We start from the raw sequence: 135,275 nt of genomic DNA on the forward strand, positions 1-135,275 counted from the left end.
ACCGCGACGCGTCACAATCGCAGTGGTCCACTGAAATTTGACGAGTGGGAAATTGGGTGCCTCCGCGATGTGCCACCATTATGGAGCCCCACTGAAATTTGACGATTGACAATTTGACCCTCTCCGCAACGCGCTAGACACCAAAATGATGATGTTTACGATTGGAATTATAAATTATTCATAACTTCTTCACCAAGGGTCTGTTTTGGATGAGTCTTACATCGACGGAAAGCTTATTTGATCATCTACGAAAAGAAAAGTTGAAATCAAAGGAATTCCATAAAAAAATAAGTATAAATCATTCTAGAAGCCAATGCTTGATTCTTTAGAGACAAAAATTTAGCTAGAAAAAACTTCGGGGCATTACACTAAGGCAAGAGTTGTAGAACATCTCATAAATGAAAACATAATGTGGTAGAGTCAACTCTTACCCGTGGGGCATAATTTGATATTTGAAAGTCCCTGAGCTAAGTCTTGCCTCTAAGACAATAGTTGTAGAACATCTCATAAATCAAAATACAATGTGGTAGTGTCGACTTTTGCCCATGAAACACAACTTGTTATTTGAAAGTCCTTGAGCTAAGTCTTGCCTCTAAGGCAATAGTTGTAGAATTTCTCATAAATGAAAACATAACGTGGTAGAGTCAACTCTTTCCCGTGGGGTATAATTTATTGTTTGAAAATCCCTGAGCTAAGTCTTTTCTCTAAGGTAGGAGTTATAAAACATTTCATAAATCAAAATACAATGTGGTAGTGTCGACTCTTGCCCATGAAACATAACTTGTTGTTTGAAAGTCCTTGAGCTAAGTCTTGCCTCTAAGGCAATAGTTGCAGAACTTCTCATAAATGAAAACATAACATGGTAGAGTCAACTCTTGTCCGTGGGGTATAATTTGTTGTTTGAAAGTCCCTGAGCTAAGTCTTTTCTCTAAGGTAAGAGTTATAAAACATTTCATAAATCAAAATATAATGTGGTAGTGTGGACTCTTGCCCATGAAACATAACTTGTTGTTTGAAAGTCATAAGTCTTGCCTCTACAATGTAGTAGTGTCAAATCTTACCCATGAAACGTAGCTTATTGTTCGAAAGTCGTAAGTCTTCCCTTTACAATGGGATAGTGTCAACTCTTGCTCACGAGATGTAACTTGAATGGAAGAAATCGAAGAAAAGAACAAAAATAATAAAAATTGTGGAAAAAGAAGAAAATGAAGAAAAATAAAAAATAAAAATCAAAGAAAATGTAGAAGTTGAGAGAGAATAGGAAAAAAAAAAGGCTGATAAAAAAAAAGAAAGATTAAATAAAAATAAAGGTCAAGAAAAATTTAAAAAGAAAAAAATCAAAGAAAAATAAAAACAAGTTTTTATTTTTATAAAAGTAGACGTTGAAAGGTGTAAAGGAAAAAAAGTAAGAGTTGAAAAAAGCTAAAAAGAACAAAAAAAAAAAAAAGGAAAGAAAAAATAATATAAAAGAAAAAATAAAAAGAAGAAGTTGAGAGGATAAAAGGAAAAAAGTAAGGGTTGAGAAAATAAAAAATAAAAATCAAAGTAAAATTAAAAAGAGAAAAAAAAAATAAAAGTTGAAAGATATAAATATGGAGTTGTTATCCAATATGAGGATCATTTATGTAATTTACTTTATTGATTAGGACCAATTTTGTCCAAAAAAATATTAGTTAATAGGTAAAGGCTATTTTAAGAATTTTTTTTTATTTGGGGCTAAAATTTGAAAGTCACCCCAATTTTGATCTATTTTTGAAATTCACCCATATTTAAAGTGTATTACCATTTATTCTCTTTATTTCATTTTACTTATAACACCTCTTAAGAAAAACGTTAATTAGAAGTATATTTTGTTAAAATTAACCTTACAATGATTTTTTAGAACTTTAAATTTAATTATTAGTTATTTAATATTATGAGTAGAAATGAAAAGATATAGCTAAATTCTCGTACTTCATTAATTATTTAAAAAGAAAATTGAAACAACTATTTAGATAGTCCAAGTAAAACGAATAGGAGGGAGTCTACCTAATTTCACTTTCAAGAAATATCATGGGACCCACAAGTGTCATTTGATGAACGGAAAAGGCTCAAAAATACTCATGAACTATCCGAAATAGCTTTAAAATACCTTTTGTTAGATTTTTGGCTCAAAAATACCCCTTTCGTTAAATATTTACCTCAAAAATACCCCTCCCTCTAACGAAATTGGAAAAAGAATAAAAAATACCCCTGAACTATCTGAAATGGGTCAAAAATACCCCTCTGTTAAATATTTGGCTCAAAAATACCCCTCCCTTAACGAAATTAAATCATTTCGATTATTTCGTTAATTTATATAAAGTTCATCATTTAATTTATATTTCGTTAATTTCTTTAAAGATTAAAAAGATGTAAAGTGAAAATACCTTTTTAGAATATATGTATGTTTATTTTTCAAATCAAATTCAACTAATTTATATTATAATTCAAATACTTTTTTTCATTATCTTATTTTTAAAATTAAAAAAATACTTTTATGTCAAAAAATTAAAGTATTAGGGTTAAAAAGTTAAAGTTAGGGTTTTATTCAATCGACATAATTTAATTTCATTAAGGGGAGGGATATTTTTTAGCCAAATATTTAACAGAGGGGTATTTAACGAAATTAAATTATTTAGTTAATTTATATAAAGTTGATCATTTAATTTTTATTTCAGTAATTTCGTTAAGTGAAAATTTATATGTCGTTAATTTCTTTAAAGATTAAAAAGATGTAAAGTGAAAATACCTTTTTAGAATAAATGTATGTTTATTTTCCAAATCAAATTCAACCAATTTATATTATAATTCAAATACTTTTTTTCATTATCTTATTTTAAAATTTAAAAAATACTTTTATGTCAAAAAATTAAAGTATTAGGATTAAAAAGTTAAATTTAGGATTTAATTCAATCGAAATAATTTAATTTCGTTAAGGGGAGGGGTATTTTTTAGCCAAATAATTAACAGAGGGGTATTTAATAAAATTAAATTATTTTGATTATTTCGTTAATTTATATAAAGTTCATCATTTAATTTTTATTTCGTTAATTTCTTTAAGTGAAAAATTATATTTCATTAATTTCATTAATTTCTTTAAAGATTAAAAAGATGTAAAGTGAAAATACCTTTTTAGAATAAATGTATGTTTATTTTTCAAATCAAATTCAACCAATTTATATTATAATTTAATATCTTATTTTTAAAATTAAAAAAATACTTTTATGTAAAAAAATTAAAGTATTAGGGTTAAAAAGTTAAAGTTAGGGTTTAAATCAATCGAAATAATTTAATTTCGTTAAGGGGAGGGGTATTTTTGAGCCAAATATTTAACAGAGGGGTATTTTTGACCCATTCCAGATAGTTCAGGGGTATTTTTTATCCTTTTTCGAATTCTGTTAGGGGGAGAGGTATTTTTGAGCCAAATATTTAACGAAGGGGTATTTTTGAGCCAAAAATCTAACGAGGGACATTTTTAAGTTATTTCAGATAGTTCAGAGATATTTTTGAGTCTTTTCTGTTTGATAAATAAAGACTACCCTTACTCAAGAATAAGTTGGCATAACTCATCTAAAATAAAATTTAACTTCAAAGTGAATGAAATCTTTAAAGTGCATTTGTAGTATGTCACCTCATACTTGAATGGGGTAGTCCTTATTTGACAGCTCTTTTTCTTTTACTTGACACACTTATACAAAAAAACTTAGTTAAAGCATATTTTACCAAATTAATCTTATAATGATATTTTGAAACTCTAAATTTGATTATTATTACTTTATGAAGTTATTTTTAATATAAATAAAAATGAATAACTAAATTTCCTTTAGGTAAGATATAAAATTCTCTTGATTTCATTAATCCGACGACAAGTAAATTATACAATTACTATTTTTAATATAGGAACCAAGCAAAATGAAATAGAAAGTAGGACAAATTTCATTTTTAAGGAATAACATTGGACCCACAAGTGCTATTTGACAAATAAAGACTATTCACACTAAAGTTATTTGAAAATTGATCATATGTTATTAGCATGGAGGCAAAATATTTAAAAAGTGACTTAAAAAATATTTCTTTCAAGAACCAATATGTAGTACATAATGATCATCAATTTGCTCATATATGAGGATTTTATTGAGATGAAAAAAAACAAATACATCTCCATGTAAAATTAAACAAAAAGAATATGTAAGACTCTATATTATTACATACTGGAGAAATTACTCAGGTTTCAAAATATAACAGCTAAAGAAAAATATTTTAAAATGTTTCTTACATGCACAAGTAGTCCTTTATTATTCCAAGCATTTCTTTTTTCTTTTTTGATAGGAACAAGTATTTCTTATACATAGAGATAACACAAGAAAATAAGAAGAGAGTAAACAACTCTCGATTTATTACTCTTTAAAGCACAAGTTCTCTCAAGAACAAAAAATAGACATCACTATTTTTCATAGTAGCATGAACATGCTTTGGAGCAACAAACTAAAATTCTCTTGTTATATACAATGAGACTAGAAACAATAGACATACTCCAACATATCAGCAACATCTCATTGCATGGAGCTTCCACTGAGACACCCAGTTTTGCTTTCTCTGTTAACTAAATCTACACCATAAACAAATCAGTGATAACTCAGTGTGCAACTTCAATTGCAACCCCTACATTTGAATAAACACAAGCATAAACTATATAGCGCCACCTGCGAAATCCACATGCCCTCAGTACCAATCTCTATAAAGTAGCCTATAACAATGAGCATCCTTTTAGCATCAAGTTATATGTCTTAAACAAACTTATATGTCTTTGGACCAAGTTAAGGAGTTAACATTTAAGATCCATATGCTAGTTCGGTAAGAATCATACATATAAATCCATTAATCAAGTTTTACTTTATCACCATATGTATAACCAAAAGATTAAATCATTGAATTTACATTTGGATTAACAACGAAGGTTTGTACACTGAGACTACAAATTATTTAAGAGGGGCAAATGACGTTGTGCAATTCCATCTCAAAGCATTAATACCTGGTACACTGGCAGTGGTTGATACTTCTCTAGAAGCACTAATTTTGAAGTGTCACATAACAATGATATCAGAAAAAACCTTTACCTTTCTTATGATTATCTAAACTCCAAAAAAGGAATCAACGAAGAGAACTCTTCAAGTCTCTGTACTTTTTCCATAGATGAAAAATCATGCAATACTAAATGAGTCATGTCTCATTATTTAGACACATAAGTGTCACACTTTGTGGACACCAAAATATGTAAAATTTATTTCTACGATAACGTTCCAACGCGATACTGTTTAAATGATAATTCAGGAAATTTGCAGAGAGAGAGAGAGAGAGAGAGGTACCTTGAGGACGAGGGCATGAGAGAAAGTTTGAGGGGCCTCTATTGGAATTGAAGGCCTTAATATTTCGGCTCGAAAAAGTTTTTTGAAAAGGGTAAAATGTTGGCTTATGCAGATGTTGAAGAGGTTAAGAGATGTTCGTTTGTACCGTTTCGGGGGAATTTGTAAGCGCTTGTTTTTTCTGACACAGCAAGTTTGTTAAATTGGGATGAGAGGACGTTTTAGCAAGAAAGAGGATGTTTACCTTGGCAAGTACCTGTGATGAGAGGACGAAGAAGAGGGAAAGAAAAAGGAACCATAAAGAAAGAAGAGTCAGGTTTATGTTTGAGGGAAAAGAGGCTACTGTTGAATACTTTGTTTTTTTAAAAAATAAGGTGAAAACGCAAAAAATTGACAAAAATGAAAAATATGAATGGTAGTCACAGAGGGTGCCACATCACCGGCAAAATGTCCTCCTTTTATATAGAGATATCTATAGATTAGAGATATCTATAGATTAGTGGTAATGGCAAATGAGGGGGTTGCAAATGGGTCAAACAAAAACAGAACACAACCCAACTCACTCATATTTCATATGGGTTGGGTGACTGATGCATATGGTCACTTCGTCTTTCAGGTGGACCATTAGATTTTTGAGAGTCCTTCTAGATAAATTATCAAAAAGAGGCAGAGGCTAAGCCAGAACATCTGTGTTGAACCTGCATCCGAAGACAGACAAAGAAGTTTACCATTTAGTCATTAATAAGCTTCAAACATACTCCAGTACCAGATAACAAACATGATGTGCGTGTGTGTGTGTGAACCTTAAAAGCAGCAAGACAAATTATGCACCAGAACAAGTTTGACATATGAACTGAAAACATCACAACTCCCAAGTGCAATAAATAATGTTCTCACTAGTTAAGCTGATTGAATCAAGATTGATTTTCACAAGAAATGGGAACAGTGAAAAATAACCAACATAATGTTAAACCAACACATTGAGACATCATTGACCGTTCGAACTTAGACATCCATGTACTCGGGGCAAAGGACTCCCTCCGGTTTCTAATATACTGAAAATACTGTGTTTACTTCACATTCGAGTAAACCAGCAAGCAAGGGAAATACCATTATTACTAGTATCAATTTGTCAAACACAATCATATCTAGTATATTCAAACATTTCCAAGTTATGCTGGATAGGAAGTTATAAAGAGAGATCTGGCAAGGAGATCCCTGATATGTCACAAAGATGGAAGACTAAGTAGTTGATAGAGCTAAAAATTAAGACGAGCCAAGCATATGCTTCCTAATGATCATCTTTAGATTGGATTTTCCCAATTACTTACTAGGCAAACATGAATCATAGCTGCTGATAAGAAAGATCCACTGAGATTCTAATACAATGCTTCACAATTTTTAGATTAAATGCTAGCTTTGCTAAACCATTAAGAACCATAAAATCAAAGTCTCTCAGGTACCATGTGTTACATTTCCACTCAGCAGTAGTGAAGTTTATAACCAAATTCTATATCTAATTATGCAAGAGCGTCATAACCAAAAAAAAAAAAAGAAAAACTTCAGTATCATGCCATTAAATGAATACAAGAAGTATATGCGCACAACTAAGATCACCATGCGCACAACTAAGATCACCATCCTTCTCTTCCCACATCAAAACACATTTTTCAGCATCACAGAGAAGTAGAGAAGTAGATAACAGAGTACATGAAGTCAGTACAACAACAAAAAAAAAACAATAACATACCCAGTAAATTCCACAAGTGGGGTCTGGGGTATGCAAAATTTTAAAATTAAACCCTAGTCATAGCAGTTGAGCTCGCTAAAACGCACCTTTCTTTCCTTTCACGTTTCTCGCTTCAGTAGCAAAAGAACACACTTTTTCTTCCATGCCTCGCTTCAGGGCAGGAAAGCGAGGGGCACTCAGCCTCATTTCATGCTTAAAGCACTGAAGTGTACACTTCTGATAATACTGCCTTGGGAGATAGAGAGATTGTTTTCGATAGACCCTCGGCTCAAGGAAAAGCAATCCAAAAAGAAATGACGGAAGTGAAGAAGCCATAACAAAATACTATAGAAAGAATGACAAAGCACACTGAAAAAAGGAGCAGTAACTACAACTACGACAACCGGAGTACATGAAATAACAAATAGTAATAGAAATTGAAGGACAAAAAACTACAAGAGTAATACTACGACTAATTAGTATGGAAGTAAAAGAGAGACAACGCTCACCTACCTACTAACCTTCCACCTTAATCCAGTAACTCCATAACCTTTTCTCTAAGAAACGGCACAATGTCCTATCTAATCATCTATCCCAATACGTCTTGGGCCTATCTATGTCTCTTTTGAAACCATCCACAGTCAATCTCTCACACTTTTGCATAAGGGCATCTGCGTATCTCCTCTTACATGCCCAAACCATCTCAGTCACTTCCCATATCTTGTCCTCCATCGAGGCCACTCCAACCTTCTCCCAAATATCTTCCTTTTTAATGTTATCTCTCCAAGTATGCCTACATATCTATCTCAACATTCTCATTTCAATAATTTTCATCTTCTGAACACAATAACTATTGACTGGCCAACACTCTTGCCCCATACAATATAGTTGGCCCAACCATCACTCACAGAAAATGCCTTTTAAGTGTAGATGACACCTTCTTTTCACACAAGATATCAAAAGAAAACCTTCATTTCATCACGTTGCACCTATACGATAAGTGATATCATCGTCAATCTCCCTGTTCCCTTAGAAATAGACCCAGGATACTTGGTATATCCTCTCTTTTAAAAGATCTGGATATCAAGCCTCACTTCCCCACCATCCTTATGTGTTACGTCAGTGAACTTGCACTCTAAGCATTATGTCTTGGTCATGCTCGATGCGAACCCTTTAGAACGGGGTTTTGTCTGCAAACCTCCTGCTTAGCGCCAAGTTGGCCGGTAGTCTCGTCAATCCTAACAATGTTATGCACAAATAACAAACCTTAGCACCTCATCTTAGAATTACTAAATCAATTCATCCATCACCAAGGCAAATAAAATTAGGCTGAGTTATTGTCACGACACCAGTAGAGGCCCTGACCACAACAGGCATCCCGAACCACGAAGTCCCAAGAGACCCCCTTAACCTAGCCCACTAGTGATATTGTCCGCTCTGGGCCCAGTCATGCACGGCTTTAAAATGCGTTACTAGGGAGTAAGGCTGCTTACTTATATACCCAGCATCCCTCCTGTGTTTTGTCGATATGAGACTCCTTATCCTAAGTTGGGGTGTCACATACACTCTCCTCTAAGGACTCAACGTCCTCGCTGAGGTTTGCCCCATCGAATGGGATTTGCCTAGACTGAGGACTGAGGTTAGCCCCGCCTTACCAGGATTTGCCTAAACTCAGTTTGAACTCTGACCCACATCGACAGGGCTGATACGGGAGCGGCTCTGATACCATTCTTGTCACGACCCGAGGCCCTGGCCGCGACGAGCATCCCGAACCACGAAGGCCCGAGAGACCCCCTTAGTCCAACCCACTAGTGATATTGTCTGCTTTGGGCCTGTCGATATGGGACAGTTCAAACTGAGTTTAGGCAAATCCCAGTAAGACGAGGCAAACCTCAGTCCCGAGTCTAGGCAAATCTCATTTAGTGGGGCAAACCTCAGCGAGGGCGCTGAGTCTACAAGGGGGTGTATGTGACACCCCAACTTAGGATAAGGAGTCCCACATCGGCAAAACACAGAAGGGATGCTGGGTATATAAGTAAGGCTTCCTTACTCCCTAGTGACGTGTTTTAAAGTCGTGAGGGTCTAGGCGCAGAGCAGACAATATCATTAGTGGGTTGAACTAAGGAGGTCTCTCGGGCCTTCGTGGTTTGGGATGCCTGTCGCGGCTCGGGCCTCGGCTCGGGTCGTGACAAATTCCCCGTGCAACCCCATCACAATTGAAAGTGCTCTGAGTCTTCTTTCACTCCATTATACATGTGTTTAATTGTCCTAGTGTACGCCACATGTACACCTCTAGCCTCCAAATATCTCTATAAACCCTTTTTTGGGACTTTGTCATATGCATTTTCTAGGTCGATGAACACCATGTGTAAGTTCCTCTTCCTCTCCCAATACTGTTCCACCTGTCTCCTTACAAGATGAAGAACTTCTGTAGTAGAGCTTCGACATAAATCCACATTGATTCTCGAAAATAGACCCGTTCCTCCCAATCTTCATTCCACCACCCTCTCTTGAACTTTCATTGTATGGGCTAGTAGTTTGATATCCCTATAATTGTTGCAATTCTGAAAGCCACCTTTGTTTTCGTACATAGAGATCATTTGTACTCCACCTCTATTCTTCACGCATTTTCACTGTCTTAAAAAAGATATTAAACAACTCAGTCAGCCACTCCATAACTGCCTTACCTGTGCTCTTCAAAAATTCCACCGAGATCTCACCACGACCAATTACTCTTTTTAATGCATCCTATGAGTAACACACTTAACCTGCTCAAACTTTATACATCTAAAATACCCAAAATCATGACGCCTCTTGGAATGCTCCAAATCTCCCAACAGAATGTTTATGTCCACTTCTTCGTTCAAGAGTTTCTAGAAATATAAATGTCATCTGCATTGAATGAGTGTCTCCTACACTAGTCATCCTCATCTTTGACGCACGTAACTTAGTCCAGGTCACTTGCCCTTCTCTCCCACACCTAGGCCACCTAGGCTAGCCTGTACAATTTCTTATCCCTGCTTTTGTCCTCTAATTCTACATACAAACCTTCAAAGCTGCAATGATATTCTATATATTATGTAATATGCATGGGTAATACGTTAGTAATCTTATATACGAAATAAGTATTTTTACATCACTAAGCATGATGAGATGAGCTTAAATGAATCAAGATAATGAAGATGCATAGAGTCGCCTCAAATTGCTTGGAATGAGACATAACAGTGATTGTTATTTGGAAGTCGGTAAGAATGACATAAAGTAAAATTCTTATGCCTAGATACACGAAATCTGTCAATGGCGACAAATAAATGTGCAATTATGGTAAGATGGAAAAAATAAGTGTGTCGTTGCTGCATCCCAATAGAATGGAAGCTCTCGACTTAAAAAGGAAATATTCATAACTGAGTCCATATCCGCATTTCAAGAAGAAGGAAATCTTGTTTAGACAAGTCAATATCATCTTACCAAAATATTGCAAGTCGAGTTTTCAGGACTAATGCTGAGATAAGGACCTATTAAATTGACAATAAAATTGCCAAGAAAAAAGTGAGAACATCCATGATTTGGCAACTCACTAAGGTGTGTTCAAACAGTCTATTGGGAAGTGTTAGGAAGCTGATTTGCTTTGCACTTCCTTTCTGGAAAAGTGGGTGATTAAAAAGTAAATTAACTTACAAGAAGAGGGTCAAAGTGATAATATTTATAATTTGGGGGGAGGGGAATAATGTGAAAGTTGGTTCAATTTTTGTTTTGAGTAAAACAAAACCAACAAAAGGTTGTTTTTTTATTTTGGTTTTCTTTTGAAAAATGTCTGTTCTTCTAGAAATCAATTTTGTCCTAATATGCAAACAAAAGTGATGTCTTCATTTAGAAATCCTTTTTTACAGGGCCAACATTGCTTAACACACTTGAGCTTTTGCAAACCACACGGCACTATGATTTTCGGATGCACCAGAATATCAGGATCAAGGAGACAAAGACTTGAAGAAAATTTCAAGGAAATAGCCAACTCTATGTTAATATCTGTATCTTCTCAATTTAATATCCAAGTTGAGGCATGCTTACCAAATAAAAATTTATTCAGTTATCAGCCACGGAGCCACCTGTATGGACTTCAACTCTCACCTGCAGAGCATTAACGAGACCATCTTATATTTAGGCAAAACTGTTTATTTGATTATTGTACCATTGCAAGGGGAAATATATGTAAAGAAGCATTATTGCCTAAGTTGCGCGGACTCGTCACTTGGATGCCGCACCCGTGTCGGATTCTCCAAAAATACACTATTTTTTAAGAATCTAACATGCACCTGCCGGCATTTTTGAAGATTCCGAGCAACATAGATTATTGCAAAGAAATTGAATGTAGTAATGTAACTGAGGGCCTTCCTTGGATTTTTCAATATTAAATCTTATTCCATAATTGCAAGCATTTACTACATTATACATCCTTACTATTTGGTAACTCTTTTATTTGCTCAGTTTTAGATATTTGAAATACCATTTTGAAACTATTCAACACACCCTTGCCTTAGATACATTGCTTAAAAAGCCTTGACCACTAGATTAAAGGAAAATTATGAAGATTCACCAAATCCAGCTTTCACCCCACCCACTCCACCCCCAAATCCCCACCCCCTTATCTTTGGTCAGAGAATCTACGACTTCTATCTCTAGAGTTATACGGTAAATAGTTGAGAAATTACGGTATCAAAGTTGATGAGCTGTCATAAGGGGAAACAGAATGGACCAAAGTTAATGACAACTCTATCATGATTCATCTATTACCATAAAAAGGACCAGCTGTAGTCTACCGATTTCTCATCTGTCTATATATCTTGTGATCCGTCACCTCACTCGGATATTTTAGATTTTGAGAGCAAATCGAACTCTAGGTTAGCAGCAGCACATTCAACCTGATTTGAATTGGAATCATTCAGAATCAGATTTTATGGATAGACAAGGGCCATGTTTCCATTGTGGCACCCAGGGTATGTTCTATTGACCACCTAAATCCAACCTTTTATGCTTATCAATAATCTCATGCTTTGCAGGATACTTGATTCACTGATGCTTAGGATTTATGGGCCTGATGTTCAGCAACCCTAAATCGTGCATCTGTTAAACATAAAACATAAGAGTACTCGAGCCAAATGTTGATTGATTTTCAGCACAGCTGCTATTAGTCTAACAGGAACTGAGATCATCTAGGATAAATTGTAGATTTGGTCCCCAATCCCTGGTATCCATGCCCATTTAGTCCCCATCCTCATCTCACATCCAATAGATGAAGGTGGTGGAAATGAGGATGCTACCATGGATGTGTGGGTTTACTAGGAGAGATAGGATTCAGTTATTGATGTTCACACCATGTAATAAGACTTCAACTGCATAGTTGTCATGGCTATGGTCCAGTCGCTTTTGATACAATGACGAGGCATGAATCTGGTCAGCTCTTTTCCTTCAAGAAGGGAGTGATGAAACCAAAATAAAAATATAGACATCATTAATATATTTCTACTTGGGTTTTCTAGTAATAAGGTAAACCCTAAGATCCTGCAGGTTCTCAAACAATTACCAGACTCACAGTACTGCAATTTAGATTTGAGAGAAAGAAATGCAAGAGGGTGCTACACAGCTAGAGGACATATGAATAAACTGAAGTGAATATGCATGAGAGGGTGCACATAACCTTACCTACCTGTATGGGGTAGGGAGGCTGTTTTGATATACCCTCAGCTCAAAAGAGAGGAGAATTTGATGCGGAGGGCTGCAAGAAAAATGACAGTACAATAGCAAGATACAAAGTAAATGAAGCATCGGACAGTAATACACATTGAAGAAAATGAAACTACGTGGTTACTAAATACTACTACTAATAAAGAGGAGACGGGATGAGGCTACCCCTGCCTCACACATAAAGTGTGACAACTTTCAGTTACATATTAACCTTCTATCCTAATCTCAACCTCCACACCTTCATTTTTTTGATAACGTAAATACATTTACTGACAATGTGGAAATTCCTTGTACAAGCCATATGCCAAAAGAAGAGGACCTACACCAAAACAATGGTTCTCGACAAAAGATATCCAATCCTCTATATGGATAGGGACCTAATAAGTACACCAAAAAGAAACTAAAGACACCACACTACTATGGATGTTTACAAAATCTTCCATCCTTTCAAAAGCCCTCCTATTTCTCTCTTTCCAAATAACTCACTTGATTGCTAAGGGGGCAACACTCCAAGTTCTTGGTCTTCTCTTCCCCCTCTTGTTGATCGAATAAAGCCTCCTTCCAACTTTGTAAAGCCAAAAAGACGGAACAAGGAAAAGAAAACAAAAAACGAAAAGAAGAAAAAAGAGAACAGAATCTTCTAAGCATCTTAAATGCAAGCAAAATAAAATTTAAAAAGTGGTGCAAGCAAGAGTCGATCCCGCGCCCTAAGGGCGGAAGATTCAGCCATCAGCCAGTGGCACTAAACGACCTTTTGGTAATTCGGGAGCCACTTTACATAGTTATTACATTTCCTCTATCTACAATACATACATATACATGAATCTGATCGAGGATACAAGAATTAACAAAATTTAAAAAGTCAATAACATAAAGACACAACAACAAATAAAGAAAAAAGAAAGGACGGAACAAGGAAAGGAAAACAAAACAAGAAAAGAAAAAATTAAAGGAAAAGGGATCTTCTAAGCTTCTCAAATGTAAACAAAATAATTCTAGAATAGTGGTGCAAGCAAGAGTCGATCTTGTGCCCTAAGGCAGAAGATTCAACCATCAACCAGTAGCACCAAACGACTTTTTGATAGTTCAGGTGCCAATTTATATATCTAGTACATATGCTATGTATACAATACATACATATATATTATTACGATAGAGGTTACAAGATCCATATTGTCCATCCGAATTGTCTCAATTATAGCTAACTCCACCTTCCCTATCTAAAAACTAGTCATGCCTATTTTCTACCATTGAAGAAAATAGAGAAAACTGCTAATCCAACCCACATGGTAAGCGGATGAAAACCTGCTCTATTTCAAATAGAGCCAAAGGTCTTCGAGCCTTGCTATGGATTAAAATACTAAAGAAAAGCGACCCAATCCCTCCCCACCTAGGTCAAAGGTCTTCCCACCCTTTTTTTCAGGGGCCTTGGTAAAGTCCTAAAGAAAAGTGACCCCAATCCCTCCCCAGCCCCGCCCCTTTTTTCTGGGGCAGAGTCAAGTTCGTTACAATCAGCAATCAATCCCACATCACATAGATAGCGATTCAGATCACCACCCCAAGCCTGCCTAACCTAGTTGTGTGTGAGTACTCAATCGTGACAAGTCAACCGATCCATAATGAAAGCACCAATAGATAGAAGTTGTTTGTCAACCGGTGGACTTCTCCTTAATATCGTTTAGGCTCTCGGTGAAGTCGGTTGTCTGCTACCTTTCTTTCACACAATCGACGTTACAAGAACCAATTAAATTTGAAAAGTTAATAAGAACTCATAAAGAGTCAACAACAAATAAAGAAAAAACAATGAAAAGAGAGAACTAGAAAAAGAAAAAAAAGAATAAGGGAGAAGGGAATCTCCTAAGCTTCAGAAATGTAAACAAAATAATTCTATAAAAGTGGTGCAAGCAAGAGTCAGTCCTGTGTCCAAAGAGCGGAAGATTTAGCCACCAATCAGTGGCACCAAACGATCATTTGGTAGTTCGGATGTCACTTTATTATACAATACATATATATACACTATTTCGATCGAGGTTATAAAAATTGATAAAATTTAAAAAGTCAATAAGAACAACTCATAAAGAGTCAACAACATATAAAGAAAAAGAGAAAGAAAAGACAGCACAAGGAAAAGAAAAGAAAAAAGGGGGAGAAGTGAATCTCCTAAGCTTCCTAAATGTAAACAAAATAATTCTATAAATGTGGTACAAGACAGAGTTGATCCCGCGCCCTAAGGCGGAAGATTCAGCTATCAGCCAGTGGCAACCAAACGATCGTTTGGTTGCCTGGGTACGACTTTATATATTTATTACATTTCCTTTGTATACAATATATATAAACACACGATTTTGATCGAGGTTAAATGAATAAATAAAATTTAAAAATGCCAATGGGAACTCATAAAGAGTCAACAACAAATAAAGAAAAAGAAAGAAAAGACAGAACAAGGAAAGAAAGAAAGGGAGAAGGGAATCTCCCAATGTAAACAAAATAATTCTATAAAAGTGGTGCAAGCAAGAGCCGATCCTGCACCCTAAGGGCAGAGTTCAACCGTCAGCCAATGGCACCAAATGACCTATTGGTAGTCTAGGTGCCACTTTATATACTTATTACATTTTCTCTGAATAAAAAAACAAATATATATATATACACATATATACACGATTTTAATTGAGGTGTGCCGTTGCCGTGGCACCCTCTCCCTCCCTAGTAGATTTGCCCCTGAGCAATACAATGACGAAAATAAAAAGAAGCAGTAAACTATAGCAAGGATATAGTTCAAAGTTGAAATGAAAAAAATGCAGTAGCATTTATAAGGAAGCAGCAATAAATCCACGAACGCAATATCAGATTTAAGGAAACCAGTTAACAATCAAGCAACAATAAGGGGTTGTGCAATTCATTAAGGAAAAATCAGATATACATAAGACAAGAAAAGAAAAAAAGGGGATGGTGGATCGTACCTTGAAGTTGATGAGAATAAAATACTACTATGGGCAGATTTACCGAAGTCTGGCGAAGTCTGATATACTCCTTAGTCTGCCAATTGTCGGAGTTGGTGGATCGTTGGTCGACGGTCATGGGGATAGGGTCGCTGGAATACTGCTGACAGATGGCGGCAATGCAATGAAAAAAACAGAGAGCTTGCTGGTGGTGGTGGTTGATCAGCCTGTGGGTTGGTGGGGAATAATTTAGCAAGAGAAAGGGATAGTCCCTGTTGAATATTATACAGTTAATCAGTGTCGATTTACATGGTAACTTTCCTCCTTAAAATATCATGCAAATAAATGCAGTCTGACAAGAGGTTAACTATTTTGCATGATTCCTTAACATATCAAGCAATTCCTTTCAATCTTTCCTCCATCAAGCTCAAAGTTCAACTATTTTACATGGTTCCTTAACCTGGTGATGAAAATGTGAGTACAAAACCAGTTGATGTATCCTAATAGTCTATACATGTTTCACAGAAAGATATTTCTTGTTTGAATGTCGTGACGATTTCGTTCTTATGCAATACATTCTATACCTTTTTAGAGAAAATCTTAATTGTCAATGATCGTCGTCTTTTAGTTTCTGACCTGCAGGAATTTACTCATATTTTGTCCCAGTTTAAATACTAATTAATTTTGAACGCGAACAGAAACCATCCTGTGGACAACTAGGCCACCTGGAGAGCCAGAGCTCTGCAATGCATGTGGAACAAGAAGGCGTACAAGGGAAACACTAGATGACTATATTCCCAACCATGGAAACAGAGAAATACAGGCTGGACAGGACAACTGCATCCAGATAGAAGAAACAAATGGTAAAATAATTTCACTTATATATATAGCACTTGTCTCCGCAAATATGACGCACGTTCTGAATCAAATCCTTTGTTAAGCGTAAAGGCTATAAGCAAGTGGAAAACCAATATCCTCCTATTCAATTTCTGGTCAATTTCTTTCTTCTGTTGTGCGTGATAGTAAGTCCCTATAAAGTCATTCATGTGAGAATCTTTCAACCCAACATAGGCTTTTGGTGATGGACTTGGATATCAAGAAGGGCAAGAAAGGGAGGGGCGTGGAGGGTCGGCCTAGAGTTAAGTAGGGCAGCTTGACTCCAATTAGTGCTCTAGAGATGGGAGAGAAGTTGGCGGTGATAGGGACATGGTAGAGTAGGGGGGACGTGGATAGTATGTAGGGTGGAGGTGTCCCTGTGGCGTACATCAAGTCAGTAAGGGCATGCACGATGGAGCGAAGACTCGGGTGAGGACGGTGGGAGGATATTCAGAGCATTTCTCTGCTTTGACTGGGTTGCACCAGGGATCAACTCTGAGCCCATTTTTATTCATCTGGGTGATGGATGTTTTGACGCGGCGTATTCAAGGAGAGATGCCTTGGTGTATGCTATTTGTGGATGATGTAGTTTTGATTGATGAAACTCGGGGAGGCGTTAATGATAAATTAGAGGTTTGGAGACAAACCCTGGAGTCTAAAGGGCTCAGGTTAGGCAGGACAAAGATAGTGTATGCAAATTCAGTGATTTGACACATGAGGATAAGGTGGTAGTGAAGATGGATTCCCAAGTTATTTGTAAGAGGAATAGTTTTAAGTATCTTGGGTCTATGATTTAGGGGAATGGAGAGATTAACGCGGAGGTTACACACCGTATTAGGCTAAAGTAGATGAAATAGAGGCTCTCCTCTGGAGTTCTGTGTGATAAGAAGGTACCTCCTAAGTTTAAAGGCAAATTCTATGGAGTAGCAGTCCGCCCAGCCATGTTGTATGTAGCAGAATGTTGGACAATCAAGAACTCCCACATCTAAAAGTTGAAGATGGCGGAAATGAGGATGTTGTGTTGGATGTGTAGACTTACTAGAGGAAATAGGGTTAGGAATGACACTATTGGGGAGAAGGTAGGAGTGGCTTTGGTGGAAAACAAGATGTAAGAAGTTGGGTTGAGATGGTTTGGACATGAGATAAGGAGGGGCACAGATGTCCCAGTTCATAGGTGTGAGAGATTGGCTATGGATGGTTTCAGATAGGGTAAAGGTAGGCCGAAGAAATACTGGAGGGAGGTGATTAAACATGACATGGAGCAGTTATAGCTTACTGAGGACATGACCCTAGATAGGAAGGTGTGGAGACCGCGAATTAGGTTAGAGGGCTACTTCGTGGGAATGAGTCGTAGCTAGTAGATAAGATTGCTTAGGTGTAGCCATGCTAGTAGTTGTAGGGCTATGCACGTCCATTGGAGTTTCTTGTTTGGAAGGTTTGGGTGAGGTGTGTGCTTTCGGTTAGATAGTGTATAGTATTATGATGTGGATGTCTTATTTTTGTTATTTCATCTTGTTTTATGGTTTATTACAGCTTTGTTTACTGTCTTTTTTGTTTTGAGTCGGGGTTCTATTGGAAACACTCTCTACTTCTTCAAAGATAGTGATATGAACTGCGTACACTTAACACTCCCAAACTCTACCAGGTGAGAATACACTGGGTATGTTGTTGTTGCATGATAGTAAACCCAAAACTCTTAGTCACAAAAATGAATATGAGATAGATTAACCAAATATAGCAGATGCCTACCCATAACCTAATCTTGCAGTGCATAGTGTTCTGATTCAAAAGAAAAGGAAGAGGCAGTTCTCCCTATGCTATTATTGATTCAAGTAATGAATAGGTAACTTATCTCTAATTCTATTGATTAAAAAGGGATAAATTTGACCCCCACCACAAAAAAAGAGCGGAAAACAGGGGAAGAATATATAAATCCTATACACAACAAATTTAACCGTGAAACAGAAATTTCCATCAACATTCTCCTACTTTCCAAGTGGGTGTTCTATGTTAATATCTAATACTCAAAAGAATCACTTACACCATGAGCTCTTGATAAGCACATATCAAGATTAACGTCATTCAGATTTATTTTTACACAGGAAATTCCTTTGGTTTCCAATTTTTGAGATGTGCTTGTCAAATTTTCCAATGTCAAATCACATTCAAGGTTTTACCAAAGGTCGTAGGGAAGCAATCACTACATGATACTCTATAAACTAAATATTGGATTTCTTTCTTACTCATTGGCCATTAATTATAGTGTCTCTCCAAAACTTCAAAAACATACTTCCCTTTACACAAAGAACTGACATTGACAAACTTCAGGTAAATTGGGTTTTCAATAAAGATATGAACTGAGTCATCCACCTATACTTTGGTCATACAAGATATATAAGAGTGTCGCCACCCCACCCAAAAGAAAAAATCTATTGGATTAATACCTTATTGTTTTATGTGCACTAACATTCACCTTTTGTTAGAAGAAGCAGGCAAAGATCCTCTCTTTGAAGATATAGTTGTTGATGAAGAAATTGTCACTCTAATATATGCACCAAACAAAAACATTCCGCCAAATGAGATTGGTCTTGGAGTGATGCTGCTCACATCACCAATTACTACAACTGAACATTCGACGTCTCTATCTCTGGTGGAAGAAAACAATGCTTATTTCTCAACAAATGTTCCTCTAGAGAAGCCACTCGATTCACCAACTACGGCTACGGAACGCTCGGCATCTCCATCTCCGGTGGCAGAAGATAATGCTACGCACTTAATGAATGCTCCTATAGAGAGTTCACAACTGTAAGTGAAATTTGAGATGCATGCATAAGGTTCAAATTGTTACGTGAGGCCACGTCTTATTGTTTAGCTAGGGCAATGTTCGTTAAAAACAATTTGGGCAATTCCGACTTTACTGGATGTCCCCAACAGCAATGCACAACACCTTGGGTGTTTTTAGACCATCTAGTTTGCCAGTTGTGCATTTATTCTGAATATTTATCTTCCTTTTATTGGATGGAATTTCAATGAATTAGATATTTCATTCTGCTTTTTGGGTGCATTTAATATGTCAATTCTGCAGTCTGCCACCGCATGCTTACCTACAAGCTTGTTAGATTGTGTGGACTCAGCTATGTTGCTTGGACCCTCTAAGATTGTTACCACTCCCATGGGTTCTCCAAAAGGCACTACTTTTGGAGTACCCGAGACGCACCCGTTGAAATTTTTGAAGAGTCCGAGCAACATAGCTCCACTGTACACTTGCATTGTAAAATCTCAAAGGGCATTTGACTTACATATGCTTATCATTACATTGTAATCTACTGCATTTACTTTGTTTCAGGATAAACAACAATGTACAAGGTCAAGTGGCCTTGCAAACTGAAACCACTGGAAATGAGAGTGGAATACCAGATGAACGTGAAAATAGACTCACTCCGCCTCATATGGATGCTACATCAAGGGTATGTCAATGAATTGTGATGTTGTTAAATCATTTACATCAACATAATAGCCTTAATTTTCTAAGAAACTCAGCGTACAAAATATTAGGAGCACAAGAATAAAAGATTGCAGATTATTGAGACGACTTTCCTTCATGTGATTTTAATTCACTTTGTCTTTTTATCACATATAGTCATCATGTATGTTCTACAACTCGATGCTATAAATTCTAGCCAAAACCAACTTATCATGAAAAAAAATAATGCATGTTATGGTTAAAACCTTATCATATAAATTACCTATAAAAAGAAAATTACAACTGTCTTTTTCATCAATACTCCTACCTACAAATTAGTTACTTCTGAAAGTGACCAGAGAAGTTCTCTGTAGCTTATAATATTTTCTATCCGTTTGATTCAAGTATTTTAGTTGTTTCGGATTATTTTAACATGTTCATTCATGATGCAATATTAGCCAAAGTATGTACAGCTTGACATTAAAAGGTTTCGTATGATCGCAGGTATCTCGATGAGTCATGGTAGCCATGCTTGTTCAACCTGATAAAAGTAAAAAGTAATCAGATAATCCCCACAGTAAAAATAGTGCTAACATAGAGACTTGAAATTAGTGCTAACAAGGAATCCTAAAAAGTATTTCAAAGTTAATTGTAAATGAGGACAAATCAAAGCATCGGTACTTTCTAGTCTATTAGTAACCTAACCATTATGTCAACAAGAATTACAATACAACAACAACAAACCCAGTGTATTCCCACATAGTGGGGTCTGGGGAGGGTAAGATGTACGCAGTCCATACCACTACTTCCGAAGAAGTAGAAAGGTTGTTTCCGAAAGACCCCGGCTCAAGACAAGGAATAATAATCAAATCCATAATAAAGCATGGAAAAAGATGACATAACATAACAACGACACCCACAAGTAATAGTAACCAAAGAAAGTAAACAAAATCGTAATAGAGCATGAAACAGGGTGTCTTAGCAAGAATAATACACCCACGAAGTAATACCCTACACTAGCGACCCAAACTGACACTAGCTTTCTATCCTAATTCGCGTCCTCCAGATCTTCCTATCTAGGGTCATGTCCTCAGTAAACTGTAACTGTTTCATGTCCCGCCTAATCACCTCTTTCCAGTACTTCTTCGGCCTACCCCTACCCCGTCTAAAACCATCCAAAGCTAGTCTCTCACACCTACGAACCGGGGCATCCGTGCCCCTCCTCATCACGTGTCCGAACCATCTCAGTCGGACTTCCCGCATCTTGTCCTCCACCGAAGTCACTCCAACCTTCTCCCGGATAGTCTCATTCCGAACTCTATCACCCCTAGTTAGCCCACACATCCAACGCAACATCCGCATTTCCGCCACCTTCATGTTTTGAATGTGGGAGTTCTTGACTGGCCAGTCAACAAGGATTACAATCACAAGGGAAAATCCAACTGTTTATCCATAACTCCTCCATGTTTATGTTGGTTCCACTTCATTTCTCTTTGTTTTTTCCCAGTAATTGAATCTACGTTTCCTTCCTTAGCATTGGTTGCAAATAACACTTCTTTTGTCCCTTTTCCTCTTAATCTCTTGGATAACTTATTCATCCACCAAAAAAATATGTAATTAAGGAAGAGTACAGATATTGACAGTTGAAACTGCACAACTGAGAATTTCCATTGGAAAGATTATCATCTAAAATCCTAAATGAGCAAAATGTGTATTTTCATTTTATTAACTGCCAGGAAACTAAAATAAGAAATCTCTAGTTAAGATAAGAACTGCATTATTAATGATCCCTTTGTTAAGGCGTTTTCATCCATTCCAATAAACTGAAATAGAAAACGTGAAGAATACCGAAGTAATAAACTACTAATAGCCGCATTACGGAAGTAGAGACACAATTTGATTTATTGAAAACACAATTCAAAAATCAGTTCAATTATTTTCAACGGATTCAATACACTTCTTATTTTTAAGAAACCTCTTCCAAACATAACTTTGGCTTTTATCTAAGAATTGTCATGCCACCTCTTTCAAGTTTTTGGTGTATGCAAGAAATACAAATACAAAAACGTTCCTCATTGACGATGTTCTTTGTAGACTGGAACTCAAATTATGAATTTCAAACTAATGTTAATGTATGGAATATAGTCACAGCAAATTAGGTAATAGTATATGTTAAACCTCTTTTCTGATTAGATACATCCTTACATATTTCATAACTACTTATGCTTCCTTATTTGATTACTGCTTGACATTTATTGCTGAAGGTCTCTGGCCAGACACTAAATTCTCAAAGAGCTGGCGGTGGACGAAGAAGAGGACGCCCACCTACGAGGCCTAGAGGAAGACCACGGCTCTCCAGAACCCAAGGTAAATAAATTTCCTTCTAGTAAGCTCTATAAACTTGAAACCATTGAACATCACATATTTGAAAGAAAAATGCTAGTATAGCAACCGGCATCCATCCCAATAGAGTTAATTTTTTTACTAATAATCTCCGAGGGCCAATTGAGGACGGTTTCAAACTCGGTGGATAATGGGCCCGATACTCTACCATCCCAATAAAGTTGTGTTAATTTATGATGGTGTCTTGAGCACAGGTTCCTCCACCCCCACCCCGAAAAAAAAAGGTTGTGAAGCATACTCCCATTGTGAAAATTCTACTGACTTAATTTTGCTATGCATGGAGAAAAGTTGAAATCATGTTGGGTGTGTTTGGTATAAAGGAAAATGTTTTCCTGAAAATAATTAGTTTACTTTCTTGTTTTTTGATGTTCGGTGAATTTGCAAAAGATATTATCCCAAAAGCATTTGTATATAATCTAGGCAAACACTGTTGGGGTTGGTGTGGATAGCTAGGGGTGTGGGGTGGTGGGGATGGGGCTAAGGGACGGGGATTAGGCAATTAGTGTGGAATGACACTTAGGAACTTGTTTTCCCTAATTCTATAAGGTAAGTCATTTTCCTTATTTTAAAGGGACTTATTTTCCTAGAGAAAATAATACAACAACAAATCCAGTGTAATCACACAAGTGGGGTCCAAGGAGGGTAGAGTGTACAAAGAACTTACCCCTACCTCATCGAGATAGAGAGGTTGTTTTTGATAGACCTCGACTTAAAAATAAAGCATATTCAAGTAGTTAGGAAAATGAAATGAAGAAATGAGAACAATAGCAACAACGAAATAATGCGAAATAAAGAATAGTACACAACATACAGGGGAAAGAATAATTGAGGGGAGCACACACACCAAGCACATGTGATAACTGAAACTGAAGAACAAGCAACTATGAGGATAGTGCTAATACCACTTGTAAGAAAGAAGGTCCAAGTACGACCACCAAGCCTATTCCGGAGGAAAGCGAAGGAATGCTCAACTACCAAATAACCTTTTACCTTAATTCACAACCTCTAAACCCTCTCATCCAAGTCATGTCCTCGATAAGCTTAAGATGGCGTCATGTCCTGTCTAATCACCTCCCCCAAATACTTTTTCAGCCTGGCTCTACCAATCCTGATGTCCGCTATTGTCTACTCCTCACACCTCCTCACTGAGACATATACACTTCTCTTCGCATACCTAAGTTATCTAAGTCTCATTTCCCTCAACTTGTCCACTATGAAAACCACTCCTACCTTGTCTCAGATATATTATTTTTAATCTTATCTCTCCTAGTATGCCTATATCCACCTCAACATCCTCATTTTGCCACCTTCATCTTCTGACATGTGAGTTCTTTACATGCCAACACTCTACTCCATATAACATAACTGATCTAACTACCTCTCTGTAGAACTTAACTTTAGGTCTTAGCGTTAACTTTTTATCATACAAGATTTCAGAGGCAAAAGTCTCCATTTCGCCCATACCGCACCAGTACGATGTGCAATGACATCATTGATCTCCCCATTACCTTAAAGACCCCAGATACTTGAAACATCCTCTCTTGGGGATGACTTAAGCGTCAAACCTCACTTCAACGCCAACTTCTGCAAATAACATACACCATGACACCTCACCTTGAATATGTTGTGTTAGTGCATCAATAACAACAGCATACCCAATATATTCCGACAAAATGGGGTTTAGGAGGGTAAGTGTATGCAGTCAATACCACTGCCTCAAAGGTTAGATAGAGAGGTTGTTTCCGATAAAACTCGAGCTCAAGAAAAAAACAGTCTAGAAAAGAAATAGTAAAGGAACAAGAAAATAAAAAGTATTAGCACACCAAATAATAACATAAAAAAGACTATCACCAAGTAATACGACAAAAGATAACACACTCTGAAACACCAAGTAATACGACAAAAGATAACACACTCTGAAACAAGCCTAGCATTATGATTACTAGCCCAGATAACAAAACAAAGTCATCTACCTACTAGCAAGAACGCACTCCTTCCTACTATCCTTCTACCCTAATCCGCATCCTCTCCACCTTACTATCTAGGGTCATGTCCTCGATAAGCTGAAACTGCTCCATCTCATGTCTAATCACCTTCCTCCAATATTTCTTCAGTCTATCTCTACACGCCTAAATCCATTCCTAGCCAATCTCTCACATCTCCACACTGGGGCATCCGTGCACCTCCTCATCACATGTCCGAACCATCTCAACCTCGCTTTCCGCATTTTGACTTCCACCAAAGCCACTCCCACCTTAATCAGAGCTAATATAAACAATAATTAGAGCGAAAGGGAGCTAAGAGTTCAATCCTTGGTGTAACCCCATCATGACTAACAAGTGTTGAGTCTCCTCCCATTGTCCGCATCCTAGTCTTGGCACGTAGAGAAAATATTTTTCAAAAATTTTGACCAACCAAACATGAGAAAATTGAAAAACAGGAGAAATTGGACCCAAGTATTATACTGAAGTCATTTTTCATTTTTTTCTCATAAGTTGAGAAAGTAGAATAAATGATCTCCATATAACTTTGTTTCTAATCAAGGAGAGTTGTATTAACAAAGGCTCTACATAGATGCTAATCTTACATCAATATTTTAATAGTGTAATTTTAAAAAGGTGAAGAAATGGAAAAGAAAGCAAGTTTTTGATTTAAGGGAAAGCGGAGAGCATTTTGGAAACAAAAAGAGCAATAAAATCTTTTTGGAAAGATTCAAATTTAAGGAACATACTTTCAATTCAGGAAAGCGGAAAGCATTTTACAGCAGACCTAAAAGGGAACAATACAATCTATAAGGAACAAGGAGTAGGTTAAAAAAGTTAATAGGGATGCTTCTCAACATTGTAGCCAAATCATGATAATTATTCTAGCATGATCTTTGACATTTACTAAGAAGTGTCCCAAACAAACAGATTCCTTGCAGTCACATTCATAACATGTAGTGCGCATAGCATATAGAGTAAAAGAGGGAAGAGAATGTGTCGGTTAGCCTAACAAGCACAGAGGAATCTAAGCAATCTGTGGTAAGGGAGAGCAGAGGGTACATATTACTTAAAACAGATTGTATGTGCATACATGATCCAAAAAAAAAAATTGCATGTGCATTTAAGTTTCAATAGCTTGTTTTAAAATTTTTTGTGTATCTTTTACCAATAATTCACATGAGTTCAGAAGTGACTGTTTAACCACCAAAGGAATTTCCACTTGTCATTCATGAATTTTGCAGGCAGGTAACCTGATAATGATGGAAGTTCAGGAACAGCAGATGGCAGTTCGCAGGCTTAGAGCTCCTCCCTAATAGATCAGACACAGATTCAGAAGCTTGAACCACATATGGGGATCCCATTCTCTAAAGTCATTTCCAAACAATATTGTCTTCTCTGATACTTGATTTCATTTTGCAACATTCGCCCATTGATTTTACATTGCAACATTCGCACATTGTGCAAAAACAACCGACTGAATCCAAAAAAATGCTATTGGTTTATTATTACTGGGTTATTGAGTTAGGCTTTTTAATGGTTTTATAAAAAAATTTATTGAGATATTGGTTTGATTTTATTTTTCCTTATTGATAAATCGATAACTCAATAAGAATAAACTATATATATATATATTAACCCGATAAAGTTAAGCCTTTTTAATTTCTTCTCTAGTAGAATTTTCCACATGATGGAGAGGGTCGAGCTTGAAGATTCTTGTAAATTAAAACATATTAGGTAGGATTTTTAGGTTTTTTACTGCAATTAAGGTTCAATTTCTTTTTATGTTAGTTGCTGTCATTTCTATTTTATGAGTCGAAACTGAAAACAAAATCACTGAGGACTAAAAATCATAAATCATCTTATTGATTTGGTTATTGGTTTAGCATATTTAAAAAACGAAAATTGAATCGATAATAAATAAAAACGACAGAACTTACTGATGCAGATCCCTAGCTATTACCTGATACAATTAGTACTCCTCATACTGATAATATGCAGTCTGCTCTTCGTGATTTCCTTTATTGCATTGGAAAAGCATCATTGATAGTTGAGTTTTCAAAGAGCTCTGAAATTTCTACTTTTGTCAAAAATCATTTATAGTTTTCTTCATATTGCTTGAAATCAAGTGCTTCAGAAAAGGCTTGCCAGCCGTTAAGGTTTGATAGTTTAAATAATCGTACAATGAACTATGAGGGTATTTATCAAGAAGTATAGTTTTTATTTAAAACTAGAAAGAGGAGGAGGAGGAGAAGCAACTAGTTTTGACTAAAATGTTTTTATCAGTATTGGCTATGTTTAATATTGGCTTGGCTAAACCATGTCCCCTAAACTTGGCACAAACTTTCACTTGAACATTATTCACTTTTGACACCTCAAATAGATATAAAGTGTGTTACTTTGATACTTTTTGTTGATTCAGCATATTGTGTGTGTTGTACTGCACTAAAAACACGTGAGGAGCTCTATTTCATGATTTTTGTTTACTTTTCTTCCTCTTTCTTCTTCCACCAACTCAATCTTCCACCACATTAAATAACCATTGCAAAGCTTCCAAAATCGGCTTTAAACCTTCTTCTTCTTCGTCCATGCTTCACCTTCCAACATCATCACCATTATCCACCAAACTACCACCCAATTTTTGAATTAAAAAACATAGAAGAAAAAAATTACACACATAATTTTAAAAATTAAAAATCACATCTCTATGATTATTGTAGAAAATAAAAAATAGTGTAACCAAATTTTTCACACAACCACCATTAATTTTGTTATTCACATCCACAATTTTTGCACCACAATTGAATACAATATCACCATCAAACTTAACTTCACTCAATTTTCATTAATTAAGTCTATTCTTAACTGCGATCCAACTAAAATATATCAGAGTATATCTGCACAAAACCATACCAAAGCAACTAGACAGAAATTGAGGCCAAATGGGTTCCTTCTTAAAATTATTTTTTTGACCAATTTATTTTTGCTGAGATGAAATTATTGTCAATTTGATCGAAAATTGTTGTCAATTTGGACGGAGAGTGAAAAATTATTATCAAATATTGTCAAGTCATTGTGAATTTGATGTCAATTTGGTCGGATTGTTGTAGTGGTTGGAGGCGGGGGTTTGTGGATTGAAAAAGATAATATAGAGGGGGGTAGGTGGCGGTAGGGGAGGAGGGTGGGGGAGGGTGGGGAGAGTGCAGAATACAATTTGGGGGTGGGGTGGGTTGAGAAGATGATATGGGATGGGGTGAGGTGGTTTAGGAAGATGATATAAGGTGTGGGCGGGGGGTTATTAATATTTTTATTTAAATTAATTATATAAAAAATATTTTTATAAAAATGACAAGTGTTTTTTTATAATTGGTCCCTTTTAAGTGTTTTAGTCTTTTTTTCAAAAAAAAAAATAAATGAAGGTGGATATAGTGATGTGGCAATTTAAATGAGTTGGCACAAATTAATTGGTCGTTTTTTCCACGTTGGCAGCGAGTGAGATACACTCATTGGTGCTGGTGTCGAAAATTGTCAAAGTGACACTCTTTATAGCTACTTGAGGTGCTAAGAGTGAATAATGTCCACTTGAGGTGCCTAAGTGGTTCGTGTCAAGTTTAAGAGGTCACCGATGGATTTGGCATTTAATATTTAAAACAAATATTGGGCCGCAGGCACCATTCTTGCTACAAACATTAAGCCACCAAAGGGGGTAGTTTGGTGTGAGATATAAAAAATAAATAATCTCGAATAAAATAGTAGAGTCATTTTATTTCATATTTAATGTAGGTTTTAGTTAGTATAGAAATTATTTATTTCATTATTTATATTATAATGATAGAATAAGTTATCTCATATATATGGTGGATAACTAATTGAGGAAATTACATGTCATAGATCCAAATGTGAGTGACTTTAGATTTTTGACCCACAAGTCTTTGAAACTAGTTTTTCGTTCTTTTTAAATATTGTACAAGTACAATTTCCCCCTTTACACCTCAAATCTATAATCTCTCTCTATATGTATAATTATATATTATATAATTATATATATAATATATTGAAAGTGTGAAGACCTTAGAAAAGTAATTTGAATTTTTTACCCTTCATTAAAAGACTCTTCATTAAACAAAAACGTCTTTTCACTTTTTTAAAATTTTATTATTTAATTATTTTTTATTATATTAATTAGACTTCCTAAAATATATGAGACTCCTAAAATATATGATAGGAGAATTAATTAATATTTCCTTTCTGATAGACTTCCTAAAATATATGGGACTCCTAAAATATATGGTAAGAGTGTTAATTAATATCTTTCTTTCTACTATTCAATTAAAAAATACTTCTAAAATAAAACTCTATTGAGAAAATACTTTTATAAATATTGAGATGTACGTTAAACTAGAGAACAAACGGTTTACCTATTGGAAGAATATGATTGATGCTCATCTAACTTGATTCAATTGCATGTCTAGATGGTGAATGTTTGATTTTCTAACCCTCAACCTCTTTACTGTTTTTGTCAGCATAATAGAATTCAACACGTGTGTATATATATCTTATTTGTTTTCATTCAAAATCATTCTTTGGGTCAAAATTTTTGCTCAGACAAGAATTAGTTGGATCAAAATCAAAGCTTTGTGATCACTATTATATATATATATTTTTTATAGTTTATGGGTCGTAGATGAATGTCGGTTGGCTTTGAAGAATTTCTTGCGTAAAAGTTAGATTTAATTGTATTGTTTTGATATCTTTATTATCTTATTGTTTTATTTTAATTTACAGATGCTAGATGAATGTGGTCGGCATTGAAAAAAATTTAGGTAAAAGTTAGGTTTAATTATATTATCGTAATATCTCTATTGGTTTGTTATTTTGTGGTATTTTACAGTTCGTAGATTAATCTCGATCGGCTTTGAGAATTTTTTGTGTGTAAAATTTAAGTTTAATTGTATTAGTTTAATATCACTTTTATCGTATTATTTTGTTGCAGTTTACAAGTGATAGATAAATGTTGGTCGATTTTGAGAATTTTTTTTACGTAAAGGTTAGGTTTAGTTGTATTATTTTGAAATCTCTATTATCGTATTATTTTGTTATTGTTTACAGGTGGTAAATGAGTGTCAGAAGACTTTGAGAAAAAATTTGTGTGTAAAGATTAGATTTAAATATATTATTTTGATGTTTCTATCATTGTATTATTTTATTGCAATTTACAGATAGTAGATAAATGTCGATCAACTTTTAAAAATATTTTTTGTAAAGATTAGATTTAATAAATAAATTCTCCATCTTTACATACTCAAAAGATATTAAATTTAGTTATTATATTGATTTTTATTATTTAAACAAATATTCTATTTAATATAATGTTTGAACTCATTAAAGTGAGGTACACGCGCAATACGCGTACACCTAAACTAGTATATTTTAAAACTTTCATACTCATTTGTCTCTTAAATTCTATTTTTTATTATTTTCACTTTTTTCTTTAATTTTATTTTCATTTTTTAATTCATTTATCTTAATCTTTAATTTATTTTTTTCTCAAACATTATCTATTTCTTCTTTTTTTTCCTTTTAACCTTTATTTTTTGTTTTTATTATTTCTCTTTTTTTTTTTCTCAAATACTCCCTCTACACCTCAATATTTTTAAACTTTCCATACTCATTTGTCTCTCATATTCTATTTTTTTTTTCACTTTTTAATTTTTTCATTTAATTTTATTTTCTTATTTTAATTTATTTGTCTCAACTTTTTTTTTTCTGAAGCAATATTTATTTCTTCCCTTTTTAGTATAGTACAAGTACAATTTTGTCCACTACACCTCAAATATTTTTTAACTTTTCATACTCATTTATCTTTCAAATTTTATTTTATTTTTATTATTTTCACTTTCTATTTCATTTTATTTTCATGTTTTAATTCATTTGTTTCAACCTTTATTTTTTTCTCTTTTTCTTTTTACTCAAACATTACCTATTTCTTCATTTTTTTTAATTTATTTGTTTCAACCTTTATTTTCTTTTATTTTTTATTTTTATTATTTCTCTTCTCCCCCCCCCCCTCATTTTTCTCAAACTTTATTTTTATTTTTCCATTTTTTTTCTCAATTTTTAAATTTTTTCATTTTTTTCTTAATCTTTAATTTTTTCTTGCTTTTTTTTTTCTCAATCTTTTTTTTATTTCTCTATTTTATTTGATCACTTATTTCTTTTTTCACAACTTCTATTTTATTTTGCTAATAAATAAAAAAAATGAATAATCCGCAAATGGATCTTCTTTTTTTGACATCAAAGCAAATTTAAGGGCATGAAAACATAATGTGGTAGAGTCAACTCTTGCCTGTGAAGCAGAATTTGTTGTTTGACCGTTCTTAATCTAAGTCTTGCCTCTAAGACAATAGTTGTAGAACATATCATAAATGAAAACATAACATGGTAAAGTTAACTCTTGCCCGTGGGGCATAATTTGCAGTTTGAAAGTCCTTGAGCTAATTAAGTCTTGCCTCTAAGGCAATAGTTGTAGAACATCTCATAAATGAAAATATAACGTGGTAGAGTCAACTCTTGCCTGTGGGGCATAATTTGTTGTTTGAAAGTCTTTGAGCCAAGTCTTGCCTCTAAGGCAATAATTGTAGAACATCTCATAAATGAAAATATAACGTGGTAGAGTCAACTCTTGCCCGTGGGGAATAATTTGTAGTTTGAAAGTCCTTGAGTCAAGTTTTGCCTCTAAGACAATAGTTGTAGGACATCTCATAAATAAAAACATAACGTAGTAGAGTTAACTCTTGCCCGTGGAGCATAATTTGTAATTTGAAAGTCCTTGAGCTAAGTCTTGTTGTTTGTAAGTCCTTGAGTTAAGTCTTGCCTCTAAGATAATAGTTCTAGAACATCTCATAAATGAAAATATAACGTGGTAAAGTCAACTCTTGCCCGTGGGACATAATTTGTTGTTTGAAAATCCTTGAGTCGAGTCTTGCCTCTAAGGCAATAGTCGAAGAACATATCATAAATAAAAACACAACGTGGTAACTCTTGCCCGTGGAGCATAATTTGTAGTTTGAAAGTCCTTGAGCTAAATTTTGCCTCTAAGACAATAATTGTAGAACATCTCATCAATGAAAACATAATGTGGTAGGGTCAACTCTTGCCCATGGGGCATGATTTGTTGTTTGAAAATCCTTGAGCTAAGTTTTGCCTCTAATGCAATAGTTGTAGAACATCTCATAAATGAAAATATAACGCGGTAGAGTCAACTCTTGCCCGTGGGGCATAATTTATTGTTTGAAAGTCCTTAAGCTAAGCCTTACCTCTAAGACAATAATTGTAGAACATCTCATAAATGAAAACATAACGTGGTAGAGTTAACTTTTGCTTGTGGGGACATAATTTGTTGTTTGAAAGTCCTTGAGTTAAGTTTTGCCTGTAAGACAATAATTGTAGAACATCTCATAAATGAAAACATAACGTGGTGGAGTCAACTCTTGCTCGTGGGGCATAATTTGTTTGAAAGTCCTTGAGCTAAGTCTTGCCTCTAAGGCAACAGTTGTAGAGCATCTCATAAATAAAAACATAACGTGGTAGAGTCAACTCTTGCCCGTGGGACATAATTTGTAGTTTGAAAGTTCTTGAACTAAGTCTTGCCTCTAAGATAAGAGTTATAAAATATCTCATAAATCAAAATATAATGTGGTAGTGTAACTCTTGCCCATGAAACATATTGTTTAAAAGTCATAAGTCTTGCCTCTACGATGTAGTAGTGTCAACTTTTACCCATGAAACGTAACTTGTTGTTCGAAAGTCATAAGTCTTGTCAACTCTTGCTCGTGAAATGTAACTTGAATGGAAGAAATCGAAGAAAAGAACAAAAATTATAAAAATTACGGAAAAAGAAGAAAATGAAGAAAAATAAAAATCAAAGAAAGTGTAAAAGTTGAGAGAGAATAGGAAAAAAATAAAGGTTGATAAAAATAAAGATCGAGAAAAAAATTAAAAAGAAAAATTAAAATCAAAGAAAAATTAAAAAATATTTTTTTTATAAAAGTAGACGTTGAGAGATGTAAAAAAAAAAAGGGTTGAGAAAAGCTAGAAAGAATAAAGAAAAGAGAAAAGAAAAAATAAAAAAATCAAAATAATATAAAATAAAAAAGAAAAAAAAGAACTTGAGAGAAAAAAAGGAAAAAAAATAAGGGTTGAGAAAAATTAAAAATAAAAAGAGAAAAAAAAATTAAAGTAAAATTAAAAATAGAAAAAAAAATAAAAGTTGAAAGATATAAATATGGAGTTGTTATTCATTATGACTTAATGAGGATATTTATATAATTTACTACATTGATCAGGGGTAATTTTGTTCAAAAAAATATTAATTAATAGGTAAAGGTTATTTTAAGGAAGTCTTTTTATTTGGGGCTAAAATTTAAAAATCACTCTAATTTGGATCTATTTTTTAGCCCTAACTAATTTTGGAATAACAAATTCTCGAATTAATTATCTGAGATAACTGTTTTCCAATCGAACCACTCTAACAAATAGAAACCCCGGCGAGTCTAGGTCGTTGACTCACACAAATTGACTTGACTGATTAGCTTGTTTGGTCTTTGAAAAAACCTCTTTGATCAAACTTATTTTTTAAAAATATTTATTTTAAAAAAAGTGAATTGTTTGATCATTTCTTTTTTTAAAGAAAATAAGTATTTTTTAGCATATGGGTGTTCACGATTTGATCAAATTGAACCGCAAATCAAATCAAATCGATATTTAGTTTGATTTGGTTAAATTTACTTATAAATTTAAAAAGTCGATAATATTTGATTTGATTTTGATTAGACTAAAATAATATTGAATAAATAACTAAACCAACACCAATATTTAGTTTGAACTTGTTAGATTTACTTATAAATTTAAAAAGCCAATAATATTTGATTTTTTTTAATTATACTAAAATAATAATCGAATAAATAACTAAACCAATGATAAGTTTTATAATTATTTGATATATGATATTAGTTTTTCAAAAATAATTATAAATATTTTTATACTTTTTAATCATTAATTTGATTTTAATTTACTTCTTTCACATGCACTACAACACTTTTAGATTCATTTCTAAAAATATAATATATGTCAAAATCTAACACTTTAAATTTAAATGTCTATATTTGATATGGTATGTTGTTGATTTTTAATTTATTTGTTAAGAAATTCATATAGTCTATTTTTATAGGGCTAATCATTCTATCTAGAGTTGCATCATAATTTTATTGAGGTTAGACAGTGAAATAACATTGAAAAAGTATTTAAAAATATTTGAAAATTCTTATACATTCATTTTGTAATGTTAAAGAAAAATTTGTTCATTCGTGATGTTCATTTAAAATTGTTATCTCATGTTTCTGCTATTTAATCATTATTAATTTATCATTAACTAGTTTAAAATTGAAAAATCAAACCAAACATGTACTATTTTTTTTTATTTGATTTAATTTTAAAATCAATTAAATTGATTTGATTTTAATTTTAATTCCAAAGAAGCTATAATGAACCGACACCGAACATAGTTCGGCTAATTGCTACTACGTAGAAATTAATTAGGGTGATCAAAAATAAAAAACAAAAGAGTTAAGAGTAAATTAGTAGTGGAATATCAAACCATGATGAATCTCAAACAACTGGCAATTGAGCTAAGCAAAACCCTACAGGAAGGGGAAAGAATTGTAGCACCAACACCACGCTCTAACGGAATTTAGGGAAGAAGGAAAAGCGTCAACAGGTTAATGCTTACTTCCCCTGCTTCTCTTTTTTTTTTTCTTTTTTTTTACTTTTCTTTTTATCAATCCGGGGACTAATTCAAATTCGCACCGGGTAGGGCCCATCAGAGGTAGCACTCCCTACCGAGATCTCTGGTTAAGGTTAAGGGAGGAGCAGCCCAATGAACTGCATCACATCCTTTGGTGGTGCTTCTCTTGTTTATTATACTCCCTCCGTTATTAGTTGCCTTCTTTTTAAATATATTTGTTTTAATTTAGTTATTTAAGTTCAAATCAAGAATATTACTATATATGTGTGTGTGTTTCCATTTTACCCTTGATAGAAATACTAAGTACATCTAAAGTTTTCAAAATTATTGAATGGTGTATAAACGATATCAATTTTCAAAATTAAAATTAAATGATTATTACTAATTTTAATCATAACTACTCAATATTCTAGACGTAATGCATAGGATGGAGTAATATGTATCAAATTCCAGTGTTTAGTCATTGCATTGATTATTGGACTTTAAAATGTGTCTCTATTTATTGGTTTCTTAATGGGTGTGCCAAGTCCATAGGTCCAACTAATTCGAAACGGAGGGAGTAGTCAGCATTATTTTGGTTACAAGACCCCAGTTTATATGGCCCAATTAATTTTTGTTTTGCTAATGAATTATGTAGAGCAACCGTATTTTCTGAAATTTCAAACGAAAGATCATAGAACGTAACTGACATTTAATTGGGCTTCTAAAGTTGGCCATACAACCATATTCTAAGTTGTTCCTTGATGATGTTGGTTTATGTTGTAGCACCCGGGGTCGTTTGGTTGGTAACAAATCACCAGGGGATTAATTAACTTAGGATTAGTTAACCCACCCTCAAGGTGGGATACAACATAACACTATAATCTCGCGATAACTAATCCCGGTGTGAGTTATCCCATGCATTTTATACCAACCAAACATGAGATAAGCTCATCTTAAAAGTAATCCGGATTAGTTATTTAGCACCCCACAAATTCTAAGCTAAGAACTGAATCGTTCTTTGAATGCGTACAGGCCCGAACTCGATGATTTCTAATGGCGCATAGGTGTTGAGAACAATTCTTTATCGTGGGAAGAGCTTTGGAGATGAATTAAGGTCATAAGGAACTTCTAGCTAAAAATTAAGTTGAAAGCTTCTTCATCAATTGAGTTTTCGTATAAAAAACAAGCATAACTCCTTGAATATGAAGAGTTTTGCAACTCAAGACCCACCAAATTAAAGATCTTTGAGTCTTCTTTTCAACACCGTTAATCATTTGTCAATCTAATAACAGAGCAAACAGTTATGATCATTTTATCAGAGGGTGTCCGTTTTTCAACGACCGACGGACGAAGTTGATGGCTCGTCAAGTAGATGATAGCCCGTCAAGCCTAACCAACAAACTCAAAAAGTGGTCAAAAGTTAACGGTCTGGATGATGGTCCATTAGGGGGTTAAGTGTCACGCCCCAAAATCCCATCGGGCCGGACTGGCACCCGAAGCCGAGAAGGCCCGGGAGAACCCGTTCAAATACCTGTACTTTCACTTACATGTCACCAAAAAAAATTGGACAGCACTTCGTTGCATATAGAAAGGTCTAATTACCTGTATCAGCACAACACGCACAAATATATATATATAATACTTGGCCGTCGGGGCCACCACATATACAAATATAACGTTACTATATAAACTTCCATGACTTTACCCTTCCTTATGTCTACAAAGCCTCTAGGATATACATGACATAACTAGGGTCGGGACAAACCCCCGCCCACACGTGACTCATGTACAATAACAAAACATAAGGAACCGACTCGGAAAGCTCCGAAGCAAACTGGAGCTCACCAACAATAGCTGTATGACCTGGCTCCTACTTGTGCGGTGTATGAGTTGAGGTACCTGTGCCTGCAGCATGAAATGCAGGTCCCCCGTGAGGGACGTCAGTACGAAATATGTACTGAGTATGTAAAGCTGTAAATAATCACATATGATATAGGAGCTCAATAGAAATCAGAAACAAGTGAATAAGTCGTAATAGGAGTGGACCACACTTACTAGAACTTGTGACAACCTGTACATTGTATTTATTCAATCACTTTACCTTCGTTCTTATCGTCTTTGTAATCATTACTGTACTGTACTGTGACCATTAGGATGCCTCCAGTACATATCAACTGGGATCGACCCATGCTAGGCTTATGCCCCTGGGATACCACCCATAAACACATGAAATAGGGATCGACCCATGCTAGGCTTATGCCCCTGGGATACCACCCGATAAGAGAGAACTTTCATCACTTAGTTCAATTAATCTTTGAGATTGTTATTTCGGTCGTCACCACATTTTTGATACCTTGAAACAATGATACATCAATAGGAACCAAGTAATAGACCTTCTATACAATAACGATGTAATAAGGACTCATTGGTACATCAACAATATGTTTCAGAATCATCAATATCACAACAATGAAATAAGAGCCTTTTGGTATATCAATGAACATTTTGACACTTTATAGGATGGAAACAACTTCGTTGGTAACGTAGAACAATACATGTTTTTGGACAACCTCGGAATCTTACTTGATGGAACATTGGTGTTTTCATGCCAAAGAACATTGTTAGAGTATGCTTTACATACCTCGTTGTAGATTCAGCTACCAATTCAACACAACTTCCCGCCTTTACAAATCACTTATCTACAATGAAATGTTTGGCATCTAGTAGTAGCAACCCAACACCACAATTCTCTTCCATAATTCCATACTACCAATATTTGCAAAACATTCCAAAAACCAACTTGAACAATAGGTTTATGTGTGTATATGTATATAATCATCATCTCAATACCACATCATCAATACCACATCATCACCCCAAATTCCTTCACAATTTAACATAATCCAACCATGCACAAGAATAATCCAACATCATTTCCAATCATCTTTCAACAACAATCAAATAACATACTTCTTATGCTCACATGCATATATATATATACATATCCATATAAATAACACCAACATAATTTACATCCTTACCAAAAAAAATGGCCCTTTTGATTTCGAAGTCCTGTTGGCACAAATAAGGGGTGCTTCTCGAAGCCCTTGAGACGGTGAACACAACTACGGAATCAATTTGGATTTTCTACGGTTGAATCACAAGATAATTGGAGTTGAACTTAGGCTAGGGTTTCTTATTCTTCAATGATTTGGATGATAACTGGTGGATATAAGGCTAAGTATATGTATATAATGACCAATTTTCGTCCATGAGGTGATGGAAAATGACCATATTGCCCTTAAAAATTTAAGTAAATCCGAATCTGTCCATGGTGGACTGTTTTGATAGGCTAAAGTAAATCGGCCATAACTCTTTGCTCCGATATCGGATTTGGGTGAAATTGGTATCGTTAGAAAGATAATTCAAAGGTCTTTCATTTAATATAAATTAATCCACCCAGTTCGTCCTGTACAAGTAGTTATGATCGTTTGAAGTTGACCCTAACAATCTGTTTTGAGAGGCTGAAGTAAAACGAGTATAACTCCTTACTCAGATGTTGGATTTGGATGAAACCAATTTCATTGGAAAGAAGACTCAAAGATCTTTCTTTTGATATATGGTAGCTCAACCAGTTCATTATATTGAGGGAGTTATGATCGTTCAAAGTTGACCCAAAAAACTGGCAGGCCTTAGTAGTTTCCTGCACATTTTACTGTTCACATCCCGGCCACCGTTTTAAAGTTTCGAACGAGCTCGCTTATATCCGAAACTTATCCGTTTTTGGAAATCTTTATATCGTTGGAAAGCTTATTCAATAACCTTCGTATGGAACCATCGACGGGAAAATTCCGATATAAATAAAGTCGATTCCTATACACCTATAATCAAACTATACACTTGAAACCATCTCAAAATAATCAATACTCATACTTAAACTCATATATACCTAACTTAGGATCAATACATATACCCCAACACATATAACAATGACTAATGCACGTAATTAAGTACGGGGTGTTACATTAAGGGTTCGTCACCTGGACCATTTGACGGATTTTTTTTTTTTTTTGAAACTGCTTACACCATTTGACTGATTTTTTCTGCACTTGTAAAGCATTTTTTGAGGGATAGTTTGGTCCTTTCCTTACCTCAAAACCTCTCCTCGCGTCTTAAGACTTAAAACACCCAATAAAGTTACATTCTCAGAATATACATCGCTAATCCTTTCCAATTCATTTCTCCTCCAAAGAAACACAAGAACAAATAGAAAATGAGGTTTTTTAAGTTCAAAGCTCCAAAAGTTCCAAATTTAAATTTTCTCTCTACAAATCCATCTAATCTCAGGTATGTAGGACTTCAATGAGTCTGTTAGAATATGAGTAGGAATTGGAATAGCATATAGAATCCTACTTGGGAAGGGATTGTAATGTAGTCCTATTAGGAAAATTATTGGAATGTAATGTCTATAAATAGGGCCTCAATGTAATCATTCATATAGTTACAACAATTCAATAATATATTTCTCTGATACTTTTCACATGGTATCAGAGCTTCCACGATCTTGATAAAGAATCAAAGAGTTTCCGCTGCCGGCGGGCGGCTATAATCCATATATGCCGCCCGTCTGGCCAACGAATATGTTACCAAAAGTTGGGTCACTGACTCACTGTGTAGCTTTCTAGTGACTATTTTCTCATATCTTTGCGTAGCACCATGCATCTGTCTGGTGACTATTTTTTCATATCTATTTTTCTTAGCACCGTGCTTCTTTTTGGTGACTATTTTCTCATATCTGATTTGCGTTGCACTGTGCATCTTTCCGGACTACTTTCTCATATTTGAGATGTATAGCACCGTGCATCTTTTCGGTGACTCCTTAGATTTGATTTGTGTAGTTCCATGCGTCCTTACGGTGATTCCTCAGATATGATTTGTGAAGGGTTGTGCCATTATTCCGACCCTATCCATATAATTTCTCTTTTTCAGTAGGGTTGTGCCATCATTCCGACCCTACCCATATAATTTCTCTTTTTTAATGGGGTCGTATCGTCATTCCGACCCTATCTGTATAATTTCTATTTTTCAATAGGGTCGTTCGTCATTCCGAATCTACCCCTATAATTTCTATTTCTCAGTAGGATCGTGCCATCATTTTGACCTACCCATATAATTCTGTTTTTCAGTAGGGTTGTGTCATCATTCCGACCCTACCCATATAATTTTTTCTCAAATGGTGACCACTTTTCAGCCATCAAATCTAATAATCCGGCGTGTGAGTATGTTCCGGCCATTCTTCGGTGACTATCTTGTTCAAGATCTACTCATATCTTGATTTCGAGATGACTCATATTTTATTTCAGTTTCCGGCAATTCCCCAGCGACACATCGACTTTCCAGAGATGTTTACTGCTTTTCGGATCACTTTTTCAGTTTGTTTCGTTTCAGTTGAGGTCTCCCAGACGTCCAAAGCAGTCCTTATCAGTTTTCTTACAGATATCTTCACCAAGTCCCTCACCGATCCTCGTATTAGTTACATCCATAACAAGCTTTGTACATATGTCTTCTATGCACCAGCTTGAGGGGGAGTGTTAGAATATGAGTAGGAATAGGAATAACATATAGAATCCTACTTGGGAAGGGATTGTAATGTAGTATCCTATTAGGAAAAGGATTGGGAATGTAATCTCAATAAATAGGGCCTCAATGTAATCATTCATAGAGTTATAACAATTCAATAATATATTTCTCTTATATTTCTCATAGAGTCAACAACAAATAAAGAAAAAGGAAAGAAAAGACGGAACAAGGAAAAGAAAAGAAGAAAAAGGAAAAAGCGAGTCTCCTAAGCTTCTTAAGTACTACATAAAAGTGGTGCAAGCAAGAGGCCCGCGCCCTATGGGCGGAAGATTCAGCCATCAACCAGTGGCACCAAATGACCTTTTGGTAGTCTGGGTGCCATTTTATATATTTATTACATTTCTTCTGTATACAATATATATATATATATATATATATACACACACATGTACACACATGTATGTACACATGTACACATGTATATATGTACACATATATATATATGTATATATTCAATCGAGGTGTGAGGGTGACGTGGCATACACACACACATCTATATTCAATTGAGGTGTGCGGGCAACGTGGCACCCGCTCCCTCCTTGGTAGATCCGCCCTTGCACAATAAATGACGAAAATAACAAGAAGCAATAAATTATAGCAAAGATACAGTTCAAAGTAGGAACCAAATATGCAGTAGTATTTATAAGAAAGCAGCAATAAATTCACAAAAACTGTAGCAGATTTAAGGAAATCAGTTAACAATCAAGCAACAATAAGGGGCTGCGCAATCTCTTAAGGAAAAATCAGATTTAGAATTAGACAAGAAAGGAAGAAAAGTGTTGCTGGATCGTACCTTGAAGTGAGAATAAAAAAATTACTATAGGCAGATTTGCCGAAATCACTACTTTTTTGTGATTAAGCTGGGTATGTTGTTGTTTTTGGGCAGATTTGCCGAGATCTGGCAAGGGCTGATGTTCTCTCCTTGGTCTGCTGGTTGTCGGAGGTGGTAGATCTGGATCGTCGGTCGACGGTCATCGTGATGGGGTCGCTGGATTGTAGCTGACAGGTGGCGGCAGTGCAATGAAAAAACACAGGGAGGGAGAGGGGGTAGGGGTAGGAGGGGAGGGGGTGGGGGAAGAGGTACTGGGGGAAATCGTACCTGCTCACTGGTTGTGGTGGGTGGTCAGGGCAGCGGTATACAGTGGAGAGTGCTGGGTGATCTGCCAGTGCGTGGGTGAGAGGGATTATTTTACTGTTGAGCGCTCTGTTGAATATTATACAGTTAATCATTGTCGGTTTACATGGTAACTTCCTCCTTAAAATATCATGTAAATAAATGCAGTCTACCAAGAGGTTAACTATTTTGCATGGTTTTTTAACATATCAAGCAATTCTTTTCAATCTTTCCACCATCAAGCTCAAAGTTCAACTATTTTATATTGTTCCTAAACCTGGTGATGAAAATGAGAGTACAAAAAGAGTTGATGCATCCTAAAAGTCTATGCATGTTTCAAAGAAAGATATTTCTTCTTGTTTGAATGTTATTCATACTCTAGTTTCCTTAGCTTTCGTTCTCATGCAATACATTGTATACCTTTTTACAGAAAATCTTATTTGTCAACGATCATTGTGCTTTAGTTTCTGATCTGCAGGTCTTTACTCATATTTTGTCCTAGTTTAAACACTAATTAATTTTGAACTCAAGCAGAACCACCCTTTGGAGAACTGGGCCACTTGGAAAGCCAGTGCTCTGCAATGCATGTGGAACAAGATAGCGGACAAGGGGAGCACCAGATGACTATATTCCCAGACATGGAAACAGAGAAATACAGGTTTCTGGACAGGATGGCTCTTCAGCGTGTTTTGAAGAGGAAATGCATAACATCTCAAGCTTCGGTTCAGCAGGATCATTCTCACTCAACTGCAACCAGATGGAAGATACAAATGGTAAAATAATTTCATCTATATATATAGCACTTAGCTTGTCTCGGCAAACATGACGCACATTCCGAATAAAATCCTTTCTTAAGTGTAAAGGTTATAGGAAAGTGAGATTCAAAAAAGAGTTATAGGAAAGTGCAAAGCTGATATCTTCCTTTTCAATTTCTGGCAATTTTTTTCTTCTGTTTTGCTTGATAGTAAGCCCAAAACTCTTAGTCAGAAAGAAAATCATGAGATAGATGAAACAAATATTGTGGATGCACCTTCCTAAAACCTAATCCTGCAGTGGGTATTCTGATTCAAAAGAAAAGGAAGAGACGGTTCCCCATATGCTATTATTGATTCCAATTACGAATCTCTAATTCTATTGATTAAAATCGGATAAATTTGAACCCCCCCCCCCCCCCCCCCCCAAAAAAAAAAAAGGAGGGGGAAACAGGGGAAGAGTGTACAGATCCTCTACACAACAAATTAACCATGAAACAAAAATTTCCATCAGCAGTCTCCCATTTTCCAAGTGGTTGTTTTATGTTAATATCTAATACTCAAAAGAATCACTTACACCATGAGCTCTAAGACAACTTGATAAGTATGTATCGACATTCATGAGAGTCTGATTTGATTTATTTTATGCAGGAAATTCCTTTCGTTTCTAATTATTGTGACGTGCTTCTCAAATTTTGCAATGTCAAATCACGTTGAGGGTGTTACCAAATAAGTTGTAGGGAAGCAATCACTAGATGATACTCTATTATAAACTAAATGTTGGATTTCTTTCTTACTCATTGGCCATTAATCATAGTGTCTCCCCAAAGCTTCAAAAACTTACTTCCCTTTACACAATGAATTGGCATTGACAAACTTCAGGAAATTTAGATTTTCAATAAAAATATGAACTGACCATACAAGATATATATGAGCTTAGCTACCCGCCCCGAAAAAAGATCTATTGTATTAGTACTTTATTGGTTTATGTGCACTAACGTTCACCTTTTGTTAGGCGAAGCAGGCAAAGATCTTCTCTGGAATCCTGTTAGTGTCCCAAAAAGGATGAGATCAGAGCTTCGACGTCGCATTTTGTCACCTGCTGAAAGACTCCTGAGGCAACTTTATAACAATCAACAGGAATCAGACTTTGAAGATATAGTTGTTGATGACAAAACTGTTACGCTAATCTATGCATCGAACAAATACATTCCTCCTAATGAGATTGGTCTTGAAGCTATGCTACTCGTATCACCAACTACTACTGCAGAACGCTCGGTATCTCCATCTCAAAAGGTAGACGATAATGCCTCTTTCTCAATGAATATTCTTGTAGAGAAGCCGCTCGTGTCACCAACTACTACTACAGAATTCTCGGTGTCCGTCTCCAATGGCAGAAGATTATGCCTCTTTCTCAATGAATGTTTCAGTAGAGAGGCCGCTCGTATCACCAACTACTACTCTAGAACTTTCGACATCTCTATCCCCGGTGGAAGAAGATAATGCTTATTTCTCAATGAATGTTCCTGTAGATAAGCCACTCATTTCACTAACTACGATTACAGAATGCTCGATAACTCCATTTCCGATGGCAGAAGATAATGCAACTTGCTCGATGAATGTTCCTGTTGAGAATTTATATCTGTAAGTGAAATTTGTGATGCATGCATAAGGTTCTAGCTGGTATGTGACGCCACGTCTTATTGTCTAGCTAGTGCAACGTTGGTTAAAAACAGTTTGGGGACATCCAGTAAAGTTGGAACTGCCCAAATTGTTTTTTAACTAACATTGCACTAGCTATACAATAAGACATTCCCTTACATACCAGCTTGAACCTTATGCATACATCTCAAATTTCACTTGTAGATTTGAATTCTCCACAGGACCATTCATTGAGTGAGTTGCATTATCTTCTGCCACTGGAGATGGAGATGCTGAGCGTTCTGTAGTCGTTGTTGGTGATACGAGTGGCTTCTCTGCAGGAACGTTCATTGAGAAATAAACATTATCTTCTTCCATCGGGGATAGAGATGTCGAAAGTTCTGTAGTAGTAGTTGGTGATACGAGCGGCCTTTCTACAGGAACATTCATTGAGAAAGAGGCATAATCTTCTGCCACTGGAGATGGAGACCGAGCTTTCTGGAGTAGTAGTTTGTGATACGAGCGGCTTCTCTATAGGAACACTCGTTGAGAATGAGGCATTATTGTCTATCTTTGGAGATGGAGATGCCGAGCGTTCTGTAGTAGTAGTTGGTGATACGAGCAGCATAGCTCCAAGACCAATCTCATTAGGACAAATGTATTTGTTCGGTGCATAGATTAGAGTGACAGTTTCGTCAACAACTATATCTTCAAAGTCTGGTTCCTGTTGATTGTTATAAAGTTGCCTCTGGAGTCATTCAACAGGTGACAAAATGTGATGTCTAAGCTCTGATCTCATCCTTTTTGGGACACTGCCAAGTCCTTATAAAACAACGTATTTTCCGATCTACGCCTCTTGCAAGATGCTGGGTGGCATGGAACTACTGGTAATTAATAGCGGCACATACCTGACCTGCATCGGAAGTGACATAAAAAAGACAGCTGAATCAAGATGTCGATGAAAGGATTCCAGAGAGGATATCTTTGCCTGCTTCGCCCAACAAAAGGTGAACGTTAGCGCACATAAACCAATAAGGTATTAATACAATAGATCTTTTTTTGGGGTGGGTAGCTATGCTTTTATATATCTTGTATAGTTAAAGTGTAGTTGGACGCATCAGTTCATATTTTATTGAAAATCCAAATTAGCTGAAATTTGTCAATGTCAATTCATCGTGTAAAGGGAAGTAAGGTTATGAAGCTTTGGGGAGACACTATTATTAATGGCTAATGAGCAAGAAAGAAATCCAATATTTGGTTTATAGAGTATTATATAGTGATTGCTCCCTACGGCTTATTTGGTAAAATACTGAATGTGATTTGACATTGCAAAATTTTACAAACACATCACATAATTGGTATCAAGATGGCTACTTTCTGGCTCATTTTAATATGCCGGTGGTCTCCTGATGTATTTGAACTCTACAGAGAATGATTGGAAAAATCAGAATGATTGGAAAAATCAGATATTGAATCCTCATAGGCTGCTCTCAAATGTCTCGAGTCGGACACGTCTTATAAGATTAAAGTTTGGGCATCCGGAGTTACTTCTATAGCCTCTTGCTAGCTGTAGTTTTAAATGGAGTGATTTTTACTTGGTCTCAGAAATACTTCTTGACCAGTAGTCAGTTTTGGCAATAATAACTTTGGCATTCAGACCTCAGTATGTGTGTAAGGTGTTTAAATTATTTGACTGTTCATGTAACTGATTTTATGTAAAACCTTTTACCAAAGTATTTTGTGGCAACTTCATATTTGTTCTTTGATGGTTTACCTTTATGTCAAACATTTAATTGCTGTTCAGTTGCCTTGTTTTAAGATCTTTATTGATATATACCTATTTTAAGGCAATAATTCCAATTTGATGTTGTCCCAAGATCAAGTGATCTAAATGTATATGATGTAAAGTAGTAACAGAACCTTTTTGAAGAAGCTATGATAACTAATAGCAGAAACTGGTAATCAGTTCAGCTAAAGGCGTTTGTTCCTGAACTACATCCTCGAAAACTGAGGTGTTTTATCTGTACAACTATCCAGACAACACTTTTATTCCAACTTCAGCTTCAACGATTATTTTGGGACTCCCATCTTCAAATGTCCAAATGACCAATGCTCATGAAACATTCATGTCTCAAGCCTAAGAGTGCAAATGGAGTTTCAACAACTAGTTTCGAGGTCTTTAGAAATCAAGGACAAATCAGATCAAGCAGCAGCTAGGTCCTCAAGAATTGGAGTACTACCTGAAAATACCATAAATCAGATCCTAAGTTGGCACAAGTTATAAAAATACACAGAGTTCCATTTACAAAATCTGGGCGTGATGAATATGTTGATGCATCAGTAAAATCCCACCAGACCAGGCTACCATAGCTTTAAACAGTGTTTCTTCAGCCTAAAATTCACGATGCTTCCAATGCAGCCTTTTTATCCTCCAAAAGCTTCAACACTTTCCTCCAGCTTTCCAGCTTAGCCATTTTTTTCTAGCTGCTCTGGCTTCGTGTCTTTCTCTTCAGTCTTCTGCTGTTGAGCTTCTGTCAGCCAAATCTACACCAACTTCTGTCAGCCAAATCTACACCAAATAACGCAGAGGTTAGTTTAGCAGAGAGGGGTAAGTGCATCGTGAACCTTCAAGCTTCAGAAGAATGTAGTACATATAAATCACCAGTGTAAAAATCATAATTGATTTTATTTATTTTTTCTCCGATCACAAAAATCCACATCATTCTAAAACTACAGATTTTTTTATTTTTTTTTTTTGCCAATGACCAGAGATTCTAAACGTCTGTAGTTTTAGAAAGATGGGACTATTAGTAGAAATCAAACAAAGATCTTCATCACATTTGACAGAAGTGTTGAAATGGGAGCAGCACCATGGACCGAAAAATGCTATTCAAAGGTGGACATATAACGAACTAGAGATCATATAAAATGAGTAGCTGGAGGCATGGCAAACAAAGATGATACCAGAGTATCTCTAAAATGCTGTAAGATGCATCAAACTTACTTCATAGATCTTGAACGATGGCATGCCATCAGAGAACTAGAAGCATTAGAGAACATACCTTTTTCTTCAGAGCTCGGATCTTTTTGTCAATGTCCTGCACACTATCTCCCATGGCAGAAGACTCAGTTGAATTTGAAGGAGGGACAACACGATTTGCAGATAAGGCAAGATTATTTATCCGGGACATAACTGACTCAACCTGGTCTGGAACGTCGGCCGAATTTTCAGCAGATGAGACTCCCATCATTCTCTAGATTATTACCCTTTTCAACGGCAGCCTGCCACAAGAAGTGTTAATCAAGCTCAGACATTTGTGGTGATTAATCCTCACTAATATTTCAACGAGATAGTTCCAGTTGCTAGGTCCTCTTTATACCAAAACCCAAGTTAAAAAAGTAAAAGAGATTCTAATCTCACCACCTCCCAAATGACCATTATTTTTGGTCCCAAACTTGGGACTACAATAATCAATAATGATTAGTTCACCTATGCAATAGCTCATGTTGTTGCTTGTATTCACATGTTTGAAATGGACAAGAGGCCCAAAAATTCTTCTTCCTAGACAAGAGGTTTATGTAATAAGTCAATCCTTGCCCCAAGAAAAGGGTAGTAGTCAAAAAGCAGCTTTCTTCAACTTGTGATAACAGTTTGACAAGAAGCATACTGGATAGCTGAAAGCCAAAGTGAGATGGAATAGAAAAGTCCTCATTTCTTAGTCACCTGTTTTACATTATAATTGGCCATCAATTCCAATATAATGTAAGAACTTTTTAAGTGGTCTCATTTGAGATTCTACCTTCCCCTCTTTCCACCTTTTTCCTTTTAAGATACTGGTAGTCTTACATTAATGCTCAGTACCAAGATTCCACCTTCCCTCTTTCCAGTTTTGACAGATACATAGAGTCTGTAAACAGTAGTATCTAATCATAGGGGGCCAATGTCCTCCTAACATGAAGCAAAAAATATATAAATGATAAACAAAAACAGAAGTCATTAGGAACACCATATTGGTGCAATATAAGATACTTTTGATTTTAATTTAAAAGAGAACTAGAAAACAGCAAACAAGTCAGAGAAGAATCCATGTTCTTTGTTTGTTTTATTTGAAGCTTAAGAGATATCAAAGCATATCCTCCTCCTTGATGCACTTCACTTAATCTAGATCGCTAGTCGTCCTCATCCTTGTTGTATTTTTTATTCTTATATAAGTTTTGATTTCAACATTTGTTCCTATCCATTTTAAATACTCTCATCTGAAACTAGAAAAATAGAGAAGCAAACTAAGAAGGGGATATGAAAAAGAGGAGGAGAAGCAACCAGACTTTGGATTGAATTTTAAATTTTTATCAATATTGGCTATTAGTTAAATAATTAAAAAACACTGGATACAGCTTAAATGAAAAAGCCAAAAATTGATTACAAGTGCAATTGTTGCTGCAAAATACTATGGCCCCAAAACAAGTAGAAACCCGGCCCGTCTAGCACAAACTTCGAGGGACTCGACTAACTCTAATCTGACACTGAACACACTGCTGCTAATTGCTAATAGCAATTAATTATGATGATTAGAAATTTAAAAAAGAAAATCAAAATATGATGAATTGATGAAAGCAATTTCTCATTTCCAATCTGTAAAAATCATCAAAGTAGCAATGGCGAGCAGTACAAGGAGAGGAGAAGAGGAAGCGAAACAATTGGCAGCTGAGCTAAGCAAAACCCTAAAAGAAGGAGAAAGAATATTAGCACCAACACGACGACCCGACGGAACCCTACGTAAACCTATTCGAATTAGAGCTGGTTATGTCCCTCAAGATGAAGTCGCTATTTACCAATCTAAAGGCGCTCTTGTATGTTGTTAACATAATGTGTGATTACTTGTTTTTTTTCAAAATTTATGTTGTGTGTGTTTTTCGTGTTTGATTGATTGGGGAGATTGGCAGTGGAAGAAGGAAATGGCGTCATTGCAGGATGTTCCGCCGGGTTATGATCCGGTGATGGATGAGAAACCTAAGTCTAAAGCTGCTAAGCGGAATGAAAGGAAGAAGGAAAAGCGTCAACAGGTTAAATACTTGTTTTCTGCTTCTCTTGTTTATTGTACTTATTACTACATTCGGCTCAATCCAAAGATTGGTCAGAGTTTAATTGCATTTCAATTAAGAGAACGAAGGATAATTACTTGAGTTTTTTCTCCTGATCCTTTGTTACGTCCTGCTAATGTCTACTGTTTTTACTTATCCAAAATGTCCACTGCTGAAAAATTAAAATATCATCTCTTTCCATACCTCACAAACAGCAGCTAGCTCCGGGCTCCATTTGGAAGCCTCGTGATAATCTCATTATCTTCCCGAGCAAGATCACTTCCTTCATTACTAGCTTTTATACATGCTTCTAGAGCTACTCAATTAGCTACAGCACCTCGACCGCATTGTTACAGTTAGGAGAGTCCAGTTTATAGGGGCTGAACATTTTGTTGGATCTAAAGTAGGACACAGTCCTGATACAGTTTGTTTCAGCATAGTGCCCTCGAAGGTATCAGTTTCCTTCTAAGTCTATCTTCGTCTAGCAAGCCCAGATAAACAGAAACCCTTCCCAAAGATCGGCATACTCCAAATTAAACAGGAAGAGCAATCTGTAAGGTGTAACTTCATGTCTCTTTGGAATTTAAACAAATTGAACAATAAAGTCTATAGAAGGCAAGATGAATGATGCTAAATGGATTCCTACCAGCCCAACTGATGTATGTGGCTATTAGAATTGAGGTATTACTCGTCCAATCCAAAACAGAACATATCTCAGGACTCCCTGTCTCGCAGGAAGAGATGAATAGGGTCCTCTGTGTGACCAAGTTGCTTTCGCCCATTAAGCACCTGTTTCAGAAAGTGAACCCCTTTTCAAAGTTATCTCAGGAGAAGTGTGCTTCATGTCGTGCTATTCTGAACAAATCAAGAGATGAAGAGGGGATACTGTTTGCCTAGGCCTAGAGGTCCTTCCAAGATTACTCGAGCTGCAATAATTTTATACAGTGAAATTCCCTTTACTATCACCTTTCCACTTGATAATGTCATTTTCTCTGTTTCCCTTAAAGATGTCAGCCTCCCAATTAACTGATTTTTGTTTTTTAGAATGGTAATTTATTATAAACATAGCACTAAACATAGCACTAAGAGTGGTGAAATATGTAATATGGGATGTCAATGAAGTTGGGTTGAGCACCATGAGGTCTCAGGTTCAATTCTCGACAGAGACAAACTCTAGGTGATTTCTTCCCATCTGTTCTAGCCTTGGTGGTACTTGTTGCTAGTGGGAGGTGGCAGGTATCCCATGGAATTAGTGCTGGCCCCGAGTTTTGAACAGTGCCACACTGACCCTTAGGATTTCTTGGTTATCAAAAAAGACATGTACCATGCCAAAGTAAATGTTTGTTTTTGAATTCTTCACTGAATTTTCTAATGTGTTTCCATGGCCCCATTTAATATGTTATAGCATATGCTTTGATATCTCTTAAGCTTTAAATAAAACAAACAAAGAACATGGATTCTTCTCTGACTTCTTTGCTGTTTTCTAATTCTCTTTTAAATTAAAATTAAAAGTATCTTATATTGCACCAATATGGTGTTCCTAATAACTTCTGTTTGCTTATCATTTATTGTGTTTGCTTCATGCTAGGAGGTCATTGGTCTCCTATGATTAGATACTGTTTACCGACTCTATGAATAGAATTTCTTATTGTATCTGTCAAAAATGGAAAGAAGGAAGGTGGAATCTTGGTACTGAGCGTTAATGTAAGACTAACACTATCTTAAAGAAAAAGGTGGAAATAGGGAAGCTAGAATCTCAACTGAAACCACTCAAAAATCTCTTACATTTTAATGGAAGTTGATGGCCAATTATAGGTAACACGGGTGACTAAGAAATGAAAATGAAGAACTGTGCAGGACTTTTCTGTTCCATCCCATCTTTGGCTTTCAGCTATCCAGTATGCTTCTTGTCAAACTGTCATCATAAGTTGAAGAAAGCTTCTTTTTGACTACTACCCTTTTCTTGGGGCAAGGATTGACTTATTACATTAGCCTCTCATCTAGGATGAAGAATTTTTGGGCCTCTTCTCCATTTCAAACATGTGAATACAATTATGTAAAAATCTGAGCTATTACATAGGTGAACTAATAATGATTGAAGTCCTAAGTTTGGGATAAAAATAGAGGTCATTTGGGAGGTGGTGAGATTAGAATCTTTTTACTTTTTTACTTGTGTTTTGGTATAAAGAGGACCTAGCAATTGGCACTATCTTGTTGAAATATTAGTGAGGATTAATCACACAAAAAATGTCTGAGCTTGATTAACACTTCTTGTGGCAGGCTGCCATTGAAAAGGGTAAGAATCCAGAGAATGATGAAGTCTCATCTGCTGAAAATTCAGCTGACGTTCCAGATCAGGTTGAGTCAGTTATTTCCCAGATAAACAATCTTGCCATATCTGCAAATCCTGTTGTCCCTCCTTCAAATTCAACCGAGTCTTCTGCCATGGGAGATGGTTTGCAGGACATTGACAAAAAGATCCGAGCTCTGAAGAAAAAGGTATGTTCTCTAATGCTTCTAGTTCTCTGATGGCATGCCATCATTCGAGATCTATGAAGTAAGTTTGATGCATCTTACAGCATTTTAGAGATATTCTGGTATCATCTTTGTTTGCCATGCCTTGGAATTTATTATCTACTTCACAGTTGCATGGTCAAAAAACTCTGTTTCAGTTTTGATGTACTAAATGGATGATTCAATTTTGTTTCAAGGTAATGATGTGTTTTATGCATTCATTTCTAAACCCAGAATGGTATGGTCCACTAAATGTGTTGGTTTGAAACCATGCCCTCCTCCAGCTACTCATTTTATATGATCTCTAATTTGTTGTGTCCACCTTTAAATAGCATATTTCAGTCCAAGGTGCTGCTTCCATTTCAACACTTCCTGTCAAATGTGATATGAGGATTTTCATTTGATTTCTACTAATAGTCGTATATTTCTAAAACTGCAGATATTTTGAATCTGGTCATTGGGAAAAAAACACTCTGCAGTTTTAGAATGATGTGGATTTTTATGATCTGAGAAAAAATAAATAAAATCAATGTGGATTTTTACACTGGTGATTTATCGGTACTACATTCTTCTGAAACTTGAAGGTTCAAGATGCAATTACCCCTCTCTGCTACACTAACCCTGCTTAATTTGGTGTAGATCCGGCTGACAGAAGCTCAACAGCAGAAGACCGAAGAGAAGGACATGAAGCCAGAGCATCTGGAAAAAATGGCTAAGCTGGAAAGCTGGCGAAAAGAGTTGAAGCTTTTGGAGGATAAAAAGGCTGCATTGGAAGCAGCATCATGAATTTTAGGCTGAAGAAACACAGTTTAAAGCTACGCTAGCCTGGTGGGATTTTACTGCTGCATCAATATATTCATCACGGCCAGATTTTGTTAATGGAACGGTGTATTTTTGTACCTTGTGCACTAGCTAGGGAAAAACAAAGTAGGGTCTAATTTATGGTATTTTTCAGGTAGTACTCCAATTTTTTCAGACATAGCTGCGGCTTGATCTGATTTGTCCTTGATTTCTAAAGACCTCGAAACTAGCTGTCGAAACACCATTTACAATATTAGGCTTGTGACATGGATGTTTCGTGAATATTAGTTATTTGGACATTTGAAGGTGTAGTCCCAAAAAACTCGTTGACGCTGTAGTTGGAAGGTTAATGTTCTCTGGATAACTAACTGTACATACAAAACACCTCAGTTTGGAGGATGTAGTCCAGGTACAAATGTCTTTAGCTGAACTGAAAACCAATTTCTTGAATTCATGATATTTGTTATCATTGCTACTTTAAAAAGACCATTTAGAGCTTATGTTAGATCATTTGTCTTGGAACAACACCAATTAGGATGCCTCACAATAGGCATACATCAAGAAAGATCTTAAATTAAACCATCAAAGAATGTTGAGAACACAATTTGAAGTAGCCAAGATATGCTATGGTAGGAAAAATTTTACATAAAAATCTGTTACATTGAACAGTCAAATAATTTAAACACCTTACACGCACACATACTGGGGTCTGAATGCCAAAGTTCATATTGCCAAAACTGATGACCGGTCAAGTAGTATTTCTGAGACCAGGTAAAAAGCACTCCATTTATAACCTTCAGCTAGCAAGAGGTTATAGGATCCGGGTGCCCAAACTTTAATCTTGTAAAGCATATGTCTTGACTTAGAGATTTAGGAGCAGTCTATGAGGATTCAATATCTGATTCTTCCAATCCTTCTCTGTAGAGTTCAAATTCATCAGGAGACCACCGGCATATTAAGTTGAGCCGGAAAGTAGCCATCTTGATACCAAGCAAACGCTGTGTGACACGGTGATTGTTTTCAGAAACTTGCACAGTATGACGCAAGAAATATACAGAATACTCAGAAATATGATATTTGAGAAAATCAACAAACCAGTATCCGAGCTGCCTCTGGTGACAATGGCTTCCCTTCTTCACACACAACATAGTCAGACACAAGCTCCACGACACCTGCTCACCCCGCACGAAAAAGGTCAACGAATCAGACAGCATAAAAGATAATTATTGACATATCAGACACAACAAAATCATGCTACAATTGTCAACCAGTAAAACGCGAAACAAAAGAGCAGTGAATGATAGTTTGATACCTCTGTTCAACCGAACTGGCATCCCTTGCTTTCGCAGGAATGGCTCCATCTCATGTGTGAACTGATCAAGAGGGCCTTCTTGTAGATCCACCTGATAGACGAACCAAAAACAAAAACCATGTACGTACTTCAGGTAAAAATTGGGGCAAGGCAGTATGTGAAGATGCCTTTGGCGTTCTCAGGTCAAATTTAGCAAAAATATTCCCAAACAATTTATCTACTTGGATCAGTGCACAATAATCGATATGGTTCAATTATTATAGACCAGACAACACATGGGAACACAAAGGCACCAAATTTAACCAGAGAAGCATCTTAAGGAAGAGCTCTCGAGCAAATAGCCCTTATTGATAGGTGCCAAGATGGCATTTATCTTCTTTCTTTCCTTTCTTGGGGATAAAACCAAAATGCCATTTAGCTTTACAGTTCATAAATTGGCATATAGCCACAAAAATGAGTTTGCCAGCGGGAGGTTGCAGATACCTGGCAGTTTAGTCAGAGGGTGCAGGCAAGGCGGATGCAATATTCATAAAAGAAACCATATTCACAGAATAACTTTAGTACCTTTTCTGTTGCTATAGTGCCAGTCCTTGCAAAGTCATATTCTTCATACTGGTTAAACAACCTGACAATGTTCAAAATGATGAGCAAAAAACTGAGAGTGGCAGGGGGAGCAGTAGGCAAACAGCAGGGATCACATTCCAGCAAAGAGAAACAGCTAGTACTACAGGCAACAAAGCATTCAAAGAATCCTGGCTTCCTTGCAAGGAACAAAATTACAATACAATATTGAAAAGAAGTGGAAGACTCATTAAAGGAATTGTTGGAAACTAGATAGCGTGCATTACTAAATGTTAAGCTGTAACACAATTATATGTAGCACAACACAATAGACAAGGGTGACAATAACCACCCACCCACGCACCCAGAAAAAAGAAAAAATTAAAACTTTCCTTTGACTTAATCAAGAAGCAGGGTTATAGTATGTAGAATTTCAGTATCTAAAATGCATCATTGAATCTGGGTCTTACCTTTGGACCTCTTCCTTTGATAAGTTAGTAAAGCAAAGGCCCGAATCTCCACGCACAAGCTGTAAACAAAGGATATTTCAATCCAAACATTACTTAGAGTAGATACCACATATTTAACAGATATATAATGTACATTAGCGCGTCCTACCTTAGAAATCTTATGGAGGCCGGAACGAATCTCATCGGCAACTGAACGGCCTAGTGCTACCTGCATGACTTTGTTGGAACCAAGGAAAAATCTGAAATGGCAAGAAATAATGCTCAAATACAGTCTCCATGCTGATAGTTAATTATGAAAGACAAACAAAGTTCCCCCTCGAGATATATGCTTCCCAACTCAATACCAATTTATATTTGATAATACTCCAGAGAAAAATTGCTTAGGACGAGAAAATGCAATGACTTAATGATAGCATGATCACTGTATGCACAGAAATGTACTCTTAAAACAAGCAATACAGGCCAGACAGCCAATTCCAGGTTCAGTAAAATATATTTTCTAAATTATCCTTTTGTAAAGGAGAAAAGTTAAAAGTATGGGTTTTGAAATTTTACGCACGGAATAGCCATAACATGTAGATCTACACATGGACACACGACGACTACATTGATTTTTTCCTTAACTCTCTCGGGAAAATAAAAAGCTCATAACATGCTACATTATTAATTGCAAAACTAACCTTGCTGTACTCCAGCAAAAGTGATGTATTGACTTGGACACGCGGCAAAATACATAGTTTTGTATCACAATCTTTTTAAACAACTAAGATAAAGATTAATGTTCTCTCTCAACATTACCAAAACGTCTCTTTGTAGAAAAAAGGTACTCTCTCTTTCCCATGTTAGTTGTCCACAATATTAAAATGGTTGTCCCAAGTTACTTGTTAATATAAAATCAGGAGAGAATTGATTAATTTTTTTTCCATTTTACCATTACAATTAATTACTTTTTAAGTGTAAACAAGTAAAGTTACAAAGAAGCTTCTTAAACGATTAATTGGTATCTAATACGGGGTGGAGGGAGTACATATGAAACCATAAATAAATAGACAAATTAACCAAACTTGCCTGCTAGAAGACTTAAGCTGATCTCTGAACTCCTTAAACTTGAGATTTCTCATGTTCTCGAAACTAAATACATACACTGAACTATACTTTTCAGCACATTCCCTTATTGAATTAACAATGTTTTCTTTGTGCTCCTTCCCCTTCTTCTTCGTCTTAGATAAAGTAACTGCAATCAAATTCCACAACGCGTGAGCTTAAACAGTAATTAATTCAACAATCATGAGCTTAATACAACAAAGAAATTACTATAATGGATATACACACATCAACTAGAAACGCTTAAACGGTAATTGATTCAACAATCATGAGCTTAATAACAACTTAGAAATCACTAAAATGGATATATATACACACATCAACATTAAACGCTTAAACTGTAATTAATTCAACAATCATGAATGTAGTAACAACTTAGAAATCACTAAAAATGCTTAAGCAGTAATGAATTCAACAATCATGAGCTTAATAACAAGCTAGAAATCACTAAAAAATGCTTAAACAGTAATGAATTCAACAATCATAACAACTTGGAAATCACTAAAAATGCTTAAGCAGTAATGAATTCAACAATCATGCATGCAATAACTTAGAAATCACTAAAAATGCTTGAGCAGTAATGAATTCAACAATCAGATGTGGAAAATTCTAGGGTTTTGCTGTACCGGCTCTGTTACGCTTCGACTTCGGCATTGCTTCTTTGATTTTTTGGTGAAAGCTAAAACCCTACAACTTGCTTTGCTTTGGAAAGAGAAGTATTCAGTCGACCGCGCGTTTAGTTTTATGTCTTTGTGCTGGTTTGGGCCTGTAATGGGCCTAAGGGTTTACAGGCCCAGTTATCTGAAGTTGGGCTATATTGTTGGGGTCAAGTTCAGCAGAAAATTGAATCTCATAGATCCAAATATGGGTGACTTTAGATATTTAACCTCAAATAAAAACGTCTTTGAAGTAATATGGGTGACTCTTCCTTACTTTTTAATATACTAAAAGTATCATTTTACCCTTCCACACCTTAAATATATTTTTAAATCTTTCCATACTCATTTATCTCTCAACTTTTATTTTTTATTATTTTTACTTTTAAATTTTTTCTTTACTTTTACTATTTTACTTTTTTTCACTCTTTTTTTTTCTTTAAATTTATTATTTTAATTTTTATTATTTTTAATTTTTAATTTTTCCTTTAATTTTATTTTCATGATTTACCCATTGCAATAAGCTCAGGTGACAAGAAATTTCATAAAGCTACCAAAAAAGTTCATCTCAAAGCTTGAGCTTCGGATTTCTCTCTTCTCTTTAGTGTAATTGCATTCTAACTTTAGGGTTTTTGATTTTGTCATTCATCTCTCTGCACTTTAGGTAATTTCTCTCATTTTGTCTTAATCTTATTGCATGCATTTGAAGTATTTGTTACCTAACAATTTTTTTGAGCTAAAAACCACTTTTCTTTTCCGCGAATCACATTCTATAATGCATAGATTAATTTATAAACTCTATTTTTTTTATCTACATCACCTTGATGAAAATGCGTTTGGGGTGGTTTCTCTACTCACTGATCTTACTATTGTCCAGTCGGTAGGTTGTTTAGATTTGGATTTTTGGTGTTTTGTGTAGCCATTGAGTCAATTTTTTTGTCCAATAAATTTTATTTTGCAGCTTGATTCTTGTTTTTTTGTTAAATTTTAATTTGATAGTTTTTTTAATCTTTATAACTCTGCAGATCTTGGTAATCATGTTTAGCAAGACAAATCGTGTCGAGTACTTTATTGATCCTAATGATTGATTCAAGTCAGACCCCCGTTGGAGAGGGGATTCAAATTATCATACAACGATAACAAGCTTTTTGGATGACACACAGTTGTCATTGTTAGAGAAATATTTTTTTGGAAATTTGATGAAATTAGGTACCATATGTGGCAGATTTTGATTCGGATGCTTCGCAATCCATTTTTTATCAGAAACATCCCTTCATTGTGACTTTGAAGCATTTGATAATCTGTCAAGCTTGAACACTAATTTTTGGGTGTTCGTCGAGTGTGGATTGAATACGTCGAAATGGTAGGTAAACTATCTTTAAACTTTTTATTTTGTCATTTTTGTACTCATGGTAACACATATATTCTAATTGTATTCATTTTTCATGTATTGCATTGTTAGTTCTATGGGAAAAGCCAGTGTTCCTATCCCCTTGCTTTAATCATACCGCCCTGGACCTTTGCCTCCATGCGATTTCTTCCCTGTTGGCTATGTATTCAAATTTCATATTCAGAGTTAATCTAGAGGTTATTTTTTCTGCCTCTAAAGCTCTATATTCCTGTGTCTCCTCTAGTTCAATTAGTTGTCTCAACACCTCTTGCTTTTGGGCTCTCAAGTTTTGCTCCACTCTTTCAATTTCCCTTTCAATGCTCTAAGTTTTGTAATCAAGATATAATCTGGTTTCTTAGTGCAATTAAAGCAATCCCACCACCTTTTTACTCTTTCCTTGAAACCATCCGTCCAACCACCAATTCTCAAACTTGAAATGGGATTTAGTGGTCTCCCAATCACCACATTGTAACATTATAGGCGAGTGATCAGAGATTACTCTAGGTAGTAGATTTTGCCTTATATTTCTAAAATTTGATGCCCATTCTTCAGAGAAAAGTATTTTGTCCAATCTGGAAGTTGTTAGGTGTCTGTTCCCTTTCTTCCAACTGTACATCCCCCCTAATAATTCTACGTCCACCAGCTCCATGTCCTCGATGAAATCTGAAAAATCTGTCATGCCTTTGTTGATTCTGCTGCAGTTTTTCTTTTTCAATGGATGTCTAACAGTATTGAAGTCGCCACAAAGGATCCACGGTCTTGTAACTATACCTCTGGCTGCTCCGATTTCCCACTAAGTTTCTTCTCTTTCCTCTCTTTCACTTGGAGCATAGACTCCTATAAGATGGCAACTGAGATCTTGGCATTTCCCTGTGAAACTGCCGGTTACAAAATACCTCCCCACACTACTAATTTCCTCCACCCACATTCTCTTATCCCACATGATAACTATACCACCCCTAGTTCTGCTAGCCTCCAGTTGAGCGTAGTTTACCCACATATTCCCCCATACTTCTTTGACTATTTCTCTTAGTCCCTTTTTGTCTGCTTTGGTGATGGATGTGTTGATGTGGCGTATTCAAGGAGAGGTGCCTTGGTGTATGCTTTTTGCAGATGATATAGTTTTGATTGATGAAATGCAGAGGGTGTGAATGATAAATTAGAGGTGTGGAGACAAACTCTTGAGTCTAAAGGGTTCAGGTTGAGTAGGAACAAGACAGAATATTTGGAATGCAAGTTTAATGATGCGAGGTTAGAGAATGAGGTGGTAGTGAAGTTGGAATCACAGGTGGTATATAAGACGAATAGTTTCAAGTATCTCGGGTCCATGATTCAGGGTAATAGTAAGATTGACGAGGATGTCTCACACTGTATTGGGGCGGGATGGATGAAGTGAAAACTCGCTTTGGGAGTGTTGTATGATAATAAGGTACCGCCCAAGCTTAAAGGCAAATTCTACAGGATGGCAGTTCGTCCGGCTATGTTGTATAGAACGGTGCGTTGGCCAATTAAGAACTCCCACATTCAAAAAATAGAGGTGACGGAAATGCGGATATTGCGTTGGATGTATGGGCTGATTAGGGGGATAGAGTTCGAAATGAGACTATCAGGAAGAAGGTTGGTGTGACTCCAGTAGAGAATACGATGCGAAAAGTCTGATTAAGATGGTTCAGACACGTGATGAGGAGAGGCATGGATACCCCGGTTCGTAGGTGTGAGAGGCTAGCTTTAAATAGTTTTAGGCGGGGTAGAGGTAGGATGAAGAAGTATTGGGGAGAGGTGATTAGGTGGGACATGGAGCAGTTACAGCTCATAGAGGACATGACCCTAGATAGGAAGATCTGGAGGACGCGAATTAGGGCAGAAGGCTAGGGTCAGTTTGGGTCGCTAGTGTAGGGCATTACTTGGTGGGAGTATTATTCTTGTTATGATACTTTGTTTCATGCTTTACTACGAATCTGTTTACTATTACTTGTGGTTGTCGTATTTATGTTATGCCATCTTGTTCCATGCTTTACTATGAATTTGTTTATTATTTTGTATCTCAAGCTGGGGGTCTATCGAAAATTGCCTTTCTACTTCTTTAGAGGTAGAGATATGGACTGCGTATATCTTACCCTCCCCAAACCTCACTATGTGGGAATACACTGGGTTTGTTGTTGTTGTTGTTGTTTAAGTGCCAAAAATATATATGTTAAAGGAAAACATGTGCTGCCCGAATGTTTAGTGTTTGGCTCTTGTGTTGTGGATTCGAAGAAGTGATTTTATTCACTTGCAACTTGTGGTCGACCTTTGAATAACACAGTATTATCACTTGTTATCCTAATCTATATTCGGATTGGCTAATATCTACCTGCTATCTTTGTAACTTTGGTGTAAAGTTGTAACTTTTCTATTCACTAGTAGAGCCAGGTATATAGTTAGAGGGGCGAAGGGGGGTCATTCAATTTTTAGTTTAATCTTGATTTGTCTACCTGTTTTAACTTTATTTTCATTTCATTATAGAAACAAAGCCAATATTGTTAACAAGATCCCTCTTGTTTCAATTCATCGTCCGATCACAAGGTTTAGCTCATTTCTTAGTTGTATGATACTAAGCAGGCGCTTGGCCGTAGAATTTATAAAGCTGGAGTTGAAGATAGAGTAATGTTTAATTTGTATGTGGGGTTACTGATATTTCAGGAAGTTAGCTGAACAAATCGCGAACAAACAACAGAAACCAGCAATTGAGGTACAATGTCTATCCCCTCCTGGCTTATTTTATAACTGAGCTACTGTTAACATTGTATATCCACAGGTAACAAAACCACCAATCCCAGTGGCACCAATTATAAATGAAACAGAAGACTGCATTATTATCGATGTTGAAGATTACAAGGCCACTGGTTATTCTGACGTGCCAATGTTTGTGCAGCATACTGAAGCAATGATGGAGGAAATTGATATGATGGTAAGCTTTTATGATTTATATATCTTGGTTATGAATATAATTTTTGTGGATTGCCATTGATGTGTTAAATCTTTGATTCAGGATGAGGAAATTGAGATGGAAGATGCAGAAGATTGGTCAGTTGTGGACATAGCCAGTTCTGATAAAAAGAACGAACTCACTGTAGTAGAATACATTGATGATATCTATGCTTACTACAAGAAGGCTGAGGTAGAGATGTTATCTCCACTCTCTCTATTTGTTTGTTAGAAGTTTTTTTTTGTTTACAACTTGTACATGCTCATTACCCCACTGTGTGAAAATATACTGGATTTGTTGTTGTTGTTGCACATGCTCATTAGGATTATGGTGTGTAGAGTTAGCAGAAGTCCCATATTTTTTAACTGACAATCTAATTCTTTTGGATGAGATCTCATTAAGCTTAATAGATTGTCAAATTACTCACAAAAGCTAGTCTAATTTCAATATGGACTGCAATTTTTAGTTAGTAAAATAATAGGTGCAGAACATAGGATATATAGACACATGGAGGGTATACTTGGGTTGTTTCTGTTGTGATGTTATTCTATCAAAGATGATTACTGTTTTAATTTTAATTGGAAATCTAGAAAGAAATGGAGGTGTATTTTTTACTCTTTTCTTTCAATGTTATTTTCAATTGCAAGTCGCTGGCTGCATCCCTCTAAACTATATAGAACAACAATTTGGTATCAATGAGAGGATGAAAGGCGTCTTCATTGACCGACTGATTGAGGTATACAGTGTTTGTTATTGCATGTCATTTCTAGGTTTTATGAAGAAGAATGTGATAATTCTAGGTGTCATTTAACGTCTAATCCAATTTATAGGTTCACTACAAGTTTGAACTGATGGAGGAGACCTTGTATTTGACTATGAATCTCATTGATAGATTCCTGACAGTTCAGTCAGTGATTACGAAAAAACTATAGCTTGTTGGAATAACAACTTTGCTTCTTGCCTGCAAGTATGAAGAGGTTTATGTACCTGTAGTGGAGGATCTAATTTTGATCTCTGACAAGGCTTATGCCAGAAAAGAAGTGCTTGAAATAGTTAGTTTAAGGACCCAAATCTTACATTATCAGGACTTGTATCTCCATTTTGTTTTTCCTCGCTAAATGATTTCAATCGTTTTCTTATCTACAGGAGAAATTGATGGTTAATACCTTACAGTTCAACATGAAAGTACCTACAACTTATGTGTTTATGCGGAGGTTCCTTAAAGCCTCCCAGTCTGATATAAAGGTCGGTTAAACGTCTTTGTCACATGAAGAAGTCACGCAACAATCTGAATCACTACTCATACAACTTTTTGTCATTGTTTAAATCAGGTGGAGCTCGTGTCTTTCTTCTTGATCGAGTTATTTCTGGTTGAATATGAAATGCTTAGATTCCTATCATCAATGCTTACTGTTGCAGCTATCTTTACTGCTCAGTGCACTCTCAGTGTGTCCAGGGAGTGGAACGCAACCTGCGAGAAGCATAGCAGCTACGACAAGAATTAAATTTTGTAAGTATATATTTTTTTAAAGATACTTGTAAATGTATATTTCTTTATCGAATAGACAAAGATGTGTAATTGTGTGCCTTATTTTCTACTACAGGGAATGCTCGAAATTGATGGTTTATTTCCATCAGAAGGCAGCAGTTGGGAAGCTTATTAGCGTGCACCGAAAGTACAATACTGTAAATATGGCAATGTTACAAGATGTGAACTAACTTTTTTTTTGTTAGAAGCCTGGTTCTAGGATAAGAAGAACACATAAGGGGGAACGTCATGCTTTGCAAGTAGTTGTGTTGAATGAAATTGTTGATGTGTGCGCAGCATATGTTGCCCCAGACTCTGGGAAGGGGGGAAGGGTGTCTTTGAGTTCTTTTGCTACTGAGAGAACCATGTGTTTATTTGTTTTTTTCTTGTACATTGTTTGACACTGCTGGTGTTTTGTGAAATATCTTGCTTTTCATACTTTTTCTTGAAAACAAATATTAGAAAGTTAAAATTTCTTCTTAACAGTATTGGACCAACGTATTTATTAACAAGGTCCCTATTTTAACTCGTCCAATATTATTTGGGCTAAACATGTAACTTAATGATTGATACAATGCTAAGTGTGTATCAAGAGATTCCAACCAACACAAGAACAACAAGATGAACAACAAAGTGCTAGTGAATCGAAAATGGCCACACACAGCTTCACTAGGCTTGCAACACTTGTTTGAACTAGAAAAGTGAGTTTAACAACAAGAACAACAAAGACAATATTGCTAGTGAATCGAAAGAGCCCCACACGGCTTCACTAGACTTTTATATTCAACAACACAATGTTAACAAGATTTAAAAAGAAAGAGATAGAAATTTGACACACAATATTCATTAATCTAAGAACCCTAACAAGAGAAAGGACCCTAAGACTAATAAATATCAATACCAAGTTCTTACTTGGACCAAGAGGAACTCAAAGAACCTCAAGAACCTAGTTTCTAGCCAAGATACAACACTAGTATCACTCTACTAGTGAGAATTTGGTTTTGGCCTCTCCAAATGATGAGAAAGAAAAGTAAAAAATGTACAAGTCTTTGTTTCTTGAATAATAGGAATCAACTAAAGCAAGACTAGCCCTATTAAATGGCTTATATAGTCACTTAGAAAGGAGGGACAAAGACCAAATTACCCTTGGCATTTAAGTGGGTGGGTTTGGGGTGTCTTGGTGGGCCTCTTTACATTTTATTAAATATAGGCCCTTAGATGGGCTCACAAGGGCCTCACACGTGGCCAAGAATGTGAACAAGGCTTGGAGTCGTTGTAACTCACGTGCTTGGCTTCGTGTAAAAGGTCTCGAGCTAGGAATTTCCGTATCAATGATTGAAGCGTCATAAGCAAAAAATGCATATTGAAACTTGCGTTGAGCAAAAGAATATTAGTAACAATTTGTATTTGATGTTTATAATCACAGTACCACAATTTTCTAAACTAAGTCTTGCCCATGACACAAGAGTTGCATATATGTTAATAATCTAATCACTGCAATTAAAGAATAAACTTTTGTCTCTTGGACAAAATATTCAAGTTAAACAATATAGCATTTGTACAATAATTTTCTAAACTAAGTCTTGCCCGTGAGGCAAAAGTTGCATATATGTTAATAATCTAATCAATGCAATTAAAGAATAAACTTTTGCTTCTTGGGCAAAGGTTTTCAATTTCAACAATTTTCTAAACTAAGTCTTGCCCATGAGGCAAGAGTTGCATATATATTAATAATCTAATAAATGCAATTAAAGAATAAATTGTTGTCTTTTGGGCAAAAGTTTTTAATTTCAACAATTTTCTAAAGTCTTGCCCATGAGGCAAGAGTTGCATATATGTTAATAATCTAATCAGTGCAATTAAAGAATAAACTTTTGCTTCTTGGGCAAAAGTTTTTAATTTCAGCAATTTTCTAAATTAAGTCTTGCCCATGAGGCAATAGTTGCATATATATTAATAATCTAATCAATGCAATTAAAGAATAAAATGTTGTCACTTGGGCAAAAGTTTTCAATTTCAATAATTTTCTAAACTAAGTTTTGTCCATGAGGCTAGAGTTGCATATATGTTAATAATCTAATCAGTGTAATTAAAGAATAAACTTTTGCCTCTTGGGCAAAAGTTTCAATTTCAACAATTTTCTAAACTAACTCTTGCTCATGAGGCAAGAGTTGCATATATGTTAATAATCTGATCAGTGCAATTAATGAATAAACGGTTGCCTCTTGAGCAAAAGTTTTCAATTTCAACAATTTTCTAAATTAAGTCTTGCCCATGAGGCAAGAGTTGCATATATGTTAATAATATAACCAGTGCAATTAAAGAATAAACTTTTGCCTCGGGGGCAAAAGTTTTCAATTTTAATAATTTTCTTAACTACGTCCTGCCCATGAGGCAAGAGTTGCATATATGTTAATAATCTAATCAGTGCAATTAAAGAATAAATTTCTGCTTCTTGGGCAAAAGTTTTCAATTTCAAGAAAAAAGGAAAAGATCCTCAAGATAGAATCTATGTCAAAGAGAGGGTTGTGATTGTTTTCATGTGGATTTGTAGGTATGAGAATATCTTTAAGAATTGCCTGATCTAGCTGCAGACCAATGCGTCTCTCTAGATCAGACCTGCAGGAAGTCGATGTTGATGCTGCTATTGCAAATTTTAACAAACTTGAAAAAAAGCCATTGGCACTGTGCTTTTCCTGGATTGTGTTGGTAGTAAGCCAGATATTATTTCAACGATGATCCTTTGTCTTTTCTACAATTCCAAATCCAAGAAGCTTTCTTTAACCAACTGAGGGTCCTTGATAAACAAGCCCTGAAGAGAATTTTGGGCATAATTTATCAAAATTCTGCTGATAATGTCTTGTTTAAGACCTTTTATTTTTACTGCCGACAGAACTCTCTGAAAGAAATCCAGATTTAGCATCGCGAGTGATTTTCCCCACCAGTCTGATGGTGTCTCAGAATCAACGCATTAAACAGGTTTGGGTGGAAAATTATACTCTAACTTTGACAAGTCAGATGTTAGCTGCTCTTTACAAGCATTGTTTGCAATTGCATTTATTGGCTGCCTGATAAGATTGACTTTTTCAGATACCGGTAGTAATGTTTCACAGCGATGAAGAACAGATATCGAGTTGGATATATTTGGAAATACCGCATCCTTAAGGAATACCTTAGTATGAATTTCCAGGTTTTTCTCGGAGATATCTTCTGTCATTTTCATGAAACTGGCTGCACATCTGAGTAACGCCATGTTTGATATGGTAATCTCAACGTTCACTTCATAGCAGAACTTTGCAGCAAGTTCAAATGCATCAGATCCGCCAGGAAGACCAGTAAGATTGATTCTTGAAACCTTTGTATCCCTCGCCTCTAGCAACAACTTTCTAATTCTTCCACTTCACGAAACCAGAGGGAACTGCAAATAATGACAAATTAGCAATCACATTAGAAATGTATCCAAGATATTCTTCTTTCATTTTTCTTAATTTTAACACGAAGCACATAACTTAAGTTCTGTAGTTTTGTTTTTGCATTTGGCTATTGAATTTTCTTTTCTCCTCAACACAACTGTATTGATATCGGTAGCCTACTTATAATGGCTAAAACATTAATCTTTTTCAAGGTACTTTAGACTAGCCATTTCTTTGCACAACTTCTGTTTTTCCATAGACTTGAGCATTGCAATGATGATGAAAAGCGGTAGATTAAATTACACGAGAGGAAGAAAGATTGCACACTTTATTTTTGTACCTTATGAAGAGCAAAACTGGCTGATCTGACTTCTATAGTAAGATCACTCGAAACATCAGATATTGGCCTGCAATAGAAGATATAGTCAATGATCAAAAGTTGGAAACTTACATTTTAAAAAAAATAATTGCCTAAGGTTTCATGCACGCGCAACTTACATCTCAAGAATACAATGCTGGATGTATGGAGTCTTAAAGCTATCTAAATTCAAACGATGAAACCTTAACTCTTCGGAGAGCATAAGTTAGCCTAATTTTTCGCTTGTACATATGACCATAATTTAGGACCAAAAATAGCATAAAAACACAATCTTGAATGAATAAAAATGTTGAAACAAAGTTAACAATACCCTGTGTGTGTGCTGTTTTTGGATTCAATCTAGCAAAGTGCCAGACATTTTCTAGTGTCTTTAAAATGTGGGGTGGAGTAATCTAGCAGCTAGTTGCAAAACTCATCTGTACTAACTAGAGGGCCTTCACAAGATACACATGTTGGAAACTAGGAAAATAATTATTGATGTCTACACCATTCACACCACATCTTGAACTGGAGAATTGAACACATTGGACTTTAGAGGTTTAAAAGGTCAGCTATTTGGTTTGTCATTTTCAATGATTGCAGCCTTAGAAACTACTCATCTATAGTCATTATCTAGAGTATATAATATTAACTTTATGAACTGATAGAAACTCTACAATCTTAGATTTTAAGGTAAGTTCCATCACAATCAGTTTCCAAAGCTAAAAGTATTGCCATTTTCACTTACCCAGCACTTGAATGTGGTCTATCATTAGTGGAGAAGTCTGGACTTTCACTAAGGGAGTTCCGAATATAAATAGGTGAACATACGAAAGAAATCAAGGGATTCAGTATCTACTATATATACATAAAAATATACTTTTCCCCTTATATATATATAGCGTAATTCTTTCACGAAGGCCCTTGTGATAACGACCCTGGCTTCACCCGTCTTTCATAAATACATTTATTATTCAGATATTTTGGTGGTTGTAGTTCTCTTCTAGTGCCAAATCCTACTACCATTAGAGATTTTAAACACATTACCTGTTGCTTTATGTTATACAAGCTAATAGCTAAGGTGCTCTCTCTTAGAATCAACAAGTTAGTGCTTCTTTAATCTCTAAAACATAGGCTGGATTCATCCGAGATGGAAAACACAGCCTTTCCCTCCAATATCAAACCCTCGTAACTACTCAAACACAATTATAATCACAATGACAAAGTCCCCACAACCTGTTCGACGAAATTCCTCAATGATAAATATGTTACTACAACAATAGCATATCCCAAGTTCAACTTACGTTCACCTCCCCCAAAGTCAAATCAATATGCTAATTGTATAACGAGCTAAAATTACCACAATGCATCAATAAGCTAAAATTACCACAATGACTTTTGATGATGAATTTCATACCTGAAGAACCCTTACGACAAAAGTCGATTCTGCGAATGTTTGAAAGTCGATTCTGGAATTTGGAAGAAAGAGAGGAAGAAAGAGATTTAATGATTTGGGCAACTTAGCCTCGGGCTTTAGAGAGTCATCACATGTGTTGATTCTGGAATTTGGAATAAAAAGACGAAGAAAGAGATTGAACAACGAATATTTTGGAGAAGGGTATTTTCGTTCCAAAAATATGACTTAACAAGTAAAGGCTATTCTAACAAAGCTATTTTATTTTGGGCTAAAATCTGAAAGTCACTCTAATTTGGGTCTATTTTTTAGAATAACCCCAAGTTCAGATATGACCCTGAAATGAGATATTCTTGATATTTTGTACCCGGTAAGAAAAAAGTCTTACAAAACTAACCTATTAGGTGTGCTTTTGATTTTTTATCCTGTTTAACAATTTTTTACCATAACGCAGATATTTAAATTTTATTCATAAGACAGATGTTCATAACATTTAACAATAGTGAACCTGCACAATTAACAAGAAATTTTGCCTTGTATGCAAATTTTATAACTTACTTATAAGTTCTATTTTTTGCGTATATGATGGATATTCGAGAAAATTTTAGATAGTAACTTTCTTCGGTTGAGCAGAAGTCATGCAACAAACAAAAGTTAGAGTTAAGGTCCCATCATACATAAAGTTCTAATTTTTATAAATTAGACAGACGTTCATGACATTTTAAGACAATGCAGGTGTTCGATTGCCCATAGACCTTGTTGTATAAGCAAAATGTAAGAATTTATTAAGTGAAGATAGATCGAATACTTTGAGAAATACTGGCGTAATTTTCTCTTTTACTAGATTCCAGAATAAAAGGTTCGGGTTGAATAGTAAAAAAATCATTTATTAGACCACAATATAGTTAAATGTGAACAAACTCACAATTGTCATAAGTAATGTAACTATTGAGCTTATGGACAAGTAGTCACTTGGGTGAAATGTTGACAATGTATGGTCAATAAAATCAAAAGATATACTGGAGGCAAAGTATTATATGTATATATTATTACACACTTTTCATATAATGTATGTGTATACTGTATACATTTTTATGCATGTATTTTTGTACAATAAATTTATAATTAACACATAATCAGTGTATAAATAAATACACACTAATTATATACATATTATATATGTCTCAGAGATATTTCGCGAAGGCAGTGATTAGAGACTGAAATCTTCACGGTATCATAGCAAAGCTTATAATTGTGCTTTTCATAGCAACTTCACAATCTTTAAGAACTTTCAATGGACTGTCAAAGACCTAATAGGGTTGAACGAAACTGAGATTACATCGATTCCTGCAAGAACTCATGTTCACACTGCAATATATCAAGCCAGTACATTAACTAAATAAATCCTAAAATCATAAACATCTCTTCAACAAATTCTAAGACAACAACAATGCAGGGAAGATTGCTACAACAACAAATTCAACGACATTAACTTTGTTAAGACAGTAACTTTAGGAGATTCAGTTGGACATTAAAAAATAGGACATTCTGTTCTAATCTGAATCGAGTGAGTTACGATTTGAAAAAAAGGCCTAAATTATATTTTGGATTCAATAGTTCAAAGTTGGGTCACTTTTGCCGATCGACGGATCACGTTTCTATTGAGAATTGACCCTAATTCACTTATAACTTGTTTGGACAAATACACACTCCTGCTTTCTATATTTACAATCTCAAAAAACTGGGTAAAATGGTTTGATGTCCTCTTTACTATGTTGGTTGTGTAAGTTGGACACTTCTACTTACATGTTGGTCATCTGGACCCCTAAACCCACTAAAAATAACATTTTAAACACTTTTTGGCGAGTGTAACACACTCTCGTCGCGTCAGCTGCCATGTCAGCTTTCACGTCTACCACATCAGCTTCCACATCATTTTCAGGTATTATATTAAATTCCATGTCATTTTTAAAATGATACATAAGAAATTAAATATTAAAATAAATTTAATTAAATAAAAAAAATATAAATTGTAGAAAATTTTAAATAATCATGTTTTTACTTTTGCTCACAAATTAAATATCAAATTCATTCCAATTAATTAATATACTTCTTCAACTAATTTAAATTTTTAACGATAAATTTATATATACATTAAAAATTATTTCATTAATAATATATTTAATCATAACAATTTTTTAATTAAAAAAGAAAGAAACTGTAATTTGCGGTCTTCTTTTTCGTCCCCTCCACCCCCACCCTCACCCCCCACCAACAGTCTTCTTCTTCGTCCAAAATTCAATATTTTTTTATCTTTTTTTTTTTTAATTCTTAGTAATTTCATTGCTCGTCGGAAAACAAGATTTGAGGGAGTATATTATTGATTGCCGAAAAACAAGAACTCCCTCAGTTTTCAAGAAAAATTGCCGCTAAATTTTCAGGAAAAAAAACTCAACTTCACCAAGAACCAAATTTTCAAAAACCCTAAGTGAAATAATCAAAAAATATTTCAATTGAATTGTTCAAAAGGAGCTAAACTTTGATTTTCAGATCAATAAACACAAAAACTTGCACCAAAACACTGTCAAAAGCAAAGTTTTTTTTTTCCAAAATTTGTTTCCTACATCGATGACCAATAGTATCATCGTCAAATTTGTGAAAGATGATTCTATTTCTACAGTTAAAAACACAGGTCAAGTCATTACTTCGATGGGGTGGGGTGGGGTGGCCTGGACGAGGCTGGGTGGGTGGGGAAGAGCTGGACTGGAGCTGGGGTGGGGAGGGGCTGAACGGGGGAGGGGATTGGGAAAGTTTTTTTTTTGTATAAATTTATTATTTTTAAAAGTATTTTTAAATTTAAAAAGATGGAGGAAAAAAAGGATCTTTTAAAAATTTTTTAATAGTATTTTTTTTTCAAACAAAAATATTTTAATATAAAATTGATCAAAAATTGATCTCCACTCGCACTCTAGATGCGTGCTTGCACGCGCCTCGTCCTAGTCAGTCCTTTTAATGCCACATAGGCCTGATCAAAGGTTAAAGGGTTTGAAATATTACTTTTTAGTGGGTACAGGGTCCAGATGACAAACGTGTAAGTAGAAGTGTCCAACTTACAAAACCGACATAGTACAAGAATTCATCGAACCATTTTGCCAAAAAATTATAATAAAAATTACTTCTTTTTTTAGTTGTCTATTCTAATAATCGAATTTTGAAAGCCTGCCAAACAAATGTATTATCTAATTTCGTTGGGTGACAAGTAACTCATGAAATCAATCGAGATGCATATAAACTGATCCAAACACCACAATTATCAATCCTCCAACCAAAATTCACTACTAATAGGACAATACATCAATAATAAACAGAAGGTAAGGGTCAAAAGGAAGGTTAAATTGGAAAGTAAGGGTGAAAAAAGAAGGTTAATTTTTCAATGCATCTGTCCATCTTTATTCGTCTAGTATAATAAAATAGGTGCTGAATAATATTTAATTACTTTTAAAAAATTATTACATAATTTATTATTTTATACTCCTTCCATTTCGAATTAGTTGTCCCTCTTTCTAAAAATTTTTGTTTCAATTTACTTGTCCAACTTATCAAATTAAGACCATTTTACACTAATTCTTTCCATTTTATCTTTAATGAGTATTAAATAATCAACACTTTTCAAATTTTTTGAAAATAACATTTTTATATTATCAATACAAACTGTATGACTTGACTTTTTTTCCTTCAAGGTATACTACTAATATTATTCCTATAAGATGACACAACACCCTTTTCAATAGTCATCCATTATTATTCCTATAAGATACTACTCCATATAATATTTCAAAGATACAAATACTATTTCTTTGAGTTTTTAGGTGATTTACTGCTTTTGACATGCCTGATTAACTTTAAATTTCATTGGACAATTAATTAGAGAAAAATAAACGTATTTTGTTATAATCTCCTCTGAAGGAGAATATATTCAATGACTTATCAATGATAGATCCTGATAATTTGACTAATCATATTCAAATGGTAATGAGTTAATAGTTGCCTATATAAGGAAGTTGTCATTCACTTTCATTCTCAGAGTCTTAAGTTTGATTTTATATTCATCGTTTTAACTGCATGTTCGTGTATGGTACATGAATCATTAAACTTCACGGTGATTACGATATCAATGAAGATCCCAACTTGGAAGAATTCTTTGAAAAGAAGTTCTTTTAGACCTTTAGGTATTGGAAAGAGTAAACTTGCAATATTCATTTTTTTCAACTTTGTTCTGTAAACCTTTCAAGAAGAGAGTTACAATTAGCCAATTATTTATCGTTGGGCACCAAAATAAGTTGCTGAACATTTGTTCTATAGTCAATGATGCATTTTTTTTTACTTAGAATAAATATGGAAGATAGTGTATAAGTTTTCACTTCTCCAAAAAAAATTTAGTGATTTATTGATTTTCAATCCATGCATGCACATGCTACAATTTTCTATGCTTCATTAATTATTGAGTCTTACAATGTTACGAAGGGCAGAAAGGTAAAATGTACTTTTAATCATTGGATTTCTTAATGGGTGTGCTATGGTTGAAAGGACCTACTAATTCAAAACGAGGGATAGTATTAATTTTATCATTATTATTTATTATTCCCTATCTAACATAATTTCTAAATTATTAAATTTATTATATTTCAAAAGCTGATATGACCTGTATTATTTATTTCTTCCAATAAATAGCGTATAAGCTAAAAGTTGAACAGGAGGTAGTATATGCCTATACATATTACTACATTATTTTTAAGAAACTTCTATATTTTCCCGTTTTACGATTCAATGTTTTGAAGAACCAAGAGCGGTACACTTTCCCGCTCTTTGAAATTACAATTCCACTGGACCACCACCGCCCACGGCGTCTTCTCCGGCGTAACCCCGCGGCAGCTCTGCCCTAATGGGTTCCTCCACCGCCACTGCCACCGTTCTCCTCACAGAACTTCAATCTTCCACCAAATTCACCACCAATACCTACAAAAACTTCTCCAATTACCTCCACGAATTTACCACTTTCACCAAATCGACCGACGTTACTACTATCCGTTCACTTGCCAAGCAATTTCTTTCGTTCCTCAATACATCCTTATCACTTTTACCCAAACGCCTATCGGAAACCCCGAAACTTCCTCCCGAATCTGCTCCTCATTTGTTTGATATTTACAGGTTATGCCTTAATTGCCTTGAGAGTATCTCTTCGCAGCTGTCCTGTAAACCCTACACCGTTCAAGCACAAAGAGTTCGGTACATCCATTGTTTGGAATCATGGGAGAAATACGAGGAAGTGGAATGTGAAGGATTCTCTGTACTTAAAGTTCTTCGGGAGAATGCGGTTGGTAAGGACAAGAAAGAAGTGAAGAAGTCAACACAGCAGTTTTTGCCGCGATTGGATTCAGGGAATGTGGATCAAGAGTTTGCTCTTTTGGTCGTGGAGATTGTTGTTACGCTTGTTAAGTGTGCTTCTTTAATTCAGAATAAGGCTGTCCACGAATACGATGGACTTCTTGATTTGGTCAAAGAAGTTGCGCCATGGTTCAAGTGAGTTATAATTTCATAATGTTGATTACTCCATGCTGTAGTTTTTGCAATTCTAGAAAAGGAGTATAACTGATTGAATGTAACTAACGTTGGATAACTCAGGGTTTTGGATGCGAATGCTCATGGGAAACTGCATAGAGTACTTGTGACTTATCTGAACAGAGTAACACTAATCATGGTTGGCGACCTGACAAAATTCAATGGGGACTTGGTGCGCAAATTTTGTGTAGAAGCCTTGTGTCAAATCAAACAATCATCCCTAAAGGATCAACTGTTCAAGGTGCATTTTTTATGTTTAGCATTTGCCCATTCTATATATGTTTTCTTTGTCTATGCTAACTTGTATATGTGCCACAGTTCGCAAGGAAGATATGCTCCTCTCTGTTCTCACAAGAACTTGGTGAATTCTCTGGGATTGCTGACACCTTAAAACATGTGCTGAACACCATGGCTGCAGAAATAAAGGTATTATATTGATCTTTCTTAGGTTATTGATCACGAACAAAGGATATTCTGCTGTTTACTGGATCCAGTATTTATTCTTTACATTTACTTGATCTTTGCTTCCAAATGCCTGTGAGACGGCATAATGACATGAATATTTTATTGAAGATGAGTAAGTAAGCAATTTCACAGTTTTCTGCAGTACAAAATAGAGGGACCTGAAGTATACAATTGGCTAGTTTAAGTACATAAAATCCATTGCTTGTTCTGGTTACATGGTTGCTGAATCAACGTAGGATCAGCAATAAAATTATGAGGCTTCAAGTGTTATATGACCTGGTAAAGCAACAGATGTTTGAGGTCGTAGAATTACAACTTAGTACTGTTTTTGGAGTAGATCTGGGAAGTTCAATGTAGTATGTGATCAGTAAAGGATAGGGAACCTTAAAAGGAACAAGAAGGAAAGAAAAATATCTTGAATTCCACCTAGAATCCTAGTGGAATCCCTGCAAGTCCCAAAGTAAGTTTGCATATAGCGCCATTTGCGAAACCAGTAAAACTTCAACAGGAAAAATAAAAATTAACTTTAAAAAGACAAAAAAAAGGGCAGCCCGGTGCACTGCAGCTCCCACTATGCGTGGGGTCTTGGGAAAGGCCGGACCACAAGGGTTTATTGTACACAACCTTACTTTGCGTTTTTGCAAGAGGTTGTTTCCACGGCTTGCACTCGTGCCTATTAAATATTACTCGCTCCATTTTGAATTGAATTTATTCTTTACTTTTAGGAGTTTGATCATCATCTTTGCCTCAATGTTTTGTACATTATCATATTTTGGAATTGCATTTAATTATCTTTTGAGTTACTCTGATAGTTGGTCAAATTGATAAATGAAACTAGATTCCAGTGGACTCAGGTATAGAGAGTTAGCATAAATACAGCTCCTAGTGTCAGAACTGCATGTATTTTATGTTGTTCTGCCGGTGCATTGCCATTTACATCACACAGGTAATACTTTTTTCTCGACTATAGCCTTCAAGAGATCACTTGTTGCCTTCATGTCACCTCAAGTAGTTTCTGCACATCATACAAGATTTTTGCTTCTTTTTTAATAGCTTTCACAAAGTGTTTATTTTCTTATTTCATTGCCTTTTCTTTTCAGGACTTGTGTTTTTCTGTTGAATCTCTTTCTTATTTTCATTTCCTTGTTTTCAATAATGATCCTAAATCTTACATTCTTTTCTATCCTTGCTATTTAGAAGCGTAATATATGCAATTTCATGATTTCATTTAAGCTTTGTGATTCTTTCTTGACAACTTCAATAAAAAATCGCTTTTCTGTTTCACTGCTTCTCTTTCTCTTAGAAGTTGTACTTTTGTACTGAGATATCTTTTTCGTTTCTTTTATTTTTTTGGTTTAATGATGATTCTTGATCTCGTCTTTCTTTTCGCCGATCAAAAAATCTTATCTTTCTGTTCTATTCTTGCCGAATATGCTATTTCATAATTTTATTAAAGACATTGCCCTTACTGTTGCTTTATGAGGATTGAGATAATCATTTTATTTATATGTTTTCTTTAATTAAAAATATTGGCGTCTAAGCATTCAAAAGATCTGTTTTCATTGTCAAGGGTAAGTTGATTTGAGTATAAAAATTTTATCAACTTCACCTGCTTGGTTTGGTGGAAGTAGGGATTAATAAATCATTTTATCTTGTGGGATTTTACTGGGTATGTTGTTGTTGTTGTAAGAGAGAGGTTTCACTTTACATTTTTTAAGTTCTGGGCAAGACAAGAATCAGGTTTATCTTTATCTGATCTAGGATTTTTGCACAACGGTCCTGTATCTACCCACAAAGATGCATAAATGAAAAGGGAAGACAATATGCTGAAATTATAAATAAGGTTTCTTGGGATGGAAGAGGGCTACTGTTAAAAGTGCTCTTCATCAGAAAACAAGCAGTGTTGATATTCAATAGTTTCCTATGATGTTATAGTTAACTCTCCCTTGTCCTGATCTTGAATATGATTTAATTTGTAGGAAAAAGCATAACCAAGGTGCGAGTTGCAATTTTATTGTATTTAAATGGGAGGAGATCTATCAGTAGAGAAAAAGTAAACTTTTTGATAAATTTGAACATTAACTTGTAAGGATGACCGTTTACTAGTATAAATTGGCTACTGGTTCCCATTTATTTGATGTGTCGGTTATGAATAAGAAGGTATAGAAGACTAGGAGAGGACTTTCTAGTTAATAAACTATAGTTGTTAACAAGCTGGAATGAACCACGGGAGACCAGGGTTCAAATCATAGCAGAGTTAGAAAAGCGTTTGGTGATTTCTCTCCATTTGTCTAAGCTTTGGTGGATGTTGGATAGAGCTACATGATACTTGTCTTGGTGGTAGATAGTAGGTACCCGGTTGATTGGTCGTGGTGTGCACAAATTGATGTGCATCACTATTTAAAAAAAACAATTCTGAACATCCTTGATAGTTGAGACAACCTAAATATGAAAAATATAATAATGTGGGATTGATGATGCTGTTCATTGACCTGAAATGCTTTTTTCTTCTTCCTGGGTTAATGGCTAGACCCAAATCACAATCCTTATGGTTTATTTTTAAACTCATTTTCTGCTAAAGTTAATCTCAAGAATGTTTCTTTGCAATGCACTATTAAGTCAATGGTCTATTCTAGAACTTTTTCTCACTGTTTATGTTGTTTATTTGACGATCGATTTGGCCTTCATCTGTAGTACGGTTCATGAAGTTGTATTAATTTTACATGGCAGGTTGAACAGGAGAATACTATAATAGAAATTCTGGAGCTTGTTTGTTATTGTGCTCATAAATGCCGAAGTGTTACTTCAAATGTTTGTAGTATTCTGGCTGCCCAATTAAAAGAATTAGCCATTCACATGAAAAAACATTATGTTGAATTAACAGGTTCTCAGGTAATCACTTTAGCAGTTTATTGGTGTTATTTATTTCTTTAACAAGTCCTATGAATTAATGGGAAAAACTTCGGTTAAGGAAAGTCCTACTTATGACAGAATTGGTTCTTTTGAAGGATGAGCTACCCACTGATTTGATTCTGGGGCTTTATGTTACTGGATTGCTCATTAATGAGTCCTGTATTCACGACTCAAGAGCTCTCTCCCTGGATCACAATGACGTGCTGCAAACGTTAAGCAGTTTGCTTAGCTTTTCGAAATCTTATTTTGAAATAAGCAGCAAAGGAAGCAAATATCCACAGAAGAGAATGCTCTATCTTCTGTCTTACTTTGATGCATTGAGGTTCCTGTGCCAGCCACTTGCCGAGTATGTTATTTCAGCAAGGAAAGAAATTCTTAGCGTAACAGATGCTGGATCCTTCAATACTTACCTAGAAATTATCCATGACGTGTTCAAGCAGTACATTAACGTCTTCCTACACTACAGGTACATCATTAGCATATAGCACAAGTCCTGCAATCCACTAAGTTTGATTTTAGCTTACATTCGATATGTTAACTTATTATAATTTCTAAATTATAAATACAAAGAACTGAAGTGTTTTACTTTGACATGGAATTGCAAATTCTGAAGCCATTACTGGGTCTATTGGACTCGATATATTAACAAATGCAGTTTCCCTTTTTAACTAAGTCTTTTACTTCTCTGTTTAAACTGATTTAATTATACTGGTCTTTTTCATCGTTTAGATTGTCTTGGTACTTCTATCTAATTGATTTCTCCATAGGCTATGTTATGTAAACCATATGTTTTTCACCTTTTTGGATGCAGTGCCGCTGATAGCAAGCAAGATCCCTGTGAAGATAACAACAGGGTGTTACTTCTCGTAGCAGTTGCTGCTTTCACTCTCTCTTTAAGCACAAAACATGATATCAAGGTTTCTTGTTCATGCTACTAAGTTGATTAAGATTTCTGTTATCATGTAACACTACTACTATCCCATATGACATATTATATATCATTCAATAATAGAAACAGACTAGCTCCACTTTAACAGTGAATTATATCTTTCTCTCTTTCTTTGTAATTGCAGGAAGCTGTTAGATTTCTCAAGTATCTCATTTCAAGTGAGCGGGTCCAAGCCAATGGACTTAAGTATCTCTTCACCTCTTTTTACAACATTGCTGTCGTATTGTACAGAAATAAGCAAATGAAAGAGGTATGAACAGCTGAAGAGATTCTTGTAATCTTTTTCCACTGTTTTTACTTTCCACATGATTGGTTTATTATTAATGAAGATGATGATCGTGTTTATTATTCAGTTCCAAGTTTTTGATGCGTTGTCAAATTTGAAGCAAAATAACCTTTAATCAAGGAACTCAGATCATTGAGAATTGTAGTATTTTGGGTGGATGAGAGAGAAGGGAAAGGCCTGTGTTATGGCATAATGTGGAACTTCTGAAAGATGTTTATGTTAGAGGAGTGAATTTTAATGGACATGTGATGATGTTTTGCTGCAGATGCTCTAATTTAATAGGAGCTTGCATAAATAAGAGTGATGTCTGGTCCATAAGCTAACTTAATTGCAAAAGCACTTCGGGAAATTCTGAACGCATGAAAGTAACAAAACATCTATCAGAAAAATAAAGAGATAGGAAAACTGTTTGCTCATGTCTTGAATATCTACTCTGGTAAAGATAGAAAACCTGGAATACTTTTTCCTCTTAAGTGGTGGGAGTTTGAATCCTACTGCCAACACTAATTCATTTACCTTACAGAAAAAAGAATAAAGAAAACATGGAATAATTTTTAAAGGGTGAGAAGTTTGACATATAGAAGCAGCATATGATAGTGATGATAGTGTTGTCTATATTTTGGACAGAGTTGGTTGAAGTCACTTCCCTGACTTCATTACCTGCGTAAGTTCTGCATTTGTTTTCACTCTTAAGAAATGATAAGACGAGCCTTGATCAAAAAGAAATGATAAGACGAGCCTAGGAAGATCTAATTTCCTATTCCTTTTATTTTGTACATCATTTTAGTAAGTGGTAAACTAGTTCCTCCATACCATCATTTTATTGATGTCCTCTCCGAATCTCAGTTTACACAGTCATAGTGCATAAAACGTTGATCCAGTATCAACTGTTACTGGAAGAAAAAGTGTCCTTGCATATTCCCGTTCAAATTTTGATTATATCATTCCTTTCCTTGCAGGCTGCTAAAGCTTTGACTCTATGCTGCAAAGCATCTTGGAGTCGTGTCTTATGTCTTTGTGAATTGTTTAAGCATGAGTCAGATAAATTTCAGAATGATCTGACAGAAGATGATGTGATTGGTTTCATTGACGAGGCGTGTGAGAAAACTGCTTTTCTTTTGGAGGTGCTTCAACATAGCGGTGAGTGTAAGGTACAAAAGATCCTCATTGATAGCCTTAAAAGCTGGTCTGCTGCACAGCATTTGTTTAAAAAACTACCAAGTCCCATATCTGTAGTGAAACAATTTGTGAAGGTAAAATCCCAAGTTTCATTTGTTAGCCTCTCTTATCATCCTTTCATTTTATGCAGTAGTGAAAATTATATTGGTCTATCTCACTTCTTGTTAAGGAATTTCTCTGATGTGGATCTGCTTTCAGATGGAATTGAAAGTTAATGATGTGGATACTGAAGAAGGCACCACTACATTGTATTCTTTGCTGTCACCTTTTGTAGAATCAAAACAGGCTCTTGGAATCATTTTGGAGCAGGTTCTAATACAAACTCTTCCTGGCTGGGCTTGATAATAGTTATAACCTCTTTCGGCAATTACATTTGATTTAGTGTGCTTTGTTTGCTCAACAGTAGGTGCTGCTAACAACTGATTCTTGTACTTCATCAGGAGCTTATGGTATATAGAGATTTGAATGTACGAAATCCAAGATTATGTCAGGAAATGTGCTTGAAAATTATAGGTCTTCTTTTACAAGAAGTATATGTCTCCAAGGACAGCTATTTACAGAGATGTAGATCCCTTATTGTTAAGGGAGAGGTGTTAAGAGCGCGTGGATTTCAGTATCTGAAAGATTGCATTCAGTGTCTATCCGAGGCAATAGCTACAGTAGTAAGTCATTTATTTGTGTCTGCCTCTTTATCTGCAGTGTCTAGTTGATGTTGGTAATTATGTCAGGTTATGCCTTTTGCAGGAAAGTTCTTTAGAACAGAAAAACTATGGAGAAAATTTAGCCTGCACTAATTCAGCTTCTCATCTGGCAGCCTATGCATATTGTGCACGTGCACTCTGTACCAGTGAGATTGAACCAAACTCAAAGGTGCTACAGCCTAAAATCCTGATGTCCTGCATTGATATGTTTCCTTGGGTGGCAAACAGTTGGCTGTGATGACCTTCCTTTTTGGAACTTGGAATGAAAAGGAGGGAGTTCGTCCTTTTCCATTTTTATTATAAATGTGTTAGAATATCCCATATTGGTTAAGGAAAGTTGCTCCTTGTATAAACTTAGGCAGTTCTCCCTTACTAACTAGCTTTTGGATTGAATTAGGCTCAAGATTTATTTTCTTAACATGGTATTAGAGCAAGACATATCCCTTATCCTTGGTTTACCCATTTACCAATGTTGGGTCCTTATGTTTGATTGTCCACACTCTAGATGTAGCCATCGATATGGGGGTGGGTGGGTTAGGATGTCCCCATTGGTTGATGGAAGCAATCCTTACCTCACGAACTTGTTATTTTGGGTTGAGTTAGGTTCAAGGTCCATTTTCCTCACGATTTGATTGGTCTATTGAAGAGAAAGAAATCTGAAAAATTTTCTTATCATTTTCAACTCTATCTCACAACAAATGAGCCAATTAGTGTACTTTTTCATAGTTTTTTCTATGTTTAGCTAATTCCTTTCTCTTGACTTAGAAAACCGTTCCTGTATTTGCTGAATACTGGTCTATTATTTTATTCCCCCGTCTTTCTTTTTTGAACAGAGACTTTATGAAGATATACATGCTGCAGCTAGACTCTGGATGAGTCTGAACCACTGCCATGCATCTGATCAGTGTAGGATGTCTGAAACTATGTTGAATACATTGCATCAGATTGTTGACTTGTTATCATTGAAGGTAATTTCTAATCTTGATGTCACTTTGTATTTGCAATGGACTTGGTAGATGGGCCTTGTATTCAATCATTTGAATATGCATCTCAAGTTTTAACTGATCAGAACCTTTATTGCCCTTTAAACTTTTCTCTTTCTAGTCGTTCTGACTGGTCTTATATCTTTGATGGCTTATGCATCAGTTTTGGGAGGTTTGTGATACTAAGTTTGGTTTTGTTTCATGTGAATGATCTTTCTAGTTGTAGGACCCACAAGGAGCATTTTTCAATTCAAGAAGTGGTCTTTAGGAATCCCTTCCTACGATGCAATTTTCTTGACGGATAAATGTTTCGTTAGCATATACTAGAAATGCTTTTTGAGAAATAAATAGTCATTGCTTGTCTCCTGAAGGCTTCTTCCCAGTAGATTTAAAGAAACAGGGATTTTTTCAAGAGTTATTTATTGCTCACTTATTAAAATGCATAATATTGTTCTTCTGGTTCAACAGTAGCTTTAATTCTTAAAAGATTCTCCAAAGGTTCTCTGAACACAATACTGATTGGTCTTAATTTTTTCTGCCTTTCCTGTAAACATGCATGTGTGTGTCTAAATATTTTGAAGAATGTGAACTTTTGGTGTTGAGATATGCCAATTTTCATAAACTCTATTATCTTGTGCCTTCATTTTTCAGGGCTACCTGGAAATCCATTCAAACATATATGAGATGATGATACAAATATTTATGAAGAATATTCCATTAGAGAAGTCTGTGTCGTTACTGTGGAGATATAGAAGACTTAGTCATGCACTCTGTACATCACCTGTGAATGAAATGTTCATCAAAACATTGTCGAACCATTGTGGTGAACTTTCCAAGTCTGTTGAATACTGGATGAAGTGCATGAAAGAATCTCAACCACAATTAATTGGGTTTCAGCAGAGCTTCTTTCTAACCCTTAGTCTTTCTTCTAAAGTGTCTCGTAATTATCAAAGCTTTCTCCACTGTGACATTACAGAGGATAAAGTTAAGCTCACTGCTTCAGAGCTTATTCACGCTGTAAGCTTCTAATGTAGACACACCAAATTATGTTGCATTTATTCAGGCTAACAGAGTGTGGTTGCATCTTCTAATCTGATCTGCTATTTGTTCTTAGGTTCCGTTATCCAGCGGTTCAGCCTTTCTTTCTGCTTATCTTTACTATGACTTGAGTGAGAGCCTGATTCTAAATGGACGACTTATTGAGGTAAAATAATGGCCATAGTATTTTGGATGATTATGGGGCTGCAACTTAAAGCTTTCTTCCTTATTTGTTTGAACCAATATCACTCTTTCTGGGTACTCTTAAAATGTTTTGCCAGAAGAAAGTACATCCAATGTGGGTGCCCCTGCTTGGGATTTTACCTTTTCAGCTTCGATTCTTGGGTTAACATACCTCAGCAGACCACATGGATCCATGCTCCAAGAGAAGATTATCTGTCTATTATGTAAAAATAGGACCATAAAGTGGGGTGGAGGGACGTTTTTGTGGTTTTTGTTTCAAAACTAAAAATTATTCTCTAATTTTGGGCATGATACTGACTATTATTGCAAATTGTTGAGCTACTCTTTAATGTTAATGCAATGCCTGTAGGCTCTTGTTTATGCAAAAGAAGCCCATTGTTTACGAAGTAAACTTCTTCAAGATAACTTCCACCATCAGATAGAGCAGCAGGGTGAGGTATATGGTCTTACAAAATTCCAGATACATGATTCTGTGGCTGCAAAGGCTTGGTTTCCTGAAAGTGTCTCATTTGACTTTGACGGTTCTACGCTTACTCCTTGGACTATCCTCCAATGTTATCTGGAAAGCATTTTACAGGTATATCATTATTTTATTTATTCCCTAGAAAATGGACACATTTCTCTATTTAGTAACAATTTAACTTTAAATTTTCATTTTATTCTTAATGAAATGATTTATAACCACACAAACATTTTAAACTTATTTTAGGCCACAAATTTCAAAAGTCTTTCTTTCTTAAACTCCATGCCAAGTCAAACTAACTCACATAAGTTGGGAAGGAGGGAGTATTATAATTGTCAATATTTTACTTACCCAAAAGTAGTTCGTTAACTTTAATTGGATGTGTTTTGGAGAATCTAATCGATCATGATAACATAGACTAATATAACAGGTTGGAACTGTTCATGAGATGCTTGGAAATGGAACTGAGGCTAAGACACTTCTATTGTGGGGGAAGGACATCTCTTGTTTCCAGAGTTTGCCACTCTTCATAATTTCATTCTGTTGTATGTTAGGTAATGTTTTTTCCCAATCTCATTACGCTTTCTCATATATCACAATGAATTTTTTTACGGAACTTTCTGCATTTTGAATTTAGTGTCTTCTTAATATTTATCAGGAAAGCTATACACTAAACAACATCTCCTGGAGTTGGCAGAAAAGGAACTCAATACTGCTAAGCAAATATTGGCTGAAAACTATGATGCCATCTCTTGCCTAAAATGCAGAATTATTTTAGAAGTTTCAATTGATCTGCTACTAGGAGATCTATGGAGGCACCAACATTGTAATACTACCTCCACAGTGGAATTTGTATATAGTGTTAAAGAGAAGTATAAATCTGCCTTGGAGAAGCTGAATAACTTTGGCTGGGAGGATTATGTTGGTTGTCCTTTAGGAGCAAGTTCCCAGCATACCAAACACCAGGCTACTTATTCATTTGCAAACGGTGCAACAGAGCCTTCAGATCTGAAGGAGTACTCATCCCAGAAGGACAAGCTGGGAAGTGCTGTTGAAGGCAGAAGGACTAGGAAGACCAAGAAGGAGTCCGGACATAATTTAAGGATGACGCGGTCGAGATATCACTCTATGAAAAAATGTGAAAGTTCTGTGGATGATGAACATGCTAATGATGCTGAAGACATGGGCTGTAAGCACCTTTTACTAATATGTTTTTTTTCAGCGAGCTTAAGATAGAAGTTGCTTTTCATTGCCAATTTTGATCATTTAAGTCACAGGTATGTGCTACAAATTGAAGTGTTGGCACCATCTTCCTCTTGAGATTCTCCGATCTGGGTCTTTGAGTAATTTCGTATGCTTGAAATGGGAGCTTGTTCGCAGACAACTTTCGCTGAGGCTTCTTACTACAATGGGTAGCATGACCTTCCTTCTGGATACCATTGTGCTTATTTTCCTTTATCACCTTCTTTATCTGTGACTCTGGGTTGGTTTCTAGTATACGACATATTATACATGCTCAAAAATCAACATTTCGTTAGAGAATATTTCCCATGAATATATTACTAGTAATAAACTCACAGCTCCTCCCTGAATGTCAGAAGATAATGAGTAAATTGTCACATTACTGGTGTTGAGGTGTAGGAGTAACCTGAAGCTCCAGGTTCAGCAAGTTACAAAATTCGATGCAAGTCCATCGGCTTCAGTCCTGGTGGGAGGTTTACTCCTGTACTTTTGTATATTGCAAGTTGCCTTGTGGAATAGTCATTTAAGCAAACTGCTGGCCTGGATCACCAGCATATACGAAATTATTAGTGTTTCTCATAGTTTGTGTTGTCCACATTAAGAGCATGGAGGCATTATGCTTCAATAGTGGTGTACAGTGTTGCTAAAAGCAGCAGAGTGATGTTGAAGCAGGGGTCATCTCTTCTCTTGGGTTAAGCGAAATGACTTCAAAGAATCGAGTGCTTCGTGCAATGAAGCTTAAAACGGTCTGAGCAAGAAGCATTTGAATATTTGAATTAAGTTTTTAAGATGAGAGAAAAAAGGGTAACATTGGAGCCTTTTGCCATCTTAGTGCTTGTAGTTTCTTGTTCATACTGTTCTGATGATGCTTGTGATCTTGAATAGATAGTTTATTGTATTACTCCGTCGGTGGCTTGTTTCTTTTATTATCTAGGGGTGTGTTATCCTATTTTGTTGTTTATTTTTATGTTTTTTGTTTGTTATACTATTATCATTCCTGAGCTGGGGGTCTATCAGAAACAACCTCTCTACTTCATCTGAGGTAGTGGTATGGACTCTGTACACTTTACCCTCCCCAGACCTCACTTTGTGGGAATACACTCGGTGTGTTGTTGTTGTTGTTTGTTGCTTGTCATCTGAGTGCTGGGAATGAGTTAGTTTTCTTTTCTATATCTATCTTGTTTTTATTTACTAATTCTTTATTAATAACTCATGGTTTGGAAACTTTAAAATGGAACATGCACTTAAAGATAAGTACTTGTAAAATTCCTAAAGCAATTAAACATGGAAGTCAATACTAACTCTAGTTCTTTTCAATGGGTTATTTCAATGCACATAGAAAATCAAATTTTCAATTGAAGTTATCTTTTCTTGTGTTTGTGGAAATTGTATTTTCGATGATATGTAACCTTAGTTTTTGGGATTAATGTTGTCATTGTTGTATAGTGGTTTCTGAAAATAGTGAAGCTAGTTGCAAATTTGATTTTATTAGTACTAGTTTCCTGTCTGTTTGATAATATTTGTTTTCCTGTAAATTGAGCTCTTAATTTTTGAAAAAGGTGCACATCTTCTTGTGTGTCCCATTTTTGTGCCTTTTGATTTTAAAAGCACATGGCAAAGATTTTTCAGCCTTTTGACCACTTAACACTTGCGGGGCAATTATCAAAACTGTAGACCTGTTTCAGGTGCTATCGTGTCTTATTAAAATATCTAACTGAGGGTTCTAAATTTAGAGGGAGATTAAGGTTGTAATAAAAGTGAAGCACCTACCTGTGCAACTGGTCATTAGTACTTTTATATGGAACTTATGGCCATGTGTATTATTGATAATGTTAATTTAAAGTTGGATCCTTTTGTGCTATGAGGTAGTGTATATTGAAAACATGTTATATTTTGACAAACTCATTCAATTTGGCCTTGGTTTTTGTATTGCTTGTGTGCATGTTTGAGCTAATTGAGCTACTCTTTCATTTTTGTTTTTTTGATGAAATTGCTGCTCAGTTCCTTCTTTCAATTTCATTGAACCAGTGAACTCTGTGATCCACTTGCTGCCCTAATATCTTCTAGACACTGTAGACTTTCCATGCCTAAATGATTGCCCCTGCTTAAACTTGAATGCTTGAGTTGCAGGTGACAGTGTTAGAATTATGCAATAATCATACCTCTTATCTTTTTCACTCTTATTATGTTTTTCAACTTCTTCATTGGCCTTACCTCTTATCTTGTGCGTGGCAGGAAAATGCTTAGGTCTTTCTGGTGATAGCCATGAATCACAAAAGCTTGTTCTTCAAAGTGTTTCGCTGTTCAGTTCAGATCCATCTTGTCCCAAATTTTCTTCTCTGCCTCTAATGTCCTTGGTTGATCAGATGGGACACGATATTTGGGTGGTTGAATTGGCTGTTGATCATTCAGTTATACTCTACCACATTTGCTATTCCGTTTTGAATAGCTATACTTGCAAATCAACCAGGTATGCATGCAGAAATATATGCAAGTTGTCATGTCTTTTCGTATCTTGAACTTCGAACTGAATCAAAGTTGCTATCAACTCTATTATGAATTCCGAAGTCCAAATTACTGGTGTAAATGCAATAGCAATATTAATTTGTTGTGTTTGACAATCTTCAGCAGCTGAGACATTGTTGATAAAATTTTTCTTGAAAACTTAACAAAGGTCTGTCAATGATGTTAAAGAAACGTAACCCAAAAGCTAGTTCAAGATGTAAAAATTGCCCAAGCCATAAAAAGAGCCCAAGTCATCCCTTAGCCGACGTGGAAGACTCAACAAATGCTAAATAAATTAACACTTTTGTCCTTCCATTTAAGGCATCCAACAACTACAAATTCTTGTTGTCCTTCCATGAACACTTTTCTTTCACGTCTCCTGTAAATTCGTGGCTTATTTCTCTCTTTAGAGTGAGACTTTTCCTTATAGAAGTAAAAAAACACAAATCTTCTATTAAGGCACTATTTTAGTCTTTCCCCCTTAATTATTCATGTCATTAGGTCTGCTGTAAATGGCAGCTGATGTAGCTTCTAGTTAGCTTTTCAATAATTTTTAGGTGACTTGCTTTCTTTTGGTGTGTTGGCTACTTTAGTTGCTCAATAATCCTTATTTTTTATACTTGCTCTAGTCTCATCCACAGTTAGTAATACGACCCCAAAGGTTGTGTATGCTTGGTTTTCAAATTGAATATCCATCTTTCAAATAATCACGAAGTAGGAGAATTTTGTGGGTCCCACTGTTACTTCTCTCAAATTGAACCAGCTTGGACGGGTTATTGAACAGTCTATTTATTAACTTAGTGCATCTTGACCCATCCAAATTTAGTCCATCTAAGTTGGACTGATTTGGGCCAAGTATGTTGCATGAATCAGCCTATGAAAACTGTCAAAATATTTAACTAAAAAACTTTATTTGTTTGACATTTTAAATATAGCTGTGATAAAGATGAACAGAAGTTTTATTGTTTGCCTGGTAATTAAACAAACAAAGAAATTAAAACTTGGTAAGAGTTGAGTGGCTCATGACCCATTGTTTGGTCCGCTTTGACCACCTAACCCATCTCAACATAACTAGCTTTTGGGTAGAGTTGGACAATACCCATGTATGGATTCAATCATTTTGACCCTGCTCAGTTTGGCCCAAATCGTCCATTTGCCACCCCTAGAACCAAGATAGTGGTGCCTACATATAGATATATCATATATTGTAATGGGGATGATTTGTCAAAACATTTTCATTAATATATGTATGTAAGATAGTAGCCACATATTTCCTTCGCTGTGTACATTTTTCCTGTCGTAAATTGTAGACTGTTGTAATGCATTCGCATTAAGATTCAGTTCGTCATTATATTTTCGTTTGTCCTCTTGAACAACCTTTTTACTTCATCAGAGGTAGAGGTATGGACTGCGTACATCTTACCTCCCCAGACCCCACTAGGTGGGAATACACTGGGTTTGTTGTTGTTGTTGTTGTTGTTGTCCTCCTGAATTTCTTTCTTATGCAGGAAAACTAGCTGTAAAGAATGCCGTAATTTTTCATACATAAAGTTATCAAAAGTTATTGGTTGGCTGAAGCTGGCCTTCATTCTCAGTCGTGAGATTCCTTTGCTTTCTCAAAAGGTTAGACTTTGATTTAGTTGATCTGTATTTGATATTCCTCTATTAGCTAAGTGTATACTTCAACAATCTTGTTTGTGTTTTCTACATTGAGAGACTTGCATTCATAGTTATAAGTCTGTTTCCTTTTCACTCACTTGGAATTATCTCCTTTGGATATGTACATTTACAATATGCTATACAGAAATTCCCCTAAGCGCTTCACATTACGTTCTTGCAAACAAAACATAAGGTGGATGAGTACATATATAATAATTGTCTGCACTGGCCTCTGAGAGAACAAATTGCTAACTAGTAACAAAGGTTAATGTCCTGAAGTCAATAAATAAAAAGACTCTTGCAATTCTGTATTTTATAAAGTACAAATATCTTTCATTTAGCTTTCTGGTTCTTGCATGTATGGGTTGATTTTCTTAGGTGGCAGCTCTAATAATCTTTTGGTGTTCATTTGTTGTGGGTCTGTACTGCAATGATTTCTGCAAATATGCAATATTAAATCATTATATGCTTATTCTTTCAGTGTATGTTTTAGATGTTAAATAAACATATGTCAATTTGTTTTGTTTTTGTCCAATTTGTAACATCTGAAGCAGTTTGATACCCAGGAAATTGACTTTTATTGCAATTCACCAGATTTCCAGGTTGCTTGCGGCAGTTTATGTACTTTCTACTTCTGTTAAGTCTTTTAGTATAGCACCTAGCAAAGCAATCTCTGAGAACCAATGGGCGTCGTTTTTTCATCAAGCTTCAATTGGTACTCATCTCAATCAACACTTCTTTTCTTGCCCATTGAAGAAGCAGAAAGCTGAACATGTTGTGGATTATGAGGTATGTGTTTCTGAGTTTAGTTTTCATCAACAACTGCTCTACAAGAAGTTTTTCTTCGTCGTGCTTGTATAAGGTTTTCACCAGTTATTTGTTATGCAGTTTTAACCCCTAATCTTAGCTGTGTGTTCTGCATAACGGTTGCACCTAATACTAGCAACATGATCTCTTACAGTCTTGCCTTTTTTTAGCGTTAAGGACTTTGTAGTTCCATGTGTTCCTTTTGCTTTTAACAGTTTGCAGCAGATGACGGGCAACAGTTGGTTATAATACAATAAGTGGTCGTTTGGTAGAGTGTATAAGATAATACTGAATAGACTGTATTAGTAATGCTAAGATTAGTAGTGCAGGGATTAGTTATACTAGGATTAGTAATACTGAGATTATTTTTTATGCAGTGTTTGGTTTGATGTATTGAAAATAATATGTATTGTTATATTTTAAAAAAAATATTGTTTGTTTACAAAAATACTCTCGACATATTATAACTGTATATTTTCTTTGCAAAACTTTATTTTTCTTTTTTAAAATAAAAAAATTAACAATATAACTAATTTTTTGCTTTAAAATTTTAAGATTTAATCATTCAGTTGCAATTTTTTTTTGTTTTCTTTTCTTTATTTGTTCATCATTTACTTGTTGTTCCCACTTTGTGGTATTTTGAAGCTGGAGGGAGGTACGTGTAACTTTTGAATGAGACAATAGAATCATTATTAACATAAAATTGTGTTCAGTAGAGTGTTAAAACTAAGCTGAAAAATTATTTTTATTTATGAATAGCCTATTTACAAAATTAAAGTTTGTATGCAATCATGCAATTTATTTTTGGATTTTGACCAATAAGTATTTTTTAAGTTAATGAAGTAGTTTTTTTATGACAAATTATTTGGAGAGATATTATTATCTTGATAAATTGAAAAGAAGTAACTCACATTGAATAAATTGAAAAAGATTTAGAAAAAAAAAAAAAAAAAGGCAGTCCGGTGCATTAAAGCTACCGCTATGCGCGGTGTCTGGAGAAGGGCCCCACTACAAGGGTGTCTCGTACGTAGCCTTACCTTGCATTTCTGCCAGAGGCTGTTTCCAAGGTTTGAACCCGTGACCTCCTGATCACATGGCAGCAACTTTACCAGTTACTCCAAGGCTCCCCTTTAAAAAGATTTAGAAAAAAATAATTGAAGAAATTTGAGGGAATTTCTGTAAATAATAATAAAATTTATAAACTAATTTATTTAAATAAATTTATTAGTACAAATATAAAAAAATAAAATTAAGAAAATAAAAAAATATTTAAAAGAATTTGAGGGATATTTTTGTTTTTACACATTAGTCCATGGTATTAAAACTCATGTATTACTAATAATACCATATGGGATGTATTAGTAATACACCCTATAATACCATGTAGGGTGTATAACTAATGCATGGTATTAGTAATACATAGGTTCAAAATCCTACCAAACATAGTACTAAGTAATACCACACTTAATACATGGACGATTTCTCCTAATACATCCTACCAAACGACCCCTAAGTGGTACAAAAGTGAGCTAAGCCTGAATCTGAGTGGTTCACCTGATATATTTTAGTGAAGTTGAAGTCTAAAGTCAGAAGTAATCATACAACCTTTATTGGGTTTTCCTCCGAATCTATCCACTTGTGTTTCTGACTATGAGCATCGACAATTATCTTATGCTGTGGTTGTTCTGCTATAGTCGTGTTATTGATCGCCAATCACTAAGCTAGCATGACATTCGTTACCCTTCTCTCCTTGAAACAAAATATTGTCTTAAGGGTTGGATTCCTTGGGCAGATCTTTTGGGAGCATAAAATCTTCTTTTGGGATAGCAGACAGAGTGATTAATGATAAATCAGATAGAAAATGAGATTAAAAACTGGGAAGAAAAGTCAAAATGAGGAAGTTAACTTTCTCCAAGGAAAACGCGGAGCAGTATTCGCAGAGTAAATCAAAAGTTTCTGACTCTAAGGAGCAATCTTGGAGCCCTAAACATAAACATAGCATTCTGTCCGCACTGTAAAAGACCACTAAGGTAAAGTCCCAGCCCGCAAACAACAACATACCCTGCGTAATCCCACAAAGTCACAGCCAGCAGCAAAGCTTTTACAAAATCTCACTAAAGCCTAAAAGGCAACCTACTATTGAATCTAAGTTTTTTCCCTACACATGATCTAATATTATAGTTTTTTCTTTGAATTGTGCTGGGTGCACTTATATCTATGGATTTTGCTGTTTTCAGGGTTCATGTTCCTCAAGCCAACAGTTTCTTAGTTCAGAAGAACCTAACATGCTCAGGTATTTCTTGGTCTTAGCATGAATTAAGCACCTTTGCTAAGAAGATGTGCTCATTTCTGTTTCATCTGCATCCTCTTTTGATGCAGGTTTACACCTGAGTCAGTCGAAGATCTTGAAGATTTTGTTTCGAGATTCTTTGAGAGCCTGCCTTCTTGTACAATTGTCTGTCTTAGCTTGCTTGGACGCTCTGTTTCCAGTTTGTTGACTGAATTGTTGCATTCTCCATACCCCATTCAATCATGGGTTTTGTTATCCCGCATGAGCTCGACTAGTCATCCCATCACTGTAATTTTGCCCGTGCATTCTGTCTTAAATGGTAATAGTCTTGTACTCCAAATTGAACAGTAAATTCTTGGAAGGCATCCATCACTTATTCTTCCTTTTTGCCATCAGAAGTTGGAGATGATGTCGCTGAATTCATTTCCAGTTCTTCATTTGAAGTCAAAGACAAGCACTGGCGTTGCCCTTGGGTATACAGCGTGATTGATGATGTGGCACCAGTCTTTAGAGATATATTAGAGAATAATTATTTATCCTCTTCTGTACACCTATTAGAAGATACTGCAGAGAGCAGATCATCATGGTGGAAGTGGAGGAAACAACTTGATAAGCGCCTTGCTAATTTCTTACGGTTAGTCTTATTTAAATAATTCTTCATCTACTTTAGTGTTCCATGCAAAAGTTCATCTCCCTTAATTTGGATGGTCTTCAATACTGAATTCTTGGAATTTTGGCTGCTCGCAAGAGTTCAGTTGACCTTTCCGTTTGGTAGTTAAGAGTGAAGTCACTAAATGTGATGCTTATCATTGCTATCATGATGACAATTCACTTACAAATAATGCACATCAGAGTATTTTACGTTTCAACTTTATATGCCTCAGGAATCTAGAGGATTCATGGTTAGGTCCTTGGAGATTCTTGCTTTTGGGGGAATTGTCAGAATGTGAGCTCCTGGATTCCTTAGTGAAGAAACTCTATGATCATTTTCGACGTAAAGCTGGAGCAGATGTTCATGAAAGTCTTCTTAAAGTAATTCTTGGAGGTGCAAAGTACGCTTGTGAGAAAGAAAATTGCATTTCTCAGATGGTTATAAATAAAGGATGTCACCTACATGGAGGGGGTCATGGAAACTCGCAAGTGTTGTATAAGACATCTACAGAAGTTGAATGTCTCTATGATTCAGTATACAAGTCTATACTTGATGAAGCTCAAGGGATGGAAGAGACTGAATCCATAAGTAGAAGACCAGTTATTCTTGTTTTGGATCTTGAGGTGCAGGTGTGTTTACTTTTGCTGTTGCTTTCCTGGTTATTCTATTATTATTGGTTTCTTGAAGAGTATTGATTCAACTTTGTGCTTCATTATATCTGAAAGTTTCTTACACTAGCCAAAAGCTTTGCAGAAAGGACATATAAAGTCCTCCCATGTTTCAGGAAGTTGCAATTCTGGGAAATGATAGATTTGTTAAATATTGCACTTTGTTATATCTTGTAGCCCATACATTGTGCATAGTGTGCTGCAACTGTTTGAACTTCCCCAAGTAGGAGAAGTTTCTCTGCTAATTGGCAAAATTCTAGTAAATTCTTTTTTTACACGGAAGGTTTTGGTTAGAAAACTAAATGGCGACTTCTGCAGATGCTTCCTTGGGAGAACCTACCGGTATTAAGAAACCAGCAGGTTTATCGCATGCCTTCAGTTAGCAGCATCAGAGCAACGCTGATCAAGTCTTGCCAATATCAACAGCAAGTTCAGATGGGGGGATCTCTTATGAAAGAAGGGGTTCCATCACCTTCTATTCCACTGATTGATCCACTGGATTCCTATTATCTTTTGAATCCAAGTGGAGATCTTAGTAGCACACAGAGTGAATTTGAAAACTGGTTCAGAGATCAGGATTTTGAGGTACTTCTCCAATCTACTCCTGGAATTAGAACCAGTAAAAAGAAAGAAAACCCTTAGACTAAGTATCACATTTTGCCCTTTCTGCTTGTGCTTACATGTAAAATGTTCATCTATATACAACAACAACAACAAACCCAGTATATTCCCACAAAGTAGGGTTTGGGGAGAGTAAGTGTACTCAATCCATACCACTACAAAGGTGAGATAGAGGCAAAATGTTCATCTATATCCATACTCCAAAAAAGTTATGTTTTTTTTCTTCCTTTTTTCATGAATGCCAATAGGGCCCTATTATTTTTATTGAATTTCTGCTGAAAAATGAGAGATATGTTTTCCTTAAATGGGAGGAAAAATTAGTAAAAAGTTTTTTTTCTTTCTTTTGATCGGGAAAAAAAGTAATTTATTTTAGTGGAAACTGCAGTGGTTCTATTATTTTTAGTTGTTTCCACTAAAAAATAGTGATATAGACTTATCTTATAACTGAAAATAATTAGGATATATAAACTTATCGGTCAACTGGCCAACTACCTTAGTCCCAAATTAATTGGATATGTTATATTCAGAGGATTCAGTATAGTTAAGACCAATTACAAGTTAGCTGTCGACTTACTCCAACCTTTCTTTACTCATATACAAGCTAGTACCTGTTTCTTTGAGAGCAGCTTATGTGAACGGTGTACAAATAATCTTATTGCTCCCTTAAATAAAAATATATACACACCCACACATATAAGCTCAAGGACTAAGAAACATTCTGAATTCAGAGTTTTTAACCATGTCTTTCCGTTTAAATTCATCTCAATGCAGCGTTATACGAATTAAAATTTAGAAGTACTAAAAGTTCTCTATATGCTCTGTAGGTGTAAAATATCTGGTAGGATAAAAAGACTTCTAAAAAATACAAGGCTTATGATAAACGTACCAACATGCCTAAAATGTATTTGTTACTAATTGTTATAGACTGCATCAATCATTTTCTTTCATTGTGCCCTATATGTCACCAAGTTTGCATGGATTTCAAGAGATTGTAGGTAAAATAATTGGTCATTCAATAAACATGAGCATTATTATCTTATACACAAAATTCCAAGAGGTAGATACATCGATATCCTTATCTTTCTGGCATACTTTCGTGTAAAAAATTGTGATATAAGAATAGCGAGAGAAAGATAATTAATATGGTTTGTCACATGCCTCTTCTTAGGATATTTTAAACAAAAGCATGTTACTTTTGTTGTGCAGGGGAAGTGTGGAACTGCACCAGCAGTAGAAGAATTGGCTGAGGCCTTGAAGAGGCATGATTTTTTTATTTACTTTGGCCACGGAAGCGGTACGCTCAAGCTCAATTTGAACTGATCCATGATATTATCTTGGTTCATTAGGTTTTACTCACTATTGCCTACACGCTCAAATAATATGTTGCTATGCTGGTATTTCAGGAACACAATATATCCCCGAGCATGAGGTGAAGAAACTTGAGAGTTGCGCTGCTACTCTGCTTATGGGGTGCAGCAGTGGATCACTGTATCTGCATGGATGTTATGCTCCTCGAGGTGCTCCACTGTGCTACCTATTCGCAGGTTCTCCAGTTATAGTTGCTAATTTATGGGAAGTGACAGACAAGGATATCGACAGATTTGGAAAGAGCATGCTTGATGCTATTTTAAGAGAAAGATCAAATGTTTCTTTTAGTTGTGACCAATGTGATACAATTTCAGATCAACTTGATTCCTTGAAAATTACAGATAGAAAAAGAACACAAAGGGTAAAGACAAAGAAAGATACAACACCTGATATGTGTAATATGAATGTATCTACTAACCACTGTAACCATAGACCAAAGATTGGATCATTCATGGGGCAAGCTCGAGGGGCATGCACTCTCCCTTTTTTGATTGGAGCAGCCCCAGTTTGTTATGGTGTCCCCACAGGAATAATAAGCAAAAAAGATTTGTAGTATTATAACATTGTGTATATGATAATGTTACACTCCCATTCTTTATTGCTTGTACTGTCATGAATCTTTTATCATTTTAGATACTGTGTTCCCTTTTTTAAAGTCTGACCAAAGATGAAATATGTATCAATTTCACTGAGGAACTTTCAAATATTGATATATGATAAGACTTGCTGAACCAACTCAGTGCTTGAACGAATCAAATCAGTTTGGGAACATCGAATCTGATTCAGATTTCCGTGAAGAGCTTTTCCGTCATCGGATTGTGCAAATTCTAATGCCATTAACATCCAACTTCCTGCTAAAATATAGTTTTAGATATATGTCGTATTCTGCATGTTATGTGGCACCCACATTCACCAATATCAACACAGTTCACTATTTTAATTGAGAAACTAATAAATAGCCTTAAATTTATTTTAATAATCGCTAAACAGTTGAATGAGTTAATGTGTTTTATTTGTATACTAAAATCCAGAATTTCCTTTCGCTTTAGTATCAGTTTGGAACTACCTGAATAGACTATACTAGCACCATGAGGCCTACCAGAAAAATAGTCTCTTCCCATGCCCACGCTATACGAGTTCATATAACCAAGAACAAGTTTGGGCCTAGTCTGGTTTACAGGGGACGGGGTTCATCAAAGGCAAACAACTACAGATCTGTATCACATTCACATAAGTTGGAAGTGGCAAAAGGTGAAAGAAATGAAAATGTACATCAGAAATTGCATTCATACAAGCTGAATAGGTAAAACGTGAAGAAGAAATGAAAATGTACATCAGAAATTGCATTCATACAAGAATTGACAGATAAATGTTCAACAGACAGAATAAGCAAATTACAAAGTACAAATCACAGTAAAACTGAGCTTTCTTCGAGTGCCAGCCAATAATTCTGACCCATCCTACAATCTACCATGTATCAAGCATCAATTTGAGGCAGATGTGCATGAGAATGTTAGAGCACAGTTAAATCCTAAACTAAGACCTATAATGATTTCTTTTTTCACAACTTCAAACATACACAAATTACAACTATCTCCGACCTGCGTTGGCCTCTCTACGTCTTCGTCTCCTCCCGGAGCGACCCAAAAGGACTCTACCTTCACGACGAAGACGTCCAACTAGTGATATACCACTATCATCATTATCATCGCCACTATTGTCACTGTCTTCATCAGAGTACTCGAAACCACCAACTGGGAGGTTTCGATCAACTCCACCAGCACCTCTATCCAAAGTGTCACTTATGTCTCTCTCGTGCCGCCTCACAACCCGATTTGACCCAATATTCCCTGCTGAACCAAAAGCCTGCAAAAACAGAAACACATTCATCAAGTTGCGATCGATGCCCATTCCAAAACCTTCATTCCCATTCATCATCTCATTCGCATCAAAATGCTCTTCATCGTCTGAATCAAAGCCATAATGACTTCCTTCTATCACATAATCACCAAAAACCACAGCCCCTGGCATAGAAGTAGTTATAGTGCTGATAACATCATCCCTCTCTCGTTCCCTCTCCAGCCTTCTCCATTTTTGTTCAAGAAGAGGATCTACCTCACGTGGCCGAGAACTGGGGTGCTCAGCCTTAACATGTTTCCGTATCTCCTTGTAGCTTCCAACAAACGAGCAATCATCCTGCATGCAGCTACGCTTCTTCGTATTTAGATAGTCCCTTGCAGGTTCAACCACAGTCCATCCCTTAACCTGGCCTCTACATAGTGGGCAAGCAACTTCAGCGACCTCGCTTTTCCCAGAAGGCCAAGTAGAAAATGGGTCAGCAATTGGAGTATCAGCAGAACCCTGCATAGGTTGATTATTATCTGGCAGTGTTGCTTTAGTGTAGGCTTTCTTGTACTGATCGAGGCAGTTTGAATAGCGTAAGCTAGTTCCACACATGTAGGGGCGGCAACCTTTGTCATGAGAGGAACACAGGAGCAGCACAGCATTATGAGGATATTCCATGCATACAGAACATGTTGCATCTTCCCAGTCTTTCTTCTCAAAGATTTTGGAGCATTTCTTTTGGTGAACAAGTTCAGAATGGTTAGCAGATGGCAAAGGGTATGGGGTGGCCCTACATCGTCGAGAACCATTCCTACGTCGTCCTGTGGCCCCTTTTGCCATTTCCTAAACAAATCTGCACGATCAGAACATCATAATTTAGCATGATAGTACTAGATTCAAAAGAGAGTGAAGTCACATCAGATATCTGATGGGTGCTCAAGTAGGCTTCCGAACTATTTTAACTTTCTTAGAAAAAAATAATATCCTTTCTATTTTACGGTTCAATGCAGGACCCAAGAACAGAGATCTCGGGCAAAGATGTTACAATATGCAGCATAACTCAATCATAAAATTCAGTGACATTATGTGTTCTAGCAATGTGCATAGTGTTGCTAAAAACATGAAAGACAGATCAAGCATAAAACTAAGTGTCAAGTGTTTGTTTCATTTTTGGTATGTCTACATACATAAAGGAAAGCATGAGGATCAGTCAAGGAAAGAAAGTACGATGGACCTCTTGCGAGTGTGTAACAAGAGAAAATAATTAGTAGAGTTCATGCATCCATTTGATTATTCAATGTAACATCATATCAATCAACGATGCCCACAATCCCAAACTAGTAGGCCTTAGCTATATGAATCCTGTGTATCAATTAAGTACTATTTGAAGCTAATACTCAGAGAATAGTCAAATTTTACAATTACTTAATAACCGAAAGCAGCTTACACTTTTCTTTTAGACTTTTAGAACTCTTGAGTTTACGTGACAGCATAATTGTTGGTTGCTGAGTAAAAACGCTTGACATGCATTCAGATAAAGCAATAATCTAGGAATAGCAAACACATGACAATGATCAGAGGCAGTGGAAATGCAGCCCCCTAGAGCTAAAAAAAATAAAAAGGGCAGCCCGGTGCACTAAGCTCCCGCTATATGCAGGGTCAGCACAAGGGCCCGACCACAAGGGTTTATTGTACGCAGGCTCACCTTACATTTCTGCGAGGGGGTAGATGGCAAATACATTTAGTTGAATCTGATTACCGAAGACAAGGAAAAAGTTTAGGGGGTAATGTGTGGTTCTATAAAGCAACCCAGCTGCTACCACCCACCTTCCCTGCCATACTATCTCTTTCTTTTTACTCAACTTTAAATTCTCGAAATCCACCCTCATAAAGTGGAGTGAAAGTATTCAAACCAAGTCAACTTGGAATAGTTTGAATAGCATAATCGCTGTAAGATTGCAAGGACACCCTATGCTTACCTGAGAAGACCAAGGAAAAATACAGGTCCATACCAAAAAGACCACAACAGACAGATGGAATAACTTTCATCCCATCCGGAAGACAAATACAGACGCCCTCAATATGCATTAAAAAGCCATTAAATGAGATCAGCAGTTGCATGAAAAGTATCATGTGCTAGCTGCTAAATCACAAGTCTGATATAAGACGTCCTAGACCTTCTATTTTAAACAAGGAATGGATTCAAAATCTGGAATAGGTACTTGTCTGGAACTATATACCCAAGTACTTTCGGAAGTTACTACAATTCAACTCCTTCGGAAAGGATAATAAGGAGGGGTTCTCTAATGGTGTATTATAACCCAAAGAAAAATGACATACAGGAAGTATAAACAGCCGCGACAACATGATTCATGGGAGGTACTCACTAGTCAACTTCCTGCAAATATGAAAACGGATACTCGGCAAAGTTTATGTGAACATGTTTGACTCGGTTGGGAGTCTAAGAAATAAATAAAAACATTGGAACCTGTGATCTTAACCATATCCTAACATTTGAGGAGGTATAAAAACTTCACATTAAAGGTAACATGGAAAATTTTTAATTAAATTGTTTCCAATTTCATTGAGTCATTCCTTTTCAAAAGGACTTAAAAGGAAACATGTTAACATAAACTAAATCATAGGAGTAGCTAAAATGTGCAAATGTTCACGTGTAAACGAAATCTGTGACCAAATAAAAAATAGACTGTCTTGATCAGCATTTTACTAAGTTAAAAAGAAACCTACATGTTCAACTCAATTGTCGCAAACTCAGTAAAAAATTTGCAAATATTCACAGGTAAAAGAAAATCTGTGTGACGAATTTTTTTTTTTTAAAAGACAGCCTTGATCAGCAATTTACAGAGTTAAAAGAGACATCTACATGTTCAACCCAATTGTTGCAGACTCAATAAACCTTCATCTTTTAGGCAAAAAACTATTTTTCAACCTCTCAAACAAATGTCAGCTCCCAGCACATAATTGAAACTCTTAAAGCTACAGATCTATTCAAAAGTGAAGTACCACCATTAAATCCCAAAACAACGAACCACACACTGATTGCACAATCTGGTAAACTGAATTATAACAATGAGTATCAGAGACTATCACAAAAGTAAGACCAGATGAAGAGAAAAAAATGAGGAATTTAGAATTGGGGAATCAAAACATTTATAAGACAGAATTGCCTTAGGCCATTGTAATTCAGATGGAGAACAAACACCAACCAACTCGACCTCCATCGGTCTCCAGGAATCATCAATCAACAACCCAATTGGCAAAACACCTCACAACAACAGATATTCAAACACCAAGAATGAATACATATCCACATTATGTACATACCACCAAGCTAAACTATGCAAAAAGATAAAAGCTTTACTTGCACCCACCTCGAGTTTTGAGCAAATCTGGATCCAATTCAAAAACTGTTACTGATAAGCAGCAAAAAAGGTACACAATAGCTATATATATATATACCCCCATCCCATCCCATCCCACCCCAGCCCTACCCCCACCCCACACCCCAATAGAATTCAACTCTCCCACCACCTATTTACCTACTACAAACGCAAAGGGAGGTTGGAAAAATGCATCCAATACACTCCAGAACGTGGCCCTAAGCAGAACAAAATCACGCGAGAATACAGATAACAAAAACGAATAAATTAATAGATAACAATTCAAAAAGGCTCAGCACAGCGATTAATTACTTAAATAACTAAAAAACAAAGCCAAGCACATGACGCTCCTTGACATCAATCTGAGATTCACCATTAATTTTATCCAATTATTATCAAAAATCCATCAATTGTCCCATTATCCCCTCAATTATCAAAATCCATAAATTAAACAAAATATATATATATATATATATGGAATTCTTACCGGTGGGAAAATCCAATTAATTAAAATTGGACAATGAATGAATGGGTAAGAAAAAGGTAAAAGGAGAGAGCTAGGGTTTTCTGGTTAAATTAAATTAAAAAAAAAAAAAAAAGGAGAGAGATCTGAGAAGGAAATTGGAGCGCGGGTATTGAAAATGGAAAAATGAAAATTTGGGGGAATTTTGGATTATTGGTGGATAGAAAATAGAAAATAGAAAATACTAAAAGAAAGCGAAAAAAGAAGGGGAAAATGGTAGAGAGAGAATGCATGGGATTGGTGGAGTCATTTCTACGCTACTCTTTTTCTCCTTTCGACGGCAGTTACCCCTCAAAATTTCACTTGCGGGTTTGGGAAAGTGCTATTCACGCTCCCATTATTTCCTAATATGTTTTATTAAGTTCGTTTAGTCGAGTATATAAGAATAATATAAAATATAGTGTATCTAAGTAATATTTATGTTACTTATGCTTGCATTTGCTATTCTTATATTTTTATTATATAGTATTTAATTTGATGTATTAAAAATAACATGAATTACATAATTTTTAAAAAAATATTATAAAAATACCCTCTATATATTATATGTTGAAAAAGATTCAGAATTTTTTTTAAGAAATGATTGTATTTTTAATCATACTAATGCATACATTGGATCCATTATATTATTAATGTCACGAATTTTAAGATATTAATAATACACACCATAATACACAATATATAAGTACTAATAATGCACATGCATTATTTTTTTAATACGCCCTATCAAACGACCACTTATAGGTAATTTGGTGGGATGTATTGAAAAAAATAGTGCATGCATTAGTTAATGTGTATTATGAGTACCTTATTTTGTACAATTCTTAGACTATGTATAATCAATACAAGTATTAGTTAGTTACACACATTATTATCTATTGAGATGTGTATTAATAATACACCTTATTTTCAATGTATTGATAAGGCAAAGACTCTAAACACATACATTAACTTATTAAATTTCAAATTTACTTCTCCTTTTTAGTTTTTTTTTTTCCTCTGATCGGCTATTACCTTCATTTTTTTACTCTGATTTGTAGCTAATGCTACCTCCATGAAGATCTTCGCCTCTCGTACGAGCCACGAGCATGTTCATAAAATTGACATATGAACTAGCGTACAACCCCCCTCGTGCAGCGATTGTGATCCCAAAAGTTATAAGTGTGAGAGACTAGCGTTAGATGATTTCAAGCGGGGTAGGGGTAGATCGAAGAAATACTGGAGAAAAGTGCTTAGATGTTACATGGAGCAGTTACATTTCACCGATGACATGACCCTGGATAGGAAGGTTTGGAGGGAAAATACTAGGATAGAGGGATAAGGTGAAGGGATGATCGTAGTTCGTAGTTAGGAGGGTTTTGATGTCTTTTGTTTGGTAATGTACATTATTCTTGTGGATGTTGTATCTATGTTAGTTTTATCATGTTTCATGCTTTGAATATTTTTGTATATTATCCTGTGTCGTGAGCCGGGAGTCTATCGGAAACAGTTTCTCTACTTCTTTAGAGATAGTGGTATGAACTGCGTACATTCTAGCTTCCCCAGATTCCACTAGGTGAGAATATACTGAGTTTTGTTGTTGCTGCTATTTCAAAAGGTACAAATATTTTGGTAAATAAATATCCACATTAAATGAAGTATTAATACTTACATTAATAATACAGTGATTACTCCTTAGTCTTAACGTACGTGTTGTTTGTTAATGGAGAGAGTGAAGACCACGTATGATGAGTGGTTAGCTGATTGGTGTTTGCATTTAGTTTGAGACGTGAGGTGCTTTCATCCAACATCGGGAATCGTGACTGCCAGGCTATACGACACGTCAGCTTTAGTTTTTTTCCGGAGGTACTAAAGCATATTCCTATTTTATGTTTTCTCACATTTTTCCAGAAAAATAAAATAAAATCTGATTAAAATTAACAAGTACTGACCCCTAGTAATTATTTTTGAGTAACCTTGTACTAAGAAAAACAAAATTAATTAACATTAAAAGCAGTCAATCTCCATTAAGCTTGTACAAGAAAATCAATTTATTAATATACATTATATTCATTTGACAAAATTATAAAAGTATTTATCTTTGTTGTACGGCAATAAAATAAGGTTTATGTTTGATCTTCAGATGATGATGCAAAATATTGTGATGTAATAGTGGAAAATGATAATAATATTTTCTCAGCAAATGAAATTGCCACAACCAAAAAATTCCACAATAGAAAACTAAAAGTTTGAATATATAAAATATAAAACCCCCATTTTCAATATTTTCCAAAAGACTAATGAAAATGTATTTGATACCAATAAGTTCATTCCATTTTTACACATTAGGTAGGTGATCTCATTATTGGGTTTGAGAGAATAGATTTGACGGATATCTTATTTCTATTTTGTGTGAATAAAAAGATTATTTTTGATAAATTTTGACTTAAAAAAAAAGTGTAAAAAATAAATTTAAAATATTACAATACTGACAAAAGTTTAAATAAAAATACAAAGAAAAGGAGAAGTATTGATAGTAAGATAAATAATATGCCCACCAAACCATCACTGCCCCCCTAACAATGTTCCTAAGCATTTAGCGATTGTTATTATCAATTAGTATTCAATTTGTCAAGATAATAACATCAAAAGCTAGGTTAGTCATAATATACTGCCTTAATTCAATATTTTTTGATATAATTCTTAGTTCTTTTTATTAGCTTTTTTGATTTGACCATTCAGTATTTAAAATCTATTGACATGACTAATGTGTGTTGTGTAGGTCTCATTTAAGTGCAAGCGCCTTTCATAAAAAAAAAAATCATCATCAAAGCTCGAATTCAAAATTATGTTTGATATGAAAGAACTTGTCGCAAATGAAAATTAAAATTAATTTAAATATAGATTGATCTAAAATATTATGGAAGAGTCAAAGAAATATGGATGAAAAAACGTGTAAATGCGCGAGGATTTACTATTGTTTATTATTTTAAGTTCTTTAGATTAAAAACAATTCCTGTTTTTTTTTTTTTTTTTCAGAATTGCACAACCTCGTGAGCAACAAGTAATAATGCGTATAAAAAATATCCCAACACAAGAGTGTCATAATCAAGGAAATAAAGTAAAATTACCAGTAGCATTTATCATAAGAACCTTTAATAACTCATACTATCTCATTTAATTAATACTCTACTAATTAGAACAGTAATGTAGTAGATATGAAAAAATAATACTCATAAATAACGTTTTATTCTATTTTAAAAGAATTGAAAGCAACATGAAGCCACTAAAACTGCTCAAGTTACGAGTTATCAACTCTGTCAAGTTGATGTTGGTAATTGCTTCCTTATACTGCTTATGGTGTGCAACCTAAATATACTTGGTTCGTCCTCGTCGGCCAGCTGTTGGTGAAGAGGCTGATCTCGGAATTCTTGTATTATGGCTATATATTTTTTCCTCCCTCATTGACTGTGCATTCAATCCATGAACTCATGAGAACCCCAAGAACTTATGTCCTTATGACTAAATAAAAATCATAGTGACTAGTGACACAAAAAATCTGGCAACATTTTGCAGTTGAGGTTCTTTTTGGAGGGAAAAAAAATAGTGTGATAGAAAGGTAATTGGCTGATGTTAAAAAAAATTAACAGTGTTGGAGTGACGACTAAAAATGCACCACTTTTTAAAACCAGTCAAAAGAATATGTATTATTTTGTGTCTAGAGTAAAGATAATGTATGATTTTGAGCCTTAACTTGCAATTGGATCACCACCCCCTGTATTAAAGCATATAATTTCGGTCACATGCCATGTTAGCAGCCTGTCACAATCCTCCTCTTTCCTGGGAATAAAACTACATCATCAACTCACATGAACTTCCCTTTCATCTTTAAGCAATCACAGCCAACTATGGAGGAAAAAGAAATAGAATCTAGAAAAGAATAAAAGCTGGCCAAATCATTTGCCAATGCCAAAAAAAATGAAAAAAAAGAACTAAAGAGGAAGGAGTGGGCTCAGCTTTTCCCCCCCTAAATACATAGATGAAATGTTAAAAGATGAAAATAAGTTGTTAAAGTAACAACCATAGATACCAAGACAGCAGAAAGAAGCTAAGTTCCAAAAGGAAAAAATACGCAGAGCGGAAGGAGGGGTGGAGGGGAACATTTTGAGAAACTCATACTTGATGTTACAATACCCCTCTGAGGGCTATGTTAGTATCCTAGGGACATTTGGGAGCATCATCTCCGGGTATGTCATCTTCATCATGGTAGATGTTTTCAGCCATCTGCCAAATTTGTAGTATATTATCCTCCGCAACACTAGCGACGACCCAATCTTCACATGGGTTCCATGAGAAGTCTGAAATTTTACTTGTATGGCCACCGTGAATAAAGAGCAACTCTGGTGGTCCATCTTCTGCATCTTCTGGAGTTTGTTCTTCATCGATCCTAAACCAAATTAAAAAAGTGAAATTTCAGGTTTACTGCTGCCTGTAGGTCTCAAAGGTAACATCATATATAAAACCTCTAGTGATTCTTGTGAATTAACCAAAAATCCCACGTAAAACAAAATAAAAAGCAAAGGCATCAAAAGCCCAGACGCTAAATGTATCACTGAGTAAAAAGACAGAAAATGTTTTTTCCAACACAAGAAAATATCATGGTTAAACTAAAACTAGTCTTTCTGTAATTCCACTTAAAGCACATGATTTCAAATCCTCGACGCAATGATATCTTTAATCTCAAAGTCCAACATTTATACAGCACGTCACAAAGTTGGAACAATGGAATGGATACCTAACAATTCAGTGAATAAGTGCAATTGAACTTTAAACTCCCAGATACAGAGACCTGGATCAGAAAGCTCAGATTCGGACCACATGATAATACAATTGTATATCTGGATTATCATGTGCACAAATCAACATGAAACTTCAATTGTAAACATGCCAGTACTCAGTAGAGCATATGATGTAGTCATTTTCACATGTTAGGACAATTTAGCACAATATTGACTACTCAAACACGCAATAGGATGAACCTATTTCAGAGCTCCAAGTCCATGTAATTAAGGTGACAAAGTAGCAACATATTAAATGAAGTGCCAAAATACTCCCTATGTCCCATTTTATGTGGCATCCTTTCCTTTTTAGTCCGTCCCAAAAATGAATGTCACCTTACTATAATTAACAATTTCACTTTCAAATTTCCCTTTTATCCTAAATGAAATGATTTAGTAGGCTCGTTTGGCCATGAAAACCAAAAAGATTTTAGGTTGGAGTTGGAGTTGTGTTTGGCCATGAATATAAATTGGAGTTGTTTTAGGATTTTTGTGGGAGAAGTGGGAGTGAAAACAAGTTACAAATACAACTCCAAGTTGTATTTGGAATTCTTATGGCCAAACACCATTTTTGGAATAAAGTGGAAAAAAAAAATCCCAAAAAAGGAAAAAGTTCTTAAGGCCAAACGGGGCCTTCCAACCACACAAATATCTAAGGATTCTGTTATACATCACAAGTTTCAAAAGTCTTCTCTTTCCTTGAATACCGTGCCAAGTCAAAACAGCACAACATAAAAAGGGACGGAGGGGGTATTACTCAAGGACTAAGAATGTTTTTCCAAATAAATGGAATTGATCGAAATTAATGAGCAAAAGCAAGACAATGAAATGGCATAACTTATTATGCCCAACTTCTGTATGAGGTGGTGGTTTTCTAAGGAGTTCAAGGGATTCATGCTATGAAGGAGAAGAGGGAAGGAATGGGAATGATAGATCCCAACTCTAGGTGAAATATAGCTGGCAATAAGGTAGGTGTTGATGTATAGATAGGATAACAAAAAATTGAAACTTCAAAGAGCTACACCGAATAAACCCACTTCTAAAGAACTGTGACTAATAAAAGCACCCACAGGACTGACAGAACATTCACTATGATATTACAATAAAACTAGCAGGGATAGTTGGAAGAGCAACCTGCTGAGATCCCAAACCATGAGTCTCCTACCAAGGCAACAAGAAGCCAAGATGGTTTCATTCTTCGGATTCCAACCAACCTGGAAAACTTCCTCCCTGTAGAAAAGTTAATCAGGAAAATAATGATGACCAACTGTAAAAGTAGAAATATGAGCTTCTATAATACACTACGAACTTTCTATTATACTATTTTACAAGAATGATGAGGGAGCCAACATTTTCCTTAGAAGTGTATGTAAAGAAAGCATCTTACTTGTGACAGTCCAGAGTATGCAGTGCAGTAGAAATCTTGCGTAGATCAAATAATTTAACCGTCTTATCTGTAGACCCTGTTGCTACAACCCATTCGTTAAAGGGGTTGAAAGCTAAGCAGTTAACCTGATCAAAAGACAAAGGAGGTCAACCGTGCTTGTTTGTGAATAATAAATCCACTAAACTGCATTAAGAATGTTTTTTTAATCTAATAGGCAATGTGTAGTTATGATCATCTAATGAAGCAGCATAGAGTTCGCGTTTTTTTTGTTTGTACTAGGTGGGGAAAGAGATATAGAGGTTAATGGAGCAACATGAAGAAGAACCACATTGCATATACAAAACAAAAAGCAATCCAGACATGAATGTCGAATTATAGTTTTCACACACAGCACTATCACTTGTTTCTGCATTCCATTATTGTAAACCCAAAAGTATTATAAATAAAAAGGTACAGATAAAAGTTGGAAAGTACAAATTCTAGTTTTAAGAAAAACTGTAAGTATTTTGTAAGCATAAGATTCTCACAGTCCATGCAAGGAAATCAAAAGACTACCAACTATGTTAATAAGAAATATCAGAGTGGTTCCTCCAACAGTCAAAAGGAAAGTGCTATCAACTGCATAAGTGTGGAAAAGTCCAGCTAAGGAGTCTAAGACACGCACCTCGCTTTGATGTGCGATTACAGAATGTGCAGGTTTGGACACTGATGGAGTTCGCAGATCCCATACATAAAGATACTGATCATCCCCAACAGAGCCAAATAAATACTCATGCCTCAGATGCCAGGCTACATCCTCTACAACACCTTCATGAACCTATACATTTTAAATATTAGAATAAACCAAGAAAAGTTGACAAAAGCATGATGAGAAAATAATCTATCGGACAAGATTCTTGTCCCGGTTCTGTAGACTGAAATTGCAGTTGAGACACTATTGAAGTGTCAGTTTCGCTTTTGTAACATGATATTAATAACAAGGGCTAAAAGTTAAATGAAAGAACTCATGCTGTTCTGCTTCCCTTTCCCTTCTTTTACTTCAAGGTGCCTGAGGATGATTACTGGAAGGGGGAGCATGCAAGTTCTTCTCCATATATCAATTATAGCCATTTCACATTTGCAAGAGATAAAACTACATGCAATAAGCAGGTGCAACACAGTGATAACAATATGCAGAGTAACAAGGCAGTATCCGATACAGACTCATCAAAAAGCAAAAGGCAAACCTTAAATATCTGCATAGCATCTAGAGCCTTATTTTTGGGAGTGGCATTAATGTCCCATAAACATATCTGAGCATCATCTGAACCACTCAATAAATGACCCTGCTTAAATTGACTCCATGACAAGCCATAACCTTCCGTGTTATGGCCTCTTAACCTCAAATCTGGATTGCATGCACCATCTAGAGGAGGCTTAGATGGATGTTTACTGTAGTCAAAAACATATACTTCTGCACTAACTGTCTTGGTCGCAATGATAAATGGGTTTTGGGGCATATATCGAGCCCGATTAACCTCTCCATCATGATTTATCTGCTGGATTATTTGTACCTGAAAGGGAAATATTTATCATTATACATTAGTTGCTCAACGTCAACAGAGACACTAAGTTCACACTGATGATATGGGGAAATAATAGGACAGCAAAAAGATATGGAAATGGGGCCTCCAAATGATTATTCGCAACGATAAACCATTTTTAAAATCTTTTTTTAGAGAATTAGATTTTACGGTTCCATGTCCTCATCATAAATAGAAGAATTCATTATCAACTTTCCACTGAATCTATATTCAATAAATAACTTTTATAACAGTCAATGTACAATAAAAGGACGTAGTTATAAAGGGTATTCATATAAGCTATTTGAAGTTCCTTAGCCAGCTATTCGAAACTTCATTAATTTTTTCCTGCAACAATGTTGTTTTTCATCATCTTAGCATTCAGTTGAGTGGGAGCAGCTTAACCAATATTTTTAGAACTCTAACCAAATCAAGGAGCATTGGCTATTTGTTACTAGACATTTCACCTAAGCTACCAGCAAACCATTACTTAGTTGGGCTCCAAGCATCACTTTTCATATATGATATAACAGCCTCAGCCCTCAAGTGGCCATTCACTTACAGAAGAAAATATTTCAAGAATATGAAGACTAAGCAGACGAATAATAGAAACTCAAAGCACAGCAGCACAATGAACTTCAATAGGAATGTGTCAGTCAAAGAGTTCACCGTGCGGCACAGTCTGTGCCCAAAGGGATTGGCCTGTTAGATGCCAAGGTCAGACAAAAAATGGTGTGCTAATTGTGCTGGGCACATTTTTCTCGTCTGGTGAATTATTAATGAAATTTTAACAGTACTTTAGCTGAAAGTGGGGAATTGAAATGATTACTTTCAATTCACTAATACCCAGTAAATAAGCTACAACTTTAAGGCACATAACATGTAATCTCTGCATTTCATATTACTTGGCCCCTGTTGACATGGCACACCCTTTAAAAAAGCTTTGATTAGATGTGTATTTTACTAAACTATACTTATTAATGATGAAAAAGGTAATAAAACTAATTTTTTAAAAATTATTTTTAAAATACCAAGGTAGTATTGGGAAAAGGTAATAAAACTCCCTTGATTTGCTACATGAATAAGTAAAATGCAAAATCTATTTTTTGGTGTAGGAGCCCAGTAAAATAAAATGAAAGGTACTAACATAACCCTAGAGCTACCAAAATTAAAGAAATCCTTAAGCAAGCAGCGCTAAAACAACTAAACTTCATTAAGAAATCGCGTACATCTCAAACCTTCCCACTGAAATTAACCACGAATGTAACATCAAAGCATCCAAAAACTTCCAGAAAGCAGAAAATGAAAACCCACACAAACAGCCAAACAAGGCAGAAAGACAGAAGAGATTTAAACCTTTCCATTAGCACAACCAAATCCGCCAAATTCAGACCGATCATCATCATAATGTCGAGCATCATTCTCAGCATCTTCAAGCGGAAGCTGAACCTGAGCAAGCATAAGATAATTAGGCTCATTTTCCGATGTATGAGTCCCCAAAATCATCTTCTGAACCGAATAATCCTTTCCCGCCGGCTCTTCACGGTCCGGTAACCATTCTACAGTAAGCGAAGGCCATTCAAGTGCGTGAGTAATAACCAGATCGTAAAGAAACGGCGTGTTCTTCTTCCAAATCTTGTACTCCTCGTTGATCAATCTCTCCTCAATTTCACCCCTCATCTCATCTTCGTCTTTCCCCATTACCACCGACTTTCTACACCTTTGAGCGTGTGTTGAGGGTTTGGGTTTTGGGGATTTTTTTTTTTATTCGAGGGTTTGGAGAGAATTGGAGGGAACGGTATTTTCTTTTTCAGTGGGTATTCTTTTTTGCGGGATATCTCATAAGGATTTTATATTACGACGAGCTTGGGCTGTGACCCGAGTTACGAATCATTTGGATGTGAATGATCTTTACGCGAGTAGCCGATTAATTTATAGTGCAGTTAAATCTTTTACATCGATCTTTTTTTTTTTTTTTGTTATAATAGTATTTTATTATAATGATTTAATTTTTCTTTAAATTAAAATTTATCTTGTTATATTTTACTTTTTTTATAATAATATTTTACCTATAATCTCAATAACATTCATTATATATTTATATCAGTATACTCTTTGTAAAATTACTTCTTATAACAGATTAACAGTGATACTTAAATATCACGAGTGATAATATTCTATATAAGATATACAATAACAACAAATCTAGTGTATTCCACATAGTGGGGGTCTGGAAAGGGTAAGATGTACGCAGTCCATGTCACTATCTTCGGAGAAGTATAGAGGTTGTTTTCGGTAGACCCTGACTCAATGATGAAAAATAAAAATAGTACCATAAATACTTTTATTTTTCCTTAAAGAAAATATAAATTTTTTTCATATTTGGCAAACCTCTTTCTTAGATGAAAGATTTTAGACATCTATAAATAGAAGAACCCATTCTCATACCATAACATAAAGAGCATCAGAGTGAACTAACTCGAATAGTACACTACAATGACTCTCACTATAGGAATATTACTTTACCACAACGTAGTCATTTAAGAGTTTTGATAAGTGGGAGATTTTCTCTCTTATTAGTTTTTGTGTTTTTTAAAACATTAAGTTTTATAATATGTAGGCTAATTGGTAAAAACATATAATAATTTTATGTTTTTTAATATTGTTTCTTTATTGTTTGATTTATCATCTCATAATTTACAACTAATAGCTTTTGCATGACGCCCTTTCGATTTCGAACCCAATAATATATTTCCAACATCTCATTATAGCAATCATTGAATTTTAAGACAAACATAGTCACTATAGACCAGTTTACTCCATTTACTAAAAAAAAATTAGATAATCCAAATAGTTGTTATTTAGAAAATGAAAATGGTTCAAAAATACACCCGAACTATCTGAAATAGCTCAAAAATGTCCCTCGTTAGATTTTTGGCTCAAAAATACCCCTTCGTTAAATATTTAGCTCAAAACTACCCCTCCCTCTAACAGAATTCGAAAAAGGATCAAAAGTACCCCTGAACTATCTGAAATGGATCAAAAATACCCATTTGTTAAATATTTGACTCAAAAATACCTTTCCCCTTAACGAAATTAAATTATTTCGATTGAATTAAACCCTAACTTTAACTTTTTAATCCTGATACTTTAATTTTTTTTTACATAAAAGTATTTTACAAATTTTAAAAATAAGATAGTGAAAAAAAGTATTTGAATTATAATATAAATTGGTTGAATTTGATTTAGAAAATAAACATACATTTATTCTAAACAGGTATTTTCACTTTACATCTTTTTAATCTTTAAGGAAATTAACGAAATATAAATTAAATGATGAACTTTATATAAATTAATGAAATAATCGAAAAATTTTAATTTCGTTAAGGGAAGGGTATTTTTGAGCCAAATATTTAACAGAGGAGTATTTTTGACCCATTTCAGATAGTTCAGGGGTATTTTTGATCATTTTTCGAATTCCGTTAGAGAGAGGGGTATTTTTGAGCAAAATATTTAACGAAGGGGTATTTTTGAGCCAAAAATCTAACGAAGGGCATTTTTAAGCTATTTTGGATAGTTCAGGAATATTTTTAAGCCTTTTCCATTTAGAAAATGAAAGGTAATGTCACAAATTTTACTATTACCTTGAAGACGTAGAAAATTTATTTTCGAAGATCTTCATCTCAAGAAAAGAGAAAAATAGATTGATAACAACAATAAAATAAAAGACAAATGAAACGAAATAGACACATCATCCATACCTTCCTATCAATTAAAGACAATCATTTATAAGATGAAGTTATGCCATAATCACCCCGCCCAATACCTACACGAAATATATACTATCGGTGCAAAATGAAAAAGATGAAGTGAGTATATAATATAATCACCTCGCCCAAATGATACACTTTTACATGTAATATATTTTAGGGGCGCAAAAAATGAAAAAGAAATTTCTATTTTTTAAAATGTTTTTGCATGTAAAATTCTTAAGATACAAAAAAGTTTAAGGTAAATCTCTGATAAAAATTAGTATTTGGTAATCTATTAAAAATGGAAATTAAATATTACCAAAAGATCTTTATAATATCGCGTATAGTTCAAATTCACGAAAAAAAAAATGGAAAAAGATAAACAGTATCCATTTTTGGCGCGATATTTAAAAATTGTCCAAAAGAGGGAATCCTAACTCTCAAAATTGCAAAGCGGGAACTCAAAAACCTGCCGCAATTTCCGACGATGAGAGGCGCCGGACGCCGCCGTACGAACTCAGCAATGCCGACGGATCGGCGATATCCACAGCCAACTCCGACAGCGAATGATCCACGGCAATTTCTCTCCACCGGCGGCCGTGATTCCGACGCAAGCTTCGCCAGTAGCCGGCCTTCATCTATCGGTGTAAACTCCCGGTCCTCCGCTATCCCTATCTCCGATCGATCCTATCAGAACTCTGCTATGCGTACAATCAATGCTTACCTTTCCTCTCAGAATGTCACTTTTACTCTCAAAGCACCTCTTCCTTCTGCCAGAGATATCACCGAAACGCTTAAATTTATCCTTTCTCGTTTTGAATTTTCCCCACATGAGTCGCAAAAACTCGAAGATAATCTGCAAACCTTATTGAAATCGCTAAATTGCCCTGTGAAATTGAACAAATCTGCGTTACGTGCCCCTGGGACACCTCATTCGTGGCCGAGTTTACTTGCAGCAATTCACTGGCTTGTTCAGTTGTGTAAATTTGATGATCACCGGTTGCGTTCCGGTCAGCCACTTGCTTCGGAGAATAAGGAATTGAGCTATACTATAGAGAGTTATTTGCATTATGTTAGGGGAGAAGATGATCAAGAGGAGGAACTGGATCGTCGATCTAAGCAGGAGGTGGAACAAAGGAGGACGTGGTTGATTGAGAACATGAATGTCTTGGAAGGGAATGTGAAAGCTCAAGAGGCAAAGTTGGAAGCGATGAAGACAGGGCCATCAAAGAGTGAGGTGTTGGAGAATGAGAAGTGTGCGTTGGAGGAAGATGTGAAGAAGTTCCGTGCCATCATTGAACAGTTAGAAAGGCGCATGATTGCAATGGAGAAGTTGTTGGAGGAGAAGGAGAAAGGATTGGAGACTAAGGTAGCAGAGAATGATACGATTTGTGCAGAGAACACGGAGTTGAGGAAGAGGGTGGAGGAACAAGGGATTAATGCCAGGGATGCAGAGAGGATGAAAAGGGAGATCCAGGCTTTGGAAAGGGACATCGGGGATAATGAGAACCAGAGGAATGAATGGGAGGAGAAGGCGTGGGACCTCGACTCTACAGCTAGGAATGAGTACAAGAAGCTGGAGGAGCGAATGCTTGAGTGCAACCAATCTTTAAGGAGGTAGTCATACTCTGTCCTGTCGTTTATTGTTGTTAGAAAGAACAGTGACTAAACTTTCATTTGCTATTCTGAGTGTAAAGTTTCCAGTAATCTAAGGTTTGTTGTTCTTTTGTTGTGGATTTATTGAATTACTCTCTCATTTTAAATGGCATGATCTAGCGCTCTTGGAGTTTGATAGTAAAACATTTCGATTAGTTATTATTGAATTATGTAAATAAGAGTTTGAAATGCGAAACTTACAGTTTTGTTTAGCAATGAAAAAGAGTTTTGAAATGTGAAAGTAGACAAATTACATGAAAGGGAGTCAAGTTGAACTTATAAACTAGTATTGCTTTATCATATTGAACTATGGGGTGGGGTGGGGTGGGGGGGATAATATTGTATGCTATAGAACTTACCATGTTCCAAAGAAAAAAGGAATTGCATGTTATAGTGCATAATTTGGGAGGGATAAAAAATTGAAGCTTTGTCAAATCAAAAATGGACCAAGTAGGTATCTCTGTGTATGTCATTTTCTAGCTTGAAGAGAAACTTTCCTTCTACTTATTTCACATCTCTCTTCTTATGACTCTGACAATAGATAATGTCATTTCAAATTGCAGGTTAAAGCTAGGAAATGAATTTCAGTATCAATTGAATGCCCAAGGATTCTCACCAGCGAAGGTCTTAGGTATAGATTACAAAGCAACCTTGAAGCCCATGCTTGCGTCTTTTGAAGACGAGATGAAGAAGAGTGCCATGGGGAAATTGGAAGAGTTGATATCTCTCCAGCAACAGACAGCTGAGAAGGTTTCTAAAGTAGAGTCAAAGAAGAAACATTTAGCAGCTCTTCAGGCTCAAATTGATAATGTAAGTGTCAGCCAGTATCCTATTATCTCACAGCAATGAACATTGAGTATAGTCATAACATTTTAACAGCGTTGAAGCCTAGCATGACTACTAGCAAACTTTTTTGTGATTGATGTCAGTTGGAAGCTCAGTTGGACTTGATAAAGAAGGAAAGACAGGACTTCACATCTAGCTGTGCAACAGAAGCCAGAAGTATAGTTGAGGAAGTTGAAACAGAGACTCGGAAGTTGGATCAGGTTGAAAAAGAGGCAGCGGACTTTCTGAAGGTTAGGCTGTTTGCAATTTTGACAAGAGTTACATTGTAATGCATGACTTCTAAATGTCCTCCAATGAATGTTAGCTTGTGTGGTTTTCTTGTCTTAGATGTATATTCTTGATTCTCATGAGCCCGTCTTTACTTTCAAAGGCATCAAACTCCAAACTGCAGGAAACTGTAGCACAGACTGAAGAAGAGGTGCAAATGTGTGCTCGTGAGCTCTTTGCCGTTGTTGATAGAGATTCAAAATACAAAGAGCATATCCCATCAAATATTGCCACGATGAAGAATGATCTCACAGAAACTACCAGGGCTACAGCAGATATGCATAAAGCGGGTTTGCTTGGATGTGATGAAAGCCGCTGACATTAAAGTCCATAATAATAATTAGGGTAGTCATAGTTATCATATGTTTTTTAGTTTTACTAGTCGTACAGCTCACTTTTGAAAAGGTAAGAATACCTCACAATTCGTTGTGCACATAGCTTTCTCCTCTACTGAAGAATTATGTGGTCTCAGGAGGAAATATGCCAAGTCTTTGTCCACAGTTTAAATTGAATATTTTAAGGTTGTTAGATTATCAGCGCACTTATTGCTCGTGAATATCTGCTGTCCACAGTTGAAATTTGTTGTGCTCCGTTTGGAATTTTGTAGGCAAACCATGCGTTAATGTATGAACCAGAACCAGTGCTTGAAAACCTCGTCTTTGGCATCTTATCATAGTTCCAGATTTATTACAGTCTGCAACTCAAATTTGGATGGAGAATGAAAACCACAATTTACCAAATAACTTAGCTGGACAGGGTGTCTTTAGCCAAACACCCAAATATTAGGTGGGGATTGGGCTACATTTGGTGGAAATGCATCGGTGAGTGATCCAGAACTCTCATTTGAAAGTGCAGGATAGGTTATGGCCATGGAATTGGAACACTACCACAATCCAAATGTGAAGAGAGAAGCAAACAGAAGGATCATAATTTCTCTACACTATCCATGTATATAAGTTGAAACTCATTTTATAGGAGCAGCTCTTGACCGAAAATTTCAACATGAACCAAGAAATATGGTCATGTACCGCAGACAAAGTAGTGATAATACAAACCTTGATCAACAAAACCAATACCACCCCTCTTTCGAATTGGATTTGCAAAGATTCGTAGTCTTTTAAGGCGATTTTCCATAATGCCTGGATTCTCGGGGATCTTGGCAAGCACAGGTACTTCATCTTCCATTAGATAAAGTCAACTATGAAATTTAACAGTCCATCACATGTTACACATCTAACATTTACAGGAAAAACATAGCAAAAGAAGCATTTCCAACTGCAATCAGTCTTCTCTGTACCAAACAATACCATTTCTGGTATTTACAATTTCCTTTACAAGATTATAATCTTTACACTATCTACTGTTTCCTCGGATAGACAGAACACAACCAGGCACAAGTGCAACCTATGAACTTTTTTGCTCAATTTACCCATAACTTATCCATGACCATTCTGCATTCAACTGTTCACGTCCAAATTTTTGCAATTTTCAGTTGACAGAATTCTTGGATGCTACACAAACTAATCCCTGTACAAGCATCTCATTTGAAATTGATCCCTGACTTGCACAGTCCTCGAAGCATCAGGTGAGTACTTGCAAACTTTCTTTTGAGAAAGCAAGAACTTGGAGACTTAAGAGTACACTGTAGCAAATTGCATAACATGTCAATGCAAGCGTGAGTTCTAGGCAGGTTAAAAAAAGGAAGAAAGAAGGAAAGGAAAAAGGAAATAACTAACTACAAGAGAAGCATATAATAAACCTTAAAATTCCCCCTTAACAATGAATACTAATCCTACAGGTGACAGTTGGGAATTAATTGTGGACTTCTAACTCTTACTAAGAACTTGTGAGGTGGAAAAAGCTAGAGCAAAAACGCTTCTCTCTTCCCAGAGGGAAATTTAACTCGATAGTCTCTTATAAGCCTATTTGATACAGAAGTCGGATTTATTAATGCTACCAAAAGGGCAATTTCAGTCCCTTCAGTTAAATCCGATAAAATAGGAGCCAAAAGACGAACTTTATTCCCCTCTGACATGAGACTTTCTTTCTGCATTTGTGGAAAGGAAGACAAACTATAGAAGACAGATGTAGATGTTGTTTACCTCAGTACAATTGACAGCAGAATTTACGGTGCTCAAGGACTCGAGAAATTTGATAGTGGCTTCATGACAAATGGATGTTCCAGAAGTTCAGATGCAGTTGGCCGATCATTTGGATTAACTCGCAAACAACTATTTATGAAATCCTGAGCTTCTGTTGATAAGGTATCTGGTATAGGAGGAGGTTCACCTCTGCCTATTCTGAACAGTGCTTGCATCTGTCGCATAAAACAACGTTAAATTCTTGACACGTGAATCCCATTGAAGACTAAGGAAAACCAGAGCTTCTCTAACCATAAACCATGTTTCGTTTCTCCTTTTTTCTAGTCATGATGTTCCATTGTTTTAAGTAACATCTAAAAGCATAAAGAATGTCTTCCAAGAATATAAAGACTTAAACTAGATATTCAATATTATGCAATAATAGTTAGCTCTGAATCGTAGATCAGCTACAGCTTAAAACTTAAAGAAGATCTGTCACAATTGAAGGGAAAAAAGATACCAAAAGACAAACACCCATGCTAATTAGAAAATATTTTCAGGAAAATTTACAGTGGCCGTTAAGAGAAAGCATTAATTAACATACAAATAGTTGTCAACTACTAGATCATGCATGTAAATTTCTTGAAAATTATATTTTTCCCTAAACTTTTGCATTTGAGTTCATAATAATATCCTATTTCACTTTAGACTACACATTTCAGAAGATTCATACATTAAACAAGCAGAAGATTAATTGTAGAATCTGGTGAAGTCATTCTCACACTCCATTCAAGCAAACACACGTCATAAAATTAGGTGCTGCAATTTTCCATATCGAAATTCGATCTTAGAGATATAACATACCCCTTCCAAGTGAGAGTAAGGAATTTGGCCAGTTAACATCTCTAAGACAGTACAACCCAGACTCCATATATCAGCAGGAGTCCCATAACCATTGTTCTTCCTATTAACAACCTGAAAGAGCTCCAAGACAAATTTATGAGTCAACCCCGTAAATATCTTGAACCCATTTAATCTTTTGCTATATTACTGACACCAACAATAAGAAAAAGATGCAAATAGAATATAGCAAAGAGTAAATATGATCAACAATATGGTCACCTGGAAATCATTTAAATATTGCAAACTGAATGGGTGAAGTAAGCGACAAATTTTCCTAGGCAGGACTAACCAGAGGCATTTTTTTAAGAGGGTAACTTAGGATTAACCAGAGGCATTATGCTTCTACCAAGAGACAGTTGCTTCAACAAAGATATATGGAATTCTACTCCTAAACTGTCACATTGTATCACATGAGCTACATAAATTGCACAAGCAACTTTATCCAAGCTATTGCGACATCTATCAACACTTAACAAATCCTTTACAACATAGACATGTATAATGTGCATTTATCTCTCTTTCCTCAAAACCTAAGCCTTTATAGAAATTTACTTAATAGCTCCTCATTAAAATGATACAAAAAATTTAACGGATAAATAATATATGTCCATACAACAACATACCCTGTGAATAATACATGTCAATACAGCACAAAATTAGAAAGGAAAAGACACCCCCGAGTGAGACTCTATAACAGCAACAATGTCTCAATTGCAAACTAATTGGGTCAGCTATATCGATCCTCACTAACCATCATTCCTATTAGACCCCTAGCAATTCAATGTTTGAGAATTTTGGTTATCTAGCACCAAAAGTACTCTACAATTTCTATTCTTTTTCGAACAAATCGTGAACAAAATTAGAAGACTCCTATTGAACTTTCCTCGCTAACAACTAACTGGTATCGCCTATATGGATCTTTTTTTCCTATGTGCGCTATTTTGCGCTAAGTCTGCATAGAAGTGAGGCCCTGATTTTAGAAAAAGACAATCTGCGGGTTTTGGTGGTTGAGAGATTAGGAATCATAGACTTCGAAGTTCGAAAAACTCTGATGCAGAAGAATACCTCTGGGGCCATCCAGAATGCAGTTCCTTTGCAAGACTTTATGTTATTCATTTGTGTTGCCTGTAAAGTAATTAGCAAGTTACAGGACTAGAGAAAGTAGTTTCAAAGGATAAAGTATTAGGCATTGAAATTAACCAGGGTGAATAGGATTGGAACGGATATAGACAACTCATATAGCCATCCCCAGCTAGTTTTAGATTAAGGTTGAGTTGATTGATATAAGACCAAGAAAGGGAAAAACTAAAGACTGCATAACTATCTCACCTTTGCCAGTCCGAAATCTGCAAGCTTCACTGAACCACTAACATCCACCAATATATTGGCACACTTAATGTCCCTTCGAAAAGAGCATAAACAAAAGTCTTAGAAAGAAGAGGTTAACATGACATCATCGTCATGCACACATCTCATGACAACAACTAAACGATCTTCTAGTGATTGAGGGATAAGTTCTACATGCACACATCTTCAACAAAGAATCAAGACACTGCTCCCATCAATTGTAAGAGGACAAACAACAACCACAAATCAGCAATGTAAAGAGAACATATGTATCACCTGTGCATCACTTCTCTGGAATGAAGGTAATGCAACCCACTCAAGATTTGCCTGGTGTAATCTGAAACATGGGAATCACGCAAGCGATACTTGCGATAGACACTTGCAAGTGAGCCTTTTGTAACAAGCTCAAGAAAGATATACAGTTTGCTTTCGTCCTGAAGATAGAAAAACATTGTGAATTTGTAAGTAAAGATGAGAAGAATAATTCATTAAAGTTCATAGTTACAATATGCTTGTCATCAGATCTCCATCTAGCAGATTATGTTACCAATTAAAAGACTCAACCCTCAACTAAGTTCCACAACTGCAGAAAAGAGTTTCTTCTTTTCAAAATATCTAGTAGTACTTTTGTCCTTGTGTATAGCAAATTTGAGCTATAAAGAGGAAGTAAATCTGCAAAAGATGCACAGTCCATATTATGATAGCATACCTTGTTTGTGCCATGATAGCGAACTATATTTTTATGTCGAAACCGACTTAGAAGAGAAATCTCCTGAACAAACAAACAAGGTGTAAGGAGAATAATAGAGAAACAATATCCAAAAAATAATTAGTGGAATGGCCAAAAAGTACCTGTTCAAGTTGATAAAGGCTCTGTTGGTTTCCTGGGTCAATCAACGAAACTTCTTTGACAGCAAAAAAGAATCCATCACTGCACGCAGAAGAACAAGGAAAGAATCGTAAGAGAAGAATACCCTTTTTTTTACTAAAATAAAGAGTTATTGCTGGAGTAAAGGAGTTTATATTTGAAATATGTTCTTTCAGCCGTAAACTTCCAGTAGTTTGCAAGTCCATCACCAATACAACATTGAACCAAAGAAAATCACTTTCTGCATCATAAAGAAATGAAGATTGTGTGTATGGGAGATTTTGATAGGTAATTCACTAAGCATACAAAATTACACACACACTACACACACATTAAATGAGTAGAACACTCTTTCTGCCAGCTTCTATAGGAGTATTAAGGAGCACGGTGAGATAGATAGACATCCAATATTGCAGTAGCTAGTTGCTTGAGCTTAGCCCCGCCACTCCCACACCCACAACACACACGCACATTATATGTGGTGTGTGTGTGTGTGTATGTTGGGGACTAGTGGTTAATGACGTGCGTTGAGCACCATTAGATCTCAGGTTCAGAGACAAAAACACTAGGTGATTTCTTCCAATCTGCTCTATCTTTGGTGGACAGAGTAACCTAATACCTATTGCTGGTGGGAGGTGGCAGGTATCCCGCCGTAGAATTAGCAGGAGAACAAAGGGCAGACCAAATAATCCATATTTAAACGGTACGAACATCATAGTCTGGATTGATGGAGCCCAAGATGATACTTGCATATTCACTCTACTATAAGCAGTTGGAGTGAGGAACTATCTTTCCCATCATATGGATTCTTCTACTATGTGCCTAAGTATCAATTTTTAGACCTTAATGATTAACATTTGGTCAAAATATAAATCCTTGATCAGTTTTCTTGTGCTATGGTTTTCTAGGGGTTCACTCGCTTCGGAATACATTTTCCCAAAATCAAAATTCTGTGCTTTACAGGTTTTATTGTACAAAGTCTGTGATCCTCTTTTCGGAATTGGGGATTTTAATGATTACACCAAAATAAGGTGTGTTGATATTACAGATAGTTCTATGACTTACAAGCTCTAGAAGCATTGATTCCTTGCTATGGTCTTAGAAAGGTGAGGCAATTTACTAAACTCTTGTGGATAAAATTTCATCCCTAAGGCCTAACCAGTGGCTTTATCTTTAATTATACGCCGGATAAGGCTAAACAAAAACTGCATTAATGAAAGCTGATAATACCAATGAAAGCTGAAATCGAAGCTCAAGGGAGTATAAGCATATGCTGATAATGAAAATGCAGAAGGTCCGAGAATTACCTCGGAGCCTATCTCACAGGGAAACGAGAGAATGCTCGAGTTTTAGAACAAATAGTTAAGGATATATCCTGGTACGCTTAAGCTTCATATTTCGGACACCATCATTATTCATGTGAGCAGAAAAGGAATGCTGTAAAATGTAATCACTTACTCCGTGAATCCTTCATACACTGTTCCAAATGACCCACTCCCAAGAAAGTCGCCCTTTTGCCAAGATTTTATACTAGGAGAACCATTTGGAGAAACAGAATGTATGGACTTCAAACTCAATGCACAGGATTCATTACTCCGTGACTTAGGGCTCATCTCCGAGATAATGCTGTAGGATTCACCAGTAGGTGATTTGGAGCTTCTCTTCGAAATCAGGCTGTAGGAATCATCACTCGGTGATTTGGAACTTTCAGCATCACCTCTTACACCTTGCTCGAATGGCTTTTCACAAACTCCATCATTTTCCGAAGAAGAGTCTGATTCTTGTGAAGTATTTCTTACACAATCCTCACTACGTTCGTCATCCTTAGCAATGTCTCCTACTTTGTTGTTTCCAGGTGTGTCATCGGAAGTGCTCTCAACATGTAAAGGTGAAACCATATTTTCATCATCCGCAGGACCAAAACTTTTGATAAAATCCCAAGCAGATGTGAAATCGTCCACGTCTGCCGCTGGAGGAGCTAGCCTTGGTGGTCTAAATCCCTTAATTCCACACTTAACATCCTCCTTTTCACTAACCCTAGCCTTAATCAAATTTTCAGGAGCAGAATTTAAGCGATGCTTCAATTTACCTCTCACACCATTTCTAAAACTATCAGAAACCTCAAGCTCATTCTCGGTTCCGTAAAGATCAGCGTCGGAGCACGGTTCATTTTCTCCCTCCGATTCACTAGCCGTCAAATTATCCAACCGTCGGTTCGATTCACCGTCACCAGTACCCGTATCAGACAGTTCATCCGCACACTCAAGCTCAACATCAGAATCACGTCGAGCAAACCTTGTGCTCCGCAATCGGTCCGAACGAGAGCAAGGTTTCCGAGCTTCCCAAGCAGCAACAGGAATCGCAAAATCTTCAGGAGAAAGGCCTAAAGAGCGGCAAATAGTATCAAATTCACCAGCAGCACCGTCGATTCTGAAGCTTGTACGATTCGTTACAGGATAAAGGTCAAGCGACCTAGTCCGCTGAGTATGCTGATCTTCGAACGGCGAAGACGGTACCGACTGTGAAGCGTCGTAATCGACGTTCTTTAAGGCATTTGTCCGGTCAAGTCGAGGTCTTAGCTGCTTCTTCTTCGCATACATCGCTCAATTTTCACACACACACACACATAGAGAGAGGAGAATTCAGGTTCTTCTTCAGGTTAGGTATGTTTTAGAGAAGAGAGGAATTCAGAAGAGGCGGCAGTGATTGCATTGGTCAAAATACAGTGGGTCTACTTTTCATTTCTTTGCTGTTCTTTCAGCATTTTGTACTACTATACTAGTATTTTGTTTTGAGTACACCGCGGAACGAAATATAATTCGACAATGATCACGCGGTGCCACGTACGCAGAGTTTCGACTAGTTTAGTCCAACGTGTCTCCAAAATTTTTATTATTTAAAATTTAATAATTTTATATGTTTTTTTAATTTTTTTTTTAAAAAGTACTTTTCAAAGGTTTTTTATATTTTAATATAATAATGTAATAAATATATTTTTTAGTGTAAGCACATATATATTTTATATCATCACTTTGTCATTTGTCATGCAGTACTTCTTTCTGTCAGACGCTAAGAAAGACGCATCTATTTGAGTTATACTTGTGGTACGATTTTTTTCTTTATATAGTTAAATTTTTTTATTTATTTTTAAAGTCAAATCCTTACAAAATCATTATTTACATTCTTATTATGTACTTAAAACTTTTCAAAATTTGATGTTTTTTAAATTTTTCTTATTCTAACGCTTTTATATTTACTTTTAGATTTTTCCCATCTTTTTTAAAATAAATTTAGTTGATTTAGAATTCTTGAATTAATGAAAAAAATATTAATTGTCATTAATTCTGATGACTTCTAATAAGGAAAGGAGAAATTTTTTACCAAAAATATATTTAATTAATTTTTAAATATTAGAAAAAATAGTGAAAAGACGATTTTATCTATTGTGAAATCTTTTAATGAAGGTCAAAAAGTTCAAACGTGTTATGAAACAATAAAGAATAAAGAAGAAGAGTATAGAGGATAAAGAGAGTAATTGTTATTTCTCTTAAGGGATGCATTACAATGAAGAAAAATCCATTTATTTACAGGGGAAAACTAACCTTGGGGTTTTTAACTTTTCCATAAATAGACATACACAATATATGGTAAAGTAGGTATTCACTATATATGGTAAAATAGACATTCACTATATATGGTACATTTATAACACTCCCTCTAGAATGTCTAACAGATAGATAATGTGTCTCGTTAAAACCTTATTAGAAAAAATTCAGTGGAAAAAAATATAGTGAAAGAAAAAGAGTATACATCTCTAACAATGCGCATATAAGTTGTCTCATTAAAAACATTACAAGAAAAATCAGGTGGGACAAAACCTTGAAAGGAAAAAGAGTACAACGCGTATTAACTCCCCCTAACGAGAACATTCTTGAACCTTTGCATCCCGATCTTGTGCACCATCTTCTAGAAAGTTGTAATTGGAGGAAACTTGATGAATAAATCGGTCACATTGTCACTTGAACGAATCTGTTGCACGTTAATATCATCATTCTTTTGTAGCTCATATATGTAGAAAAGGTTTGATGAAGTGTGCTTCGCTCTATCTCCTTTTATGAATCATCCCTTAAGTTATGCTATGCATGTTGCATGCTGCATTATTTCCGTATAAAATTGTGGGTACATTGTCACATTTCACACCACATTTTTCTCGAATGAGATGTATCATAGATCTCAATCATACACATTCTCGGCTAGCTTCATGAATAGCTATTATCTCATCATGGTTCAATGAAGTGGTTAGATACACTGCTTTGTATATATCCAAGATATGACAGTGTCTCCATATGTGAACATATTGTATGTTTGAGATCGAGATTTATACGGGTCAAATAAATACCCAACATTAGTATGACCAATAAGATTGAAACTACAATCTTTAGAATAAAATAAACTCTTGTATTTTATCCCATTTTAATGTCTCCTAGTAGGAGCAGAAATATGTCTTGCTTAACAAATTGACTGAAAAAGCTATATCAGGCCTTGTAGTATTTGCAAGATATAGTATTGCACCACTTGCACTTGGATATGATACTTCATAACCAATTCAATTCGATATATTTTCCATGTCAGCAAATAATCTATTGCTTTTGAAAACTCTCCAAGAATTTCAATAATTTTCAAGCTATAAGCTTATACAATATAAGTATTTTAAATAAATTTTCCAGAAACTTTTATATGCTTCAAACATTTTGAATCCTTAGAAAGTGTTCATTTAAATTTTGTCAAGTGACAATATTCAACATTTTATATGTGACATCTTCAAGTGTCTGGACTACAAATCAAATAAGTTTTACACTTATCAAGATGCATCCTTTCTAGTCACTTGATAAATATTTCTACGTCACCATGCTTAAATAAACGTAGAATCCGGATCCTCGTAATCTCTCACAATATTGCGCAAATATTGCATCAAAGATATTGATAATATATCATTTCGTATCAGTTCACAATGTGACATAATATTTTGAGATCTCATCACTTCATTATTTTTAGGTACCTGAACCTCTCATAAGGTTTCATGAAGTGGTACGTCGTAGGTTCTTCAATAGCACATTGCCTTCTTATTATAATTATTTGCTCCTTATCCTTTCAAAGGATTATTTTATTTGGAACCGATTGGTCTACCATGCTTCACGCATGCATAGACTTTGTCCTTTATGAACACAAAATAGAAACACTTGCAGCTTAAATATGAGATGCGTTCGACATTTGACTAGAATTATCTTTTGAATAAGGATCTGATGATAATTCTTAATATATTTCATAGCTACTTATAATCTCCCTCTTATGTTAGGAAAACTAACATACATCCTCCATCTTTGTGCATCATAGTATATTCATTAATCGTATACCGCACATTAAAATTATTAGATAGAATAGTTGGTTTCTGACCTAAAATCAATTGAGAGGGAAGAAATAATCTTAATTTGTTGGTCTAATACATACAAGTGCTATTGTATGCAACATATCAAATTTCAGACCAACACATGAAGCTTTGTTCTCATTAGTAATGGTTTAGCTATTTATTGAAGGCATTCAATGTCAAACCATCATCATCAAGATGAATTGTCTTGATTACACAATCTGAAAGTTATGCTCTTAACTTAATTTTATAGAGCAAACAACTTTATGAATGTCAAACTGCAGGTTGACAATGAATATACATGTGATCATCTTATTGATGCATCTTTTCAAGATATCACATGATAGGTAAACGGACCCGTATTCACCTTTTATGCTTTTCAGATTTTAAGGGGTCCAGATTTTAAGGGGTCCAATCCCCAAATTAGTTGGTCGAACCAACTTTCATGAGAGCAAGCAACATTAAAGTTCATGAAGAATTTTCAAATTCTTCAATATATGTTCAATACTCAGTATGCACATATTTGGGATGTTGATCGTTCATGTCAATTTATGAACTTTTATTCTAGCAAACTCCAAGTTTACCTTGACATGCACCTTTTACTTTAGTAAATTTCAGATTTACTATTACATGAATAAATTTCAAATTTACTACTTCAGAAGTAGATTTCAAAATAACCCTTCTCGATTATTTTGCCTTTTTCGAAAGTGGATTTTAATTTCCTTACAACAACGAGCATGTTCGAATTTATATGCAGTCACAATTACCTCTAGGGTCTAGATTTGTATTTATAATAATCGAAATTTTCATTTCCGGTAATGAAATATAATCATGCCTTAAGCGTATCAAATTATGATAGCTACTACAAAAACAAATTGAGGCATACATATGATTTATTGCTACCATATTCAATTCAAGGAATGAAGCATATTTAATGGGACATGTTACACCAAATACCCATTATTTTGTCTTACCCATCATAATATCTTCCATATGATATATTGAGATTCAAACTCAATATCTTATCCATATAAAAAGGCTTCTTAGGCAATAACTCGATGGGACTTGAACTCAATATTTTATCATCATGGTGCATTGGAACTTTTAATCCAATATCTTACCCTTAATGAGATGAGACTTAAATTCATCATCATATCTTTTAACAATATTGTTCTTCATGAACAAGTTTAAAGCATAATTGGTTCCAATTATTTTTCCTCAAATCCAACAATAATTATATCATTAGTAGCAAAAGACAAATAACATAAGCAGTTACTAACCTTGAAATCCTTTAGATTTAAAATCTCACCTTGTTTTGGTAGAGTCTCGTGCTGCTAACGTGTTATGAAAGAATAAAGAATAAAGAAGAAGAGTAGAGAGGATAAAGAGAGTAATTGTTATTTCTCTTGAGGGATGGATTATAATGAAGGAAAACCCCTTTATTTATATGGAAAACTAACCTTGGGGTTTGTAACTTTTTCATAAATAGACATACACAATATATGGTAAACTAAGTATTCATTATATATGGTAAAGTAGTCATTCACTATATATGATACATTTATAACAAAACGATATTTTTAAGGCCTTTCTCATTTTTAATATATTATTATAGATTATAGATATAAACTAGTTCAAGTTACGTGCGTTACACGTGTGTATAGTTTAAAAGAAGATTAATTTATTAAAAAGTAGCAATTGTCTTTGAGCAAAATATAATATTCTTTTCTTCAATTTCAACAATAAAAAATGAAATTCAAGATGTGATTTATCCCGTATAGGATTTTTCCTTGGGACTCTATTATGAAAAATACTACACAATAACCAATATATGATTATAAATAATATTAGTCTATAGAATTATAAACTCAATCAATAAAAAAAGAAAAGAAAAGAAGAAGAACATATCATATATAGATGAGAAGTGTTATAAATATATTTATATTATAATAAATATCTATATAGACAAGATCTATCAAGATCTAATAAATCTATCAAGATCTAGTTGATATTTATCAGGATTTAAAATATCTGTCTTTTAATCAGAAACTAGGAGTAAATTTTCTCTATAAATAGAAGGGCTTCTTTCATTGTAAATCATCATCAAGGATCTCAATAGAATTCTTAAGAGAAATAAGAATTACTCTCTATTCTCTCTCTACTCTTCTTCTTTATTATTTTATAACACGTTATCAGCACGAGACTCTATACTTTTTTAGTTTTTTTAGGTGTTTGATAAAATTAAAAAAAAGCTAAAAGTGGATTAAAAAAAGCAAAAATTGAGAAGCTGAATACCCCCAGCTTTTTACTTTTTAAATTAAATTTTTTTTATGTTTGACCAAAACATTTACCTTTTTATCCCTTATATTTTCTTCTAGTTCCAACAGTATCCTAAACTTTGTATCCCTTATTGATTTTTCTTTCTTTTTCTTTTTGATGTTCTTTTTTTCATCTTTTCCCTCCAGTTTTCTCTTCATCTTTCTCATTTATTTTCAAAAAATCCATCATTACACAAGAAAACACTCAAAAATTTTATCGTCAAATCGAGCTTGTGGTAAGTTTTTGTCTATCCGTTCATATAGAATCCTTGCATGTTATTTAAATTTTAAAAATTGATTCTTTTTAATAGTTTGTTTAATTCCTAAAAATTTTATGTTGTTTACAAGCTTGCAATATTATAATATAATACTATATTTATATAAAAAATATCTTAAAAATTTTATTTTTTAATATTTAAAAATTAAAAAGTAACTTATATTTATAAATTGACCTGACATAATCACTTTACATTGAAAGTGTATTTAAATAGAAATTAATTTTGAAGTATTAGAATTAAAAATCATAAATAATTCACGTTATTATGTGTTAACAATTTTAAGAATATTTAAGTCATTTTGACAACAAAAAAATAATTGACAACACTTGTTTATCAACTACATCAACAGATTTTTTTCAGTTTCAGCACTTCTATCCAAACACCTATCTACTTAATTTAAAATCACTTATTTTAAGCTTTTAATCATTTAAGCTAAAAAGTAATTTTTTTAATCTTATCCAAACGGGCTCAAGGTGATGTGATTCTTTAATTTTCTATTATGATGGTTATCGCAATTCAAGCATTAACAGAGGTTACACACAACACTTTTTTTTTTTTGATAAAATTATATATAGCCTATTATCATTAGTGGACGTGTACTGTCAAATGGTTTACTTCTTTCGTAATGAATATTCTTGAAGTTATATATGACTGATGTATTCCTCCCCGAATCAATGAAATTTGTCACTTCTAAAGGTAATTTTTATTATTTATTCAATGTATATCTTATTTTACTTTGAAAAAAATATGTGAGGTGAAAAAAAAACTACTCCCTTTAGCATAGTGGGTTTATATGACAACGAATGCTTAGATTTTTCCATCTATTTTGTACTTGTTATATTTTTTTGATATATTAATTGTATTATATGATTGAGTTAAGTAAATCGATGTTGGATCTAAAGGAACCTGATTGGTTCGGAATTATATATCTCTTAAATTCATTCATGAAGAAAAATATTGTTAAAAGATATGATGATGAATTTAAGTTTCATCTCATTAAGAGGGTAAGACATTGGTTTAAAAGTTTTAATGCACCGTGATGATACGATATTGGGTTCAAGTCCCATCGATTTATGACCTAAGACGCCTTTATATGGATAAGACATTGAGTTTGAATTTCAATGCACCATATTGATGATATAATGATGGCTAAGGTAAACCAATATGTTTTTGGCGAAAGATATGAAATTTGACTCATTGAATATGCTCTATTCTCTAAAGTGAAAGTGGTAGCAATACATTATATGTATGCCTCGATTTGCTCCTAAAGTAGCAATATTCTAAAAGAACCTATAAGTTATCATAATTTGATAGGCTTACGGTACGGTTATATTCCATTTTTGGGGAATGAGAAACTTATTAATGCAAACGTGCGCGCGATTGTGATGGTATCATAACTCCCCTTCAAAAGAGGCTGAATAATTGAGAAATGTTACTTTGAAATCTATTTCTAAAGTAGTAAATCTGAAATTTATTCATATAATAGTAAATCTGAAATTTACTAAAGTAAAAGGTGCATGTCATGGTAAAGTTGGAGTTTGCTAGAATAAAAATTCATAAACGATCGACATCCCAAAGATGTGCATACTGAGTATTGAACATATATTGAAGAATTAGAAAATTCTTCATTATTTTTTATGTTGCTTGTTCTCATGATAAGTTGGTTGGACCAACTAATTTTGGGATTGGATCCCTTAAAATTAAAAGTATAAAAACGTGAATATTAAGATGAATCGATATAAGATGATCACTTGTATGTTTATTGTCAACCTGCAGTTTGACATTCATAAAATTGTTGCTCAATAAAATTGAGTTAAGAGCATAATTTTCAGATTTTGTAATCAAGATAATTCATCTCGATGATGATGGTTTAGCATTGAATGCCTTCGATAGATAGATGAACCATTGCTAATGAGAACAAAGCTTCATGTGTTGGTTTGAAATATGATATATTATATACAAAAGTACTTGTATGAATCAAACCAACAAACTATGATTATTTCTTCCCTTTCAATTGGTTCAAGATCAGCAACCAACTATTCCATCTAATAGTTTTGATGTGCGGTATACGATTAATGAATATACCATGATGCACAAAGATGGATTCCTCAAAAAAATGGAGGATGAATATTAGTTTTCCTAACATAAGGGGAAGATTATAAGTAGCTATGAAATATGTTAGGAATTATCATCAGATCCACATTCTAAAGATGATTTAAATCAAATGTCGGAAGCATCTGTTGACTCAAATTTAGTATCATATTTAAGCTACAAGTGCTCCCATTTTACGTTCTTAAAGGATAAAGTCTACGCATGAATGAAGTGTGGTAGACTAATCGATTCCAAATGAAATAATCCTTGAAAAATAAGGAGCAAATAATCATAATAACAAGGCAATGTACTCTTGAAGAGCATACGACATAACACTTCATGAAACCTTATGAGAGGTTCAGGTACCTGAAAATAATAAAGTGATGAGATCTCAAAATATAGTGTCGTATGTGTGAACCGCTACAAAATGATATATCATCAATATCTTTGATACAATATTGACGCAATATTGTGACAGATTACGAAGATCTGAATTCTACGTTTATTTAAGCATGCTGGCGTAAAAACATTTATCAAGTGACATGAAAGGATGCATCTTTGAAAGCATAAAACTTATTTGATTTGTAATCCAAACACTTGACGATGTCACACGTGAAATGCTGAATATTGTCACTTGACAAAATTTATATGAAACTTTGAAATGATTCAAAATATTTGAAGCATATAAAAATTTATGGGAAACTTATTTATAATTCTTATATTGCATAAGTTTATAACTTGAAAATCATTGGAACTCTTAGAGAGTTTTCAAAACAATAAATTATTTATTGCCATGAGAAATATATCGAATTAAATTGGTTATGAAGTACCATATCTTAATACAATTGATGTACTAATATATCTTACAAATACTATAAGACCTGATATAGCCTTTTTTGATTAATTTGTTAGCAAAGTATAATTTCACTCCTACTAGGAGACATTGAAATGAGATCAAACACATAATCTTACTATATTCTAAAGAATGCAGTCTCGATCTTGTTGATTATGCTGATGCTGGAGATTTATTTAACCCGCATAAATTTTGGTCTCAAACAGGTTATGTGTTCACATGTGGGGATACTGTCATATCTTGGAGATATACAAAGCAGTCTATCGAGCACTTCATCGAATCATGCTGAGATAATAATTATTCATGAAACAAGCTGAGAATGTGTATGGTTGAGATCCATGATGCATCTCATTCGAGAAAAATATGATTTGAAATGTGACAATGTACCCACAATCTTATATAGAAATAATGCAGTATATATAACACATCTTAATGGAGGATTCATAAAAGGAAATAGAACGAAGCACACTTCATCAAAGTTTTTGAGCTGAAAAAAATGGTGATATTAACGTGCAACAAATTCGTTCGAGTGACAATATGACTGATTTATTCAATAAGTCTCTTTCAACTACAACTTTCAAGAAGATGGTGCACAAGATCGGGATGCAAAAGTTCATTGATGTTCTCATCAAGGGGAGCAAATACGTGTTGTACTCTTTTTTACTTTCAAGGTTTTGTCCCACTGGTTTTCCTTGTAAGGTTTTTAACGAGACAGCCAAAATGTGTATTGTTAGAGATGTGTACTCTTTTTCCTTCTTTAATTTTTTTTTCCACTGATTTTTTTTAGTAAGGTTTTAACAAGACACATCATCTATCAATTAGACATTTAAGGGGGGGTGTTATAAATGTATTTATATTATAGTGAATGTCTAGATAGATAAGATCTATCAAGATCTAATAAAATCTATCAAGATCTAGTCGATATCTATCAGGATTTGAAGTATCTGTCTTTTAGTCAGAAACTACGAGAAATTTCTCCTATAAATAGAAGAGTTTCCTTCATTGTAAATCATCATCAAGGATCTCAGTAGAATCCTCAAGAGAAATAAGAATTACTCTCTATTCTCTCTCTACCCTTCTTCTTTATTCTTTATTATTTTATAACAGAAGAGAATAATTTATTTTTTTACTTATTGCATAACCTACTCTATAGGACAACAAAATAACAATGTAAGTGAATTTGGTTAGAGCTACACATAGATCTCTTGTTCACCTACTCTTCTTTTTCATGACATTCTTACTTATGTATTTTAAATCTCAGAAAAAAACATAACAATGTTCACATGAGCTACGTAATCTAGTGAATTCAAGTCTTTGACGTCCGATTGAAGGAATCCTGAGGAAGGATATAAAAATGAAAACAAAATTTCATTGGAAGAATAATCTCATTAAAGAATGATTCTCAATTTAAAGAATGATCGTATTATTGTAGAAAATAATGATATTAATTTAAAGAAGTCCGCGACTTTTTTCTGCCAAGAAAAGTTAACGAAATATGAAAATTTTTATTCTTCTTTCATAAATTATTTACAATAATTAGAATAACATGAATTTCAAGTAAACTAAATCCATAATTTCTAAATATTAGAAGTTTAGCACTAATAAGTTCCTACTTATAATTTTCCTATCAAATCCTTTTTTCCTTTTTTTTTTTGTCAAATGAAAACCAAAATAATTGCACAAATGACAATTTTATTCTTCCGTTTCTCTTATTGTTTTAAGGAGCAACACAATTGTTTTTTTCCTTATTTTTTTGGAGGAGAATGTTTTCGATAAATCCTCCGTACAAAGCGTGAAAAACTACACTTTATAAAACATTGCAATAGATAGAAACATTCATAGAGATAAGTAAAACTTGTAGAACTCGAGGACAATGCAATCCAAGAAAATCTCGAAGATGACTATGCTTATGATATGGGTCAAAGAGGCATCTTAGCATTCGAGGACGTAATGGAAGTCAAGACGTGAAAACCCGAACTTGTGGGGCTGCCCGTCCAAGGGAACAAGTCTTGAAGTGTGGAGAAAGTCTCCTACACTCCAAAACCGTCCAAGAAGCACACTCCAAGGTCGCCCCTTTGTAAGGGCTCATTAAGGGCCTTTGGGTCTTTCTGTAATAAGTTAACTTAGCTTATAAATAGAACCTTATTAGGTCGTTTCTTTTTTACTTAGATGACATATTTTTAGAGCTCAAGAGAGTGTCTTGCAAGGTGGATTCCTCGTGGCAAGTGTGGACATCACTTGTTTTGATAACAATCTTGGAAACGGTGGTTGCTTGGGAAGTCCAATTCCCTTGAGGTCGCATAAGAACTTGTTGTTATTTGTGTGAAGACTTTGGGTCTTAATGTTTAATATACATTTTGGTTCATAAGTGTTTATGCATTGTATGTCAAGTTACCTATTTTACTTTCTTGTACCCGTTTTGTTCTTGTGTTGTTGAATCCGTGGAGTTTTTGTTATTCTCTTATTGTTGTTCTTCGTCTTGTGTGTTAATCTAGTTTGGGCTGACTGTTTGGTGTGTTAAACACCATTGTTCATCTTGTTTTGTTGGTTTCTTGTTGAATCCGAGAGTGGTCATCAAAGGGGTCCTCGGTTCTTTGAACTTGTGGACTGTTTTGGTATTTGTTCCGTGTGTTCCTTCCCTTTCTTGTATCATTTGGTATCAGAGCCATATTTGATTTTGTTCTAACAAGATCAATCTTGGGCTTGAGAGTGAAAAAAAAAAACATATTTGGTGTTCTTGATGTCTTGACCGAAAAGTTTGTTGTAGATTTGGTAGTCTTTTACTTGTTTTGAGTGTTTTTAGTATTGGTTCCTTTTCACTAACACTTTTAGTGTCTAAAATCCAATTGTTTTGAGCTAAAAATCAAGTAATATTGTGGTGGGGGTGGACGGCTTATGTGTTCTTGTGTTCTTGATGTGGTGATGAAGAAGCTTCAAAAGGGGACTTGTTTGATCCAAATTTCAAAAGAAAAAGTGTTGGTCTTGTTTGCCTTGGAAACACTTCCAAGAAAATCACCAAAAGGGAAACAAACAAAAAGACTTTCCAAAAGCCATACTACCAAAAAGAAAAAAAACACTTTTCAAGGATTGTCCAAAAGAAAAAAAGGGACAAAACATCCAAAAAGGTTGTCTTGCCAATTTGATGCAAGTAGTTGAAAGACTTTATGAATCTTGAAAGAGGAGTCTAAACCTTGTTTGCCTTGTACCTTGGCCGAGATTCTCTTCTTCCACACATGAAATTGAACAATTAGTTTGTTGAAACAAAAATTTTTCAACGTTACAACGTCCAATAATTAAGTGTCATGTCATCAAAGAGCTCAAGAACATTAGATTTCCTAGTTTCACTTTCTTGTTTCTATTGGTTTCCAATTTTGTTGACTCTTATACTAATTGGCAACTAGTAAATATCAACTAAGTTGTAAATTAGTTTTTGAGTACGTTCTTCGCGTTAGCATTGTTTTTTTTTTTTGTGCTTTTTTCGTTTTTGAATCTTAGTATATATTGCATATACACCAACATATGCAAGAGCAAAACCCATGAGACAACCACCTCCACATTATAAAATTAGCAAGAAATTGTGAAGAAACTCCAAATAAAAAGATATAAAGTATCCCAAATAATAATATGTAATGAGATAACAATCTGCTTACTTAACTCCAAGATCGATGTGCTACTAAATTCAAAAACCAAAGCAACTCGTCTCACTAAAAAAACAAAGCAACATATACGTATTTAGTTAATTCTTGTAGAACTCTTTTTTCACGTAATTAATTGACAAAAAAGACTTACCATATATTTTAGGATACCTTTGTCATATATATTAGGAGCCATATTGTAGGATTTTTTTCGTACATCTTTTTCTTACCAAACATTAGCAGTATAATTTCTTATAAAATTTAATGTACTGCTTATTCTATATTTTAAGACTCCTAATTTTAGAAAGTATTATTATATTTTTTAAAGTCCTGATCTCATATATTTTAGGATTCAATATCATAAATATAATTAAATAATAATTTAAAAAAAATAGTAAAAAATACGATTAATCTAAAATAGAGACTTAATGGAGGACAAAAAATTCAAACAACATTTTCAAGGCCCTTCACACTTTTAATATAATACTAGTCGTATCTTACGCGTCTCGCACGTGTATCTCGCTCAAGAAACTCAATCAACACAATCACTTTGATATTGTAAAATTAAAATATGCTTGAATTAAGAAATAAATTTATTTATTTAATACGAAAAACACTTAAATATAAAACTAATATAATCATACAAATCATATAAAAGACATAAGAGAGTATCACGTTAATTAACAATAAATGTATATGAAAAATAAATTCATGTGTATACTTATATTATTAAGTACGCACTTTAAAAAATTGGTGTGAATTATTAACCTTATTTATGGTAAATTTGCAACTCTAAATTATTAGGTTTAGTATTAAACCAAATTAACTTGTATTAAAATATAATCAATTTAGGCAAATTTTGATAGTCGTTTGTATAGAATTCCTATGTAAATATATTTATTTCGTAAAATAGCAAGTTTTAGACTAAACTTGTAGTTATTTTGATTTGTAAAAATTATTTTATATATAAGGTATACCTAAATCAACAAAAACTTTAATTAATTTTAAATTCATTAACATTTCATATAATAAGTAATAATAATTATTTAAGGAAAAAAGGTGAAAAATAATTTTCTTTATTTCAAAATCTTAGTGAATGACAAAAATCTTGAATCACTTTTCTAAGAGTGGTGTACGTGATAAAAAAGTTCAGCATATACATGATAGTTTATTATTGTAAACTTCAAGAATATACTAAAATTTTAGAAAACTTACTTCAAATCACAAACAAATCCATCTCTTTGATCATAAATACTAACAAGATTGTAATCATCAATAATATATTAAAAAATTCAAAACTTACCTCAAATCACAAATACTTTGTGTCTTCAATCATGTAAGATATATTAAAATTTCACTAAAACACTTCTTAATTAACAATTATCTATCAAAATACATGATAACTTATTTGTTGTAAATTTCAAGAATATACTAAAATTTTAGAAAATTTACCTCAAATTACAAAAAAAATTATCTCTTCAATCAAACAAAATAAATGATAAACTAAACCAAAATAAAAAATCATCACATGCTATAAAACAGTATGAATATAGCTTAAAGAACTCACTTGATTAGGAACAATCAATTGTATGGAGAACAAAAAAAAAAGATATTAATAAAGTTTTAAAACTTCTCTAATATAAACACTAATATAATTAGTTTTCTACTTATTCCTATTATTTTTTTTCTTTTAAATGTAAGTTAATTAGGTCTCTTCTTTTATATGAATATAAGAATATTAGTAAAGATTCTACTTCAAAGTTATTACTCGTGTGAAGGGGAAAAAAA

The 135,275-nt window shown here is 34.9% G+C and overlaps 8 protein-coding genes, 2 long non-coding RNA genes and 2 pseudogenes across 38 annotated transcripts; 6 read left to right on the top strand and 6 right to left on the bottom strand.

Annotated features, from left to right (window-relative positions):
* Positions 1-4,389: 4,389 nt before the first annotated feature.
* On the bottom strand, positions 4,390-26,817 carry LOC107839965. Of its 16 annotated transcripts, none has more exons than XR_007043675.1 (5): positions 26,482-26,817; positions 25,772-25,830; positions 19,144-20,674; positions 11,182-16,066; positions 4,390-6,082 (listed from the first exon to the last, which is right to left on the bottom strand). It is a non-coding gene; the product is annotated as an uncharacterized LOC107839965 (long non-coding RNA). The 16 variants fall into 16 exon arrangements; XR_007043681.1 differs by having other exon boundaries at positions 20,605-20,674; positions 26,482-26,809; XR_007043687.1 differs by lacking the exons at positions 19,144-20,674; positions 25,772-25,830 and having other exon boundaries at positions 4,390-4,630; positions 4,725-4,768; positions 5,388-6,082; positions 26,482-26,796.
* Positions 20,088-26,002, top strand: LOC107839964. Its single transcript, XR_007043689.1, has 3 exons — positions 20,088-20,137; positions 22,398-22,500; positions 25,763-26,002. It is a non-coding gene; the product is annotated as an uncharacterized LOC107839964 (long non-coding RNA).
* Positions 26,818-33,813: 6,996 nt separating the features above from the next.
* Positions 33,814-45,215, top strand: LOC107839967. 5 transcript variants are annotated; one of them, XM_047394876.1, is made up of 4 exons: positions 33,814-34,293; positions 40,829-41,116; positions 41,591-41,829; positions 42,460-45,215. In XM_047394876.1, exons 2-4 carry the CDS (start codon positions 40,963-40,965, stop codon positions 42,523-42,525), a joined length of 459 nt encoding a protein of 152 aa, XP_047250832.1. In that variant the 5' UTR covers positions 33,814-34,293; positions 40,829-40,962; the 3' UTR covers positions 42,526-45,215. The 5 variants fall into 5 exon arrangements, with proteins under 5 accessions (XP_047250832.1, XP_047250833.1, XP_047250831.1 ...); XM_047394877.1 differs by having other exon boundaries at positions 33,825-34,293; positions 42,824-45,215; XM_047394875.1 differs by lacking the exon at positions 40,829-41,116 and adding an exon at positions 35,335-35,416 and having other exon boundaries at positions 33,852-34,293; positions 42,824-45,215.
* Positions 45,216-47,906: 2,691 nt separating this feature from the next.
* LOC107839969 (partner of Y14 and mago) lies at positions 47,907-52,207 on the top strand. 2 transcript variants are annotated; one of them, XR_007043690.1, is made up of 5 exons: positions 47,953-48,300; positions 48,394-48,513; positions 50,812-51,030; positions 51,485-51,603; positions 51,685-51,801. XR_007043690.1 is itself a non-coding variant. In XM_016683652.2 (4 exons), exons 1-4 carry the CDS (start codon positions 48,058-48,060, stop codon positions 51,829-51,831), a joined length of 729 nt encoding a protein of 242 aa, XP_016539138.1. In that variant the 5' UTR covers positions 47,907-48,057; the 3' UTR covers positions 51,832-52,207. The 2 variants fall into 2 exon arrangements, 1 of the variants encoding a protein (XP_016539138.1); XM_016683652.2 differs by lacking the exon at positions 51,485-51,603 and having other exon boundaries at positions 47,907-48,300; positions 51,685-52,207.
* Positions 52,208-52,377: 170 nt separating this feature from the next.
* On the bottom strand, positions 52,378-56,091 carry LOC107839970 (mRNA turnover protein 4 homolog). The gene is made up of 8 exons (XM_016683654.2): positions 55,920-56,091; positions 55,258-55,423; positions 54,338-54,428; positions 54,190-54,248; positions 53,723-53,783; positions 53,159-53,249; positions 52,942-53,018; positions 52,378-52,844 (listed from the first exon to the last, which is right to left on the bottom strand). The coding sequence occupies exons 1-8, from the start codon at positions 55,945-55,947 to the stop codon at positions 52,728-52,730; spliced, it is 690 nt and encodes a 229-aa protein (XP_016539140.1). The 5' UTR covers positions 55,948-56,091; the 3' UTR covers positions 52,378-52,727.
* A 2,710-nt stretch (positions 56,092-58,801) lies between these two features.
* LOC107879418 lies at positions 58,802-62,236 on the top strand (annotated as a pseudogene).
* Positions 62,237-64,309: 2,073 nt separating this feature from the next.
* Positions 64,310-65,829, bottom strand: LOC107839971 (annotated as a pseudogene).
* A 5,944-nt stretch (positions 65,830-71,773) lies between these two features.
* LOC107839972 (separase) lies at positions 71,774-94,261 on the top strand. Of its 4 annotated transcripts, none has more exons than XM_047394879.1 (28): positions 71,774-72,600; positions 72,703-72,880; positions 72,958-73,065; positions 75,835-75,996; positions 76,113-76,483; positions 76,829-76,934; positions 77,091-77,216; positions 78,212-78,505; positions 78,630-78,740; positions 78,872-79,093; positions 79,176-79,301; positions 79,966-80,100; positions 80,767-81,132; positions 81,230-81,319; positions 81,707-81,934; positions 82,251-82,374; positions 82,479-83,009; positions 83,092-83,232; positions 85,298-85,532; positions 87,076-87,190; positions 87,821-88,015; positions 90,271-90,326; positions 90,413-90,642; positions 90,720-90,957; positions 91,208-91,604; positions 91,962-92,228; positions 93,471-93,558; positions 93,668-94,261. In XM_047394879.1, exons 1-28 carry the CDS (start codon positions 71,963-71,965, stop codon positions 94,183-94,185), a joined length of 6,396 nt encoding a protein of 2,131 aa, XP_047250835.1. In that variant the 5' UTR covers positions 71,774-71,962; the 3' UTR covers positions 94,186-94,261. The 4 variants fall into 4 exon arrangements, with proteins under 4 accessions (XP_047250835.1, XP_047250836.1, XP_047250837.1 ...); XM_047394880.1 differs by having other exon boundaries at positions 90,723-90,957; XM_047394881.1 differs by having other exon boundaries at positions 83,098-83,232.
* Positions 94,262-94,954: 693 nt separating this feature from the next.
* Positions 94,955-99,614, bottom strand: LOC107839973. 4 transcript variants are annotated; one of them, XM_016683656.2, is made up of 2 exons: positions 99,366-99,614; positions 94,955-96,330 (listed from the first exon to the last, which is right to left on the bottom strand). In XM_016683656.2, exon 2 carries the CDS (start codon positions 96,315-96,317, stop codon positions 95,223-95,225), a length of 1,095 nt encoding a protein of 364 aa, XP_016539142.2. In that variant the 5' UTR covers positions 96,318-96,330; positions 99,366-99,614; the 3' UTR covers positions 94,955-95,222. The 4 variants fall into 4 exon arrangements, with proteins under 4 accessions (XP_016539142.2, XP_047250839.1, XP_047250840.1 ...); XM_047394883.1 differs by having other exon boundaries at positions 99,191-99,565; XM_047394884.1 differs by having other exon boundaries at positions 98,870-99,565.
* A 3,747-nt stretch (positions 99,615-103,361) lies between these two features.
* Positions 103,362-109,068, bottom strand: LOC107839974 (WD-40 repeat-containing protein MSI1). Its single transcript, XM_016683657.2, has 6 exons — positions 108,524-109,068; positions 106,832-107,158; positions 106,270-106,422; positions 105,606-105,730; positions 105,353-105,448; positions 103,362-103,827 (listed from the first exon to the last, which is right to left on the bottom strand). The coding sequence occupies exons 1-6, from the start codon at positions 108,866-108,868 to the stop codon at positions 103,599-103,601; spliced, it is 1,275 nt and encodes a 424-aa protein (XP_016539143.1). The 5' UTR covers positions 108,869-109,068; the 3' UTR covers positions 103,362-103,598.
* A 2,040-nt stretch (positions 109,069-111,108) lies between these two features.
* LOC107839976 (kinetochore protein NDC80 homolog) lies at positions 111,109-114,244 on the top strand. 2 transcript variants are annotated; one of them, XM_016683660.2, is made up of 4 exons: positions 111,109-112,536; positions 113,139-113,385; positions 113,505-113,651; positions 113,813-114,244. In XM_016683660.2, exons 1-4 carry the CDS (start codon positions 111,407-111,409, stop codon positions 114,005-114,007), a joined length of 1,719 nt encoding a protein of 572 aa, XP_016539146.2. In that variant the 5' UTR covers positions 111,109-111,406; the 3' UTR covers positions 114,008-114,244. The 2 variants fall into 2 exon arrangements, with proteins under 2 accessions (XP_016539146.2, XP_016539145.2); XM_016683659.2 differs by having other exon boundaries at positions 111,110-112,536; positions 113,792-114,244.
* Positions 114,245-114,844: 600 nt separating this feature from the next.
* LOC107839975 (mitogen-activated protein kinase kinase kinase 1) lies at positions 114,845-121,672 on the bottom strand. 2 transcript variants are annotated; one of them, XM_016683658.2, is made up of 9 exons: positions 120,346-121,672; positions 118,872-118,950; positions 118,729-118,791; positions 118,296-118,453; positions 118,002-118,074; positions 117,738-117,797; positions 116,634-116,744; positions 115,791-116,005; positions 114,845-115,330 (listed from the first exon to the last, which is right to left on the bottom strand). In XM_016683658.2, exons 1-8 carry the CDS (start codon positions 121,485-121,487, stop codon positions 115,823-115,825), a joined length of 1,869 nt encoding a protein of 622 aa, XP_016539144.2. In that variant the 5' UTR covers positions 121,488-121,672; the 3' UTR covers positions 114,845-115,330; positions 115,791-115,822. The 2 variants fall into 2 exon arrangements, with proteins under 2 accessions (XP_016539144.2, XP_047250842.1); XM_047394886.1 differs by lacking the exons at positions 114,845-115,330; positions 117,738-117,797; positions 118,002-118,074 and having other exon boundaries at positions 115,867-116,005; positions 120,346-121,661.
* Between the last annotated feature and the right edge of the window lie 13,603 nt (positions 121,673-135,275).

This window comes from Capsicum annuum, chromosome 8, assembly GCF_002878395.1.
Source record: "Capsicum annuum cultivar UCD-10X-F1 chromosome 8, UCD10Xv1.1, whole genome shotgun sequence".
NCBI classification, from domain to species: domain Eukaryota; kingdom Viridiplantae; phylum Streptophyta; class Magnoliopsida; order Solanales; family Solanaceae; genus Capsicum; species Capsicum annuum.

Bases quoted from the DNA above. Each gene is read 5' to 3' on its own strand.
- LOC107839973 (XM_016683656.2), bottom strand. From the start codon at position 96,317: ATGGCAAAAGGGGCCACAGGACGACGTAGGAATGGTTCTCGACGATGT.
- LOC107839974 (XM_016683657.2), bottom strand. From the start codon at position 108,868: ATGGGGAAAGACGAAGATGAGATGAGGGGTGAAATTGAGGAGAGATTG. The intron at 107,159-108,523 runs GTTTAAATCTCT...TTTCCCTTTCAG, and splicing joins TTGGTTGTGCTAATGGAAAG to GTACAAATAATCCAGCAGAT. The intron at 106,423-106,831 runs GTTTGCCTTTTG...TAAAATGTATAG, and splicing joins ATGCTATGCAGATATTTAAG to GTTCATGAAGGTGTTGTAGA.
- LOC107839967 (XM_047394875.1), top strand. From the start codon at position 41,757: ATGCATAACATCTCAAGCTTCGGTTCAGCAGGATCATTCTCACTCAAC. The intron at 41,830-42,823 runs GTAAAATAATTT...ACCTTTTGTTAG, and splicing joins CCAGATGGAAGATACAAATG to GCGAAGCAGGCAAAGATCTT.
- LOC107839975 (XM_016683658.2), bottom strand. From the start codon at position 121,487: ATGTATGCGAAGAAGAAGCAGCTAAGACCTCGACTTGACCGGACAAAT. The intron at 118,454-118,728 runs GTATGCTATCAT...TTCTATCTTCAG, and splicing joins GCTATCATGGCACAAACAAG to GACGAAAGCAAACTGTATAT. The intron at 116,745-117,737 runs GTATTCTTCTGC...GAGCTCTTTCAG, and splicing joins CATTCTGGATGGCCCCAGAG to GTTGTTAATAGGAAGAACAA.
- LOC107839970 (XM_016683654.2), bottom strand. From the start codon at position 55,947: ATGCCGAAGTCGAAGCGTAACAGAGCCG. The intron at 53,784-54,189 runs GTAAGACCCAGA...GAACATTGTCAG, and splicing joins TCAAAGGAAGAGGTCCAAAG to GTTGTTTAACCAGTATGAAG. The intron at 53,019-53,158 runs GTATCAAACTAT...CGGGGTGAGCAG, and splicing joins GCCAGTTCGGTTGAACAGAG to GTGTCGTGGAGCTTGTGTCT.
- LOC107839976 (XM_016683659.2), top strand. From the start codon at position 111,407: ATGAGAGGCGCCGGACGCCGCCGTACGAACTCAGCAATGCCGACGGAT. The intron at 112,537-113,138 runs GTAGTCATACTC...TTCAAATTGCAG, and splicing joins TGCAACCAATCTTTAAGGAG to GTTAAAGCTAGGAAATGAAT. The intron at 113,652-113,791 runs GTTAGGCTGTTT...TTACTTTCAAAG, and splicing joins AGGCAGCGGACTTTCTGAAG to GCATCAAACTCCAAACTGCA.
- LOC107839969 (XM_016683652.2), top strand. From the start codon at position 48,058: ATGAAAGCAATTTCTCATTTCCAATCTGTAAAAATCATCAAAGTAGCA. The intron at 48,301-48,393 runs GTATGTTGTTAA...GGAGATTGGCAG, and splicing joins ACCAATCTAAAGGCGCTCTT to TGGAAGAAGGAAATGGCGTC. The intron at 48,514-50,811 runs GTTAAATACTTG...TTCTTGTGGCAG, and splicing joins AGAAGGAAAAGCGTCAACAG to GCTGCCATTGAAAAGGGTAA.
- LOC107839972 (XM_047394879.1), top strand. From the start codon at position 71,963: ATGGGTTCCTCCACCGCCACTGCCACCGTTCTCCTCACAGAACTTCAA. The intron at 81,133-81,229 runs GTAAGCTTCTAA...ATTTGTTCTTAG, and splicing joins CTTCAGAGCTTATTCACGCT to GTTCCGTTATCCAGCGGTTC. The intron at 90,643-90,719 runs GTAATAGTCTTG...TTTTGCCATCAG, and splicing joins CGTGCATTCTGTCTTAAATG to AAGTTGGAGATGATGTCGCT.